Genomic DNA, 131,756 nt, shown 5'->3' on the forward strand with positions numbered 1-131,756 from the left:
TTCTGTACTCAAATACTAGAGATTCTGTACTCAAATACTAGAGATTCTGTCCTCAAATACTAGAGATTCTTTCCTCAAATACTAGAGATTCTGTCCTCAAATACTAGATTATGTACTCAAATACTAGAGATTCTGTACTCAAATACTAGAGATTCTGTCCTCAAATACTAGAGATTCTTTCCTCAAATACTAGATTCTGTACTCAAATACTAGAGATTCTGTACTCAAATACTAGAGATTCTGTCCTCAAATACTAGAGATTCTATACTCAAATACGAGAGATTCTGTACTCAAATAATACAGATTCTGTAGTAGAAAAAGCTTCAGTTGTAGTCATCTGGACTCAGTTTGAAAAAATAGACGTTTCGACTCTCATCCAAGAGTCATTGTCAATAACAGAATTTAGGTCGAGAACTCCGATATTAATACTGTTCTGTGGTAAGACCCGCCCATTGGGAGGAGCCTTCCTGAAGTAGAAAGAGTTGTTTGTTTCAACAGAAACTCCCCTTTGTATCTACCGAGCTAGCCTATTCAGAATCTTAATGGGCTATTAGAAACCTCTTTGTCTTTGTGAGACCCTGGCTCGACCACCCTGAGTACCTGATTAGCATCTGAATGTCCTTTACCTTTCCAGGGGTTCAGAATCCCATTATAAATAACAGGAAGATGAAACCTAAGCCCTCCATTTCTGTTTAAAGAAGGTCTTTCTTTTTTAACAAAAATAGCTTCCTTGACTCCTCTTTCAAACCATCTTTTCTCCCTGCTTAAAACCTTCACCTCACCGTCTTCAAACGAGTGATTAGAGGCTTCAAGATGGAGATGCACGGCGCTCTGAGGTCCTGAACTTGTATTTCTTCTGTGCTGATAAAGCCTCTTGTGTAGAGGCTGTTTCGTCTCACCTATGTAACGTTCTTTACAACTTTCTTCACTGCATTGGATCGAATAAACTACATTGCTCTGTAGAGCAATGTAGTTAGAGAAACAGCCTCTACACAAGAGGCTTTATCAGCACAGAAGAAATACAAGTTCAGGACCTCAGAGCGCCGTGCATCTCCATCTTGAAGCCTCTAATCACTCGTTTGAAGACGGTGAGGTGAAGGTTTTAAGCAGGGAGAAAAGATGGTTTGAAAGAGGAGTCAAGGAAGCTATTTTTGTTAAAAAAGAAAGACCTTCTTTAAACAGAAATGGAGGGCTTAGGTTTCATCTTCCTGTTATTTATAATGGGATTCTGAACCCCTGGAAAGGTAAAGGACATTCAGATGCTAATCAGGTACTCAGGGTGGTCGAGCCAGGGTCTCACAAAGACAAAGAGGTTTCTAATAGCCCATTAAGATTCTGAATAGGCTAGCTCGGTAGATACAAAGGGGAGTTTCTGTTGAAACAAACAACTCTTTCTACTTCAGGAAGGCTCCTCCCAATGGGCGGGTCTTACCACAGAACAGTATTAATATCGGAGTTCTCGACCTAAATTCTGTTATTGACAATGACTCTTGGATGAGAGTCGAAACGTCTATTTTTTCAAACTGAGTCCAGATGACTACAACTGAAGCTTTTTCTACTATGGAACACGCCTGGACGAATGAGGGATTACACCGACACAGATTCTGTACTCAAATACAAGAGATTCTGTACTCAATCACTAGATTCTGTCCTCAAATACTAGAGATTCTATCCTCAAATACTAGAGATTCTGTCCTCAAATACTAGAGATTCTATACTCAAATAATAGAGATTCTGTACTCAAATACAAGAGATTCTGTACTCAAATACAAGAGATTCTGTACTCAAATAATACAGATTCTGTCCTCAAATACTAGAGATTCTGTACTCAAATACTAGAGATTCTGTACTCAAATACAAGAGATTCTGTACTCAAATAATACAGATTCTGTACTCAAATACAAGAGATTCTGTACTCAATCACTAGATTCTGTCCTCAAATACTAGAGATTCTATCCTCAAATACTAGAGATTCTGTCCTCAAATACTAGAGATTCTATACTCAAATAATAGAGATTCTGTACTCAAATACAAGAGATTCTGTACTCAAATAATACAGATTCTGTCCTCAAATACTAGAGATTCTGTACTCAAATACTAGAGATTCTATACTCAAATAATAGAGATTCTGTACTCAAATACAAGAGATTCTGTAGTCAAATACAAGAGATTCTGTACTCAATCACTAGATTCTGTCCTCAAATACTAGAGATTCTATCCTCAAATACTAGAGATTCTGTCCTCAAATACTAGAGATTATATACTCAAATAATAGAGATTCTGTACTCAAATACAAGAGATTCTGTACTCAAATAATACAGATTCTGTCCTCAAATACTAGAGATTCTGTACTCAAATACTAGAGATTCTGTACTCAAATACTAGAGATTCTTTCCTCAAATACAAGAGATTCTGTACTCAAATACTAGAGATTCTGTACTCAAATACTAGAGATTCTGTCCTCAAATAATAGAGATTCTGTCCTCAAATACTAGAGATTCTGTACTCAAATAATATAGATTCTGTACTCAAATACAAGAGATTCTGTACTAAAATAATAGAGATTCTGTACTCAAATGCAAGAGATTCTGTACTCAAATACAAGAGATTCTGTACTCAAATAGTAGAGATTCTGTACTCAAAAACTAGAGATTCTGTCCTCAAATACAAGAGATTCTGTACTCAAATACAAGATATTCTGTACTCAATCACTAGAGATTCTGTCCTCAAATACTAGAGATTCTGTCCTCAAATACTAGAGATTCTGTCCTCAAATACTAGAGATTCTGTCCTCAAATGCTAGAGATTCTGTACTCAAATAATAGAGATTATATACTCAAATAATAGAGATTCTGTACTCAAATAATAGAGATTCTGTACTCAAATACTAGAGATTCTGTACTCAAATACTAGAGATTCTGTACTCAAATACTAGAGATTCTGTACTCAAATACAAGAGATTCTGTCCTCAAATACTAGAGATTCTTTCCTCAAATACTAGAGATTCTGTACTCAAATACTAGAGATTCTGTACTCAAATACTAGAGATTCTGTCCTCAAATACTAGAGATTCTTTCCTCAAATACTAGAGATTCTGTCCTCAAATACTAGATTATGTACTCAAATACTAGAGATTCTGTACTCAAATACTAGAGATTCTGTCCTCAAATACTAGAGATTCTTTCCTCAAATACTAGATTCTGTACTCAAATACTAGAGATTCTGTACTCAAATACTAGAGATTCTGTCCTCAAATACTAGAGATTCTATACTCAAATACGAGAGATTCTGTACTCAAATAATACAGATTCTGTACTCAAATACAAGAGATTCTGTACTCAATCACTAGATTCTGTCCTCAAATACTAGAGATTCTATCCTCAAATACTAGAGATTCTGTCCTCAAATACTAGAGATTCTATACTCAAATAATAGAGATTCTGTACTCAAATACAAGAGATTCTGTACTCAAATACAAGAGATTCTGTACTCAAATAATACAGATTCTGTCCTCAAATACTAGAGATTCTGTACTCAAATACTAGAGATTCTGTACTCAAATACAAGAGATTCTGTACTCAAATAATACAGATTCTGTACTCAAATACAAGAGATTCTGTACTCAATCACTAGATTCTGTCCTCAAATACTAGAGATTCTATCCTCAAATACTAGAGATTCTGTCCTCAAATACTAGAGATTCTATACTCAAATAATAGAGATTCTGTACTCAAATACAAGAGATTCTGTACTCAAATAATACAGATTCTGTCCTCAAATACTAGAGATTCTGTACTCAAATACTAGAGATTCTATACTCAAATAATAGAGATTCTGTACTCAAATACAAGAGATTCTGTAGTCAAATACAAGAGATTCTGTACTCAATCACTAGATTCTGTCCTCAAATACTAGAGATTCTATCCTCAAATACTAGAGATTCTGTCCTCAAATACTAGAGATTATATACTCAAATAATAGAGATTCTGTACTCAAATACAAGAGATTCTGTACTCAAATAATACAGATTCTGTCCTCAAATACTAGAGATTCTGTACTCAAATACTAGAGATTCTGTACTCAAATACTAGAGATTCTTTCCTCAAATACAAGAGATTCTGTACTCAAATACTAGAGATTCTGTACTCAAATACTAGAGATTCTGTCCTCAAATAATAGAGATTCTGTCCTCAAATACTAGAGATTCTGTACTCAAATAATATAGATTCTGTACTCAAATACAAGAGATTCTGTACTAAAATAATAGAGATTCTGTACTCAAATGCAAGAGATTCTGTACTCAAATACAAGAGATTCTGTACTCAAATAGTAGAGATTCTGTACTCAAAAACTAGAGATTCTGTCCTCAAATACAAGAGATTCTGTACTCAAATACAAGATATTCTGTACTCAATCACTAGAGATTCTGTCCTCAAATACTAGAGATTCTGTCCTCAAATACTAGAGATTCTGTCCTCAAATACTAGAGATTCTGTCCTCAAATGCTAGAGATTCTGTACTCAAATAATAGAGATTATATACTCAAATAATAGAGATTCTGTACTCAAATAATAGAGATTCTGTACTCAAATGCAAATAGTAGAGATTCTGTACTCAAATACAAGAGATTCTGTACTCAAATAATAGAGATTCTGTACTCAAATACTAGAGATTCTGTACTCAAATACAAGAGATTCTGTACTCAAATACAAGAGATTCTGTACTCAAATACTAGAGATTCTGTACTCAAATACAAGAGATTCTGTACTCAAATACAAGAGATTCTGTACTCAAATAATACAGATTCTGTACTCAAATACAAGAGATTCTGTACTCAATCACTAGATTCTGTCCTCAAATACTAGAGATTCTATCCTCAAATACTAGAGATTCTGTCCTCAAATACTAGAGATTCTATACTCAAATAATAGAGATTCTGTACTCAAATACAAGAGATTCTGTACTCAAATAATACAGATTCTGTCCTCAAATACTAGAGATTCTGTACTCAAATACTAGAGATTCTATACTCAAATAATAGAGATTCTGTACTCAAATACAAGAGATTCTGTAGTCAAATACAAGAGATTCTGTACTCAATCACTAGATTCTGTCCTCAAATACTAGAGATTCTATCCTCAAATACTAGAGATTCTGTCCTCAAATACTAGAGATTATATACTCAAATAATAGAGATTCTGTACTCAAATACAAGAGATTCTGTACTCAAATAATACAGATTCTGTCCTCAAATACTAGAGATTCTGTACTCAAATACTAGAGATTCTGTACTCAAATACTAGAGATTCTTTCCTCAAATACAAGAGATTCTGTACTCAAATACTAGAGATTCTGTACTCAAATACTAGAGATTCTGTCCTCAAATAATAGAGATTCTGTCCTCAAATACTAGAGATTCTGTACTCAAATAATATAGATTCTGTACTCAAATACAAGAGATTCTGTACTAAAATAATAGAGATTCTGTACTCAAATGCAAGAGATTCTGTACTCAAATACAAGAGATTCTGTACTCAAATAGTAGAGATTCTGTACTCAAAAACTAGAGATTCTGTCCTCAAATACAAGAGATTCTGTACTCAAATACAAGATATTCTGTACTCAATCACTAGAGATTCTGTCCTCAAATACTAGAGATTCTGTCCTCAAATACTAGAGATTCTGTCCTCAAATACTAGAGATTCTGTCCTCAAATGCTAGAGATTCTGTACTCAAATAATAGAGATTATATACTCAAATAATAGAGATTCTGTACTCAAATAATAGAGATTCTGTACTCAAATGCAAATAGTAGAGATTCTGTACTCAAATACAAGAGATTCTGTACTCAAATAATAGAGATTCTGTACTCAAATACTAGAGATTCTGTACTCAAATACAAGAGATTCTGTACTCAAATACAAGAGATTCTGTACTCAAATACTAGAGATTCTGTACTCAAATACAAGAGATTCTGTACTCAAATAGTAGAGATTCTGTACTCAAAAACTAGAGATTCTGTCCTCAAATACAAGAGATTCTGTACCCAAATACAAGAGATTCTGTACCCAAATACTACAATTACTAGAGATTCTGTACTCAAATATTAGAGATTCTGTACTCAAATACTGCGTAACTCTAATGTCAGAATTTGCCTAAAACATCTAATGTCACATCAATACTGCGATGGGGTGAACAGTCCTATCATCAAATTTGTCTAGAAAATGGCAATTGTGCATGGCTGAAAAAAAGATAAAATGACTAACGGTGACTGGGGAGAATGGTCATTGTTCACTAGCCACGCTTTATTATAACATCCAGAAATACATCCGTAAAGTGTGTTTTGGCAGCTGGTCCATACACAACGGTTTTGTTTTGTAGATTTAAAAAAAAGCATATCGTGATGTCCTTTGGCTATTGACGCTTCATAATGTTCAGGTTAGAAGATTTGAACGGTTTCATGTACCGAGCACGCCGTGACAGCGCCGTAGACAATTGCCGTTTGAAGAGATCTGGTTCTGGACACAACGTAAAGCTCGCCGCGCGCACACTGCACATCCTGCTTCTGCGACTTGTGCTTTCTTCTTCAATCGCTTCAAAACGCAAGACATTCCAGATGAATAAAGCGCATTACATTCATTGTTGTTGATTTTCGACGGTAAATGAATACACTTAAATGAATAAAATATCTAAATACATGTTTAAATGAATACAATTGTGCAGGGTATTGAGAAAAACTCAAAACAATGACACTATTACACTTACATTTAATAAAATATAGCCAAAATTTAAATAGAAAGTGGCTGTCAATTTTTTTTAAGCCATTTCCAGATTTATTTTGTGTTTTTTGTAACGGAATGTTTGTTGTTTTTTTCAGTTTCTGGATAAAGTTAAAACTGCATTAGGACCTCGTTTCTGCACGTGGAATATAGGCAAAATTTCAAAAGTGGCTGTCGAATTTGAAACCATTTCCAGATTGATTTAGTTTGTATTTCTTTGGATAAAGTTAAAACCGCATTACGACCTCGTTTCTGCACGTGGAATTCATCTGAACGTCGCTTAAGTCTTCAGGCAAAATATAACAATTACATATAATAATTGAAAGAAAACATCCACAAATATTAAACAATCATTTTCATCGATTGCGTGTATTCTAATACGTAAGGCCACCAGCAGGACACGGTTACGACTGCCTTAACAACAGAAGTCCAAAGGTTCGGGAAAGTGGTCAGAGATTCCAGCAAACAACCTGTAAAAAGTCGTGCGACGCCTCCGTCCTCCACTAACATGTACAACATTACATTTGTTTGTTAGATATGGAGCGCGTGACGTTTACGAATGGCGTATGTGTTGAACTCGGTCGGTCACAGGCCCAAACACATCGTCACGGCGATCAGAGCCAGACTTCCGAACATCTGGACGGTCAGCGATGAGCGCGCGCCACTCTGCACCATCATTCCAGTGCCTGCAACGAAGGAAAACATAAGAAGAGCACAAATGATATATATACCGTATTTTTCAGACCTTTTTTCATAGTTTTGGCCGGGGTACGACTTATAGTTATATTTATACTTATATACTTATACTCCGGAGCGACTTATATGTGATATTATTTGTTATTTTCACACTTGCAACTGCATTTCATACTCCAGTGCGACTTATATATGTTTTTTGCTTCTCTATTATGCATTTTTTGGCTGGTACGATTTATACTCCGGTGCGACTTATAATCCGGAAAATACGGTAAACCCCGGGCTATTGAAATTATGTTAAATCTACTACGCAATTAAAGACGTTTTTTTTCCCAGAGAATATTTCTATGCATTTTACCCTTCTTTGTAAAACAGATATTTTTGTTTCACTATTTACATCTTCTCAAACTTAAATCAACCCCTTAGAATGTCTTTTTTTCCCTTCAGTTTGTTGTAGTTACAGTTGATTGTCCGTCAATTGATTTATTAAAATGATGTTTCATATCATTAGATAACACAGCTCATAAATGCTGGACTTGGGAATGGATTTTCTCTTTGAAGTATTGACAGATAACAAACATGCATCCAAGAGTTAATGTTTGTATGTTTTTATTATGTAAGTGTTGCAAGTTGTTGATTATTAAAACTATAAACTAGTGTTATAAAGTATTTTCCCGCACTTTTTTCATAGTTTTGGCCCGGGGTGCGACTTATACTTATATTTATACTTATATACTTATACTCCGGAGCGATTTCTATGTGATATTATTATTATTATTTTCCCACGTGCAACTTATATATGTTTTTTCTTCTCTATTATGCATTTTTTGGCTGGTGCAACTTATACTCCGGTGCGACTTATAGTCCGGATAATACGGTAACTGAATAAATGCATGATGCCATTCTGTGGAACGCTCAAAATCATCTCCTTGGCGACAAGAAGCTTTGGACCCTCCACTAAAATACCAAAACCATAGTGCACCTTTGAGCCAATTATCTGTCAGGGAGAGATCGCATTATACACTAATAATTTAAACCATTTTCACATCAAGTAATTGTATTAATTGTATCTGTTTGCGGATGGTTTATTGAGCTTTACTTCCGTTTTGAGATGACACATTTCTGTCTCCTACGATGTCATTATTCACAATTTTATCATCGTTCCATTGGCTCTATGCGACGAGGTCATTCTCCTCGCTGATTGTGCTGTATTTCGAGCGCCCTTGACCTCTAGAACCTCACCAGATTCCTGAGACACAATGATCTCGTGAGCCGGGCCGTCGCCGCCGTCTCCCCACGAGCGGATCTCCAGCACCACGTAACCGTAGTCTTTGACCAGGGGCAGGCTCGCCGAAGTCTTGCTCTTATCCAAGACCTTCAGCGTGGTCTGGCCGTCGTGCTTGAGCAAAACCTGCGGAGAACACGGACGGACTGTAATGCCGGCGCGTTCGTCACGTCTTCCATATCTGGTCCGGTCCGTGTGTATGAAATTGCCCCACTTTAGAAAATAAAAGTCTTTGTGCGCTGAGAGCAAACTGCATCATTAACAGCTGATAATAATAGGAGTGCTCATAGACAGTGATAAGAGCAATTCTGTTTTATGTCGTATCTATCAGTATCAGAACATTCAGAGTACTTCTTTATCATGTGTTTTTGAGTTTTGATAGACCAAAGGGCCGGTGCAGGTTCCCTTAAACGTCGTCTAGTGTCACGCTTGTCCATGTTATTGTTGTGTATTGTTGCATATTTCTGTACATGTTTTCACCCAGTAATCTGTTTTTTACATGAACTCGTAATCTTTTATATTTTTCTACTAATCCTAATTGTACTGTATATAATGTAAATGTGTGTTTTGTGTATTGCTGGCATTCTACACCATGCCCGGGACTACAGTTGGAATCTCGCTAAACTGCAGCTAATACTGGCACATTTACAGACATGTCGATTAATGTGCACTGTCCCAGTTCAAATAAACTAATAATGATAATAATAATGATAAACCATCTTAACTTTGTCTTATTATTTACATCCCGACTCCGTGTTCATTGATTGTCATTTATTTATGGAATAGGGAACTACTATAGCCGGTGGGATTCTATTTCAACCCATAAGTGACTAGCACCAGCCACTCCAGAGTTCAGTTAAAAATAATATGGAGATAAATAGTTTGGGATGGTTGAATTATGAATGAAAACTGTTATGATCCTAATTCAGGCAGAAACAGACTGGACTCACTTTGTATCCTAACACGGCAGATTCATTGTGCATGCTGACGACCGGATCCCATCGCAGTGACAACGATGAGCTCTGCGTCTTCCACGAGATATTTCCGGGAGGGCGGTTGGGAGCTGAGGAGAGATATCAGTTTCATCATTAGCCGAGTCAGATTTGTACATTAATTTCCTCTTTTATTCAACGCATCGCTGCTTAGTTTATGTCTGCACCGGTGCCACAAAGCTGCTCTGTAAAGTACAGTGTCTGCAGGCAAAGGAGTGAACAGGGCTGTCCAGCAACATATCGGGTTTAATCCTGTTGACACTTTCGTTTACAGCCTGCTGGCCCGGGAAGAGTCATCTGAATATCAGTTTTCCGACTGTGAGAGGCCAGTGGGCTCTGCCGCTGATAAGAATAATCCCCGTTTGCCTCCAGCGTGGGAGGAGGCCGCACAGGAAAGTCACTCAACACTAGAGCGGGACCTTCATTCAACCTCACAGTGCGTCTGAGCACAGCGCCATCTACTGCACTGTAAAATCTAATATGTGTATGATATTATTCTCATTTAGTCTTTGTAATCATGATACTGTGTTGACTGCAATCCACAAGGAACAAATTAGTTTACCGTATTTTCCGGTCTATAATACTTTTTCAGAGTTTTGGTCAGGGTGCGACTTATACGTGATGTTATTTGTTATTTTCACAATTGCAACCGCATCTCATACTCCAGTGCAACTTATGTTTTTTTTCTTCTCTATTATGCATTTTTTGGCTGGTACGACTTATACTCCGGAAAATACGGTATATAAAATAACAGATCAATTATAGGTCCAAATTAGAATAATATAACGTAATATTTGATGTAAATAAAGGCTCCTGAAGATGCAGTGCAGCTGTTAAAGGCATGGATGAGACGTATTCGCGCACGGTGAGTTCTGTGCATGAGGCGTACGTGGTTTTCTTGTGGTGACGGTGGTCCGAGGAGACAGGGGTCCCGTGCCTGCGCTGTTGTATGCGAGAACAGCCACGTGGTAGCGAGTGCTGGGTCTGAGGCCGGGCACCCGGGCGAACGACTCTTGTCCGGCGATGCGCACTCGGTCTGCTGCCGCTTCACGCTCATGCTGCCTCCAGTATCGAATCTGAGCACAGTGCAGAGAGCCACGGGGTTTCAAAAAAGTCCAACTATCAGTGTGTTTGACCGTAGGGAAAAATGCAAACAAACTTCAAAACACGTACAAATGTTATGTAAATCAAAATGACTGTCACCTCGTATCCTCGGAGGATTCCATTGGCACTGAGCTGCTGCACAGGGTCCCATGAAACCAGGATTTCGAAGGCTGTCAGCGCGGTGGCGTTGATACTCTGAGGACCCACGGTTGGAGCTGTCAAAAAGAGAGATGAGCTTTGACAGGTTGTGACAGCTCTCCAATGGCAACCGAGACGTACAGTAAACCGTCTGTTCTGATCTTTATTATACAAGATTGTTTTTGAGGACATTAATATCGAATAGAAATACAGAAAGAAGACATGGGGTTTTCTAAAGTGGCGCTCGATCCGTGTTGACAGTGTTGCATTATTTGTGAAGCATTTTAACTCAAAACGGCTTAATACACGTGTAAAACATCCTGCGTGCATCACCCATCCCTCTGCTTACCCTCCCCATCCCTCTGCTTACCCTCCCCATCCCTCCGCTTACCCTCCCCATCCCTCTGCTTACCCTCCCCATCCCTCTGCTTACCCTCCCCATCCCTCTGCTTACCCTCCCCATCCCTCCGCTTACCCTCCCCATCCCTCTGCTTACCCTCCCCATCCCTCTGCTTACCCTCCCCATCCCTCTGCTTACCCTCCCCATCCCTCTGCTTACCCTCCCCATCCCTCTGCTTACCCTCCCCATCCCTCCGCTTACCCTCCCCATCGCTCCACTTTCCCTCCCATCGCTCCGTTTACCCTCCCCATCGCTACGCTAACCCTCCCCATCGCTACGCTAACCCTCCCCATCGCTACGCTTACCCTCACCATCGCTACGCTTACCCTCCCCATTGCTCCGTTACCCTCACCATCGCTACGCTTACCCTCCCCATTGCTACGCTTACCCTCACCATCGCTACGCTTACCCTCCCCATTGCTCCGTTACCCTCACCATCGCTACGCTTACCCTCCCCATTGCTCCGTTACCCTCACCATCGCTACGCTTACCCTCCCCATTGCTCCGTTACCCTCACCATCGCTACGCTTACCCTCCCCATTGCTACGCTTACCCTCCCCATCGCTACGCTAACCTTCACCATCGCTACGCTTACCCTCCCCATCGCTCCATTGCTCCACCTACCCTCCCCATTGCTTCGTTACCATCACCATCGCTACGCTTACCCTCCCCATTGCTCTGTTACCCTCCCATCGCTCCGCTTACCTTCCCATCGCTCCGCTTACCCTCCCATCGCTCCGCTTACCCTCCCCATTGCTCCGTTACCCTCACCATCGCTACGCTTACCCTCCCCATTGCTCCGTTACCCTCACCATCGCTACGCTTACCCTCCCCATTGCTACGCTTACCCTCCCCATCGCTACGCTAACCTTCACCATCGCTACGCTTACCCTCCCCATCGCTCCATCGCTCCACCTACCCTCCCCATTGCTTCGTTACCATCACCATCGCTACGCTTACCCTCCCCATTGCTCTGTTACCCTCCCATCGCTCCGCTTACCTTCCCATCGCTCCGCTTACCCTCCCATCGCTCCGCTTACCCTCCCCATTGCTCTGTTACCCTCCCATCGCTCCGCTTACCTTCCCATCGCTCCGCTTACCCTCCCATCGCTCCGCTTACCCTCCCCATTGCTCCGTTACCCTCACCATCGCTACGCTTACCCTCCCCATTGCTCCGTTACCCTCACCATCGCTACGCTTACCCTCCCCATTGCTACGCTTACCCTCCCCATCGCTAGGCTAACCCTCACCATCGCTACGCTTACCCTCCCCATTGCTTCGTTACCATCACCATCGCTACGCTTACCCTCCCCATTGCTCTGTTACCCTCCCATCGCTCCGCTTACCTTCCCATCGCTCCGCTTACCCTCCCATCGCTCCGCTTACCCTCCCCATTGCTCTGTTACCCTCCCATCGCTCCGCTTACCTTCCCATCGCTCCGCTTACCCTCCCATTGCTCCGCTTACCCTCCCCATTGCTCCGTTACCCTCACCATCGCTACGCTTACCCTCCCCATTGCTCCGTTACCCTCACCATCGCTACGCTTACCCTCCCCATTGCTACGCTTACCCTCCCCATTGCTACGCTAACCCTCACCATCGCTACGCTTACCCTCCCCATCGCTCCATCGCTCCACCTACCCTCCCCATTGCTTCGTTACCATCACCATCGCTACGCTTACCCTCCCCATTGCTCTGTTACCCTCCCATCGCTCCGCTTACCTTCCCATCGCTCCGCTTACCCTCCCATCGCTCCGCTTACCCTCCCCATTGCTCTGTTACCCTCCCATCGCTCCGCCTCCGCTTACACCTCCCCATCGCTCTGCTTACCCTCACCATTGCTCTGTTACCCTCCCATCGCTCCGCTTACCTTCCCATCGCTCCGCTTACCCTCCCATCGCTCCGCTTACCCTCCCCATTGCTCTGTTACCCTCCCATCGCTCCGCCTCCGCTTACACCTCCCCATCGCTCTGCTTACCCTCACCATCGCTACGCTCCGCTAACCCTCCCCATCGCTCGGCTCACCCTCCCCATCGCTACGCTCACCCTCCCCATCGCATACCCTACCCATCGCTCCGCCCTCCCCATCGCTCCGCTTACCCTCCCCATCGCTCCACTTACCCTCCTCTGCAGAGTACACCACGGCGATCTGACTGAAAGGCCCCTCCCCGCGCTGGTTGTAGGCCTTGATCTTCACGTCGAACGGGCTGTATGGTTCCTGGCTGCTGTTGACATACACGTATCGGGACGACGCCACTCCGGGGATACGCACTGACTCCCACGACGAGAAGGGGTCCTTTTTCTTGATGGCCAAAATGTATCCAAAACCGTCACCATTTTGATATTCTCTGGCCATGCGCTGCAAAGCAAAGACAATTTGTTACCTTCACAACCTTTATAGCTTCTGTCTAGACCGGGGGTGGGCAATTATTTTTCTCCGAGGGCCATATTCCAATCCAGGCAAGTAGCGGAGGGCCGGCCCGCGATCATTGGTGTAAAAAATAAATAAATAATTTAAAAAATATATATATATTTTTTTTTTAGTATTACTTGGCATGTTCGGCGGGCCGAATTATAGAGACAAACGAGCCGTATGTGGCCCGCGGGCCGCAGTTTGCCCAGGTCTGGTCTAGACTTAAGATTTAGCACATTTCCTAACACATTTCTTTTTCACAACTACATCACTTTTGAGCCACTGCCACCTGTGAAAGCACCTCTGCAATATCATTCAAATAGATTACATTATAATTGTATTAGTGTAGTATAGGCACAGTTTTCCAGTCTGAATAAAATAGTAATAATAATAGTAATAATAATAATAATGGGCAATATATTGGTTTCAGTATCAATATTGGCTGTTATCGCACTGTTTTTAATTTATTATTATTAATATTTGTTTAATCTTATCAGTATCAGCCTTTATTGAAAAGACTGTAGTTGATTTTTTATTTTTGCAGACTAATGAATAAAAATGGTAAAAGAAAAGCGTTTAGGCAAAAATGAAGGCGTATATTTACACAATCTAGCGACATATTATTTTATATCACATATAAATAAATTCTGTTATTATTTTTGTGAAAATTGTATTTCTATTAAAAGTTAATTCGTTTTTTACAACTTAAAATAAATATGTGGGCTTTGCTATAGATTTTCAATATCTAAATATCGGTCTCTGCAAACCATCTGCAACAGCAGCAAGTCAAATATCGGTATCGGCTCAAAATCAGCCCATCCGTAATTATACATAGCATCTAGCATCTGAATATGGACTAAACAAGTCACGTTCAATCACAGACTTTTGTACTGGGACGTGCAATGTAATGACTCACCGTCCAGGTAATAATCAGCTCCCCAAGATCTCCACCTCCTCCTCCAAGACCACTGGGGGCCACTGTAGGGGCTGAGATTCCAAACACGCAGATATGTATATACGTATATGAATGGAAATGAATAGGGTAAAGTTGTGTTTTTATACATCACAACACACCACAGTAACAACATCCGTCTGAACATGAATGCAGCGGTCTAGAATGGAATGGCACAGTTAGAGTGAATACATAAATACAGTTTCAGACTACACTGACCTGCTTGCAAGGTGCGGATGTTCTTCGAGGGCATACTGGGCTCTCCACTGCCCAGAATGTTGCTGGCAATGACCTGGAATTGATAATCCATCCATGGTATTAATCCAATGACCTGCGCAAACTCTGCGTTCCCTTCGATGTTTATTGGCTCTGTAAAGGTACAAAGCAGCGCTACTTAAAGTGAGTCCAAATGAGTGCGACGAACACAAAGACGTCACAAACCTGTCCTCATCTTCTTCCACTCAGAGGTCAACGAGGAGCGGCCCATGATCACGTATTTGCCAATGGGGCTGTGGTTGTCATAACCTCTGCTCCATCTCAACTCAACAGATGCTTCGGCCACATTTCTGATAAGTAACCCCCCAGGTGGTCCAGGTGGGCCTGTATTTGAGAAATAATACACTTATAATAACTAGACTGGTATATTCATTCTGCATAAAACACGAGGGTCCCAGATTCAATCACAAAACAAGTCATTTCTGTGTGGGCCCGGGCGGAATACTGTTTTATTACAGCAGGTGGCGCTAATGTCTTGACTCTGTGAAGACGTTTATTTATCATTAATTAATCACAATCTTTTAAAACACATTAGTTTGATCTCTGAAGTACTTGGGCTCAGGACAAACCCTCTTATTAACCGGAAAGATAAATACTGTATGTTGAACGCATACTTTAAAGACAAATACACACTTATAAGTAAAGTAAATATGTTTGGAGACACCAGTTTCTCAGGCTGATTTAAAATGACATTACAGTAAACTTGATGACTTGAATTAATGTCAAAGATATTAGCACACATTTTAATTTCTCTTTCAAGTCCAATGTACATGGACAATAGAAACATAACATATATTAGCACAATATGGTAACAATAATATTTCAAAATAGTAATATTATGGATCATATTACCTCGCACTACAAGTTTGGCTGCTGCCGATGCGCTGTCCACGACTGTCTGTGCAGTGCAGGTGTACACACCCGCCTGATTGAGCTGGGTGTTCACGATCAACAAATCACCAATGGTTTCTTTCTGTAAGAATATTACATTCTTTAGTATTTCAATTGTCTTAAGTGCAGCCAATACTTCAGTGTATATTTATGCACAATACTCACCCCCTCCATGCGGAAGTACGGCCCATAGGGATGTTCCAGATCCAGTGGGACTCCGTTGAGAGCCCACGTAAAGGTCAGGTCCATTGTGGGGTCGTGGGAAGCATGACACTGCATGGTAACATTCTCACCCTGGTTTATGTCAGCGTTGGACGGAGCCAGGGTGATCTTAGTGGCATCTACCAATGTAAGCGTGAGAAAAGTGGCCTTTATTCTCTTGTGCATTTTCTCTAGCTTGCAGTTTTTATTTTTAGAATAAACAACCAAGCATGAATATGAGCAGAGGTTTGAGCAGAGTTTGTACCTCTGACAGAGAGATGACCAGTACTGTTGGCTTTGCCAAGGTAGTTTTCAGCAAAGCACGTGTATTTGCCTTCATCAGCTCTGCTAACGTTATAAATCCGCAAGACACCATCTGGAGTCACTGTGACTCTGAACAGGAAGAGAGAAAAACAATCACATGACTTAAGAGCCCGCAGTACAGTACTTAAGAGCCAGCAGTACAGTACTTAGAACCCGCAGTAGCAGCAGTACAGTACTTAGAGCCAGCAGTACAGCACTTAGAGGCCGCAGTACAGTACTTAGAGGCCGCAGCAGCAGCAGTACAGTACTTAAAGCCAGCAGTACAGTACTTAGAGGCCGCAGTACAGTACTTAGAGGCCGCAGTACAGTACTTAGAGCCAGCAGTAGCAGCAGTACAGTACTTAGAGCCAGCAGTAGCAGCAGTACAGTACTTAGAGGCCGCATTACAGTACTTAGAAGCCGCAGTACAGTACTTAGAGGCCGCAGCAGCAGCAGTACAGTACTTAGAGCCAGCAGTAGCAGCAGTACAGTACTTAGAGCCAGCAGTAGCAGCAGTACAGTACTTAGAGGCCGCATTACAGTACTTAGAGGCCGCAGTACAGTACTTAGAGCCAGCAGTAGCAGCAGTACAGTACTTAGAGCCAGCAGTAGCAGCAGTACAGTACTTAGAGCCAGCAGTAGCAGCAGTACAGTACTTAGAGGCCGCATTACAGTACTTAGAAGCCGCAGTACAGTACTTAGAGGCCGCAGTACAGTACTTAGAAGCCGCAGTACAGTACTTAGAGGCCGCAGCAGCAGCAGTACAGTACTTAGAGCCAGCAGTAGCAGCAGTACAGTACTTAGAGCCAGCAGTAGCAGCAGTACAGTACTTAGAGGCCGCATTACAGTACTTAGAGGCCGCAGTACAGTACTTAGAGCCAGCAGTAGCAGCAGTACAGTACTTAGAGCCAGCAGTAGCAGCAGTACAGTACTTAGAGGCCGCATTACAGTACTTAGAGGCCGCAGTACAGTACTTAGAAGCCGCAGTACAGTACTTAGAGGCCGCAGCAGCAGCAGTACAGTACTTAGAGCCAGCAGTAGCAGCAGTACAGTACTTAGAGCCAGCAGTAGCAGCAGTACAGTACTTAGAGGCCGCATTACAGTACTTAGAGGCCGCAGTACAGTACTTAGAGCCAGCAGTAGCAGCAGTACAGTACTTAGAGGCCGCATTACAGTACTTAGAGGCCGCAGCAGCAGCAGTACAGTACTTAGAGGCATCAGTACAGTGCTTAGAGCTTGCAGTACAGTACTTAGAGCCAGCAGTAGCAGCAGTACAGTGCTTAGAGCTTGCAGTACAGTACTTAGAGCCAGCAGTAGCAGCAGTACAGTGCTTAGAGCCAGCAGTACAGTCCTTAAAACCCACAGCAGCAGCAGGACAGGATGATTGACAGCTCTACCTGGTGCTGTTGATGAGCAGCTCAGTTCCGCGGCTCCAGAAGAGGCTGGGCTTAGGAGCAGCACGAGGCCGACACTCGATCATCACCTCGCCTCCTCTGGCTGCTGGGATCAGCTTTTTCACTGGATTTGACCGAAAGTCTGGAACCTGAACTGGAGGTTAAATCGGAATAAACAGTTTTGTTATTACTGTGTAAATACAAAAAGACCACAGATCAGAGTGTTGTTGTGACCACGACCTTGGACTCTGAGCTCAGCCGTGGAGTAAATGGTGCCGTGCTTGTTCTCCGCCACACACTGGTACATTCCAGAGTCTTCCAGCGCCAGGTTACTGATTTTGAGATGAGGCCCATTCACTTCCAATCGATCCTATGTCATCACAACATCAGTTAATTTGTCATCAAATTTTAAAAAACGATGATATGAACTTTAATTAGAAATACAACTGGGCTTCATATACAACATACTGTATCCTAACATTTAACCATCACATAAACATCACATTAAACATTATGCAATCTCCATTTCACAACTATACATATGGTTTTCTCTGTCCACAGATAAGCTTTCAGTCTCAGTAATGTAAACTTTGATTTATTTGCTTTCATCCGGCAGCGCTCCAATGTTTTTAACACTCATTACAGAGGCATTAGTTCAAGTATGATAAGTCTTAATCTGTAGCAGTGACTTAATCGAAAGTGGACACCTGAATGGATGCTTTTAAAACAGTCTCAAAGCTTCAGCAACAGCAAATATCCAATTTAACAGCATCATTACGGAAAACAAGGACCTTTTTCACACAGCCCCGTGTCTCATGTTTCTTATTTTGCGAGTTAAGTCGCAGGGAGCATAAACAACTGATAAATGACTCGCACCTGTGTCGTAAGAGGCTGTCCATTGCGGAGCCAGTGAACAGCAGGCCGCGGTTTTCCCGTAGCAACACAACTCCAGTGCAGCTCTGAACTGATCTCCACCTCCGAGTCGCTCATCACCTGCATCCACTGAGGCTGAGCTGCAAACACAACTTATGTTGACTCCATGAAGCAAACGTCACGCAAAAGATTGGCTACGGCGTCGGCACCGATCGCACACACACAAAAATAACGACGAAAGAGCGACTGCGCGCGTCACCTTGTACGTTAATCCGTCCCTGATACGTGTCGCGGCCCTGGGAATTGAAGGCCTCGCATTCGTAGAGCCCCTCGTCATCGAACGACAGATCGGGGAGAACGAGCGCGGGCCCATCCCCGCTGGGGCCGGCTTTAGAGGGCAAGAGGCTATCCACTTTTCTCCATCTGATCCTTGGCACTGGACTAAATTAAAAAGAGCATCGGATCAACTCGACAAACGCTGACATTGAGTCCAGTGTCAAATGTTCAAAGGAAACACGTACTTTCCATACGCAAAACATTCCAGTTGCGCCGTGTGTCCCGCCAAAGCGTAAGTATCCGCCGGAAAACGCACTACGATACTTGGAGCTGACTTACGGGCATTCGCTAGCGGGAAAAAGACAAAGAAAACACATCAAAACAATTCAAACTTAAATGCACAAGAGTATCTGCGATGTGATTCCCGTCAGCACGACCTGTAAAGTGGTAGGACGTGGGTCAACGGGCGTGTCATTTACCGTCTGCCGTCACGGTGAGCTGGTTGGCTTTGCTGAACGTGCTTTTGGTGCTGGCGTCCATGTCGACGGTGGTGAAACAGAAGTAATTGCCGGTGTCGTCGGGTTCCGCCTTGGCCACGTACATGTTCCCCGTGACCTGGGACACAAACCAGCGCGGGTCCTTCTTGATGAAATTTGGAAACTCATTAATGAACCAGCGATAGGAGAGAGCTACGGGAGAAAGAAGAGGAAAAGAGAGAATTGTGAGAGATGTGATCGAAATTGTACTGTAATAAATGTGATCCATACAAAGGGGAGTACGGTTTGTACCTGGGTAATGTGGCGGAGGCTGGCAGGCCATAAACAGCCCCACTCCTTCCTTTGCCGTCTGTGGGTTTCTGCTGTCCGGGGCGAAGTCATGCAGGTCTGTGTCAAAGCAGAGACACACGTTCTTATGCATTTTGTTCAGGAATATTAAAACGACATGTGTAAAAGGAGCAATTGTAATGTGATGTTGTTGCTGTTTTTTTTTTTTTGGTCTTTTATGTAACTTACAGCCAAATTTGAGGTTGGCGGCCTGACTGATGATAGTGCCGCAGCGGTTGATGACGAGACACTGGTATGAGCCCGTGTCCTGGCCGGGCTCGGGGCTGCTGATCACCAGACTTCCAGCCACGAGAGTGTAACGAGTGTCCAAACCCAGTGGAACCTCCGTGCCATTCACCAGCCATCTGTACAAAACCAAACCGTACATGAGATGAGTTAGTTTCCGTATCACCAAAGCGGTATAAACCCACCTGTAAGAGGCGGCGGGGCTGGCCCGCGCTCTGCAGCTCAGGGTCACTTTCCCCTCTGAAAGCCCCTCGGGGTAGATGACGCTGCCGGGCTGTTCCTCAAACACTGGTCCACTGTCGTGTCCCGACACACACACGTCGCCCCCTGAAAGAGTCATTGAAAGTAGAGTGCAAATCGGCTGAGTTTAAAACAAACTTCACTTACCGCTTACTCCTGTGAAAGTGAGAAGGCTGATGACCAACAGAAAGGGAGGCATTTCAGCAAGACCAAGGATGAACTCAGTCAGAACGACACGCACGACTTCGACTGATGATGATGTCACCGGCATCTGAAACAACATGACAATCATTATACTTGCTTTTATTGTTTTCTGATTCTCCACATTAGGTTCCCTGATTTGTTTCTTGAACAGCAACAAAAACCCAAAGTGATATATTGTGACCTGAATAAGTGATTTAATCTTGAAAAGAAAGTCTCGTGACAAAGCAACATTTATGATTGTCAATAAGCTGAAGGCCATTATCATAGGACAGGCCTTATTATGGCACAATTGAGTTTTTGTATGAATATATTTCCTCTATATCTATGTCACCTGTCTATTCATGCTACCTTAAAAACAGCAAATTAAAAAAAAAAGAGATACATTTATTTATTTATGTATGTAATTATTTATTTATGATTTATTTGCGGGTTTTGCCAAGTGCCCTACGTTGCGTCAAAAACACAACCCTTTTGTCAACACACAGGAAAAGACAATAACATTTGGCTCTTGGTTCTCCTCGCGTGTCTCTAATGAACCCTTTGACTGAGTGAGTGCAGCTCGTGTGGTCATGATGCTGAGGATGTTTACCCAGTGATGCGCTGCTTGTCCTGGCTCCGCGATGGCGCCTGTGCACGGGCCCCTGTCTGCGGCTCTTTGCTCACCGGATGGCCCCGTTTAGTTGTCAAAAGGTGGCTGTGTTTCCCAACTCACCGGGATAACGTCCATGGATCAGCCGATTCGTGCGCTTCTGCCCTGCACCTCTCTTCAGCCCATCAAGCACCACAGACATAAAGTAAAGACCGCATCAGTCACACCGACTACTTCCGGTGAGGTTATGGCACAAACTCTGCATCAGTGTAATACGTGTCTGGCCATTGCGAGGCTGCTGCATAAAACAAAAAAGGCTCTAGATGCTTATTTTTTATTTATGTTGTATTTGTAATTCAGTTCCGAACCGTCGCTGTCTTTGAAGAGGACAACGCACGCTTTAAGAAAGAGGTTTGTGGATTTACATGTTGTATCCTAGACCCATCACACATAATATCCCTACACGGGAGAATAGCTTCCGGGGTGTTTCTTGCCCTCCTGTTCACCACAGGGATCCTTTGTTTACCCCCTCCTCACCTCAAACCTCAGTCCTTTGTTGTGGAGTAGCTCTATATTCTACAAAGAGCCCCGCCCCAATGTGGGCCCCGCGTGGCAGAGACGCACTGGCCCTTTTTAGGCTAATTAACATAAGAGCAGGGTTTCCCCCTTAATAAGTCCTTAAAGATCAAGAATATGTTCAAAATCATTTGTCTTATATAGGGTCTCAAAGCACTGAGCTGAGGGCTGACTGAGCATAATTAAAAATACAGCAAAGTATTATTTTTTTTTTAATTAAATAGGCACTAAAAACTAAGTAACGCTTTAAACGTGTTTGTGTGTGTGTGTGTGTGTGTGTATATATCTGATGTTTTCCCTGGGATCTGCACCACCGATACCTTCACGCTCCAGGCCTTCTCCAGCTCTTCTCTGAGGCCTTGGTATTTCTCTAATTTCTCATGACATCACTATTTATATATAAAACCCACGTCTTATGAATCAATAACACCCCAAACTGAGGGTCCACCACCAGCTTATCTCCATGGAAATGTTATTGATTTGCCGGGAATGTTCCCCAGTGTGTCATAAACACTATTTCCATTTAATCAAGTTTAGGGGGGGCAAATCTCTGGAACCAAACACCACCACCAGGCATTACTGTGAGCAGCGTCTCCATGGATACCACAGAGCTGACATATGGCTTTGATGACCAGCGGAGACCATTGGAAACGCAGAAGCGGGGCAGGATGTCTGCTTTTGGGATGATGAGGGGAATGGGGAGGAGCAGTTCCCCCATCACCATCACAGTCATGCAGTGATGTGTTGAACTGTTGTCAAGGGGATGAAAGCGCATGTGACCGCTGGATACACACACGTCCACGGATAAAGGACAGCAGTGGTGGACATGGAAGCCAGACAAAACAGGACACAAACCAGGACGATGCGCGTCTGCGTGTGGAAGTCTGTGCTTTGGAATATACCTGTGTTCAACTGAGCATGGATGGGTCACTGGGCCTCGCCGGGACTATGAAGTTGGACAACTATGCGCAACTTTTCTTACTCCTATGTTTCTGTATTTTTCACAGCTCGGCCATTGATACAGGTAAGGACGGACACACGCCTGGAGGCACGTGTCTGCAGCTCATTACCTTTTCAGTTCCTCAGAGTTTTCCAATTTCTTTCAAAAGCAAAATAACAAAACAAAGCAAAGACCTGCTTCAGTTAAGTCGTAAAATTGGCAGTATAATTATCCAAGCATGAATAGTGTGGTCAAACAAAACCTTATAACCCAAGAAAAAGTAGTAAATTATGTTAAAGTGCAATGAACACAAACTATTTAATTTGATCAGCGTCTTTGGGTCACTGAAAAGCGCTATATAAATAAAAGTTATTATTATACAAATTATTATTAATTTGTGATTTATCATATCCAATCATTTCACTCATACGCTTCACTTTTCACTAGTTTGTTTCCTGGCTTTATTTTCCTGTCACTTATTTGTCATCTAGAAATGCTTTTGAAATAAGAAGTTCCATCTGCACTCACACAAAGTTACTGTGTTTGAGAATAAAATGTTGTAAGTAAAAGTGCACAATGCTGTTGTTTAGAACTCATAAGCCTTTGTGTTTACTTTTGTCACACGGGGGACAAGCTCTTTCCCACCAATGGGGCTCTGCACTCCGGGACATTCCTGGGGGTCACACAAGAGGAGCTGGTGGCTCCCATAGCAACAAAGCTCATAAACTGCAGGGGTGGCCGTAAATTAGGCCCTGACCTGGTTTGTGGCCCAGAGCCACTTTGAACAATTATTTTACACATCATTAAGTTTAGTTTATGAGTTTAAGTTTAGGGTGAGCTCAAGCCATTGTCCAAATGGGTTTATAATGAGTTAGACCTGACTTAGAAATGTCTTGAAAGATAAATTCTAAAAAGCTCTTTTTAAGAAAGGAAACCTGTAAAGTAATCATGTTTGAAAAAAATAATTATATCATTTTTTATTTTCCAGTGAACGTTGTGGACTTTTGTGGTCAGACAATCCGTGCAGATGGTATGATTGTTAACTCGCATCAACAATCCAAGAAATACTACTTTGTGACGATGGGAACAGACTGCCACATTACCATGCAAGCCAGCTCACCAAAAGACAACATTCAGTTTTTCTTCCGCTTCTTCCTGGTGTATAGCCTGCTGCGAGTGGCCCCTCTGAGTCCAGCCCCAACAATGCCAGAACCTTCTTCAAACACCAGCCTGGAGCCCATCTCTGCAGAAAGCCCTGCTGACCGTTGCCATGCAGGATCATACATTCAGTTCTACGATGGGCCAGACAACAGCTCACCTCCTTTAGGACCCCTCCTCTGTGGGAAGAGTCCTCCACGGCCAATACTGTCCGCAGGTAACTACCTGACTCTGCGCCTGGTGACCCGGGGCTCGCAGCCCAGAGTGGACTTTGTGGGGGACTTCACCTCCTTCAGATTAGGTAAGAACACACAGAGAACATGTAATAAAAATAGATTAATATATATTTATTGTGTTAGCATTAGTAAAATAAAATAGTATGAAAACATTGTTTTGTCTGCAGGATTTAACCAACAGTGCAACGGTGAGCCATACTTTAGCTGCAAAAATGGGAAGTGTATCCCGTACAGTTTGGTGTGTGATGACAAAGGCATTGATAACTGTGGGGATGGTAGTGACCTGGAAGAGAACCTGATGAATGAGTGCAAAGGTCAGTGTCCACATGAAGAAAGAGTGACCTTTGTGAGATTCCAAGGAACTTAACACGGGAGAAATAAATGAAAAGTTGTGTTTTTCAGATGGTCAGTTTCTCCTTCCAACCCCTCCACCAACGACAGCCTCGCCTGTCGAATTATTAAACCCACCTACAACATCCCGAGTGCAACAGAACTGTGCCATGCCCGACCCCCAGGGGTCAATGTCTGGTAAGTGACCACAACAAAAGAGACTCCAACAGCATTTAATGAGAAATACCTTGGATCTGAAGGAATCTTCCTCAGGTCCTCATGGTTTCAAATTGTGTGCCACTCCCCTATACTTAACTTCCGCCCACTGATTGGTTGGCATTTAAGTCATTTACGCAACCACACAACACAAACTGTGAATGGAATTAATTCCTAATACACCCATTACCCAGGTCAATCAATAAATCATCATGTTAATCAAAATAAATATTAGTTCATCATCAAAGTCTTCAAGAGATATTTGATCTCATATTTTGGATTCATGCCACTAGGGGGCAGCGTTTGTAAGGTGTAAATATAGGGTTAGGTAAGTTTTTTTTTTCTAGCATTCATTCATTCATTCATTTTCTACCACTTCTCCCATTAAGGGTGTGGGTGACTGGAGCCCATCCAGTGACTTTGGGCCTCAGGCGGGCACACCCTGGACAAGGCCAGCTCGTCGCAGGGTTGTGCACGGTGGCAGAGCGGTTAGAGCTCTTGCATCCTAATAAGAGATCCTGGGTTTGACTCACATGCATCACATGATCTAGGTAGATAAAGATAGACAGATATTGGCCAATCGATATATTGACATGTTGAAAAAACATCGATCAATATGAACTAAACTGTGACGCATCTTCTGACCAGTGCAGGGCAGAGCCAGTCTGGGCATCCAGCTTGTTTTTTGATTGAAATGTGGCAAATAAACAGATTCAACAAATATGTATACGTCTGCATCCCATCTGGAATAAGGGTCTAGGGCGTCTAGATTATTTGGTTAATCGATAATCATGATTATTCTGGCAACAATATATTTGTAATAATTTAGAATAATAATTGTGAGGTGTATTTCTAGTTAAATGTTTTCTTGAAACTATCCAAACTATGGCCCTCAAACCCATTTTTGTTGGCCCTCTGGCTTCCAGTTGAAATGGCCAGTTAGTAGTACTTTTTATTGCAATTTTGAAAACTTCAATTACACACTTGATAACATTGCATGCTTGATAAAAACTGACCAAAAAGTACAATGCTGAAGCGCAATCAGACCTTTGCTTCACACATTGATTCACTGTATTTAATGTTCACCAGTCCATGGCCTTTGCTTTGTACAAATGTAATGATGCGGCCCTTGGGCATCCCTAGTCTAAATGCCAAAGTACTCAATTAAAATTAGAGTAGAATTGTTAAATTGTGAGGTTTTGTCTCTGAATAACTGGAATACTATCGCGACATCCCTGTTAAAACCACATGTGTTCTGTCCTCGTCACACCGTCCCCAGCCCCGGGATCCTGGCCCCTGCTGCTGTGTATCGCGCTGAGTCTTCTGGCCGGCAGTCTGGTGTTCTGCTGGTGCTGCTGGAGCCCCGGCTGGTTCCTGTGGCGCGTCAGCATCTGCCGCTTTTGGCCCTGCTGCAACTCGACGTGCTCGGCCTGCCAGCTCTGCGGAGGTAGAACGCACTGCAAGGAGCACCGGCTGGCCAAAGTGAGTCCCCACCCTCCTCCACCAGCCAAAGGACACCACGCTACTGCTGTTACCCAGGCGGAGGAGACTGACACCACCACTACCACCACCACCCCTGCTGCTGCTGCTGCTGCTGCTGCTGCTGCTGTGTAGGACCACGATGAGCACGGATGTACACGCCGGATGCAGTGCTACCTTTGCTGTGCCGCCTGTGGATATTCGACCAGAACATTAGTAGATTTATTCTTCCTAGGACATAGATGTCGGTGTACTTTGTCGATTTCTCACGTCGTGTCGGATCTTATACAGTGTTTATTTCTAATGCTGGCCCTGCACAGGAACTGCGCGGGTTTGTCGTTGCCAGGCCTCTGTCAGAAATGTGGAGTGTAGACTGAGCACTCTTCCTGTCAGTCCATTCCTTACATGTGTATGCGTCACTGCCGGAAAGGTCACTCCCACTCTACTGTGCCAACATTACACTGATGGGACTGTACATCTGCAGGCCACCAGTGCTTCCCGTTGTTTTATTAATATGTATAATGTATTAATAGGTATGATTGGCTTCTTTGTTTTTTGTATTGGCGTATATTTCATCTTTCCCAACAGCTTTTATTTTGGAAAACATTTCACAAACAACAAAGGACAACAGGCCCGATAAAGAAGATAATGTTTGAATGTGTCAATACTTTCTTTAAAAACACCTTTTGTACCAAATGCGTATTTGCAACACAATCAGATCTTGGATTTTATTAGTTTGACTGAGGAAAACAAAACAAAAAGAAAACTATAAAGGAAAACTGAAAGAAACTCTTGTTGTGTTTTCCCTTTTATAACTCCACAGCTTGAGTTCTGGTGAAGTCATATTCAGTGTTATTGAACCTGTAACACACTGTAAACTGTAGATAAAGAGTTTGAAAAAGAGGGGTCATAACCTGGAAGATTCAATCACAACTCATTCATGTTTTTGCCTCCTGGTAACGAAGAACAACTCTTATCTGTTTATGTCCCATAGTAGTTGTTATTGTGGCCACGTTTGGTCACAAGGTGGTGCTGCATTTGCTCGTGTGGTGGAAAGCAGTTTTGACATTTTAATGGTTTGTCAAATTTAAAGTACATTTTTGATAATACAGGCAAAATTGTACATATACTGATTCAGTTAAACTTTCAAAGATAGCGTTTAAATATCTCCGGTTTAATTAGAGCTGATCAAGGTTTTGGATCAGATTTGAATTAAAAATAAAATAAACCGCCCATCTTTTCTGTAGCCTACTACAGTGGAACAAGGTTATTCAATCCTTGTTTTTCTCTTTGCTAAACGTGTTTTCTGATCCTGGTTGTTTGTACCAAGCAGACAGAAACATTACTCTCCCCAGCACTTTGCCTTTGAGCTTCTTTGTGCATGTTCTATGTCCCTTTCAAGAAAATGGAAAATCTATAGTGTTGTAAGTGTCACAATTAGTGCCGCGGTATTGTATCAGAGGGCAAGTGGGGACTGGTGGGTGTGAGAGATGATGAGACATGAGGCACACCCTGTACTTGTCAGAAAAACACAGCCTGAGGCCACTGTTTATGATACAGGTAAGACTCAGAGCCCAAACACTGCATACTCACTGTGACTTCAGGTCTGTGCATGATCATCTGTCTGGACCACTTCCATTTCAAATGTTGTTGTATTCCACATCTATTTTATTTGACTCAAGTGTTAAATCATAAATAACAGAAAGTGAGGACATTCTTGCTTGTTTGAAAATAATGAATGTTGTGTAGTTGAAAGGTATTCTTACACAGATTCACTGTATGTTAAGCGTAATTGAAGAATATAAATATAAAACAAAAGTACAATCCTAAACAGACCCACGCTCAGACTTGTTCTTACAGCATGGGTTGGCATTAGGTGTTTTGTTGATTCAGCGAGTGGAGGGTGCAGCAGCAGGGTGTGTCTGTGACACACAGTCTTTCAGGTGGGACTGAGTTCTTAAACAGCAGTCACACATGTCAAGCTCACTTTTACAGCTTCACTTCAGACATTTAAAGTCTGAACCCACAAAATGATACTTCTACTTCTTCTAACTGGTAAGAACTTTTATTGTTTCTCTTTTTGAAAGCATTGTGTTTAGTTATGACATGCTCAACACAATCAAAGTGAAATCACTGCAGTAAAGAGTTTGTTCTGGAAACAGTGTTTATTAAGTAGTGCATGGACCAAGTATGGAACGACATATATTGCTTAGTGTGTAACCTATGTTTTACAAACCTCCTCCTCTGAAGTCCTGGCTGCAGTGTCCCGGGCTTCGTCTAACTGCTTGTTAGGGGCTTGTTACCCTCCCAGTGGAGACTTGCTGCTTGGCCGAGCTCAGCAGCTCTTTGCTTCTTCTACATGTGGCCTCACAGGCTCTGAGATCTACTGCACACCTTATCAGCAGGTAAGAGCTGCCTCCATCACCCTTCTATCTCATTTTTATTTATTTATTTATTTATTTAAGGACATAGCAATTGGACGAACCAGATGCAATGTTTTAAGTGTATGTGGCAGAATATGCTAATTTTCAACTGATCACTAAAGTCATTATCATTGATACGTGCATTATATTCTGACCTTTCAGGACACATGGAGAGGGTCAAATGACTAGTCTGGCTAATAATGTTCTTCTATGAAATCTTCTTTGAAAAATGGTGGTCTATGATCATAAATGAGGTTAATCAGGGAGAATCCATGTGTTTTGCATCTATACATCATTGGTAAAGTTAACTATAGGCCACATTTATAATGCATTAGGTTTGTATTTTTAATAACCTTCTAGGGCTGGACGATATTGAAAATAAATAGATTTTTTTCATCATATTGATCAATCTTTATTATCAATTTTATTCTATTTGGTCTTTCCAAATCAAAATCAAAATGGATTTTATTAAGGATTTCATGAACATAAATAATATAGACTTTTATTCTGTGCAATTTTTACACAAATAATATTCAAATTTCTTCTTCCAAAGTCTGACCTCTGTTCAAAATGTCTTTACTGACTGCTGACCTCTCCATTCAAAAACCCCTCCCATAAAATAGACTATTTAACTAAGAGTATTCTATTTTGTTTTTATTCTGTTTACTTACTTACTATTAGTATTACCTAGTCTTGTGCTAGCTATTTTTACTTTATTTTATTCTATTATCATTACTTTATTATTATCTTATTTTTATCTTTTTATTTTTATTTATCTATTTTATTTCCCCCCCTCCATTCCTTATTAAGATAGGAAAGGAGTTTTGTTAATAAGAGTTTTTTGTTTTGTTCATAAGAGTTCTATTAAGCTTCCTATAATCTGTCCTTTCCTCCTGTTTCTACTGCCTTGTAACAACAAAATTTCCCCTTGTGTGGATATTAAATATTATCGTAACTCCATCTCGATCTTTTGAATTAATTGCCCAGCCCTAAAACCTTCTGGCTCTTGTGTAGAGTTAAACCAGGTGTGTATTGTATAAATGGGTTCAAACCTGAGCAATGGTCTGCTTGTAGCACTGCCTCATGTTGTGTTGTGAGTGCTGTGGAGCTGAGACGTGGTACATTTGTTGCAGAGGAGGATGAAATGCTGTCCGTGTGATTCACAAAACCCGAAGGGTCCGCTGGCCCACACCGTTCAGGAGATCGTCTCCACGGCTGAACCTGACCGCTGGTGGCAGTCGCCGAAAGGTGGGCTCAAGAAACATTCTCCAGATCATTTATGTACTCAACCAAAGACAGGACTGTAAATGCCCATTTTCCTGGAGGGATTTGTGCTCATTTTACTCTACGAAAGCAAAGGTTGTTTAAGATTTTTACAGATTCATATTATGTTATTCAATTAGTATAATGATTGGTTTCGTAAAGAATTCAAATATAAAATGATTTCTAAATAAGTCTGATCTAAGCCTGGTTAGTACTTGGACCACTGGGAACACCAGGGTCATGTTGTGGTTGTGTCCTCAGGCAAGACATTTGGCCACCTTGTGTAGTATGAATGTGGTGTTTGATTGAGTGGCTGGAGGTCTCAGAGGATGATGGTGCAGATTATCAGTCTCACTCCTGACAGTCTGTCCCGGGGCAACTGCGGCGGTCGCGTGAAGTGAGTGAATAGTTAGTCAGAAAGTACTTCATCTGTCACTTGTTGTTTAAAATACCACTTTGGAAAACATGTTCAAAGAGCACAGTAAGACACAAAAACAACCACATGAATAAAATTGGACATAAGTTACAATTCAGCACTTAAAGTCGATGCTGTGAAATAAACTTAAAAGATGAAGTTGACAAAAATGAAAAAAACAATCTAGTACAGATCAAAGTGCATTCTTCGAGCTTGTGACAGCTTGTGGGGAAATGCACTCTGTAAAGCACTTGAAAGGGTGAAACGGTGTCTTGAAATGCATTATACAAATCCAAAGCATCGATATCAATTCAAAGACAAGTTAAAATTTGGTTTAAATGTAGTTTGCCGCGTGTATGTTTGTTTGATGAACCCTCTCTTGTGTATTTACGCAGGAGTGAGTCCTGTCACAATACAGCTGGATCCCAAAGGCCTGTTCCAACTTGACAGTCTTGTCCTGGACTTTAAGGTACGACGCCTTCAGGGTGGTCACCGGATATTGTGAATCGTTTGATATGATTCTGTGACTGCTCCGTGCTTGCAGGGTCCTCGTCCTCGGGCTTTGGTGATCGAGAGGAGCCTGGATAACGGCAGGACGTGGCTGCCGTACGTCTACATGGCCACACACTGTCCCTCTGCTTTCCCCGGGGTCCCTACCAGCACCCCGTTAAAACTGGACGACACATACTGTTACACACTGCCCCCTATTGGGAGTGACGCATACAAGGATCACCAAGTATGTGTATTTTAATATACTATTTACTTTGTTTGTTGTGTTACAATTCTTTTACTACAGATACATGGGTTAGGCATACTTTAAGAACTCGTTATTGCTTTACCGCACCCAGTGGTGGATCAAGTTTAAGGCTATTAGCTACAGCAAAAGAAAGGTCAATGTGAAATATGAAAAAAAAGTATTCAAGCGTGAGGATTTGAGCGAGTGGCAATCAAAGAAAGATGTTTGACTGAAATATGCTGATAGTTTTGATACAAAGTGCATGGAAAGTGGTGCTAATGTTATGCTACCGTAGTAGAAAAATGCTACCGTATTTTCCGTGCTATAAGGCACACTTTAAAGCCTTTAATTTGCTAAAAAACAACAACAGTGCGCCTTATATATGGATGAATTCTGGTTGTGCTTACTGACCTCGAAGCGATTTTGTGTGGTACACGTTTTTGTTCGCTTAAGCGCCTTACATATGAAAAATTGTGGAAAATAGACCTTTCATTGACAGTGCGCCTTAAAATCCAGTGCGCCTTATAGTGCGGAAAATACAGTAGTGTGTATACTCCACATTTACTGCTGTGAAATGGTGTAACATGTGATCAGGGGATCGTAATCTGCACGGCTTTGTTCTGAATTTCCCATCGCACTCTTGCAGATTCACTTTCGGCCTCTAGAACAATACAAGTACATTCCGGTTCCCAAAGACCAGAAGATCGAAGGTATGACTGAAGGTTCATGATGTTTACTGCAGGTGCGTTGCTCATAAATGCTGTCTCGTGCAGGCGTCTCTGGTATCACGGGTCTGCGGGTGAGGCTGACCGAGCTGGGTGAGGTGCCGCAGATGCCGCCGGGCCGGTTGCTGAGCAGGTTCTTTGCTCTGAAGGAGATGAGGATGATCGGACGCTGCATGTGCCACGGACACGCAAACAAATGTCTGCCAGACACTCGCACGTCATACTCTAACGCCATCACGGTATGGATTTTGTTCACAAGGTTTTGACTATATCTGTACTGTCTGGGCCTATCCGCATGAAACTGAAATTGGCATTAAGTTCAACATCTACCCTGTCTGCACAAAAGAACCATGGTGATAATTACTATGTGTGTTTCTATCAAGGCAAAAAGAGGAGTCATTATTCAGTGTCTGGGAATTAAATTATGTCGACTGGACAAAATTGAGACGTTTCAACACTCACCCAGATGAACTGAAGAAGCTTCTTGGATGACAGCTTATTATCATTATACAATCACAAAAGACATGTTGGTTGTTAGTGGACTCAATCCCCCCCTTAAGAATTAGGACCAACATTAGGGGATTCTCTATTTGGATGTCCATAGATTTATACTCCCATCACCATGTAGAATGCAACCTATAATAAATCAAATTCTGAATAAACAGCATGTAAAATGTGTCATTGCAGGTGCATTCACAGTGTGACTGCCAACACAACACAGCAGGCCCAAACTGTGAGCGCTGCGCCGAGCTTTACAATGACCTGCCCTGGAGAGCGGCCGAGGAGGACGACCCACACATGTGCAAACGTAAGCTCCAGGAGAACACACACACATGTGCAAACGACACACACACATGTGCAAACGTGTGTGTGACATGTGTGTTACAGATAATTTATCATCTGTCTCCATTGGCTTTTAAATCCTGCTAACTCTGTAGTTTAGATCTCTACCAACATTTTCAGTAATGCTTGGTATTCTTCTTGTTTTTGTTTAGCACTTCATATTTCTGTCTCCCATCAAATGTTGATGTTTAAAATGTGCACTTTGATCTGAATCTTGATTTTACAACATAAGTTGCAAATCTCGCAATATGTGTATGACTAAGCCCATCTATTTTGTCCAATATTGTTAATTCTTACGTTTAATTATTTGATTTTACAGAAATGTTTATTTAATAAGCTAAAACATGTTGAGATTTGCAATAAGGTCAGTCTCTGGGGAGTATTGTTTTGTAAAAAATATATATATTTATACTAATATGATAGGAAAACTCAAGGAATGCCCTGCTCACACAATAGTGATATCTATGTTTTGAAATGTACATGTTACGTGTTGAATACCTCTGTTTCCAGTAGCATAAGTGTTTTTGTACTCTCTGGTTTTCTTCAGGCTGCGAGTGCAACAACCATGCCCAGCGCTGCCGCTTTGACCAGGCCGTGTACGAGGCGAGTGGACGGCGCAGTGGAGGCGTGTGTGTCGAGTGCATGCATCACACCACCGGCCCCAAGTGTGACCAGTGTGCCCCCGGTTACCAGCCCAACCCTCGCTGCAGGATGGACCAACCAGACGCCTGTATACGTGAGTCGTGTCTGACTTTTCTCTACAACAGACATTAAAGCAGCAGCGCGTAAGGTTCCTGCTGCAGGGTTTATGTCTTTAGCAGTGATGATGACACAGGAGCACTTTTCACCCTATCAGACTGGACAGCTCCTCTCTCCGAAACATTTAACTGTAAATGTATACATCATTGTGAAATTGAAACTTTGCACTAATGTTATAATTTTCTATTTGATTTGATATTGTCTTTTTTATGTCTTGATATTTATTGGAGCTGCAGCAATTTCATTATTTCCTTTGATGATCAGCAAAGTATTACGTTTCTGATTCTGATTGTATTTATATGATTTATAAGATCAATCTGAAGATGAGGAAGTGTGGGGGGCAAGGCTCGGCTGAGTGTTGGGAAAAAGTGTTGACAGCTGCAAAAATAAAAAAAAAAATAGAAAATGAAGACATCACTATGTGCCCAAAAAAGATTTTAAATGGCCCAGCCTTACGTTTGGGTGTATATATTACAAATGCATATATATGAATGGCTTTGTGTGTGTTTTTTTCAGGCTGTGTGTGCAACGCTGCAGGAACCGTTAACGGGGCCCTTTGTGATGACACGTCAGGCTCATGTCGGTGCAAGTCCAACGTAGAGGGTCCTGAATGTGACAGCTGTGTACAGGGGTCCTACAACCTGAGCGCCTCCAATCCACAGGGCTGCACCAGTGAGTGCGCTCATGCCGTCACACCACAATGTCACTTTTCACAGTAAAACTGTTGAATTCACTTGATCAACTAATGGAATTGAACACTACAAAAAAAAAAAATCCACTTGCATGAGCATTACTTTGATTTGAAATAATGTCAAATTACGATTCAAAATTTGAGCCATTTCAACTTTAATCAAGCAGATTTTTTGTACTTTTTCCTTCAGATGTATGAAAAGTGAATCTATTCTTCACTCTAACTCTGGACATGTTTTTGGTGGTTGTGTGCAGAGTGCGCCTGCTCTCCCACAGGATCCATGTCAGAGCGCTGTGATCCACTGACCGGTCAGTGTCTGTGCCGCCTTCAAACTACTGGGCTCAAGTGTGAGAGCTGCTCCCCAGGCTTCTGGAGGCCGGCGGGGTCTGACCTCTGTGTGCCCTGTGCATGTGACCCCACTGCTTCCCTGAGCAACATCTGTGATCAGGTAAGTCCCTCCCGAGTGGACATTCTCTTTTTTGTAACAATTCTAATGTGATCCTATTTTACAACTTCTATTTTCTTCTAATGGTCAGTTGCATGTCTGGGATGAAAATAAATTCCTCTTGGAGATGAATAAAAGTCATTCTGATCCTTATACTACTGTTTGATTAGGATTAGGCGATTATCTGGAGGATGATAATCAATATTTTATCAATCCATCCAAATTGTGCAATCACGTGCCTGTAAATGTCGTTGCTGAAGTTCACGTATTATTTAAAGAGTGAACGGACTGTATAAAATAGGAATGCAGAATTAGAAAACATCCAATTGCCAATGTGATTCAATATTCTAAACGAGCTCAGGAGAGAGTGAAATTGGCCTGAACTGACAAACTAATAAATAATTCCGTGTATTTCAGAGCAGGTTTGAACAGATCTAAAATAGTCAGTGGTTTATATGCAGAATAAGACAGGATCATTTTGTGGCGGAAATTACTTCAAAATTGCAGTCTGTTTGCTAATTGCAACCCTTCACATTTCAGGATTGGATCTGTATTAATCTCTTGTAAGAAAATAAACACAATGCAACAATATCACCTTATAGGGAGCAAGTTTCTCTTTCCTTTTAAACCTTCCTTATCAACAATAAACTTGATAAACACAATACTCTATATACAGTATATATATATATATTTTTTATCCACTTCTATGTTTCCTCCATCTTTCACATTATGCTCCAGTACATTTACATTACATCTACTTATACTCAGAATATGTCTATAGCTTTATGTAAATGTTTGTTCTTTGACTCTTTTTTCCTCCACCTCTCTCCACACAGTCAGGACAGTGTCGGTGCAAAGCCGGGTTTGGAGGCAGCAAATGTGCAGAGTGTGCCACCCATATGTTTGGAGACCCTTACAGAGGCTGCAAATGTGAGTTCATACATAGTTTCTATAGTGTTATATACAGTTATCATTAAAAAAAAAAAAAAAAGTGTACATTGTAATATTTAAATAAAACGTTATACTGTATTTCTAGGAGTAATGTAAAAAAAAAATACACACAGACTGTTTCCAAGATTTTCCACAAGCCCAAAATCTTGCCACATTTAAGGACAAAAATAACATCAATGTGATTATTTGTATGCTGGTTCAAATGAGTTTCTAGTTTCAATTCTAGTTTTAATATCGATAATTATCCGATTTCTGACTCTTTTGACAACCCTAATCATAATACAAATACATGATATTATGAATGACAAATGCATGCTTTATATTGACTTTTACCTTTGTGTTTTATTACTTCATGGTTAACCCTTGTGTTTTGTCTCCAGCCTGTGACTGTGACAAGGAGGGCACGTTCCCGGAGGGCTGTGATAAGCAGACGGGTGTGTGCCTGTGCCGGCCCGGAGTGACAGGGGCCCGCTGTGACTCGTGCAGCCGGGGCCGCTGCGACGCCTTCCCCCGCTGTCCGATGTGCCCCTCCTGCTTCTTCACCCTCGACGCCCAGAGGCAGAACATCAGCGCGGCCCTGGGGAAACTGCGGCTCCCGGACACCCCGAGGCCCTCCCAGGGCTTTGGCCCCCGCATTAACGCACTCGAGTCCAGTCTGAACAACCTCAAGAACTCCATCTCGCTCCCGCCGGCAGTGGTCAGGAAGGTCGATAAGGCCTTGGACACGATCGATCAACTTCAGTGAGACATTTATGACTACATTACACTACAGTATTACACTACGAAAGAGGACATGGGCAGAGGTGTTTTTAGGAAGTCCTGAAACCTGATTATATTGGGAGTAAATAACCAGTTTTGTGCATTTTTACTTATAACATTGCCCCAAATTATTAAAAAAAAGAGGCGGCCAACATAAATATTTCTAATTTCTAATTCCTATTTTTTCTTTTTTTTATTCCTAAAAGTATGAAATTTAAATGTTGAATGCTGGCCCTGGTACCGTGCTCACAGTCTGAATGATTGAAAAAACAGGAACAATATTATTATGTACGTTTGTCTCAGTTTTTTTGTTTTACATTTGTGGCCGTTACAAGTATATTTAGACAACGATGTCAAGTATTAAATGTAACACACAATATAATAAACAAATGAAAAAAATCATAGTAAAAAAAACATGCCCCCCCACAGAGCCACAAACAAACAAACAAACAAACAAACAGACAGACAGACAGACAAACAAACACAAATACATAAATGTGCATGTCTTGTTTCAGATCAGAGTTTGATGGAGTAAAGAAGAAAATTTTACCTTTGGAGAAGACTAACCTGGAACCAGAGCTGGACAAACTGCAGGATCTGCTAAACCTCCTGAATTTAAATTACAAGATCAAAATTGACACCCTGAAGTACACGACCAGTCCCACCGACACAAGTAAATTTTTAAATTAAGACTAACTTATTGACGACTCTTTGCAAAGAGCTGCCAAATCTTCGTTCAATTCTGATACAACCGGTAGAGAAATAGAAGTAACATTGGAGTCATGTGTTTTTGGATAGAAACTCTAACTATACTTCTGTTTTAGGAGATTATACTGCCATCAAAAATGCCCACAGCGAATCAACGGATGCTGCCCGAAATGTGACCGCAGCAAACGAGGTGCTCGAAAACTCTAGGGACATCAGAGAGGGCACCGACGACGAGCTCAAACAAGTGCTGCCGGTCAACGACAGGACCCTGAGCCAGCTGAACAGCAGCTTAACCTCGAAGCCCGACCTCAGTCCTCTGGCTAAAATGGTACGAAGCAAAACAGTCACGATAACATTTCAGAACAAGTCATCGTATCGGCGTTAACGTTGCTTGTGCGTTGTAAGGTGTGCGGCAAGGTCCTGTCAAAACCGTGCACGCCTCTGCAGTGTGGGAGCGAGGAGCTGTGCCCGGATACGCAGCCTCCTTGTGAGCCGGGCAAACCCTGCCTAGGCGCACTCCCTCTGGGGAAAAAGGCGGTCGCTGACGCTGAACCAGTGCAAGACAAACTGGACGCGCTCTCCAAAAACATCTCCGATGCAGCTGCGAAGGTTCGACACGCCACGTCAATCCATCACCGCCCGAGTCTCACTGCTAACAAGGCGGTTTCTATTTGACAAACACCCTTCTTTTTATGTTATAGCTTCAGAAAACGCAGGAGACCACGAACCTGGTGCGACAGTCGGCAGATAAACTCGACAAAAAGATGAAAGAGGCCAGAGATGCACTGGAGGAGGACTTAAAGACAAGCCGGGATGTGGTGAAGGAAATCAAGGACTTTCTCTCAGGTACAGCTTCTTCAACGCAGTGTCCAGTAAACACTTGTTTGAATAAATGCGTCTGCAGCAAATGAACGTCCCCCTGCTCTTGCCAGATCCTTCCTCCAACTTGACGCACATTCAGCGGGTGAGTGACTGGGTGCTCAAGGCCAAACTGCCCGTGAGCCTTCCTGCTTTGAAGGCGAAGTTGGACGAACTCAAGAGCCTTGCCGACAGCCTGCCTGACAGCACTGCCGTCCTCAACCAAGCCCAGCCACAGCTAGAAGCAGCAAAGAAACTGCTCCAAGAAGCCCAAGATGCTCGGTACGCAATTTATTTTCACGGGAATGTCCAGTCGGAGCACGCATGCAAGCGCTGACTAGTTGTTTGTTCGCTGCAGGGATACAGCCAAAGGGGTGAAGGCAGACGTGGACGACCTGAAGACGGGGTTAGAATCCGTGGAAGAGTCCCTTTTAGACCTGAGAGATAAGCTCGATAACAGCACGGACCTCATAGACAACCTGAGCGACGAAATCGCTAAGGTTTGTCCTTTGTCTTTCACCGCGCGAATCGGAGCGAACGTGGATTTTACCGATTCTTGCACTGCTTAGGTAAAGGACCAGCTGAGCCCCGCGGAGAAGATTCTGGATGATGTCGCCGGATTACTGACACCGATGAAGCCCAACTTGGAAGAACTTAAAAACCTGTTGGAGGAAGCGAGACAGGGAGCCGACGACACGCAGGACAAAGCAGATGAAGCTGAGATGGACACAACTGACGCAACAGAGGTGAGAGCTTCAAACGAGAGGGATCGATGTTGATGTAACCGTCCCAAAAAATATCTTCTCACAGTCTACATTTATGTCTTCAATGGGTAAAATGAGCAAATGTTGAAACATTATATTCTAATCAAGACATTCTTTGCATCAGTACCTGGATATTCACTATACCGTGTTTCTTCAGCGATGCAGTAGATACGGGGCACATTCTGTATCTCTAACGGGGATGTTGTCTCTTCTAGAACATGAAGGACCTGGAGAAGCAGTTGGAGACTCTTAAAGACAAAACTGCCGGCAGAACGCCCGACGGAGACGCAGCTCAGTTGGGGGAACGCCTGACAAAACTCCAACAAAACGCCAAGGATCTCGTCAACACCACCGACGACATGTTGAAAGCGCTGGATGGTGAGTTTGTATCTTTAGTTGGAATAGGATCGAGGGTTTGTGCGGGTTTTTATTGTTATTATATATTTGCACAGTGGGCTTGATGTTTGTAATACTTTCACAGGTAAAGCGGATTCCATCAGACAGCTCCAGGGGGAAATCATCACCAAATCTAGTCTCCTGGAGGGCCTGGATACCAAACTCGAGAACCTTCTTGCTCAGCTAAGAAAGAGAGCCCAGGAGCTCCGCAGTTGCCAAGGCTGAGGACCCTGAACACATTTGCTTTGTATTACGTAGATACAGCTTTGTCACATGGGGAACACACGAGTATCGTTTTTTCCACACTGTAAGCCGCACTTAAAAGCCTTAAATTTGTCAAAAAACGACGCTTTATAATCCAGTGCGCCTTATATTATATATGGATTCATTCTGGTTGTGCTCGAAGCGATTTTGTGTGGTACACGTTTTGTTTCGCTTAATGCGCCTTATATATGAAAAATGATCGAAAATAGACCATTCATTGACAGTGCGCTTTATAATCCAGTGCGCCTTATAGTGCGGAGAATACGGTAATACATCTCCAATATCACATAAAGAAACCACACATGGGTTTTGTGTAAATGTTCACTTTTATTTCATATTTTCGATAAACAGAAGTTTAGGATTTCCTGGATCGTCCCACATAGTACAGTTTTCAAGTATATGGTTATTAATAAAGTTTAGCTTGCATATTTGTACTGCTTAAAGGAGAAAACACTGCCAGCAGTCACACAATACATACAGATACAATGGCATCACCAAAGCGTGGGTATCTTTACAGCTTGTGGCACTTGAGAGTAAAAATAAAGATGAGCTCAACACATAACATAGACAGTATTAAAATATTATGTTCAAAGTATTACAACGTCATTTTATTTTAAATATACACTTTTGAACTTGCATCAAGAGCGGTCAACTGTGAGCGGAGAAAATATCTGAAGAAAAAAAGAAAAAGTGTAAATAAGTACAGACAATATCCAGTGAAAATCAGCAGGATGTGTTTATTTCATGTGTACAAAGATGCTTACCTCATGGTGAATTGCATATTCATATTTAGTCTGTAGATTACATCACAGAACATACTCCAGAATGTGGCGTCAGGTCTTTCCTATGACACAAACAAAAGCAGGCGTCAACAACAATCTGAATATTTTACTATTTTTATCCATTTTATGGCCTGTGACGACACGATTCAAAACTGAGCTTTTTGAAATATTTTTTAGAATTTTATATTTTTTCAATAGCGTTTAATGAGCAAAATAAAATATATACTATATTTAAAAAGTTATTTTGAGGAGATGTTCTTTTAGTGCAACTGAACGCTCTTATTCATTATGTCTTAATTTATTTTTTGTGTGCATATCATGATGTGTGATTGATGTTTCTTACTGTATATGTTACACTGCACACACACTTTACCCACAAGTATTAATAAACTCACATAAAACTGTTTTTAAACTGAGCCAAGCCTGGTTCTTTGTCTTTTTCTTAAAACAAACCAACTTTTCATTATACCTTGAAGCCTTCAGCAATACTTTTACTTACGATTGTGTCTATACTGTATATTTCATTTTATTTATTTTCAGTGAACACGTATTTTTATTCTATTTATTTTAAGCATGCCTTTAGTTTATTTTATTTCTTAATTCATTGTTCAATTTTGGATTCTGGAGAAGGCGTGGTTCAAATGCCTTTTACTGTCACTTTCTGTTGTGACCTTTTACTGCCCACAACAGAAAGTGGACGGATATTTGTGACATGCTGCTTTTTAGTGGCAAATTAGGGGTTGAAATGATCGTAATTGAATGGTGTGTGTGCTTTAGACTCACATTTATGATTTCTTATCCCAGTAAAACACATTTAGTCAAGCCTGTTTCATGTACGCACAACTTACATTTGTGACGCTTTGAAAGAGCTATCGCTTTCCGAGTAACAGGAGCGGATCTCGCGGGACACTTCAGGGCACGTGCTTTGTCCCGGCTCGCTGTGTCTGGTCCTGAGCGGCGGACACAGGCTTCTGCTCGGCCCGCCGCTGCTGCAGGACGCGTGGCCCGCGCCGTTGACCGTGTTTCCGTTGGAATCGGCGGTCGCTGGGATGAGGAGTGGGTTCTGGGAGGAGTTCTGGACCACGATTTGCGGTGGGGGGAGTTCTGTGGCGGGCTCGCTGTGGGCCAGCTTCTTCATCTGATGGATGGCCGAAGCGGCGTTAAAGGCTTGCTGGGAACAACAAAGACAGAACACATTGTACTTTTAAATCCTTGATGCTCCTTGTGCTTGTGAATTAAATTTTCAAGTAATTACTAGAGCTACACATAAGGTTACTTTGTGATTTTAGGGAATTCCATTTGAATGCATCTATAAATCTCCAATATGCGACAACGTTTGTGCTTCACATGGGTTGTTCTTACTAAAATAGTTGTAAAGATAACTCTAGACTGTGTGGATTGTAAGGTGCTGGTTCAGGTTAAAAGGATGTCACTGCTCTGGTGGGCTGGCCGGAACACCACTTAAGGCCCGGATGGGTAGTCGGATAGGTGGAGACAATGAGGAGACAGGGTAACGGGTTTAGGAGCTTGCGTTGAATATCACAGGTACACACGGGCCTTTTGTACAAGTTTGTCATCTTAAGTTCAGGAGAAGGACCACACCCCTTTCACGTCCCTTCCTGCGGCTATCAGGGTCACACACATCAGCGTTCGTGACTTCGTGCCCCTCCCTCTGACCCTATTTTAATAATTCTAATGATTCTAATTGATGTCCTAGATGGGGGTATCGAGGCCCCAAACCTGCATCCATGTTTCTCGTATGTCAATAAACACTTTGCATCGTAGCCGGGGTTGTGGTCCTGGCTAGTGAAATGAGTAGAAATGTTTATGATAGTGTTTGGGACAACACCATGTAGCATCGTATCTCATGTAGTGCAATATGCATTTGTGTAGCAGTAGAACTCACTTTCCATTTAGATTTGGCAAAGTTCCTCCCCATTTGTTCGCAGACAGAGTGGTAAATGTCCTGGTCTTTGGCTGTGTCACCGGCAATCCTGCAGAGACGGTTCAGTGTGAGACACAGGTCCAGGAGTGTGAGACACAGGTCCACGAGTGTGAGACACAGGTCCAGGAGTGTGAGACACAGGTCCAGGAGTGTGAGACATAGGGACACTCACCACGGATGTCTGAGAGCCTCCTCTGTGCTGAAGCGCTTCACTGGGTTCTTCTCCATCATATTCTTGATGAATTCTTTAGCTGCAAAGACATTTTAGACACTGTAACCAAACGGATATACACGAGGAGTGATCGGGGCTGCAACAATCAATGGAATTAACTGATTTTAATAAGAATATTCAAAGGGTTGTGGGACATTATGTGATTTCAATGGTGAAACTGAGATGAACATCAGAATATCACAAAATATGATATGATTTTGGTGAATGGAAACCCCTCAGGTACATGTGAGTGACATAAGAGCCTGGTTTAAAGTCACTTACCATTGTATTTCACATTATTTGCTTATTTAAAATGAAATTATAACAGACACAGGCATTTCTGATGAAAGCAAAATCCAGATTTTTCAGTTTCACTGCACAAATACTACAAATACTTCTGGAAATGTTGAGCTCGCGACAGTTTTTCATTTTGTCTACAAACAGTATATTTCCATCCATTGTAATAGAAAATCAAAGCAAACGGAAATGCAAAATAGTTTATATTATTTTTGTTATGAAAAATGTGCTTTGTGCATTAGGGTCTGAAACGTCCCATGCCCTGATAGAAGATTATATTATAATGGGACTCTTCTTTGATAGACCACTGGACCACGACCCTTGACCCGTGTGCTTTGTACATATATTTGTTTGTTGTTTTTGGGTTAGTGGTACTTCTAACTTCTAACATGTCCAGTAATAAGATTAGCTCTTGGCATATACTGTAAGAGTTCTAATCCCAGCAGGTCAGGTCTGTTATGTCAGCAGAGACTGTGGCTATATCAGGCCAGAGGTCATACTAATCCCTAATGCTATTGTGAGGCTTTGCAGGGCAATCATTTTTCAACTTCCACATCGGTTATTAAGAATGATGGCATGCAAATTGTTGGAGCATACATTTAAATATATAAACATAATTGATAAAAAAGCAGAGACACATTAGAAAAGTCGGGCCCTTCTACTACTAAGCGAGTACGGGATAAACAAATACCTGATTCAGAGATGTCATCCCAAAATGGGGAATGAAACGCATACTCCGCCCTCATTATCTTCGAAAACAAGCGCGTTTCACTGTCTTCAAAGAACGGAGGGTAGCCACACAACCTGCAACGTCCAAGTGTCACTTTACAGAGAAGAATTTCATACATTTAACTGCCGCAAGATGTACTAAATAATTAATTTCTTACAGGATATAAGTAATGACTCCAATAGACCAACAATCCACCGCTTTGCTGTAGGGCTTCTGGGCCAAAACCTCCGGAGCTAAAACAAAAAAACAAGAAGAAATCAGGAATATGTAAAGAAAAATGTCTGTATTTCCTCCCTCGAAAAACGGTTTCTCGCATGTGTCAATCATCACAACATTTTCTACAGGTATTACGAAAGGCCACGAGGACAGCACTGACCCACATATCCCGGAGTGCCGCAGGCCGTGGACATGACCCCGTGCTCCAACGTCTTGGACAGCCCGAAGTCGCTGACCATGATTTTGGAATTCTCGTCCGAGTTGTAGTACAGCAGGTTTTCTGGCTGCGCGGCACAAGTTGGAATAGCATTAGAAAAACAGAACCCCACAGTACTGGAGTATTTCTGGTGTGTTTTCGTTTTACCTTGAGGTCTCGGTGCACGATGCTGTTGTTGTGCAGGTAGCTGACCGCCTGGAGCACCTGTTTGACCACTGAGCTGGCGTCTTTTTCCGTGTACACTCCCTTTTCTACGATCCTATCAAACAGCTCCCCTCCTGATACCCTGCAAAATGTACCTCAGTCACGATTTTGTAGTTGTATCAGTTCTGCTATTTTTATTGTTATAGGAGAAAATGCCTCCAGGCGGCTGTATGACAACCCTTATGTAATGGATAACCTTGTATCAATGCAACCATATACATCACCAGACTCTTGTATATACCATGTGTAATAAAACTATATCATTATTTTATCTTATTTATTATATTGGCACCCTGTTTTTTTAATTAATTTTATAAAGAGAATTCTACTGTTATTATTCTATTTGCTTTGTGTTATTAAGAATTACTGTATTTTCCAGACTATAGTCGCACCTTTTTTCATAGTTTTGGCCGGGGTGCGACTTAACTTATATTTATACTTATATTTATACTCCGGAGCGACTTATGTGTGATATTATGTTTTAATTTCACACTTGCAACTGCATTTCATACTCCAGTGCGACTTGGAAAATGTTTTTTTTTCTTCTCTATTATGCTTTTTATGGCTGGTGCGACTTATAGTCTGGAAAGTACGGTATGTAATTTCATGAATTTGTTTTATTATTATTATTGTTTTCACCTTTTTTTAGATGAGTTTTCAGTTATACCATATATTATTTAGGACTTAATAAACTTTGCCTAAGTCACAAATACTGAGAACTTGTTCATTAATTTTCCAATTAGAACTTTACTATTGCAAGAACAGTTCAAAAACATTTCAAACAGACATTGACTAAAACGCATCATATCTTATAGTAAATTTGAATTGTTCTTCTTATTGGATATATCTTGCTTTTATTACTTTTCATTGTTTTATGTTGCACTGAATCACCAAAGTAAGTTTCTCGGCCTGTGGATTGTGTTCACGGACAAAGGCAAAAAACCTTTTCTGATTCTGACTCTGACACGCTTAGGACATTTGCAACAATTATTTCCACAGTAACACAATAAAACGCAGTCTTCTGTACTCACAGTTGCATGACGAGGTAATAGTGCGTCCGACTCTCATAGAAATCCTCCAGACCGATCACGTTTTCGTGCTTTATTCTGAGAAGTGACAGTGAGACGTCAGAGCGATAGATATTTTTTCAACAATGTGTTTTATGAATGAGAGTTTTACCTTCTCAACACATTGATTTCATTTTCCAGGTTACTGTGAGCCAGATGCTTCTTTCTGAGACACTTGAGAGCAAATAATTTCCCTGTGGCTTTCTCTCTCACCATGTAGACTTCAGAAAACGACCCTCTGTGAACATCAAGACGAGAATATTATTGCAAACGTGTTTGTTGTAGCATTTACACGAAAGAACTGTTTATCACATCTTTGGCAGAAATGTCTGAGGGGCTAGGATTCAATAACAAACTGATTGTAATGAACGCGGTTGTGCAGTGAAACTCGGCTTTTTGACATGCTTACCGTACATGACATACAGTACTCATGCAGTACACATGTAGTACACATGCAGTACACATGCAGTACACAAGCAGAACACCTGATGTACAGCTGCAGTGGAACGGTCAGACTCTAATCCAATAATGTAGCGGTGTCAGGATGTTCCCTCACTGCTGTGACGTCACACAATTCACAGAGAACTAAGCTGCTTTCTGCTTTTACACTCTGGGAAGTAACACCTGATTCTTGTCCTGATTTTAAAAGTCTTGTGTAAAGTAAAGAAATTAAACACTTTTGAAAAGTAAGGGTAATACTTTAGTGCGCGCCTGAACAAATGTACGGGAGGTTATGAGATACAAATAGAAGAAAGTTTCTAATGAATGATTTATTCCAAAGACAAATTGTTGAAAACTTTGTCCAGCACAATTTGTTTGGGCAAAATAAAGTGTGTTCCTGCAGGCATCAGGTTGTACTAGTTCTCAATGGGTGAGAGTCTTTAAGATGCTTCTTAATGTGAATTAGCCTCTCATGAAAATTCAATGTTATCAATCAAAACAATATACTCACATCTGAGAGTATGAAATCCTCACATTCTACAATCTGAAAACCACTCATTTGTAGAACTTACGTTCCCATTTTGGCCTTGAAGTCAAACACATCTTTGATGTTACTGATGTTCTTTTTCCAGCTGCAGATGATTTCTTTCCGCCCCATTTTGGCTCTGACGTTACTGCAGACTCCTGCAGAAAATACAACAAAACGCTTTCATTCTCAACTGTGTAGAAATGAAAATCTAAAATATTACAGATGTTGTATCTGTTCACAACAACATACAACAACATAGAATATTCCTGTAATGAGGATCCTTGATATGTTTGTATAAGTGTATCGGCCTCAGAGTGATTCACCTCCATCCTGTCCCTGACACGGTTTCATAACTGGCTGAATATCATGATTATCTGAGCCTTGTTTGTTTGTTCTTGTGATGTAGAACAAATATTGAGGAAAAAATACATAACATACAGCACATCTTATGCAAGGCTCTAAGTTAAGACGTATGTTCCGTTATATAAATCAGTCTTTGCCCGCTTGTAAGCCATTCTCCGATCACTTACACGAGACCCAGGGCAGGCAGTGATTAGACAGATAAACAGCTGAGTTAATCTACACTGTCTTCAGTGTTCTGCCTCCTGAGACACAGATTAGTTGCCTGTAGCATCTCAAAAAAATGGGTAATTTTAAAAATATCATCAAAGAAAAAAAAAGGTTATACAAACTCAGTGATGAAGCCCAGAAAACCATGAGTGTGTAGAGACCATTGAATCATTCTAACAAACTCATTGTGCGTGACATAACAAAACATGCAAACAATCAAAAGTTTTGTTAGAATCCATACATCATTCATGACAATTATGTTGAAAGAATGATTCCTAGAGACTTGACACGTAAATAAAATCGAGCATCTTACCTGGGAGCAGCGGTGTCCTGCTGGGTTGAGGTTTCTGATGAACCTGACCACTCTAAATCTCTGACCCAACGAAGACACAAGGAGGCGGAGCTGCAGTGCTGCGGCCGCCACCACATGATACGCCCTGTTCTAAACACACTGCTCAACATGTGAGGGATGGCAATCTGAAGGGTGTTATTGATGCAACCTGGCCTCAACTTTACAAGAGGAAAGACTCAGATTCCGACAAACAATTGTGAATCTATTATAAAATGTAAAACCATTCAACTTGTAAAATAAAGCAGACTCTTTTGAAACTTGTGAAGCCATTTGTCAAACGATTAGTTACTTGCATGGGTTTCATTTAGATGTTTACCCGCCCTTTAGCTCCAGCATGCATCGATTGCTATGTTGTTTTATCATTATGTTATACAGCCTGTGAACAACCACAGCAACAACCACAACCACAACCACAACAACAACAACAACAAAACAACAAAAACAAATGCTGTTTTGGTTGTTATTCTCATTATGCCAAAATAAAATAAAAACGTAAGAAGGTGGTAAAAAGAGAGCTTTTTTTTTATAATTATTGTATTTTGTTCTTGCCTCCCAAGAAGGACATCATGGGTTCGATTCCCGGATCAGACCAACATCACATGATCTCTCTGGGTGGAGTCTGCATGTTCTCCCCGTGTTACCGTGGGTTCTCTCCGGGTTCTCCGGCTTCCTCCCACCGTCCAAAGACATGCATGTGTAAGGCAAAATTGGTGACTCTAAATTGGCCCTAGTGAATGAATGTGAATGTGAACTGTCTGTCATGTCTCTGTGTTGGCCCTGCGACAAGTTGGCCACTGTCCAGGGTGTACCCCGCCTAAGGCCCGAAGTCACTGGGATAGGCTCCAGTCACCCGCGACCCCGAAAGGGAACAAGCGGTAGAAAATGGATGGATGAAATATTTCTGGTCAATCTGACAAATATCTGGCACCTAATTTTTGATTCTATGTGGAGATATACGGTTTTTAAGTCGGTGTTAATGAGGATTATGTTATAAAAATGTAATATTAATGTGGCGGCGCCGTGCGTAATGACGTCTCCTCTGCCATTGGCTAAGCAAAACAAAGACGTCGCTACGTCGTACGTTCCGTGCCGCGCGACCTCTCAGCCCAGGAAGATATAGTGCTGTTTATTAACTGGCAGAAGGTTGCCCTGTTGATAACTATTTTTCGTAACTCATCAGCAAAATGTGAAACCACATACGACATATATGTAACTGCTGCTCAATTGACAGGTTAGAGCTTATTTGTCATCTGGTTCTTTTAACCTTAAATCTGAAAGCTACCGGGTCATATCATGCTAGCGCCTCCTTAGCTTACTTAGCAAACATTAGCATTGTGGAAGTGGGATGTCCGTCACTGATGTGCAATGCGAAGCTCCATAATCTCTTCTGTTTGTCCTAACGTGTGCTTTGTACTTTCCCGTACCTCGCGGGAGCTCGGCTAATTAATCTAACAGCGCTACCCGGAGCTAGCACGGCTCAGAAGTAGTCTCCGCGGGTCGTCGAACTTAAGACGAACTCTTAAAAACAAGCCGACTGCGGTCTACTTTGAAACTATGTGATCCGCCGCTAACTCGGTTCGGTTTTGCTGCAGGAACATGGCCCCTCGTTTGCAGCTGGAGAAGGCTGCGTGGCGCTGGGTGGAAAACGTGAGACCAGAGGAAATAAGTCTGGAGCACGTAGAGTTGGCTTACCGCGTGAACCTTCCCTCCTGCAAGAGAGGAACCTGCAGGTAGCGCCTCTTTCTTTGACTTCATGCAAGCTCTGTGTTCCAATATAACACCTGCTACAACCATAACCCTCAAACTCATGGTTGAACTTTACTTTGTTGACGTATTGACTGTTAAATTGTGATGATCAAAACGCAGTTATGAGCAGAAAACGTGAGGAAACCGTTCTAATAACGTTCAGAAACACCAGGCATACCTAAAACACAATTATGCATGTCTTTTTGTCCATGTATTTCTTGATGTCCAGGAGAAACTGCAAAGGAAATCCAAACTGCCTCGTGGGTATTGGTGAACAGGCATGGCTTGGAGATATTGATGAGAATACGTTTCACAATATTGATGATCCAAATACAGAACGCAGGGTCAAGGTGCGTTCAATTCACTCCCATCATGCACAACTCAGACGTGACGCTGCCCGTAACGGGTTTATAACTGAATGTAAATGATGAATGGGCATCGCAAGCAAACGTTCTACCCTTTTTCTTTCAGAACTCGTTTGTCGGTCTGACGAATTTAGGAGCGACGTGCTACGTGAATACATTTCTGCAAGTGTGGTTCCACAACTTGGAGATGCGACGGAGCCTCTACCAGTGTCAAAGCTACAGAGAACGGAGCCTCGACGACGAATCCGGTACGAAAAATGGGGGGTGTCAAGTACGTGGTAGTTTGAAAAGTCAAAAGGGTGTTTATGGACTCTCTCTTGGGCACGTTATGCATTTTTTTTGGAAATGCTTTAAATCTGTCTGTGTTTCAGATTACGAGCCTCAGACCATTTGTGAGCATCTACAGTATCTGTTTGCGCTTCTGCAGAACAGCAACCGGAAATATATAGACCCATCAGGCTTTGTGAAAGCGTTAGGTTTGGACACTGGGCAGCAACAGGTAAGTAACTATACAAATTGAATGTAGAAGTAATCATAGATGGTTGAGGAAAGCAGATTTTTTTAACAGGGCCCTTGATGCTTCTACTAAATTCTCTTACTCTTGCCTCTTTTCTGAACTGTTTGAAGTTATTTGATTTATTCACGGGTTGTATATTAATGGCAGTGTCCTCACAATAGAGTGATGCAAGTTTTTGTTTTTAGGACGCTCAGGAGTTTTCCAAGCTCTTCCTCTCGCTACTTGAGGAGACACTGTCCAAACAGAGGAACCCCACTTTGCAGGATGTCATCCAGCAACAATTCTGTGGACAGTTTTCTTATGTTACAGTGTAAGTAAGTTTTTCCTGGCACAGAATAACTCATAACATACCTCACATATTAATTTTACCACGCTAAAGGCTACAAAAAACTAAAGTAAACATGTTTTCCCCCCCAGTTGCACCCAATGTTCACGATCGTCTGCTTTGTCGTCGCGGTTTTATGAGCTAGAACTTAACATCCAGGGTCATAAAAACCTCACCGACTGCATCCTAGAGTTTCTAAAGGTAGGTCCATCTCTTATACATTCGGGACGGACAAATTTGGAGCTCTAAAGTGTTTGTCTCTTGCGCTTAAATCTTGCAGGAGGAAAAGCTTGACGGGGACAACCGCTATTTCTGTGAGAACTGTCAGAGTAAACAGAGCGCGAGCCGGAAGATTCGACTCCACAACCTCCCGCCCACCCTCAACCTGCAACTGATGCGTTTTGTCTTTGATAGGTTAGAAACGAATACAAAGAACTCTAAAGATACAGTGGTGGTTACATGTCTTGACTGTTATGTATGGGTTTCTTTAGGCAAACTGGTCACAAAAAGAAACTTAACACGTACATCAGTTTTCCGGAGCAGCTCGACATGGGGGTTTTCATGGAAGGAAGAGAAGGTTAGGCTTGGTTAGGTTATTGCCTTGGAATTGTCTTTGATGACATGTTTGACTTGTTGCCTTTGGCCCTTTCAGACCTGAGGTGTGTATACGAGCTCAGTGCGGTGCTCATCCATCGAGGAGTCAGTGCATATTCGGGACATTACATTGCCCATGTGAAAGATCCCTGCACCGGCGACTGGTACAAGTTCAACGATGAGGAAATCGAGAAGATGGAAGGCAAAAAGTTGCATCTTGGTACCGAGGAGGACATTGGTGAGTCAAAATGAAATTAAAAACATTTACGGTGCACTATGGAACTCTGCTCGTTTCCATGTTAGTGCTTCACCGGCATTAAACTGGTCTATCTCCATGGAGCAGGTGACACCAGCAGGCCAAGTTACAGGTCAGATATGTGCAGAGGCGTCTCCGCTCGGGTAGATTGCAAAAACACCTTTAATTGAATGAATATAGTTTTACATAGTGCACCTTTTAATAAGAAACAGCCCTGTTGTCGCTCTGTGCGTCGTCACAAATGTTTAGAGTTTCTCAAACTGGCATGCGGGCTGCAGTTTCAGTATTTGTTTTATTCGGAGACACATTTGTGAATATTTGGCATTAACGGAGTCATTATTTAGAACAACCTTATCAATGGTTTAGTCTTACTTTAGGCCATGTTTTGCTTTAACTTATGAGGCTTCTGGTGGTACTCAGAATGCCAACCTCAGCCATTGAGTTGATGATTTACGGTCATGTGGCTAGTGTTCAGTCACATGTGGCATCAGCCTACAATGTGTCATCTGTTTTCCATTTTTACTTGTATTTCAAAGCAGAAACAGCAAAATCTCAGACAAAAAAGCCAAAATGTAGCAAGGGCTACCACTGCTCCAGAAATGCCTACATGCTGGTATACCGGCTCCAAGAACCGGGCCCTTCAGACACGGCTAAGATGGATGTTGAGGTTCCAGGTGAGTCTCTGAAATATAAAATATCAAACAAGGATTTTTTTGTCTTAACAATCTGTCCTCGCAGATTTTCTCAAGAGTTTGGTGGATCGAGATAATCAAAAGTTTGAAGAGTGGTGCATTGAGATGTCAGACATGAGAAAGCAAAGTGTTGACAAGGGAAAAGCAAAACATGAGGAGGTGAAGGAGCTGTATGAACTATTACCTGCTAAAGACGGTTGGTAAAACATTACACACATTATCTACTCTGCAAACGTATTTACTTTGATAATATATTTGTACATTTATCTTCAATTCAAATGCAGTACCATTGTTGTTATGCGTTCTACTTTTAGGTGATCCATATGACTTTATTTCCCTGGAGTGGCTGAAGAAGTGGCTGGATGATTCTACGGCAACAAAGGAAATTGACCACACCTCATTTTTGTGTTCTCATGGAAAACTTCATCCTGACAAAGTGGGTGATTGCAAGAGAATCTCTGCGCAAGCAGCTCAACAACTGTACAGTCGCTATGGAGGAGGGCCACGATTAGAATGTACGTTACATATTGTGCATGGTAAATGCAATTACACAAGATCATTTCTGTTATTACTATTGTATTGCAGCCAGGAACTGACCGTTTTCTTGCTCTGTGAAAAGACAAATATTGTTTTAAATTTAGTTTTCCTTTTGTAGGTTCGTCTCTTTGCAGAGAGTGTGTGGAGCAGCGATGTAGAGTACTACGATTAAAGAATCAGCTCAATGAGGACTTCAAAGAAGTGTCAAATTTGGTCAAACGGACTCCCAGGTAATGTTATGATCCATGTGAGCCAGTTAAACGGCACTAAACAGCATTTTGTGGGAATATTTTTCTGACTCACACTTCTTTTAGTTCAAGAAAATGCCCTTATAAGATCAGCCAATGACTGACTGCTGGTATTTACCTGTTTGAAAAGGACATTTTGTTGGAAATTAATCATTAAGTAAAAAACAGGTGTGATGTCCCATTTGTTAATTTTGACTTACAGCAATGATGCATGAGACTATCCCAGACCAGAATAAGACTAAAGAGAAGGGACTAAGGTGTTGAACCATAATCCTGACTGATGGTTTAACACCTGGTTCTGGCTTGTTTAACCCCTGTACATAAGTATATAGCATATATAATGTAATCAAACAGTCAGTATGCAGTTATTCATCTAAGAAATGAGAGCAGATGAAACTAAAACAGAATGTGACTGTATTTTCAGTGAGGATGGTTTCTGGGTGGGAAAAGCGTCTTTAAGGAGTTGGAGGCAGTTGGCTTTAGAACAACTGGAGACTGACGAAGAGGAAACCAAACACAGCAATGGAGAGACCAATGGACAGGGTCCAAGTGCCAACAACAAAGGTAACAAGGTTATTCTGGTTGTCTACGTTTGATGGAGAAACTTAACATCTTGTTTATTTTAGAATTAAGTTCTGAGAACTCTGAAGGCACTGAAGAGGACATGAAAGTTCTCAATGAAGATATAGTGTGCAGCCATGGTATTTTCCTAGTCTTTCAAAAATTCAAATACATTTTTAGTACACATTTGTGATAACCTTTACTCTAACTGCAGGAGGACTAAGAATAGTAGAGAATGAAAGAAAGTTGGTATCTGCTGACGTTTGGACAAAACTGAAGATGTACTTTCAAAATGCACCAGAATTTCCCCAAATCCAAGAGCCGTGTCAGCAGTGCCTGGTACTTGGGCCCCGTGTAACTTACTGCATATACTGTAGCACACAAACATAACAGAACAAAACGCTTTCCCTTTGTGTGCAGACATTGGAGCAAGAGGAAAAGGACAACGAAGCGGTCAGTAAGATGATGGCACAGGACCAGAAGAATCAGCTGCCCAATCTTTTCCAGGACAAGAACCGGCCGACGCTCAGTAAATGGCCTCAAGTAAGTTCAGAGTCATACCACACAGTCATTTTTACCAAGGAAAACTCAGATATGTGCATGTTTGTATTGTTTCAGTGGAGATAATGCTAAATAAATGTACCGTTTTCCACAGGAAACAGACGTACTCTATATTGTCCCGGTGTTTTTTGTGGACGAGTGGAAAAAGTTCATCCGGTACGTCGGGATAGCGCACTATAGCGTTTTGACCGTTAACCGCCGTGATAACTTTTAAAACTCAAATTTGTGTTTTAGGAGACCGACCAAAACCTCTCCAGTCTCCAACGTGGGCAACAGTCTTCTTCTTTGTCCCCACGGAGGCTTCATGTTCACTTACGAATCTCTGTTAAATGGAGACACGCAGCAGTAAGTGTTATATACGGCACATTGAATTGGTATCAGGCAAAAGTGGGGAAAAAATGACCTTGTACTTTTGCCGTTCAGTATAGCTTTGCTCTGGCCCGGTGAATGGGATGTGATAAGCAGACTCTTTATTGTGGACCGAGCCATCTCCATTCGCCTACGCCAAGAATCCACGTCCGCCGGGACTTCACCTCAGTACACGACCGAACCCGGTGAGACGGAATGACAAACATTATTATACTTTTTGAATGGTTTAGGTTTTTGACCGCGATTGATTTTTACACAGATCTCTGTTGGGAATGTCGTGAGGGATTTATCTTCCAACAGCAGAGGGACCTCAGAGAGTACACCCAAGCGACCATCTATATCCGCAAAGTCGTGGATGATAAGGTGGGAAGGACAAACTGTGAATGTGGTAAACGATGCCGCGTGTGTACTGTGTGGCATCTGCTTTAAAGGCGCAATGGACAATTTTTTGTCGATTTGAGAACTCAGCCGGAAGTGCACATGTGCACTCCCCCGTGCGGACTGATACAACACACACGTCCGTTTGTTTATTAGCGCGACTGATCGCATCGCATCTCTCGTCTCCCGTAGATTTCCATCTTCTTCTGAGTCAGCTCGAACTGTCGTTCACCGTCTTAATTTTGTCCCGTACACTGAGGGAACTATATTATGATAGATCAATGCGCTTAGACATGCGGAAATGTGGGGACGAACCGCACGCGGCTGCAGGTGAGCGGTAGGTGCGTTTTATGATTGATTCGTGGCAGGACTAATCGGCAGTCCACGCCACAAGGAAATAAGACTCAGATTTGGGTCAAAAAAATCGTCCATTCAACCTTTAAATCAGATGGTAAATGATCAAGTCAGGGTTTTGATACAACCCATTTCTTGCAGAATCTCTATTATAATGTTTGTATTCTTTGATCGTTCTGTTCTGCTCACGGTTTTGCAGACCGCCCGTTTCGGTTTTGTTCTACGCACACGTTCAGGATGGTGTTTGTTTTTCATCAACGAGGTGTTTGACTGAATATTTGGTTTGTGTTTTTTGTATAAACGCGAAGGACGCTGCCCAGGAACCCAACGCCAGCAGCTCCGATCCAGAGGAAGACAAGGAGGAGACGCCAAAAACAGATGAAGACGTTGATACACATTTCAACCAGGTAAAACGTTCTCGGGAATTAATTATCGGATTTTCTGGACTATAAGACTAACTGGAGTATAAGTCTCATTTTTGGGGGAAATTTATTTGAAAAAATCCAAGCCCAAGAAATAAATGCTCTACCGTCAAGGTACTCAAAGCGCTTTACAAGGAACCAGTCACCCATTCACTCACACATTCACACACTGGTATTTGCAGATACCAGGGGCAATTCAGGTTAAGTGCCTTGCTCAAGGGCACAAAGGCAGTATTCACATGAGGCAGCTGCAATCGCACAGCCATCCTGCGGGCCAGTGGATCTGACCACTTTACCTGAGCAGGTGTCAAACCTCTACCACTCTACCACTGAGCTGCTGCCACCCAAGAACAGGCATTTCATCCTGAAATGCAGTTTAAAATAATAACAGATTAGAGAACATGGTGAATAGGTGTACGTATGCTAACGCTAACACCTTCAGCTACATGACGCACAGACAGAACTGTGGTAAGTGTCTGGTATGTTAACGTAACATATTAACAGTTATTCAGATAACTATAGCATAAAGAACATGCTAACAAGTTTACCAAAGCATCAGTTTTACCCCAAATCACTAAATCCATTGAATTCTCCACAACAACTCAACAAACTCCTGAGGTAGAGGAAGTGCAGATTCTTCTTCTGTGTCACTCAGAGCCTAGAGCGCCCTCTTGTAGTTGTCAGTGTGAAAATAATTAACATTTGAAATTTGGTTGCCAGTGTGAAAATAACAAATAATATCACACATAAGTCGCTCTGGAGTATAAGTCGCCGGCCAAAACTATGAAAAAAGGTGCGACGGTTCCTCAACTTGTGACTTAATATGTTTTTGCCTTCAGTTACAGAATGGCAGCAAGCGAATAAAGTTGGATGAAACTGTCTCCACCAGCTCAGCGCCAGCTCCAGTAATCAATGCGACTAAAGCGGGCGGTATTAGAAGAAGCACACGTCACCGAAAACTCAGAGGGGAGAAGGCACTCATTGTTTCTGCAAACCAAACACTCAAAGAACTGAAAATCCAGGTGATTTTTGAAAAACGAATTGTGCACATTTAGTCCAGAGTTAATTTAACGCTTCCCTTTTGAATCGTGGTAGATTATGCACGCCTTCTCCGTGGCTCCGTTCGACCAGAATCTCTCCATCAATGGGAAAAGTCTGACCGATGACGTGGCCACATTGGGCAGTTTGGGCGTTATCCCTGAAAGTGTCATCTGCCTAAAGGTACGTCTCATTTTTACAGGCCACAAAATTCTTAACAAAAAGTGGCCCACGGCATTATTAATGTTTACGTTTCAGGCTGATGAACCAATCGCTGACTATTCTGTGATGGATGATGTCTTTCAGGGTAAAATAACATCTCTTATTTACTTATTTATTTATGTGTGTGTTTTTGAATGCAAATACTGTAGCAATCAATAGAAACAACAATTCCGCAGTTGGATTAATTTTTTTTTTTAATTTTTTAATTAATTTATAAAAGATACTAAAGACTTGCCGACTTCAAACCTATTGCAGGGGAGGTCCCACACAGCATTGTCAGAGTATAGTAAGAAAGTACTTTTTTCCAATTACAATGTATTTTCATTTGAAACATTCCTTTTTGCGCAGAAAGGTTTTAATTCAAAGATGAAGAAGCAAAGCTACAGAATAAGCCTGAATCTTAAAGTTTAGCTGTAGTGCCCAAAACATTAACCTATACACAATTCTCCAGCGACGGTAGTCCTGACCAAGGACAGCTCAAGATCTGGAGGTGGGACTGCGGGTGGGTCTGGTCTGGAGGTGGGTCTGGTCTGGAGGTGGGTCTGGTCTGCAGGTGGGTCTGGTCTGGAGGTGGGTCTGGTCTGGAGGTGGGTCTGGTCTGGAGGTGGGTCTGGTCTGCAGGTGGGTCTGGTCTGCAGGTGGGTCTGGTCTGCAGGTGGGTCTGGTCTGGAGGTGGGTCTGGTCTGGAGGTGGGTCTGGTCTGCAGGTGGGTCTGGTCTGGAGGTGGGTCTGGTCTGGAGGTGGGTCTGGTCTGGAGGTGGGTCTGGTCTGGAGGTGGGTCTGGTCTGCAGGTGGGTCTGGTCTGCAGGTGGGTCTGGTCTGGAGGTGGGTCTGGTCTGGAGGTGGGTCTGGTCTGCAGGTGGGTCTGGTCTGCAGGTGGGTCTGGTCTGCAGGTGGGTCTGGTCTGCAGGTGGGTCTGGTCTGGAGGTGGGTCTGGTCTGGAGGTGGGTCTGGTCTGGAGGTGGGTCTGGTCTGGAGGTGGGTCTGGTCTGGAGGTGGGTCTTGTCGTGGGTCTGCAGGTGTGTCTGCGTAGTCCGAGTAGAGATGAGTAGATGACTCGTCACATTTCAATACTGTGTTGACACGGTTTGTGCACTCTATTGCGCCATCTGGTGGTTTAAAAAGGTAGGCCTACCGATTCTAATGCTAATGCTTTAGGCTCGAAATTAATGTAAAAATGATAGAGCTTGCAGAGGTTATCCTTGTGAAGTATCTCTCAAAGAGCAACCGGCAAATATTCATCACCAGTGAACCACAAAGCAAACCGACCGACTTGAGCCTCGCACTGCAGCTTCAGCGGAGCTTCTGACACGACACAGTAGATGTGTTGGTCACGTGACTTTTCTGAAAGTGACACAAGTCGACACAGGCGTCACGTGTTGGCGCCTCCATCACTGGTAAAAAAGGAACATTTCATTGACTTCCAGGTAGTGATGAAATGTAGAAAAAAGTGCTCTTTGTTGGGCCGTCAATGTATAAAAATACAGGCGACCATGGCTTATACTATTCTTTTAAAAATGAATTTATTAGTTATGGCATGTCTCAATGAACCTCCCTGAGCCCCAACACATTTCTGCCTGCTGGCTTTCATCTGAGGGACGAACAGGAATCTTTTATTCCATATTCTAAAATATATGTTCAATTAACATGACAATTATCTGTTGCAAGTTGTTAATTCAATGTTGTGTTTACAGTGAGAATGCCCGAGGAAGGATTCAAAGGTAAGCTTGTAGTGCCACATATATCAACCATCTAAATAGTAGTAACTTTTTTAGTCTGTACAAGCGTAATTTACATGTGTTTTATCTGCATTATCATATGGTAATGTGTTGTGTTTACCTTTGCAGGCACTGGGCTTCTTGGACATTAAAAGACAATGCAACTTGTGTTTGCTTACCTGAGGCCACCAGAGCATAATGCTTGAATTATCCAAGTGTCTGTTTATAAATATTAAATATTCATTCTTTATTTTTTTTTTATGCCTTTTCAATAGCTTTCATTATATTAAAACTGTGAATGTTGCAGCTCAACTATTAATGTGTCTTTGTAAAAACTGATTTTTATATTTAACGTTTTGTTAATTGCTTTAAAGGCCTGGATTGTTGTGTTTTTTTGCCTGACCAATAGAAACTGAACAACAGTAGAACATACTTTGTTTTCAGCTGTCTTTACTTTTTCGTTATCACCTATTTCTTTCATTATTGAACGTTACATTGCCCATATTAACTTTGCTTACAAAAAAACACAAAGAATAGCTAAACATGTTTGCTCACAGCCAATCCTTTGACCCAAAATTAGTCATTATCCTACATACAAAACAAATTAATAAAAAAATGGTGGCATAGTTTTAGATTATTGGTGAATGATTTATAAATGCCCTGTTATAAACCCTAGACACAGGCTCCAATCTTTAGCGAGTACATTCAGAAGATGGAGAGGAATGAGGTTTAATAAAGGCCAGACTGTTGCTGTGGCAAATTAAATTAATATACTGGAATTGACATAATGGCAATATTTGCGGTCGGAATAATGGTGGGAACGGCTTTTTCAGTATCGGCTTTTTATTTATGAATTATGAAAATGAATCATCCTACACCAAATGGACACAACCTATAATACACACCTATTACTATAAAAGAAGAGGGTAAAGAATGGGTGAAAGATAAACAATACAAATATATGAAAAGGGATTTTTTTCACACATTAGTATTGTAGTGCATGGTTGCATTGGGTTTAAGCACATAAAAGTTAAATTATCCAAGTATTTCAGAGATAATCCAGCTATTACTGCGGTGGAACTGGATGTCAGTAACCATAGCAATGATGTAATGTCCCGGTTTGGATAATATACACCTATTTACTGTTAAAATATTACTCCGTGGATTTAAATTCTATTTTCTATTTCTATAAAATCCATGTATAGATCCCGCAGATTCTTTTTCGTTTTTTTTTGGACAGAGCAACAGAGATTCTTTCGGAGGGAGATGCGTGAAATGGATCACTTAACACTTCTTCATCAATTATGTCTGATTTATGTGTTGGCGCTTGTGCTTTTCTGAAAGAACACGTAAGTTTATAGCACTGTTGGTCAATCCAGTTAAAATAACACGTTTGTAGCTGGTTTAGAGAGAAGAGATTAGACTTAAGAGTTAAGGATCTCCTCCGCGACAGGATCTCTTCCGTTTACGCCATTTTCAAATCAGCCGAGCTTTATTGCACGCAGCAAAATTGTCTCAGAAGTTTAAATAAAGAGGCGATTCGTTTGAATCATTCCAGGTAATCCTCCAGAGTTTGAAATAGAACCATAGAAGCGAACATTATTAGATAGATTCGTGGCAATTGCAAGTCTCGATTATAAAGGCATTCACGACCTTACAGTAGCTAGCTAGCTTACACGTTTTAGCATCTACTTTGACCCAATCATTTATTTATTTTTTCAAAACTGACCTACAAGATCTTAATTCAGACAGTGCTCATAATAATGTGCAGGCCATAGAGGTGTTACTAGCGAGCTTAGTTATTATCTTATCAGAATCGGTTCTGCTGAATAAAAACATCTGTTTTCTATAACCACAGTTTATAATATTTATCACACATATATCATCATCATCATCATCATCATCATTTGTTTATGTTTCTATGTCAACAAAAATGTGGTTTAATAGAATGATGCGCACTGACAAAGTGGCCTGGAGACAGAAATAATGACTTACTATAGTATTTGTGTTTTCCAGAGCCAGCATGCTGGAGTTGCCTAGCTACAGCAGTCAGCTGATGCAGCAGCTCTGGGCCCTGAGGAATGGAGACCACTTCTGTGACTGCACTGTGCTTGTGGGGGACAGTTCACATCGTGCTCATAAGTTGGTGCTTGCTGCTTCGAGTATGCTTTTCAGGTATTATACTCTGTGATCACAAAAATATAATAATGGCAAAGTTATTAATAAGTTATTGTCACCATTGACAGGTCTCTACTGGCCACCACGGACACAATCTCCATTGACATCGCTGTTGTCTCCTCTCAAGAGTTCAGCTGTTTGCTGGACATGGTCTACACAGGCAAGCTGCCCCTCGGCAAACACAACGTGAGCCGCATTATTGCAGCTGCAGACAACCTACAAATGTTTGATGTGGCTATTGGCTTTAAAAAAGTACTCAGTACCATTGTGAACCCACAACCCTCACCCTTAGAAGCTACAGCTCAAAGTTTATCACAGGACATGATGAAAATGGACTGTGGTGAAATTTCCACTGCACCAAAAGAAGATTTGCCATCCCCAAAGAATGAGTCAAGGGCCCCCAGTGAGATGCTGCCATCCATAAACAGGAATACAGAAGACCAGAAGGGCCCAGACCAAAGAGTGGTCTCAGGTCAGTTCTTTATTACTGCTGAACTTTGGCCTTTGTAAGTGGGACATGTGGTCTCCAAATTCTGCAATGGTCAGATGGTCTCCTTTACCTGCTGCCCACTGCACTTTCTTAATGATAAGCTATAATATGTTACTCACATATATATTTTAATTGGCCAGCTCTTTTCAACCTTCAAACATCTATAGTGAAAAAAGGTCATATTAAGTTAAAACTTTATTGTCCCTTAAAGTGAAATTTGTCTTGGGCACGTAATGCTTGGGTGCAAAGCCATAGTAAAATAAAATAAAAATTCAATGCCATATGAATAAGACAGACATTAAATAAAAGTGAGCCGAAAGTTATGTTCATATAGGTATTTATATATGAATGTGTGAATTCATAATTTATCTTTGATATTGAATATACTTTTTGGGAGCAGGGCTTGAAGAAACATTGAGAATGTCCACAGAGGATGAGGCAGCATCACATAAAGACACAGTCCTTCTGGAACACTTCCCTGTCATCAGCGAGCTACTAAACGAGGTGCCCACCATCAGAGAGCTGCTCAGTCAGGCAGCAGAGATTGGCCTGGACCAGAAGGGGCGACAGGTAAAGCTATGTTCACAATTATGTCCTAAGGGAAATGTATTTGTTTGTCAACAGACATTACAAAAACAGACAAGTGCATAAACAATTCTGTTCAAGATTAAACGAAAGCTTAAACTCACACCCTATGACACAGAAATGCTTAAACATAGTCAAACACATTGAGCTATAAAAGCTATTAATGTGGCTTCAGGGTAAAGGATGTTCTTCTCGGCCACTGTCCAGAGGGGCATCATGAGGGCTGGAGCCTCTATTTCCGGGCTTTAGGTCCCCCTGCTGGAGATTGTGGATCACTGTACTTAATATTGATACTAATATTGTGTACTTGTACCAGCATACTTAGATACAGGGAGGTGGACTGCGGCTCAAATCACAGATGGACTTACTGCTGTTATTTGATTGTATTATAATAGTATTATTGTATATTTTTCTCTCCGAACAACTAATAATCATGTCATATTGTGTGTGAAAAGTGTGAGTTTAGACCTCTACAAACACATATTCTCACATGTTATTGTCCCTTGATATAAAATGTGCATTTTGAACAGACTGCTATTATTAAAGGAGCACTATGTAACTTTTCAGTTGGAGGGTTTCACAGTATATCTACATGGAGATAAGCAGGAGGCACCTGGCATGTTTTACAGGGTACAGTTTTTAATGTAAAACATCTGTAATTGACTAAATGCAATTTTATATAATTTTAATGCCATACTGTGCATCTATATGGAGGCGGGCCCCCACCTGTAAAGGTGCACAATGCAGCTTTTAAAACATAACTTACCGCATTATTTATTGCAATAGAATGCTTGTCAGAAAAATCACAATTGGATATATATTTCCAAAATTGTTCATATCAAGTAGTAAACTTCAATACAGAAAAAACGTTCTCGTTATTGGCACAGGTTACATTAAAAGACGAGGTGCAATGGATTTTAAGTAACATTTTTAACCTGCCCACCACCCTCTAACCGGCGTTGTACTACTAGCAATTCTGTTTTCATTTATTCCTGTTGTTCTTAAACACCCTGACCTGGCATTCCAATATTCACTGCTAGGTTGTGATCACGTGCTGTGAAACGGCCGAGCCTGACAAAGTCGTGGACGTGCTGCTGTCACACGTGAGGAAAGGTGTGCTGAGCGAGGCGGCATTCATCAATCTGCTCTGGACTGTCCACCAAAACACTCCTTCACCATCCACTCACCTGCAGAGCCTCCTCGAGGAACTGGACCAGGACACGGCCAGACCAAATCAACACAGAGGCAAGAAATAGTTTGTTTGCAAGGGCACTAGTCTGATTATATGTGTACGTCCAGCTGATCTATATCAATAAGACTGATGCTTGAGAAGATGTGTGATCCAAACCAAGGTCATGGGGCTTTTGCCAATATGTAAAAATAGAATATAGTGGTCTTGGTTTTGTGTATTATTGGCCTTAAGTTATATATAAAATGCAGAGAACCCTTGACCCGAAATAGCTCAGACCATTATCGATATTTTCCTCTTATTAAAAAAGCAGATTCCACCCAAAGAAGCAGTGAAGCCGGGGACACAAAGGAGGACAGCATGACCGAAGATAGCGACGACTATGGACCCAAAGAGGCGCCTTCATCCCCGTCCTCCACAACCTCTTCCACCTCTAAAAAATTCACCTGCTGCTCGTGCAAAAGGACGTTTGACTACAAGTGCAGACTGAAGGCCCACATGAAGCGCTGCGCCAAGCCCGGCAAGCCTCAGCACCAGTGCCCACAGTGCCCCGAGAAGCTGCCCTCCAACCAGGCCCTGATGCACCACCAGATACATGTCCACAAGTTCCCCGTCAAGAAGAAAGTGGAATGTGAGCTTTGCGGGCGCACGTTTGCCCACCCTTCAGGTACTTCCTCATCGCCAGTCAGCTATGACTCTGTGTCTGTGTCTGTGCCCGATATGTTTTGTTTTTTTCCACATATTTTCAGAATTATTGAACTTCTATTTCCATTTTCACTCTCGAGTCTCTTAAAAAACAAACAAATCTGACGCACTGAGGACAAACTGGGAATGACACATGGGCATAAATAGACTGGGACACCTCCAAATAGTTTTATCCGATACACGCCAATACCTGTGTCTGTGAAAATAAAAAATGTATCGCCCATCCCTGTGTCCACACCACGAAAAGTACTTCAAAACACAAATTTTAATCACATTTTGCACCAGTCGCCCACTCACAAATTAGACACATCGACATATTTGGAAATAGATGTGTTTAAAGCCATGTTTTTTATTTCTTCAGTCGCTTTTTTGTTACATTAATGGTGGAAGGCACTGCATTTAATCTTGATGATTATTTTTCTTCTGTTTACTTAAATATGGCATTCAAATACAGGAGCAACAGAAAGTGCTAATTACAAATCACAAAGTTCTCTCTTCATCCCAGGAATGATATACCACATGCGGAGTGAGCATTTTGAAGAAAAGCCGTTTTCCTGCAAAGAATGTGGTGCAAAGTTTGCGGCCAACTCGTCTCTGAAGAACCACGTGCGGCTTCACACCGGAGAAAAGCCCTACGGCTGTAAGGAGTGCGACATGAGCTTCACCGTGGCAGCGGGCCTGGCCTACCACATCAAGAGAAAACACGCACAGGGTAACCGCACACTCGTGAAAGTATTGTGTGGAATTACAGAAGATTTTACTATACGACAAGATATAACAGTTTATCTGGGGTGTTGCGGGAAATGTATACTGTAATACAGCTAAACAAGGCATAGCAATCATGAAAACTAAATATTTTTATTTATTTTATTTATTTTATTTATTTTATTTATTTTATTTATTTTATTGTAGTTATTGTAGTTATTGTAGTTATTGTAGTTATTGATTTTATTGATTGATTGATTTATTTTTATTTATTTATTAAGAACGAATCAAAAAGTAGCCTGAGCCCAAAACGTCTTGATCAAACAATGATTACATTTTGATTAAATTGTAATTTTGCTGAAAACTGTAAACTGCCAATAATTTCACACATGACATTTCTTGTACATTTTGTACTATCGCACATAACTCAGACCTCTAATCACAAGTCGATAGAGAAAGTCTGAACACTTTTCTCATTTTAAAAGAGTTGACATTTATTTGTTCAGATTATTGGTTGATATGATGATTTCTCGGTTGACACACATTTCAATATTTGACTCATTCTTTTATTTTGATTATAAGGTTGTATATGAAGAGCATGAATGAAAGCATGGAGTTAGATTTGGAGGTGACTCAGGGGTGCAAGATTCATATAATTTTAAGAACAACCACGAATTTCTTTAATGAAATAAAAAGCCATAGTTGACCTTTTTTGCGTGTGTGTGTTTCTTTTAGGGAAGATGTACGTTTGTCAGTACTGTAAAGCTGAATTCGCTCAGTCCATCGAGCTCACGCGGCACGTGCGGACTCACACTGGCGACCGGCCGTACGTGTGTCGGGAATGTGGCAAGGGCTTCTGCCAGGCCAAGGGACTAACCGACCATCTGCAGACGGCGCACAGTAAGGACGCACCGCCAGCAAGCAGATCACCGGCGCGGGATCGGTCGCTCTAAAACTGGCCCGACGTCTCGTTTCAGATTCGGGTGAACTGCACGACTGTCAGAAGTGCTGCCTGAGCTTCTCCTCCGTGAGCGAGCACCAGTGGCACGTCCGAGAGGTCCACCCCAGCGAGTTTCACCAGTGTCCCGAGTGCCAGAAAGTGTGTCCCACTCTGTCGCTTTTGAACAAGCACAAAATTACCCACGTCGGGAGCAAATTGTTCAGCTGCGACCTGTGCAACAAGTCTTACCAGGTACAAGCTCCTCCTTCTGCATTATTCTGTCTATCTTATTTTGTTTAAAAAAACGTTTTGAGGGGTTCTGGGGGTTCTGTGACCAAACGAGGCAGAGTTGAAACAAAATAACTTGTAATTGCCCGAGGTTCACACTAACGAATGAAATAATAGTAAGAAAAAAAGGTAGCAAAATAATTACATGGCTCCCTGATTACCGTATTTTCCGGACTATAAGTCACACATGAGTATAAGTCGCACCAGCCAAAAAATTCATAATAGAGAAGAAAAAAATATATAAGTTGCACTGGAGTATAAATCGCATTATGTATTTGATCAAATCCAGGACCAAGAACAGACATTTACCACAAGCACCACAGATTCATGCGGTTTGAAATGACTATGCAAGCTAAACAAGTCATCGAAACAACTACATTTTGAAATGCAGTTTAAAATAATAACAGATGAGAGAACATGGTGAAAAGGTGTACGTATGCTAACGCTAACACCTTCAGCTACATGACGCACAGACAGAACTGTGGTAAGTGTCTGGTATGTTAACGTAACATATGAACAGTTATTCAGATAACTATAGCATAAAGAACATGCTAACAAGTTTACCAAAGCATCAGTTTTACCCCAAATCACTAAATCCATTGAATTCTTCTTCCTCTGTGTCACTTCTAAACAACTCCACAAACTCTGGAGGTAGAGGAAGTGCAGATTCTTCTTCTGTGTTGCTTAGAGCCTAGAGCGCCCTCTTGTGGTTGCCAGTGTGAAAATAACGAATAATATCACACACAAGTCGCTCTGGAGTATAATTCCTGCCAAACTATGAAAAAAGTGTGACTTGTAGTCCGGAAAATACGGTAATTGGTTGGTGCTGCGACAACTAGAACAACTATCAACTCTGTCAAAAGGCAAATGAGTTGACCTGGTTTATTAAAATGTCTCTGTGATGACTAAACCCAATGATTTAAGGTGATATACCGGTAATAACTATAGCTACAAAAGAAAAACAGGCACGATTGTTTATTAATGTGGCAAATGTGTGGACAAGATCTCGACCTCAGATCTTCTGCAGAGTAATTACAGGGACATGAACCATAAACCGGGTCGACAAATCTGCAATCTGATGGTTTAATAGAGAATTACACCGTGAAATTCTGACCTGCTCCAGCTCAGTTTAATAGGAATTCATGAATGTTGTGATCCTAGGCTATTTATTTTTAATTTGTTATCTATTTAAGTTGTTTAAAGAATATAATTATTTATTTAATTTATTTAATTTATTTAATTTATTTAATTTATTTAATTTATTTAATTTATTTAATTTATTTAATTTATTTAATTTATTTAATTTATTTAATTTGTCCCTGGTCACATATTTTTTGCAAATGTATCTAAAGTAAATGTCTTTGAAGTTATATGTTTTCAGCCAGAAATGAGGAGATTATACTATACCATAAAATGATAGTTGCAGCATCCATAATTGGGAGCTAAACTAAAAATAAAATCCTGGGTTTTGATAAGTTTGCCGGTTTTATTCTACAATCGGTAGTTTCAAACTCTGTGCCAAACGTTGTGAATGTTGCGCTCGTGTCGTTGCCAGCAACTCTCGGGCCTTTGGTACCACAACCGCACCACGCACCCGGAGGTCTTCAGCAACCACACCCGGCAGCTCAAAACCCTGCTGCAGTGCGACGTCTGCTTCAAGTTCTTCCCCAACAACGAAAGCCTGGCTCAACACCAAGCCGTCGAGCACCAAGGTACGTCATCCGTCCGGCCGGCTACATGAGAAAACCGAGCAAAAAATATAAACCAGCAGAATTCTATGGTCGTAAATCAGTTTTCCCTGTTGTATCGAGGCGCTATCTTAAGCAATCTATAAATGTACAATGGCTGAAACATACTTGATTAGCGTATTTTTCGAATTATAAATCGCACCTTTTTTCATAGTTTTGTCCGGGGTGCGACTTATACTCCAGAGCGACTTATATGTGATATTATTCGATATTTTCACACTGGCAACCACAAGAGGGCGCTCTAAGCGACAAAGAATCGGCACTTCCTCTTTTAGCTTGATCTGAATCACGTTTTTCACTCAAGTAGCAAATACAGTCATCACTAAAATAATTATAAATTGTAGCGAAACAGTAAGCGGTCGCATCGCTGAACGTCGCCACCCTCTGTTGCAGGACCGTCAGGCTCCGCCCTCAGGTGTCCCTTCTGCCCGGCTGCGTTCGCTGGAAAGGACTGGATTCAGGAGCACATCGGGAGTCACCACGCCGAGCAGAGCGCCACCATGTGTCTGCAGTGTCTGGAGGTGTACGGCACCGCCCGGGAGCTGCAGGACCACATGCTCACCGTGCACGTGGAGACTCAGGAGCAACGGGAGCAACGGGAGCAACGGGAGCAACAGGAGCAACAGGAGCAGGAGGCGCCCACCATGGTACAGTCACATCTTCAGCACATCCGATACATCTGGACTTTTTTTTTTTTTTTAACTGTGTTTACTCAATCATAGAGCAAGAAATGTATTGTGATATTACCATATTTTCCGGACTATAAGTCTCACCAGCCAAAAAATGCATAACAGAGAAGAAAAAAACATATAAGTCGCACTGGAGTATGAAATGCATTTGCAAGTGTGAAAATAACAAATGATATCACATATAAGTCGCTCCGAAGTATAAGTATATAAGTATAAATATTAGTTTAAGTCGCACCCCGGCCAAAACTATGAAAAAAGTTGCAACTTATAGTCCGGAAAATACGGTAAGTGCACTTTTGTACTCCATCATGAAATTACCGTCTTTAGCGAAAGTGTAAGGCGTTTATTACACTGTTACAATGTGTTCCATGACTATGTGTGGTGTCCGTACAGGAGGCCCCAGCTGAAGCAAACGCAGAGACTGGGGGTGAAGCCGAGCGGGTGAGGGAAGCAGAAGCCGAGCGGGTGAGGGAAGCCGAAGCCGAGCTGGAGCGGGTGAGGGAAGCAGAGGGGCCCAGTGCAGCAGGCCTTGTGTTGAGTCAAGGCCAGCAGGTGTTGGTGGCTCTGGCCGATGGTCAGCAGAGCGCTCAGGTGGTGGAGATGAGCATGTTTGACCTGCTCAGCAACACAGTCACCTTCATCTGTGAGGAGGGCGGACCGGGCGGCAGCACCCAAACCTGATGGGACACTTACTGTACACATCCCCTCTACCTCTCCACAACATGTGTTTAATTAGTTATTTTTAGAGAAGAGAGGAGCCAGCTGAGGTGGCTCGGGCATCTGTTCCGGATGCCTCCTGGGCGCCTGTTTCAGGCATGTCCCACCGGGAAGAGGCCCCGGGGAAGACCCAGGACACGCTAGAGAGACTATGTCTCTCGGCTCGCCTGGGAACGCCTCGGGATCCCCCCGGAGGAGTTGGAGGAAGTGTCTGGGGAGAAGGAAGTCTGGGAGTCCGGGAGTCCCTGCTCAGACTGCTGCCCCCGCGACCCGGCCCCGGATAAAGCGGGAGAAGATGGATGGATGGATGGATAGTTTTTTTTTAATTTGTTTGTTTTATGTTTTTTAGTTGTTTTATGTTAAAGAAAAAAGTGTATTCAACCCACGCACAATCTTTGAGGGTTGCACAAGGTTTAAGTGGGAAAACTCCAAACTTATTTTGAAAAGTAACTCCAGTAAGACCCAATTAAGATCAGATTCTGGCACAACAAATGTGTCAGTTCATGTCAAATTAGACCAACTTGTGATAATGCTGATCAGTTGCAATAAAAATGTTTTTTTTAAATCTTGTGTTGTACTGTATATTTGGCCATGGATATAATTTTGTGATTTTTAGCTTGAAAGTTCTCAGTGCTTGTTTTAAAAGTGTTTTATTTCAGCAATGCAAAATGTAATAAATACTTTTAAAAATAGTAAAATACAGTTTTATACAGGTATCTTATTTTGAACCAAAATGAAACCACCCCAAAAAAGACACAAATACACAATCACTTAAACAAACAACCGATCTGGCTCTTAATAACCACTTCAATGTTGATTAAAGACATTGCTGGGTTGTTCACATCTGACGTATCCAGAGTTTGTGCACAGCAAACCAGAACATATCTTGAATTTAAATGAACCAGGACAGTTATTTTCTATATTCTGAGCATTTCAGAGCACTCTCAGATAGTCATCTTCTTGTGGGGCAGATGAGAATTAATAATTTGGTTCGTGACCACCAGAGAAGGGAATATGTGCAGCAGAAGCAAGGCCCACCAGGCCGCTCCTTTCACCGTGGCCTGAAACCAGTCGGAGAACATGGCCGACACGATGGTGACCGTGGCAAGACAGTAGACCACGAGCCCGAAGGTGGCGTGGTAGAGTTTGAGTTTAGCGGGATGTGACGAGAGCGGCAGCAGTTTGGGGAAGAGCACGCACACGCCACAGGCCGCCTGAAGCCCGGCGACCACCACAGTGCACAGTCCCAACACACTGTGCCACGAGACCAGATGAGGCAACTCTGAGCGGCGTTTACTGGCCACCATGAAGCCCAGGCCGGTGACGGCGGCGAGCAGCCCCAGGGCCTGACACAACCAGTGCACACGGACTTTACGCATACGAGATTTACAGCAGCAAAAGGATCCCTCAGAGAAGAGGAGCAGGCCTTCTGTCATGCACAGCCAGTACTGCAAACACAACATACAAGAGTCAGCACCATCTTAAGCAAGGCTGTGACATTAATCAACTCGTTATTGTTCACAATTAAGTGCACAATTACATAACTGAGAACACACTTCATGGTGCAAATAATTGTTTGTTCTAGGAGCATGTTTATGAGCGTGAAAAGTGATGCACAGGCTGGAGCTTTTACCTGTACTATGGGCAGTAGTACCCGAGTATGTTCTCAATTTGAAGCACTGATGAGCCGTGCTTTCTGCATTTAAAATCCTTCACATAAAAGTTACGAGATCAAATTCTGTAACGCCGCCTATTATGGGAAAAATATATTTGATACACATCAGATTTTTCTTTTGATCATTTCGATTTTTTTCCCAACCCCACAAATGGTCTGGACAGGTTTCTTTCCCATAGACACCCAATTTGTTTACCTAATTACCTGTGTTGTGTTTACCTGATTACCTGTGTTGTGTTTACCTGATTACCTGTGTCGTGTTTACCCGATTACCTGTGTTGTGTCTGTGAGCTTTCCTTGTTCCACCCGAAAACAAAATCCACCAATTTCTTTTGTGGCCATTAATAATAGATTCAGATTAATGCACCATATTCAGAAATGTGCTTTACTGGATTATTATTATTACTAACCCTAACCCCATTATCACTTGTTTACTTATTCCCCCAAAACCTTTACAGCAGAGTGACACCGAGCCCACATGCATTATTCACTGTGGAAACACCGTGACCACACCCCCGTGACCACCACACCGGAAACACCGTGACGTTACTTACGGCCACAGACATGCAGACCGGATGCCACGAAAACAAGCCTTAAAACAAAGTGAGAAGCACCATTAATGCATCATCACGACTCCGGTCCACGAGCTACAACCGTGCACGTACTTGTCCCGGGTCTGGAGAGCACGGACACGGTCGCGGTCAGGCTCAGTCCGGTGACGTGCGCCGCGATCACGGCCACGCGGCGCATCCACGCGTACAACCGGGACTCCCGCATCCCGAGCCCCTGCCCCACGGGACAGTACTCCGCGTCGGCCGGACCCGGCATGCCGCGGCCCTGCTCTGTCCCCGTAGTATGACCCCCCCGCCCCACACCGGGTAGTGCCCTTCCGGTAGTGACAGACGCGCCTCCGCGACACGGAAGCGTTGCGTGTCACGGCGGGACTAGCGCGTGACCGATGAACTCCGGACGCGCTCCAAACACCGCGACATGAACTTATTATGGTCCCATTTAATAAACGCTCTTGCTTTTAGCTCAGTTAAACAAATGTCCGGGGAAAGTACCGGAACGCTTCACCTTCTGTTTTGACACGTGACCCATCAGTCATGCGCAATGGGAAAAAACAAACTGAATTATTTGATTTAAGAAAAAAAGGGAGTGTTTGGTTTTATACAAACAATAAGTTTATTTTAGCAGCATAAATTATATTGAGGTATTTATATCTTTCCCATACCAGCGTCCAATTTCCACTTGTCATTCACACACACACTGCACTTACACACACCCACAACACACACTGACACACATTCACTCACACACACAACTCAAGTCTTTACAGAAACTGTCCAGAGCCCTCGGCTGAGCACTTCTGTCTTCTTGGAGAGGCAGGTGTGGCAGGCACAATTAATGGTGCAATTTTGGCTGCAAGACAAAACGGACAAGAAAAGTAATGAAAACAGGCTCAAAGAACATTCGGTGCATTTGGGTCAATGTTAGTGCTGGAGTTACAAGGCGGCTCTCGAGTCCTTAGCACGACCTCACACGCGTTGACCCCTAAACAGAGGACTGGGATTGCAGTTGTTTAGTGGAATTCACAAGCAGTGACTCCAGCACTCAACAATATTCAAGAGAAGAGAAGACATGAGTGTTTCTCTGACTCACAAAGACACACTGCATCTTTGCTATCATTATCCTGTAAGTGGCAGGTTATTGCCTGAATTACAACAGAAAGACATCAAATTTAAATGTTTGTACCATGGAAATATGACTCACTGCTGCTATTCTACTGCACTGCACACTACTGAAGGAAATTCAACTTTTGGTGACTAGCACCACTTGCTGTTACAGATGTATATTCGCGTTTGCCTCGAGCACTTAAAAAAAATTAACTACAATATTTTAACTAGCATTTCAAGTTTAAGTGAGTAACACAGAAGCAGTTGATTAATAACTGTACACAATATGATTAGTTGTACATATCGAAGCAGTAGTAAATCTACATGACACATCTGTGTTGACCCTCACCTTTTGTGTGGCCAGTTTCTTGTCCATGCCCCTTGACAGTGCTCCAGTCTTCCCGTCCTTCAAAGTGTAGAAGCTGGAGCGAGGAGGAGTGGAGGGGACGGGCGTGGCTGGCAGTCTGTGCTGGGGGGCTGAGGACTTGGACGTGGGCAATCGTTCTTCCGAGGCACCACCTTTGCGTTTCTTCAGCAGGTTGTGGTGCTCCAGGCTGTGGGCAGTGGCCTGACCGTGTGACCCTGAGTCTCCTGTGGCACCGCGTCTTTGAGAGCTGTTGTTGGGCGAGGAACCCGGGGCAGGGGAAACCGATGGGGGGCGAGTTCGTCTGTGGCTCCATTGGGACTCTGTCGTCGAGGGGTGGGGCCGGGGTCTGGAGTTGGGCGACTGTGTGCCGTTGGTCTGCCCGTGCGGTAGTGCTGAGGGGAGAGGACTCAAAGAGGTGCTGAAAGGTGTGGCGTGGGCGGAGGGCGGCGGGCGGTCCTGTAGAGGGGCGCAGTTCCTGTTGGGGCCAGAGTGCTCTCCGTCCTGACTGGGGGCTTTGCGTTTCCGTAGGGCAGCTGCGTTGACTATCTCTTCTCGAAGCTTCAACATCTGTTTATTCGAACGCCTCATTGCGTTCTTGGTCCCGATATGTTTCACTGCAGTGTTCACGTCAGCTCCACTGTTGAACCTGGAGCTGCCCGAGTGGGGAGGGGTCAGTTTGGCCGTTCCATGACCGGACAAAGGGGTGGAGGGCGGGGTCTTTAATGACGAACCAATGTGACTTCCTGTCCGCACTTTAGAATGTAACAATGAAGACGACGAGCTGGTCTTGGTGGAGGAAGGTTGAGACTGAAGGTCTGTGATTTGAGGTAATTTTCTGTTGAACAAAAAAAAAAAGTTTACACGACAATAGTTCATACTTTTGTTTGTAGTAGATCCATTAACATGATGTTCTGAAGACATGATGAATCGCTGATTGGTTTCATAAGAAGCTTTCACTGTAACTCCATAGATACGGTCAGCATCCGAGGAAATGCCCACTAATGCAGGAAGCAATCCATTCATTTAATGTAGAAGAGCTGCTCCATCACCCACTGTTCAAAAACTACAAGAGCAAATGTGGACTAAGAATACATAATGTACCAAATGCAGACACAAAAAGAAGAATAAAGTGGCTCAATGCCCAAAATGTGTATAAATATCCAAGAATGCTGATGCTGAGGGCTAAATGCTACTGTGATGCTAGCGCCTCTTGCTTTTAATATCAACAGGACAATCTACCGGATTTACTTTTCTGGGGTAACGCTATGTCAACTGCCTTAATTAAGACAAAGAGGTGACCCGACTTGAATTAGTTGTGCTTAAAATACACATAATTCACCAGGAAAACTCTTAAAAGAAGGAAAAAGTCTTCTATTCCATAGAGTTCCATTTCGTCCCATCTGCCCGATGGGGATGATCATCCAGTGCAAAGCGCTGTAGTTACAGTTCCACTATGACACGTCTGCAGCTGCATCTAGAGTCATTGAGCAGGAGCAGGACTCACTTCCACAGATGAGCGCTGATGTGCTGCTCGATCATGGTGCTGAGAGCTGACCTCAGGTGATGCAGTCTCCGGTCGAATGTGAAGATGCCGTGACCCACAGCACGGCTTCCAAATGAACACATCTGTGGAGAATCACATTTTAATACAATGTACATCTGAATTAGATCAAAGCCAGAGCAGAATTAAATCAGCGTCGGACCAGTTTAAAAACGACCTAAATCACAAATATATAATTTTTTTTTTCAGAAAAGTAGTTTTTAGAATTTTTAGAAATATGATTCTAAACATGTTGGAACAGAGTTACAAAAATAAATATGTCAATGGATCCAAGAAAAGAGGATTCACCATGGCAACGGTAAACCAGAACAGGAAGTGTGGATCGTGCTTTTGGACAGATCGATCAGGTTAATTATTAAATAAAAGTTGGAGAAGATTGCAAATAAAACAACCACGATTCTGTTGTACTTGTACACAATGAAGATGTGTTATTATATCTAACATATTAAGTTAAGTATGAAAATATTTGAGAGTAAATTTGAGTTGTTAAGTGTAATCCAATTAAAGGTGGTATGGACGTTTTTTTTCAGCAAATTTTTTATCATATTTCCTCGTGGCGTGGATAAATCATTTGTCCTGCCACGTATCAATCATAAAACGCACCTATCGCTCACCTGCAGCCGCGTCAGGTTCGTCCCCACGTTTCCGCGTGCCTAAGCGCATGGATCTATCATAATATAGTTCCCTCAGTGTACGGGGCAAAATGAAGACGAGAAAGACAGTTCAAGCTGACGCAGAAGTGGACAGAAATCTACGGGAGACGAGAGATGCGATGTGATCCGTTGCGCTAATAAACAAACGCACGTGTGTGTTGTATCAGTCCGCACGGGGGAGTGCGCATGCGCACTTCAGCCTGCGTTCTCAAATCGCCGAAAAATCATCCATACCGCCTTTAATTAAAAGTATGATTATTTACCATTTCATGTGTTTGTATATACAAATATATTTCCATGTTCAAGTTCATGGATAAAAAGATATAACAAGTAAAGTATATTTATGAAAGTAAAATAACTAAACTTTTTGGTAAGTGTTCCCAATCCTTGAGGAGGTTAGATTGCTGAGGCAACAGACTCAACCGCTTTGAGTCAAGTTTATTTGTGAAACAGAAAACTCAGAATAGGGCTGAGTTTATGATTTCTGCTTCAGAAATCTGCTTTGTGAAACAAACCCTTGTTAAGGTGGATGGAACTGGTCTCAGGGGGCAACACCCGGACCCTGTCGAGAGCCATCTAGAGAGTTTAGAATCAAAAACCCAAACTGATGTGTATTTAATCCAGCTTTTAGAAAAAATACCACATGAAAAATGAAGTATAAATAAACAGAATGCCGCGAAGTGAATACAACTCTCACCGCTAGAGGTCTGGGATGTGCAGCTGAAAAGTGGAACTGCGTCTGCTGCTCTGGTGACTCGCCCTCACTGTCGTCACTGGAGAGCCCACCTGGACCCACGGGTGAGGGCGATCGGGGGAGGACCTCCTCTTGAGTCTCCTCCTCCTCCTCTTCCTCCTCTTTCTCTTCCTCCTCCTCCTCTTTCTCTTCCTCCTCCTCCTCTTTCTCCTCTTTCTCTTCCTCCTCCTCCTCCTCTGTAAGTTTCTCTGAGGAAACTGGGGAATGACTGAAAGAAATAGTAGAACAGCTGTGTCATTATTACCTGCTCAACTGGAAATGGACCGATATAAACTTCAAAACGTGCAAAAGTATAAGACAGAGTAAAAGTCACAAAAGAAAAACCCTGTGGTGTTTTATTACTGATTGTAAACTTTTCTGCAATATAATATTTCCTGCACCAAAGCAATTTTATTAGCCACGATAAAATATCATGAAGCTTTTACACTTCCACAGAGAGAAATAATAAGACACCAGAACACCAGAGATTTCATGAACGTCATGAACAACCACAACAGAGCGTAAAGCACTCACCTGAAAGCCGGATGGTTGGCCAGGGTTCTCCTGCAGTGGAGGGAACCAGCTTGGTCTTTGGGACCCTCGGGACTGGGTGAACGTTTAACACACAAACCTCCATCAACGCCCTGGAAGCCTTTTTCACGAGCTTTGGTTTTCAGCTCTGACACAAGCTGGTCAAAGTTCTTACTGCGGCCGAGAACTTTCCTTCTCTGGTGAATGGAGTGAATCTGCAAGAGCAAAAAGGTTTCAATGCTCAAGGTGGAATATTTAGCTTTCAATTATATTATATTATTGATAAATGTCTATGAATAAAGTGCAGATCAGCCTTGGGTAAAACAAAAGACAATGTTATAAAACTTACATTGCAGGTAAGAAGACGAGTGCAGACTTTCTTTCTGTCAGGATCCAGGACTCCACAGTGTTTGTCCAAGTCACACTCTCGCTCTGGGAACACACACATTACACATATATTACACATATATTACACACACAGTACACACACAGTACACAGTACACACACAGTACACAGTACACAGTACACACACAGTACACACACAGTACACACACAGTACACACACAGTACACACACAGTACACACATAGTACACACATAGTACAAATACCACATTTTCTGGACTATAAGTTGCACCGGAGTATAAGTCGCACCAGCCAAAAAATGCATAATAGAGAAGAAAAAAAACATATATAAGTAGCACTGGAGTATGAAATGCGGTTGCAAGTGTGAAAATAACAAATAATATCACATATAAGTCGCACACATATAAGTATACAAGTATAAATATATATATAAACTATGAAAAAAGGTGCGACTTGTAGTCCAGAAAATACGGTATGCACAATATACACAATCAATAGGGAAATAAAAATGTGTTTTTAACAAATAAATCCAATAAAAAGAACAGACATATAAAGGGTAAATGTTGAATCTTTTCTCACTCACTGGAAGCCACTTTATTATAGGCTCTTGGAACGCGGTGGGCCGGTACAGATGAGGACAGCAGAGCATCCTTCTTTGGAGTTGGGGGCCGGTCACTGGGGGCGGGCCGCATGGGTAAGCCCCCTCCATGTGGCCAGGGCGGGTCTCTGAGGGTCGCGGGAGGAGAGTTCATCTGAGGCTCGAGGAGAGGAGGGGCTTTAAACACCTCAGAGTGGCTGTTGTGCGAGGACTTCTCCAGAGGGGAATGTCTGTGGACAACAAATAGGTCAATGTAAAGAACTGAGACTTTCATGGCAAAAACATGTTATTGAATCAGATAAAAACATGGAAAGTGTTTTTTAAAATATATCCATAAATCATGAAACTATTACATCATGGGAATGTCTGGCCATTTGCTACATGTGGTCGAGTGTAATCTAAGCGTAGAGTCGTGAATGTACTATTTGAATAATACGAGGCCCTCATGACTGTTGCATAATGTATCCCTCCTTCCTCGCAGACGAGAAATGGCCCCACACAGCCCCCCACATTACAGCGCATTTACCGTGAAGCATCCTTGGGGCTCCTGGAGGGTCTGTACTGTGGAGGAGTGGCGGGTGAAGGAGTGTTACGTGAAGGAGGAGTATTGCGTCCCGGGCCCGACGCTTGGGTTCGACTTTCCCACGACGACGCGGAGAGGGTGGGCGTGGCGTGTGAGGGGGAGTGGTTATGCGGAGGTCTCGAAGGCTGGGGGCCGGGGTTGACGGTGTGCAGTTTGGCATACAGCTTAGCCAGGGGCCCGTGTCTCCTTTCACAGTGTTTCTCAAACGCCTGTGGCTTCACTACTTGTCCACAATGGTTACAGACCACCAAGTAGAAGTCGTCGTGACCAGGAAACAGACCAAATATGGACATGTCTGAAAGAACGATAGTTAAATGACTTAAATAATAAAAATAATGAATCATCTAATCATTTCTGTGGGCTGTATATGTAGATGAGTGAACTTTAGGACAATGTAATCTTCCAAAAGCATGACTACTAATTAAAAGTAACAACAAAATAACTATATACTGTGATGTTGTTGAGGTTAAATGTGCTTTAAAACTACAGTTTGACACATAAGTCATTTGTTAAAGCGTTGAGCCGTATGGTGCGTACCTTCTTTACTGAGAGGCATGGCTTCAGCCGTCTTTTTGTCATTCTTGAGGCCATCTCCGAGACCTAAACAGACAACACAGCATCATGTTTACGAGATGTTCCTGGAGACTTGAGGTTATCACAAGTCTACAGGTGAATATGATTGTGTCCATGAGCAAGACACTTGACCCACTTTGTGTCATAGTCAAAGAGTCAGAGACCAGCAGCATTATCGGAGTCCCAGGACCAGAGGTGATGCAGTCACTCTCTGGACAGAATGTCTATGACCACTGTGAAAATGTGGCTCATTTTAAGATACTTTCATGTCAAGGCAGAAGCTTGAGGTTAAAAATAAATATATTATGAACAGGGACACCCTTAATATTGCTCTCATGAAATGACCTGATCAGGTGCTTATGAATGGTAAAGCTGTCAACAGATTGGTTATTACTAGACACTAACACTAATTAGACTGAGCTACACTTCATCCTCATCACAGCATAACTGAACTGCTGAAAGATGCTCCAAAGATGCCACACATGCTTGTGTTTCAGGACTGGTCTGCCCTTGGTGCAGCTCATCAGTGCAAAAGCAGATGATGGAGCAGAGGATGGAGCAGAGGATGGAGCAGAGGATGGAGCAGAGGATGGAGCAGAGGATGGAGCAGAGGATGGAGCAGAGGATGGAGCAGAGGATGGAGCAGATGATAGAATTGATGAAAGATCAGATGATGGAGCAGCTGGATCAGGAGCAGCTGGATCAGGAGCAGCTGGATCAGGAGCAGCTGGATCAGGAGCAGCTGGATCAGGAGCAGCTGGATCAGGAGCAGCTGGATCAGGAGCAGCTGGATCAGGAGCAGCTGGATCAGGAGCAGCTGGATCAGGACTAGCTCGCACTAGCTTCACAAACGCCATCTATTCACACACCGGCTCCTTCCGCTTTGATGTCAGTGTTTTGACTTGAGCCGCGTGAAAGCGTGGCAGTGTTTGACCAGGACGGCCTCTAAAGCACCCACAGCACCCCGACAGAGCCCCGTCCTTTATGTCTCCTTGTAAACAGCCAGCGCAACAATGAAGGAAAGTAATATGTTACCCACCCAGCACTAGGACCCGGCAGGGTCTTTGTTTGGGTAACACGGTTAGCTCAGTGTGTCGTTCCCTTGAAAATAACGCGTGTTGTTTGGGCCGAGCCTCCTGAAAGCTGGCCATCTGCGCGCGGCTGTGCTCCCTTACCATCCGCAGCTGTTACACCGGCCCATTCCACCCAGCTCGACCAGCTTTCACCCACAAAATCATCGAGGCTAGGCACCCTCCGAACCAGAGCAGCCATTACTTTTACTGCGCGTTCACGCACCGCCATCATCACTGCGCGGCACCGCACGCGACGTGCGTCATTCATTTATAGCGTTCGCGTGATGCAGGCGCTTCCCACGTACGCGTCATAATGCGCGTTCTGGAACAACACGGCACAAAACAATGGGCGCTTAGCAACAGGCTAAAGATGCTTTATTGTTACTCAAAATAAACGTATAAGACTTTAGACTTTATTCGATGGCGGTTATGTAAGACTTGGATACAAACTGCCACATTATTCTTGAATATATAAGATATAAGATATTCCTTTATTGTCCCACATGGGGAAATTTCATTGATGCAACGCCGGTTTAATGCAATAAAAAATATTTATTGCATATTTATGGAAGTTTCAAAGACAATTAATCAATTTCGATTGTCATTAATTCATTATTAATGTATTTTTTCCACTGGGGTGGTCCAAGAGTGTGACCAAGACTTCCTCCTTTTGTTATAATTTGGAGCAACATTAGAAGTAATTTTAAATATTAAATATGAAACATACCCAAATGTACTGCCTCATTTGATTTATGTTTGTTTTAGAAACAACACACAGACAAACAAGAGCAGGGCCAGAGAAAAAAACTGGGTGTTTTTATTTCTTAAAGATGACAAAAAAAAGAGCGTCTCATGAAAAGCAAAGTTAAGGCACAAAAGCTTTTAGATAATAGTCCCATTGAACAGAAACCTAAGATCAATTTGGACTTAAAATACAGGCTCGTCTGAACACCAGCCGGCTTTCTGTCCTTATCTTATTTGAAGTGATCTTTAGATCGATTGATTCGTGCACGTTTGAGCTGAATTTGCGTTTTTGAGCTCTGGAAATGTTTGTTTTCACCCACCCCCTATCCCCGCCCACAGTAACTTGCAATAACTTGAAACATTTTGACTCACAAATAATGCTCAAAAGTGTTATAGTGCCATTATCAAAATATTGTTTATTTTATTAAGTCTCAGGTCAAAATTGTGATTTACATTGAACAAAACGTAGCATCGTAATATACAAGCCAAATATGTCTTCTTTACTCTCGTTAGTGTCCTTGATACCATCCTCAGCAGGTGACATTACAGTAGTTTCCAACCTCAAGCATTATATGTATTGTAAAAACTAACATTTTCTTTTGTATAACCTAAACAGCTGAAACAATATACAAAACATGGCACAATTAGAACAATAACTGCCAGTCCTTGAACTTGATCTACTTTTAAAGTTCCTGATCTGAAACGAGCTGTTAATACTATACCTATTACCTATTATGTTAGAAATAATTAGTGAGAATCGTGACAGAAGTGCAAACCTGGATACAACAAAATTCCAGGTCTCATTATTAATGTTTTACTAGAACAGAAACCCATTCTGAGCAATTCTTTTAGTCTCAGAAAGTACAAACTAAACAGTGGTTAAGGAAAACGTTTCAACAATAGTTTATGACACATTGAGAGAAGCAAATGAAGCGTGGTTTCTGAAGAAGTCTCTCACTTTTAAGAGTAGGAGGCTGGGCCCTCTCCAGCTTCTACAGACGAGTTTGATGGGATCGGATCTTTATGGAACTGAGTCTCTTTGTAAATAAACCAGCAATTTCCTGTCCATAGGATCAAATTTAAGAAGCCAAAGATCTGCATTAAGACAGACAAAAAAGTTCCACATCAAACCATGGCAAAAACAATGGTGTTTTAATGTAATGTTCAACCACTAGCTCTAGGCTCTAAGCGACGCAGAAGAAGAATTTGCACTTCCTCTTCCTCTGGAGTTTGTGGAGTTGTTTAGAAGTGACACAGAGGAAGAAGAATTCAATGGATTTAGTGATTTGGGGTAAAACTGATGCTTTGGTAAACTTGTTAGCATGTTCTTTATGCTATAGTTATCTGAATAACTGTTAATATGTTACGTTAACATACCAGACACTTACCACAGTTCTGTCTGTGCCTCATGTAGCTGAAGGTGTTAGCGTTAGCATACGTACACCTATTCACCATGTTCTCTAATCTGTTATTATTTTGAACTGCATTTCAAGATGAAATGTAGTCCGTAGGCTTTATTAGACAGGAGATGGTGTGAAAACGGGATGAGAGAGAGGAGAGGACATACAGTAAATGTCCCGAGTCGGGATTCAAACTCACGACACTGCTGCACGTGGAGCCTGGCATATGTGCGCTGTGATTGGAAGAATTCATCAAGCCTTTTTTGTGTGCATCTGCTTCAGTTACGTACCACTGAGGCATTGAGTCGGCCGATGGACGGCTCGTCTTTGGCCTTGCAGTGTAGGCACGTCTCCAGTAGGTGCTCGGTGCTCGTGGCCCATTTAATGTCAGTCAAACCTTTGCCCCAAGCTGAGGATGACACCAACCACAAAAAGGCAAAGCTCGCTGTCACTAACAAGTCCTGAAAGAGATATCAAAAATAGAGAAAAGAATAGATTAAATATTGCCGGGAGTTAAATAATTCGAATTAAACTTGTAATGCAATTGTGTTCAAAGGTGTGAGGAGTCTGTCATATGTTCATGTTGGCGAGTTCAGGCTTATGGAAAGTGATACAGCCTTTCAAATTGTGCAGGAGACGATCTACAGCGGGTTTGAAAACAGACTTTACTAATATACCGTATTTTCTGGACTATAAGTCACACCTTTTTTCATAGTTTTGGCCGGGGTGCAACTTATTATATTTATACTCATGTACTTATACTCCGGAGCGTCTTATATGTGACATTATTTGTTATTTTCACACTTGCAACCTTATTTCATACTCCAGTGCAACTTATATGTTTTTTTTTTCTATTATGCATTTTTTGGCTGGTGCAACTTATACTCCGGTGCGACTTATAGTCCGGAAAATACGGTAAATACAGCGTCTTTCTATGATGACGTGAAAATGAGCCAAATAATTGTGATTTTTGCCACGATAGAGCAGCCCCGTGTGAATGTATGTCCACTGATATGCAAACAATTAAACATTTAAGATGAGTGTTTTTTGAGGTTTACACATACATATTCCCGTTTTAAATACTGTGCAGACGTGCATCACTTACTATGGTGGGTCCGCGGCTCGTCTGGCGGTAAACACTTTGGAAGCCGAGGTACAGGACAAGCGTGGCAATGCAATACAGAAAGGCAAACACCCCGACGCAGACAAAGAACTCTGCCGACGAGGAGAAATCTCCCTGTAGAAACATCTCAGGCGCTGGAGCTTGGATACACGGCGGGATTGTGTAAGGATACGCCGACAACCTGAACGAGCCGGGAAAAAACAGGTTAAAAAGAAAAGAAAATGAACGACTCGTTGCCTTGATCGTTTTAGATTTGACAATATCTCACCTTCGAAGCTTTATCCGTGGAAGCAACGGAGTGTAGAACAAATGACACTAGCGTTTAATCACAAAAGCTCTGTATACTTTATCGACTAGTGACATTCACGAACACATCTGCAATGAGCTAATGAAACGAGCTAATCCAATATCTAATGCTCTAAATGTAAATCTGAGAATGGAAATAACAACCTGCAATATTCATACAGCTACCGTATTTTCCGGACTATAAGTCGCACCTTTTTTCATAGTTTTGGCCGGGGTGCGACTTATACTTATACTCCGGAGCGACTTATATGTGATATTATTTGTTATTTTCACACTTGCAACCGTATTTCATACTCCAATGCAACTTGTTTTTTTTCTTCTCTATTATACATTTTTTGGTTGGTGCGACTTATACTCCGGTGCGACTTATAGTCCGGAAAATACGGTAAATGAACTGAAGTGAGCCGTCCCAGGGTTATATTGCAAACATCATATCAAAGTAGAGACAAAATATATTTGGTGCAGTTTACATTGGCTTCAGAGTTTGTACCTGAAGGGGTAGCCAAAAACGGCCACTACGTCTTGGGTCTCCGAGTCGGGACATTCCACCGTCAGTCTTGTTGTCCCGCTGTAGCCTCCGGTTGTACCGAAGGCAAACATGGCAAATACCTGAAGATGAACGTGTATTTTACAACTCCGCTTCACAAATGTAGTTCAAACTAAAGTGATTTACTAGCCCGGCACAGCTGTATATGTTGTATTTCTTCGACCGATAATGCAAACTACAAGTATAAACATGGTTAGTCTAGTCGGTTTAACATAAATAACAATTGAAATGTTGAAGAAAAGAAGAAGACTCAAAGATTGGTTCACAAAGGATTGCGAACAACACATATTTTAGACAATAAATTTAGGAAGTCAGATTATTTACACAATATTCAGATGGAGTAATATGATAGTAAATTGACGGCGGGACATGACTTTCCATTGTCCATGCATGTATGAATCATTACTTGCCCAAATGACTTAAAATACATACTATATAAGTTTGCACTGAGCTGTGAAAACACAAAGTTAAACACTTACAGAGCTGAAATTAACACTTTCGAGACATTTTTAAATTCTATAAAAAACAAAGAATAAACATTTTACATTGTGTCTATTGAACCATTTTTCATGTGTTAGCACAGAAGTGAGTGTGTTATCTTGGTGTTGGGTCAGCAGAAGGGTCTAATGCTGGGACAATAGCAGGAAGGACACTGGGACACTTCCTCTTCAAACAGGTTCATGTCCCGTGATCAAACTATGGGATGAAGTGTTTTTTTTTAAATAAACTAATAAAATCGATCTGCACTGTTTTCTACCATTCCTGTGACATACTCAGTTCAATGTTCCAGATCTTAAGCTGGGTTAAGGACAAGCTGAGCTGAGGACAAGGCTATTCTTTACATTCACACCTTGTTGGCTTATATTGGTTTTCAGACTTCAGAAATGTACATTTGTATTACTTTAGTTTTTATTTTATAATTGTAAATGTCCTTGGTTGAATGATGAACGATGAAGCATTAAAATAGCACACAAAGATGGAACACAGCAGTTTAGAATTGTGCAACCTGAGTTAGCCTCAAGAGAGCATTACTATGCCTGAAATGTAGGCCTACATCCGGATCTGGAGTAGGCTTGAAAATCCACAAATCTACACAAATAAACCTTTCACAGTTTTAAACAGCCCTAGCCCCTCCCTCTCACAGTGAGGCAAACAGCATAGTTTGCAAAAGTAGGCATAGTATCATAGCCCAACAGTATCTGAATAACTAAAGCCAATTCAAACTTTACATCAACCCACTCCATTCACACCCATGCTCTCCAAGATATATGCAAGGGGGCCAAATGCGGCCCTCAGAACATTTCTGTTGGCCCTCCGGCTGGATGCTCAATTGGCCCAAACGACAAAAAGTAGTACTTTTTACTGTAAAATTTGAAAGATTCAAACTTGCTTATGATGTCCAACCTAATGTTAATGTTCCAAGTCTTATTAATGGTGTGGAGGCATTGAAAATATGTCAAATGCAATTTTTTTGAATGGTTCACTTCATTGTCGGGTTGTTTGTGGCCCTCTGCTCCAAATAAGTTTCAAAATACAGCCCTCAGTGAAAAAGTTTAGAAACTCCTGATCTAAGGGAATCAAACTAGTATATTTGTCATGATGTTAAAAACATTTTAACATCAAGGTAAACACAAAAACGTACCCATTCTAAGAGGCGAATAAATCCTATGGGTTCCTTCAGTGGCCCCAGGTCCAATTTAAAGCCAGACACCAGTTTCTGGGAAAAAAATAAAATAAATGTTACCTTATTTTTCCTGAAAGCAAATATAGACTACACAGCCGAAGTGATTCCATCCAAATGTGACAAAGGGATTGTAGTAGACCTTCTGCTCAACCTTGACTGAAGCCTTGGCTGTAGAAACCCTTAACAAACACGTTTCTTACCTGAACAGCGTCCATTTAGCAGGCAAAAGATAGACTACAGTCTGTAACGAGCAAACAGATTGCAACCCTACTTGTGGGCAGTGGAGATAAAATGCATTAGAACAAAATTAGAAAACAACTGCCACTGTCTGTCAGCTGCAGGCAGTGAAGTACCAGCCAAACTTAGGAGTGTTGTCATGCAATTGAAGGCTTCCGGCTTTCCCTTCAGAATAAAACCAATCAATACTGTTTACAATGATTGGACAAAATAAATTATGTATTTTGTAATCATGCACTGCACTTGTATTATCACTTGTATTATCATGAACATTCTGCGTTCAAATGTTTCCTTTTTTTTTTTTGCAATGTTTGTGCACTTGCCCTTTTGTTTATTCAGTGAAATAAGATGTTCTGTCTGGAGTTTTTGTTTTGTTCATAAGAGTTTTGTTTATAAGAGTTCTTCTATTAAGAGTCCTTTTCCTCTGTATCTACCTGCGTTGCAACAATGAAATTTCCCCATGTGTGGACAATAAAGGAATATCTTATCATAAATCAAATGTACACTTATGTCCTCATAAAAGTCGAGTAAAGCAGCGGCCTGTGTGGGCGGAGCCTCGCTCTTTGAACTCCACCCCCTCGCCACCCCCCCTCGGAGGTTCCTTGCATCCGCCATTTTGCTTGAGTTTGCGACACGGAGCATACGGGGCACGGCTGTGTCTTCTTTCTACGACAACTTTTTCATTTCTGTATATTCCTGACTGGTAATTGCTTCAACGTAATATTCGCACATCTTTACAACACCACGCACATTACACACCACGTTACGCTTCTGCCATAAATAACGCTATGCACTAAGTTAGCACGATGCTAAAGCTAAGGTCGCAATGTCCAGGCCGCCGCATAGTCGCCCTATTTAAACAAAAACATCTAATCTTTATGCCAATAGTGTCATTTTACACCCTTTGTAAATAACTGTTTTTTTGCTTCCAGTTCGCTTTTGGTTATTAGCATTGAAACATGGTAAAAAATAACGGTGTACCTTTACAATCACGTGTGTTATGTAACGCATTTTCACTCAATATGACGTTGGCTGTGTTTAAGTTCCAGAGAAGCGTAAACCTGGCGTTTTATTCCTCTCTAAAGACATGTGTAAATATATTAAACTGGAAAACGTAGCATCTTGTAAATGTGTAATAAACAATGAAAAGCAGAAGAGCTAAACGCGATTAGCTCGTGGGATTGTGACGTGTTGCACTCTCTTTGAAACGTTCTTAAGTGAGAAATGTAGGAAAAGAGCAACAGTTACATAAGGAAATAAATAAAGGGTGTCATTGTAGAAGCATATGTTTCTTATAAAGCCATTTAAAAGTTATAACTGTGTTCTTATGTGTTCATGTATGTGCTTGTTTATGTGTTCATATTTCAATAACCTGTTTTCAGTTCCCAGCTGTTGGGGTGTGATTGTTCTTTAGGTTTCAGGTACCATCTTGGCCCTTTTTTCTGGATTTATTTGGATACGGATTTCCCCCCCAGCATTTTTTTCTGAAGATTTTTCTCTACAACTTGAGCTCCCTGCTGTCTGTATCTGAAAGCCCAGTTGAGCACGTTCCTTTCTGGAAGACCAGATGAAAGCCGAAGAGTTTTCCTTCTTATTATCATCATTTTTGGCTCTCAGTTTATAATATATATAATTTTTCTTTTTTTTTTTTGGAGGTGTTTTTGACCATTTTCCTAATTTTCATAACCAGTGGCACCCTTTAACTGCTATAAAAAAAAAAAATCCCCAAAGGACTTCCATAATCCTGCTACACCTGTAGTGCTTAGTACACCGAAAAGGGATGTGGTAGCAACACAAGTGTCTGGACAGTCCTCCCCTTTGTCCTCTTTTCTTATGGATCAAGTGTTCCTTCAGGATTCAGTTGCCAGTGGATTCACTACCAGCCGCACCGCCCAGGAAGGTCACGTGTGCTCCACTGCCCCAGGTAACGTTTGACCCGTGGGCTATTGACTTCCCTTTCAGATGAAGCCTTCTTAACTCTCTGTCAAATTCAAATAATTCTGTTTAGAGAGGGTGGTCAAAATTATGCTAATCAATACTAGAACTAGTATTGCAACGAGATACTTCTTTGAGCAAGTATTAATGAAAATAAATCACAAACAAGACAAACTAGAGCTTTCCTGAAGGCATGGCAAGTTTATTTGTAGAGCACAGTTCATACATGGCAATTCAAAGTGTTTCACACAACAGGAAAAAAATGCATTCAAATCACAAAGACGTGACGGAAATCACAAAACAGTTTAAGACATGAAAGAGAAGAGTGCAAGAAAAATCCTGAACAGTTTCAGCAGAGTCTTGAGCTTGATCTGAACTAGTATAAGACCAATCAATAACAAAAATAATGTAGCATTATTTAGAGTTGAAAGTTACATTAAATTGTTATAATTATTGTTGTGGTCAAAAATATGTATCAAATATCAGCCTCATTCAATTAAGACCCAGACCAAATGCTTATTACTTTATCACTTCTAAATAAGCCGGATAAATACTTCAATTTAAATGTGGCTTTGGTAGGAGTATTTTGGGCTTCCTTGGTGTGGATATACCGTAGTATTTGTGTTGCACTTGTCACTTACCACTGGCTGGGGAAGACTGAAAGGCAATCCACCTCCATGAGCATTTAAAAGAGGGCGGTACTAAAAAGTGACCATGTGAAACCAATAACGGTGTGAAACTAATAACTGTCCATTATTGCTGTTTCCAGGGAAGGTTCTGCCGACCTTGAAAAGAAGCTGCCACTGGGTCAGAAGCGTGTTATCCGGTCACCTGTCACTCCAGACACACCAGGATTACTATGACTAACCATGGAGACGACTGCTACTTCTTTTACTATTCCAACTGCTCTAAAGTAAGACATGTCACACACGACTTCGCTTTGCATTTGAGAACAGACATATCCTCTTAACCGTCGACGTTTGTTTACAGGGAGACAGTTGTCCGTTTCGACACTGCGAAGCCGCCATTGGAAACGAGACCGTCTGCAACCTGTGGGAGGAGGGCCGATGTTTCCGTCCCGTCTGCATGTTTCGCCACATGAAGATCACGGTAAAGAAAAAATCACATTCGGAAAATTAAGTGATTGTAACAAGCCAATTTGAAATATTTGACAGTAAAAGAAATGTTTTCACACATAATGATTGATCACGGTTTTTGATTTTGTCTTGAAAACAAACAGAGATGACTGAATCTTGATTACAATTAAATGAACTACTGTATTTTCCGGACTATAAGTTGCATCTTTTTTCATAGTTTTGGCCGGGGTGCGACTTATACTTATATTTATGCTTGTATACTTATACTCCGGAGCGACTTATGTGATATAATTTGTTATTTTCACACTTGCAACTCGCATTTCATACTCCAGTGCGACTCCAGTTTTTTCCTTCTCTATTATCCATTTTTTGGCTGGTGCGCCTTAAAGTCCGGAAAATACGGTACACACAATTCTGTCTGTAAACACTTGAACGCTTAGTCACCAAGAGAAACAAAAAATCTACTTTTCTTCTTCCGCGCTTACAAAATGTAGACTCTTTTTTTGTTGTTGAAATAATTGTTTTCTGCTCTGGAAACATTAAATGCAGTTTTGGATTGAGCGGGCTGACGTGTGTTGCCTTTCTCTTTAACAGCATAACCGTAAAGAGATCGCATGTTACTGGGAGAACCAGCCTGCGGGTTGCCAGAAGCCACACTGCGCCTTCTTCCACGAGAAAGCCCGCCGCATCGAGGGGCTTTATGTTCCACCAGACAAAGGTGAGCGCACTTAAAACACTGTAGAGCGCTCGGGACATCGACTCCACCGTGTAAAAGACCTGTAAGTCCATTATAATGTTTCAGGTGTAAAGAAGTGCGAGGAAGTGCCCCAGGAGGAGCCGGCGCCCTCGCAACCAACTGTGCCCACTGCAGCCAACCCCCAGGTCAGAGGCGTGAAGAGCGAATCACAGGAGCCCGTCCCAAGCCCCACCCACCCTCCTGTAGTCATCAACCCGGCGGACGATGATGAAGATGAAGATGGTAAAAGCTCTTGCCTATACGCACGACTTGACATATTTTACACACAATTTTTATTTTTACACACATTTCCTATTTGTAATTTTTATTTTTAACACACATTTCTCATTTTTACACACACTTCCTATTTTTTTTTTACATACCTGTCTTGTTTTCCAGACCAGTTCTCAGAAGAGGGAGAGTCTCCCAGAAAGCCACCAGGAGGTGCAAACTCCGGTATGACCTTGAACACAAGAGAGCGAGGGCTGTGACATGGGCTCAAGTGAACTGACCCGTTGTGTGCTTGTTACGACAGTCGAGTCCATGAACTTCGGGGTCAGCACACTGGAGGAGATCCGTCTCAGGAGAGCTCTGAAGGTGAGCATGAGGAAGGCTCATTTCCCCGGCGACTCTTCTGCCAACGGCGGCAAAGAGAACATCCAGTCCTCGTTTAGGCAGACGAGAGAGGGTAAGACCGCACGAATAATGCTCCCGGGTAAAACGCGGCGTTTAAAGTCCAACAATGTTTAAAGTCCAACAATGTTTAAAGTCCAACAATGTTTAAAGTCCAACGTTTCTGCGGCAGATCCTAGGGGCGGCGATAGAGTGTCTCTGAGAAGGAGTCTCGCTCAGCGCCTCGGCCGGGTCGTGGACGAGGAGCAACCTACGGGACCGCCCCAGAGATGTATTAGACATATTACAATCATGACAGCAAACAATTGTGTGTCATTGTATGTGATCAATTGACTAATGAATGTGTCTGTTCGTCTCCTCGTGCAGCTTCAAAGTCAGTCAAGCAGAGACTCTCTCTACCGTCAGATGACACAGCAGCGACACCATCAGGTAACGTTTAAAACTTTGCTATCGTCAAAAGACTCCCACTTAACGATGTGAACCTTACGTCGCAGAGGAAACGAGGGCCAAGAAACCAGAGCAGATCCGAATCAAAACCTTGGAAGAGATCAGACAAGAAAAAGCGGCAAAGTCCCAAAACCCCAAAGATGGTTCGGCTTCAGAAATCGCCATCACCCAAGCGGTCACGACCAAAACGCCCAAAGGTGTCAAACGAGCCATCACTGTGAAAGATCACACCATTGAAACCTTCTCGGAGATGCTCCACGCGAAGAAAAAAAGGCAAGAAGAGAATCAGAAACGAGATGAAAAGAGCAAAGACAAGAGCAAGGACAAGAGCAAAGACAAAAGCAAGGACAAGAGCAAAGACAAGAGCAAGGACAAGAGCCAGGACAAAGCGGAGGAGCTCGGGTCAAAGGAGAGCGCATGGGAGATCCGAGTCAAGACCCTGGAGGAGATCCGGCGAGAGAAAGCAGCTCGTCTCCAGGTGCAGGAGGAGAGTCAACAGACGACGACAGCAGCAGCTCCCGACCCCCAGGAAACAGTCGCCAAGAAACCCCGACTGTTTCACCTAAAGAAAGCAGCTTCACCGAGTAAGACACAATGGTGATTTAATGCTTCTTTTGCCATCGCAGTTGAGATTTATGTTCTTGTGTTCTGCTCAATAGGCAAAGACGTCTCTCAGATGAGTGAAAATGTAACGGCGGAACAAGAGAAGCCCCTTAAATCCACCCCTCCTCTCCAAGATGTACTAAACTCCTCACAGTTGTCCTTTAGTAGATGATAGACTATTGACATTTTGTGTGTCTGTGCAGACGTCCTCCGGTAACAGTATTAAAGTGAAGACCTTCGAGGAGATCATGCGCGAGAAACGCCTGCGCAAAAACAACGTAGAAGAGCCGGGCTCCTCCAGCTGCCAGACCAAGGACTCTGCTGACGTGGAGCCTCCCGCTGTTAAGAGGAAAGGTGCTGCCAGAATCACGTTTTCTCCGGACTCCTCCCCCATCCCCGACTCAACGGTCCACCAAGCCGAGAGTCTGTCCACGAGCGCGTCTGCTCCCGCGAAGAACGGCGGAGCTCGAGAGACGCCCAAGACCGTCGCTCCAGAGAGACGGGCTCCAGAGAGACGGGCTCCAGAGAGACGGGCTCCAGAGACGGGATCAGACGCCAAAGGTACCGAAGTGCTGCTCGATAACCGGATGCATGTCGTCCGAGCGTAACTAATACATTTCTAAACATGTTTCCCCTCAGTGAGGCCCAAACTGAACGTGAAGCCGTCCGTTGTGAAGCCGAGCGTGCATCTGAGGCCCGTACAGAAGAGAAAAGCTCCGAAGCGCTCTGCTGTGGCTGCAGTCAAGCCCCTGAACAGCAGCACCAAGGAGCCAGAGTGTGAGGAGGCCCGCTCAGACGCACAGGTAGGACCACAGCACCGCCGCTAAAACGCACAGCTCCGGGACTAAACCTCGCTGTCCTTGATCTTTCTGCTTCCAGCTGTTCTCGTCCGTGTCCCCGGAGAGTGTGCAGAGTTCAGATTTCCTCTGCGATCCAATCAGCTCCTCTGACTCCGCCCATAAAGCCACGACTCCTGTGTCTCAGGCTGAAGAGCTCCTGGCCCCAGACGACGCCACAGTCACACCGAGGTAAGAAGAAGACACAATAACACTTCTGAATGGTTGTAACATGTTAGCAAATGGGCAGTAGATACTGTATTTTCTTGACTATTAAAGTTGCTCCAGAGTAAAAGTTACACCAGCCAAAAAAATGCATAACAGAGAAGAAAAAAAACATATCGCACTGGAGTAGAAGTCAAATTTTTTTGGGAAATGTATTTGATAAAATCCAAGACCAAGAACAGACATTTAAACTTGAAATGCAGTTTAAAATAATAACAGATTAGAGAACATGGTGAATAGGTGTACGTATGCTAACGCTAACACCTTCAGCTACATGAGGCACAGACAGAACTGTGGTAAGTGTCTGGTATGTTAACGTAACATATTAACAGTTATTCAGATAACTATAGCATAAAGAACATGCTAACAAGTTTACCAAAGCATCAGTTTTACCCCAAATCACTAAATCCATTGAATTCTTCTTCCTCTGTGTCACTTCTAAACAACTCCACAAACTCCAGAGGAAGAGGAAGTGCAGATTCTTCTTCTACGTCGCTTAGAGCCTCGAGCGCCCTCTTGTGGTTGTCAGTGTGAAAATAACGAATAATATCACATAAGTTGCTCTGGAGTATAAGTCGCACCCCGGCCAAAACTATGGGAAAAAAATACGGCAGTTTGAGTAGTTCATGGGCAGTAGAATGTCACTAAATGAACAGTAGTGTATATTAGTCAAATGCTGTTATATCTGACGTAACGCAAAACACAGTGGAGTACAGTGGAGTACAGTGGAGTACAGTGGAGTACAGTGGAGTACAGTGGAGTACAGTGGAGTACAGTGGAGTACAGTGGAGCACAGTGGAGCAAACCTAAATGTTTCCCTTGCAGCCGTAAAGCAGCGAAGTCACGCAGACTGTCCAGCATCATGGCCCCCGCTCCAGCCGTGGACGACTTTGATGAACTGATCAGTGAGTTCACCAATGACGACCCCCTGGAGGACAGTGTGGACCCCGGGCTCGGGGAGGACGACCTGCTGCAGGAGCTGTCCGACATGATTGACAGCTGAAGACACAAGACTCTCACGCACTGGGTATTACAGCTATCAAGAAGCTGTCATCTATTATCAAGATTAAGCACTCAAATTCATCTTAAAATATGTTTAACGTTGTGTTTTTGATTGATCCTTGTTTGTTTCACTGGAGAAAGTGGATCTGGTGCTCAGCGTCCTGGACATGCTCAGGTCATTGTGTAGAGTGTGTACTGTGTATGCAAAAGGAACTTCACTTTGCTTAATTATACAACTCTTTAGTTCATGTACAAGTTCATCTATGTCAATGTGACTTTGTTTCCTTAATGTGTTTTTACTCCTCAGTAACATGAGTTCGACTGTAAACTGGGAGACGCTTTAATATTATACTTATTATTTTATTCAGTTTCTTCTTGGATTTTAGTTATGTATTCTCATGTTTTTATATTTGTACTTGTTGCTGATTTCTCATGCCTTCAATATTAGTGTATTGTAAAAAAATATGTAAATAAAAAGATTTTAATGACGTCAGTTGAGTTTTTAATGGCTTTTTAGTAAAGTAAATAAAAATATTGACAATTTTAGGGGATCTCAGCTGACTTTATGGTTCTGCCATAAATATGAAGCACAAAATTCCTTGATTTAACAATATCTGATAAAGTATCTGATTCACACATCAAAAATAAATAAAAAATGAATGTAAGTCACCTTTTTACTTTTAATAATATATTGGTTAGATTTTTTCGTTTTTTATAAAAATTCACATAGGCTAAAAGGCTTTATGGACGTTATATTTTTGGTGGCAAACAATCATAATAGTTCCATGAAAACAAGTCTGTTCTACAAAGCCTCAGCCACATTTACTGTAGAAACGACAAGCTTCCATGTGGCGCCCTCTGCTGGCACATTTGCATTACTGCAAGTGTGTCACAGGAGGGTGACACAGGGTCTTATATATACTGCCCTCTTGGTGTCTTAAATGGTTAGGGAAAAAAGTGTTTGATTTTGTGAAATTTTAATTATCCCTTTGAAAAAGGACACACTTATAACTAAGTGAAAATGATATTAGTCAAGCTCAAGCAACTCATGATTTTATTGTCAGGTGACATGTGTCCACTCTGTTAGGGACAGATGAAAACTGTTTTAAAAGTGATTGCTTTCAAGAGCATTATAAACAAAGTTTAGTCCCCTCTACTTGCTCATATAGTTATTTTCCAATTAAATTAGTTTTATTGGCTTTTATTTATTAAAAACAAGGTTGTATTATGACTGCAGGATAGACACTTGTAGTTTCCTTTTAAAATGTGTTAAAATTGTCATGATTTATCACACCCCTCTATGGATTGATCTAACTTACAAAATGCTGGCAACATGATCAATTTAATAACAAGTTAATGAAAACTATACATAACAGAGTGAACAAAGGCCTAACAGACATTGAGATAAGAGTGTGTTTGATTTCCACATTTGTTTGTTTATTTGTTTATTTATTTGTTTGTTTGTTTGTTTGCTGTGCATAGAGATCTAATTCAGTGCCGCCGCGTAGGGCATCAGGGGCTCCGGGGGCAACACCAGCTTGACCAGGTAGTTTGGATTGAAAGACAGAACAGGCCATTTGTGCATCAGCAGCACTGTACCTTTTACAATTAAACAGAGAGCATAATAGTAGGCCTACTGTGTCTTTAGTGTCATTTAAACTGACTGTAGGACTCGAGTGATGTCGTTGGAGATGCGCACTGGCCGCTCCACTGGACAAGACACAGTTTAAACAGAGCAGACAGATCAGGGGCAAAGCTCACATATGTATTCTTTGATCCACAAGGAGAAAAACGGTCTTCAGATGATGAAAATTGGCCTCATATTCAATTAGAAACAATGACAAAGAGAGAATGAAACAAGACGTAAGAAGCGTCGAGCTGGAGCTGACACCACGACATTCTTACAAATGTCTAAATCATGTTTTCATAAATGCAACATGAAAATGCAACATGAAAGTGTCAATAGTTTGCACCTTGTAGTGTTTATAGAGCCTCTATCTGCTCTGCAGAAGAGCAGGAGACGAGCTTCAGGTGATGCAGGGGCGGCGCAGGGGTGGAGCAGGGGCGGAGCACGGGTGGAGAAGGGCCGGAGCACAGGCGGAGCAGGGGTGGAGCAGGGGCGGAGAAGGGCCGGAGCACAGGCGGAGCAGGGGTGGAGCAGGGCCGGAGCAGGGGCGGAGCAGGGGTGGAGAAGGGCCGGAGCAGAGGTGGAGCAGGGGCGGAGCAGCGGCAGGGCTGGAGCAGGGCTGGAGCAAGGAAATTTAGGGACTGTGAAATGGAATGTAAAATGCAGCAGAATACAGGAAATTTTGATGAACATCAAAACTAAATAAACAGTGATTAAGTTCCTGACAGAAGCTCACACACTGACGGTGGAGATGCAGAGGACATGTACAGGAGGAGGAGGTCTTTGCTCATGCTAACGTGAGGCTAACGATAAGGTTTATAACATAACATTAGGCACGTTTGGGAAAAGCAAGACCGGCGCAGATCCGATCCGTGTCAATAAACATCCAAACGGGATTAACCAGCTGCAGAAACTCTCTGTGTCACTATAATTACAGTTAAAAGCTTATTCATTTATTTTTATTTACAAGGTAATGGTTTGATCCTTTTTCACCAAGGCTTACTAATTAAGTTGAGTGTTTCCTCCTTCCTTTTCCTGTGACTCAAATACCTGACCTTCGATGCTCATGAATATCTTCATTTAGTTGCCAGGTGACTGTAATACGTGGAGTTTGATGTCATCTTGTGCCCTGTCATGACTAATATCTGACTAAGATGCCATTTCTGCTCATGCCCTTCTGCTGTGAACCTTCTCCTCACTGAGCAGTCTTTCTAAAAGGGTTATTTTGTGTTTTTATTACCAAAGCTTTTATTTCACACAGAATTTACGTAATAGAATGTTTTGCATAAAGTCGATCTGGATACACCCACTTGTCTCTACCTGAATGATAACCAGATGATGAAGCCAGTGCAGCTACAGCCTGTCCCGTGGGTGAGCCCTTTGCCAGGTTCAATATCGGGGCGTAAATGCTCACGTAACGTGCCAAAGTACCTGGTATCTAGCTGCGTGTGCTTCGCGCCACCGTGTGCAGAGCCGGGGCCTCAAGGCCGTCTTTTGGCAGCGCGAGAGGCCGTCCAGAAGAGTCCGGGGTTCATGCCAAACGAGTTAGTCTTTCTGTGCGTGGCCCCCTGACAGCGCTGGAGAATGTGAGTTTTTAAAGTGGATCCTCCTAAAAACGAATGGATTTAGTCACTGTTTGTTCTGGGCAGGATGCACGGCCCAACCTCAGGAACGGATGAAGACGTTTATGGCGACCAAATGCTTGTTCTTACTTGTGTTGTGAGTTTGTCGTTTCAGATTCAATTTGACGGCCCTTGTACCGTTGTGGGAAAGGTGTCCAATTTGGACTATTTTGACTTTACCACGTTGACTCACTAATACCGTACCATCAGCGTGCTCCTGACCAGGGCTCGATTCCCTCGGCATGGTGCATCCCGGGATGGCACCATAACCCGATGATTGGATCACTTATTGGGCCGTTAGTCAGGGCCACGACGCAGGGAACTGTCAGCGTTGGTTAAACATATCTTGGGTTGTTTGGGGACATCTCACTCAGACCAGTTGGATTGAACATAATGTGGATGTGGGGGATTCCAGCCCGATTAAAAAACAACCTTTTTATCAGATGGGATTCCCGGGCCAACATCACATGATCTCTCTGGGTGGAATCTGCATGTCCTGTGTTTACCATGGGTTCTCTGGCTTCCTCCCACTGTCCAGAAGACATATGTGTGGCATGTGTAGTGAATGAATTTGAGAGTGCATGTTCGTCTCTGTTAACCCTGCGACGAGCCGGCCCCTGTCCAGGCTGTGCCCCGCCTAAGGCCCAAAGTCTCTGGGACAGGCTCCAGTCACCCGCGACCCCGAACGGGAACAAGCGGTAGAACATGAATGAATGACTTCTATGCTTTTTAACATTGTTACAAGCATCATTTCTATGTTGACCAGAGGTGATAAACGCAAACATCGGGTGATCAACCCACTTATTTGAGTTGTGTGCACTGTACATTAGAAGACATAAAATGACCATAAGAAGCCTGAATGTCCTCTGCTTTGCTGCTTCTGTCCGCTCTACCCTTTATTCAAGCATGAACAACAGTGTGAAATAAATGTAAATCAATAATTTAGGTGGCACAAGGCAAATACTCTAGACCTAATGCAAGTCAAATTGGCAGACCCAGAACTGAGAGGTAATCCTGACTGAACCTGGTCCTCTTCAGTTATGTGTCCTGCTCTTTAGCGCAGAAGTCTGTTAGGCCCGTTTGTGTGCGAGTATAGAAAGTCTGAAACCTGTAACGGCAATGAAAGGTCAACATTAAATTAGGTCTTATGTAGGAAAAATAACCTGCTTCTCATTTGCTGAGAGGGAATTCATAACCCACAAATAAGGTAATTCTTCTAATGTTTGCCTCTTCTCTAGAGTACAAAAATGATTTATTTCCCTGCCTCTTGTTTCAATGAACTTGTAAAACGGTGCAAATTATGATTAATAAAGACAGATAAAAGGAGTGAAAAGCTGTGCTGTTATGATCCCGGAGGCAAAAAGCCAAAAGCAGTCCGGATAAGGCAAATAAGAATTTATTTAACAAAGAGTTCAAAATCCAAAGGTAGGCACAAAGGCTCCAAAAGTCAAAAAACACAAAATATCCAAATTTCCAAAAAAGCCAGAACTGAAAAGTACAAACTTGCTCAGGTAGACAGATAAACAAGGCAGGCGCCGGCGCCGGCGCCGGCGCGCCGCGTTACAAGCAGGACAGACATCAAGTGACGACCAGACCCAGAACAAAGGGGAGACAGAAGTTAAATACACACAGAGAAGCAGGTGATTGGTGGGAAACAAACACGTGGCAGGAGAAACTAATTAAGGTAATGAGAAGACTGACAGGTGTGGTGGGAGGTGACTGGGAAATCCAGGAAGTAACAGACAGCTGAGGGGCGGAGACACAGAAACAACCATGGGAGCACATGACAAACACAAGGGGCACATGGGAAATGGAGTCTCTGCAGCGCGGATACTGACGTGCATTTTGAGTCAGTGATGGAGAGCTGGAGTCCTGGACTTTGTCTTGAGTCCAAATGAAAACACTTAAAGACACGTAAAGTCACCTGCAGAGCACATCATGGCAAACGCTGGGTGCAAACCATCACGGTGGGCCTGCCCTTGTATGAAAGGTTTGATGCCCATGCTGCCGGTGGTCGAGTGGTTAAGGCACAGCTCGAATTCCGACTCCAACAATTTACTACATATCCTCCCTTCTCGCTCACCTCTGCAGGCCAAAAAATCATAAAAAAGAAAGAAAAGAAAAGTCTGACGCTCCTGCACCTCGTTTAAGAATGTGCTCAGTGATGTTTTTTTTAATGTGCTATAAGTCAGATATCTAAATGTATGTGAATGTTGTCAGCTGCTCACTGTTGTCACCATAAGTCGGACGTGTTCACCCATGTCCGTGCACAAACCACAAACATTCTGTCACCAGAGCGATGTCTCTCAGCAGACTCAGCCCACATGCTCACCACCACAGACAAGCTGTTAGCAGGAGGAAACTAGTGTCTGCACTCGCACAGCGTGTGCTACTTTTACACCTCCATGTTTGTCAAAAATGGAAGTATATAAATCTTAGCAGATGGAAGCATTCAGATGTACGACAGCGAAAATTAGATGCTTCCTGCGTCAACACAGTCTCCAGTGGGTCTAGAAATAAGCACAAACCCAACTCCATTTCCAAGATGTATAAGTGTTGTATGTTGCACCGTAACACCAAAATTAGTTCCTATGTTTTTGTTCACTGACAATGGCAATAAACTGTTTTCTGATTCTGATTCTGGACCAGGTGAGACAGTGCACTGGTCTGTTACTACAAGACTAAAGAGATGAGTTTGAGATAAAACAACAGCTAGAGTATAAAGCTACAGCATGGGAAGATGGCAACAAGCTTTACCATGATATATAGCTTTACCATAATGGAACTGTAGAATACATAACAATTCTGTAAAGTAAATGTTGTCTAATGCTGTAGCTTTATGTTGTGCATGTGAAGTAGCGTAATGTACTATACCAGATAAACCAATTGTAGTACTGCTCACACGTTAGCCTTTTTTTTAGTATTGTTTTCCTGAGCCGAAGGTTTTATTTGACAGATGCAGCATGAAATGGGGAGAGACATTCGGCAAAATTTCGGGCTGTGAGCGCGTGACGAACTGAAAAACAGTTGGCTACATTTGAAACTGACTTTTTTTAACAGCACAAATCATCTCACCTGTTGTAGGTCCAGCTGAGTCTGTTCTTTCATTATGGTCGGGTTGTGTTAAAACAAAGCTCAGAATAAAGTCCTAAACTTGAGTGGAGCTCCAGACAGGGCGGGGCCTCCAGAGCCTTTAAACTGTAGTCGTTTTTGACTCCGTACTCTGTGGTGATGAGCTGCTTGTGTGAAGACGAACGCATTTTACCGTTCCCGCTGCGCTCATATTCACCCCTACTGCTTCCAGAACGTACGCTGCGTTTCATTTCAGTGCTAACCCAATTTTTTTGTGGCATATACCGTATTTTACGGACTATAAGTAATTTTGGTCGGGGTGCGATTTATACTCCAGATCGACTTATATGTGATATTATTCATTATTTTCGCACTGGCAACCGCAAGAGGGCGCTCTAGGCTCTAAGCGACGCAGAAGAAGAATCGGAACTTCCTCTTCCTCTGGAGTTTGTGGAGTTGATTAGAAGTGACACAGAGGAAGAAGAATTCAATGGATTTAGTGATTTGGGGTAAAACTGATGCTTTGGTAAACTTGTTAGCATGTTCTTTATGCTATAGTTATCTGAATAACTGTTCATATGTTACGTTAACATACCAGACACTTAACACAGTTCTGTCTGTGCCTCATGTAGCTGAAGGTGTTAGCATTAGCATACGTACACCTATTCACCATGTTCTCTAATCTGTTATTATTTTAAATTGCATTTCAAGATTAAATAAATGTTCTTGGATTTTATCAAATGAATTTTCCCTCAAAAATGCGACTTATACTCCAGTGCGACTTATATATGTTTTTTCCTTCTCTATTATGCATTTTTTGGCTGGTGCGACTTACAGTCCGGAAAATACGGTGAAATAGGAACTATAGACATGTACAGTGGACCTATCCCTAAAACAAAAACACTGTCAGTAATCCTGCTTCTCGTGCCCGGCTCGGTGCGACGGACTCGGTGCCTCTGGAGAACGCGAGCGGAGCGAAGACAACAGGATGACAGCACGCATCAGAAGCCTCTCCGTCGAGACACTTTCACACATGGAGCCTCTGGTCGCTCCCAGCTCAGCTCATCGGCTGTCTGTCTCCTCCACCTGCCAACTCCATGACAGCTCTCCCAGGACCCCCTTTAACAAGTGGCCCCCCGGGGTTCAGACGGAAAGACAGAGGATCGTGGCAAATTGTAAAATGACCCCCAGAAGTGCGTTTTCCCCGGGTTCTTCTGTCCGCTGTGACACGCCAGCGCTGCTACAAATGGAGGTAGGTCTACGCGCGAGAGGGATATGAATACGTGTCGTGTTGATGCTCACGCACGGAGGTAAACGCAGCCGAACGGAATGCACGCGCTGAGGGCCCAGGGAGAGCTGTCCCGGGGGAAATCAGTTAGCTTTAGCTGTGGAAAAGTTGCCCGCAATAATGGATCAAAAAGTAGCGTGATTGCAGGAGCTTTTGGATAAGTTTACTAAGTCACCTTCTTGCCTAACAGTCCAGCCTCGCTTATCGTTTCAATTCCAGCCCTAATGAGATGTTCCGATTAGCAGCTTCTTGCCTCAGCTCCCGAGAGACGCTGTAAATATGGAAAAAGAATAGCCATGATCTATTCTATTCTCAGCGTCTCTTCATCAGGCTCAGAATGTAGTCATGTACCTGAGATTGTCAACATCTCTGTAATATTTAATGCATATTTCCATGGCGCTGCTGTGTCGGGCAAAAAGAAAATGAAAGCGTGTCCTTTTTAGTTTAGTTAAGGTAACGTTTGTGTTTACGTAACTGAAAACTGAAAAAAACTAAAAACAGAAAATGTCTGTTTTCACCTGCCCCCTATCTCTGCCCGCTGCTCTGCACTAACTTGAGATTATATTTTAAAAAGTCAAGCTCTGGGTCATACATGAAGGGTTTCAAACTGTCATAAGGCAATTTTTCCAACAATAAAAACAAGTCAATCTGGTGCTTGCTCCTTGAAATGCCATGGAAACAACAAACCTGCTTCTATTATTATGCCGTTGTAGCTCAATATTGCAGTTTACAGTGAGGAAAAAAAGACAGTAAAAAGTATTTAATAGGCTACTAAATCCCCTCCAAAAGCATTACTAAACTACTACTACTCCAAAAAGTTGCACAGTGTATCTTTTCCAATCGTCTCCATTGAGATGCTCCTGCTTTGCCAGTAAGACTCCTCCACTTGACATTAAACATACCCGATTTGCATTTATTCAATCGTTACATATGTTTTATATCGCACGCATTTTCACGCGTGCGATAAATGCGGAAAATGACAGCCAAAGCAATCACATCTCCATAGTTTCTTCATTCTGGATCCCCATTGGTTCACTGCAGCAATAACTAATACTCAGGGGCAAATGAAGACAAGTGAAAACAGAGATGCTACAGAGTGCACCTCTAATAGCAGGACATATTATGCAGTTTATTCTGTTTATGTATGCAACTGATAACCACCTTGTTACATTTATATACTATATACAGTATGGTTTCTTTAGCTCGCATCTCAAAGCTTCATATAGTGACTCACATGGCTCTTTCACACTAGTTTGTGATCTATAAAAATATGTTCTAATCAGATAAATACAGCGTGTAGCAGTCTGTGTTCAGCCTTTACCGAACACTTTCTGGTGTAATACAAATACAGTATGTTTCATCATCAGTGTTTTGGTTGAGCCGCTCCACCTCGATTTCTTTATTTTACCCTAATTTTCAGCACAAGCAGCAGTCCATGCTAGTTCTCCCTGCCCGAGTGAGCAGTAAAAATAAGTAAAAGTTACCGAAGGCATCCGCATGAGTTGTAGCCACAGAGCTTATTATTTGGTGGCAAACAGCCTCTTGGAGAGTGTGGAGAAGTGGCCCGTGCAGGAGTGAGGTAATTGACAAATGCATGCTTCTCTGTGGGCGCCGCTGTGTGCTGAGGAAGAGTTAGCCATGTGTTTCTTTTCCTGGCGGCGCAGGTTACTGCCTGTGTGCCTGAAACCTCATTAAGCATCTGCTGTCATCCTCCATCTGTTAAATGGGGAGCGGCAGAGCTGATTCCACCGCTCTGATCCTTATTCCTGCTCTCACACTATATCTACACTGGCACTTTTATTTTTCTTAGCTATTTCTTTTTTATTGGCTTTGCATTTTTGTTTCTTTCCCAGTTGTGATTTGGTGCCAGTCCATTGAAAGTGTTTATGAGATTAAATGTTGTAAGGTTTGAGTCATTTTGGACTCGGAAAGTCCATCTTGTCAGACTGGACCTCAGCCCTCTGTGTGGGCTCGGCTGATGGCAGGACCATTAAGACATTAAGACATTCAGAACAGCAACAGGCCAAGCAACACTAAGCCAAAAACATATGCTAATATAAGTAGCAGCTGGAATAGATCTATAGTAAGTGCATTGTAATTAAGAATGAGGAGTTAATATATTAACACGGACCTAAGGAATACATCTAAATTATGAATGATTACCTTAATTAAGTCCCTCAATCTTTATGTATGAAATAGAGCTATAAATTAAACAGAATACATTTAGTGAATGCAAAGCTAACTTATTGTGCCTTCTCATGCATAGTTAAGCTTTGGGTTGAGTGGATGAATTCTAAAGCAGACAGACAGAGAAGCTGGGGAGCACTGTCTGAGTGCTGTGTAAATAGACAAGGTCAGATGAAGGGGTCATAGTTTCCGAAAAGATTTGATCTCCGGAGGCTGCAGCCTCAGGGACTCAGAGCCCTGTCAACCTCAGCCCCTCCTGGGCTCTGCCAGCTGCCCCCTGCACCCCTCCAAACTTTTTAATGAGGCAGTTAGTTGCGCTGCAATGGCCTTTCAGTGACGTTCCCTGACCGCAACATCTGATGAGAGAGAATATTGATAAAGCTGTCAGAGACAGTGCTCTGCAGCGGTAATGCTGTAACAGTGTGTCAGACTGTCAGTCCAACCAACAGAGTCTCAATAAAGTTTGGTGGCATTCATCCTAATTTATGATCAACGCTGCTAAAAAGAACTCTCTAAATGCAGCATTATTTATTTGTTTCAATCAAGGGATATATATTTATTGTGTTGTACCTAATTTTATTTATGATTTTATGTATGTTTAATATTACCTGCTGTTCAGCATGTTACTTTCCAAGTGCTTTGTAAAGTTGGATTAGATTAGAACAAGGCGAAGAGCTGTGCAGTCAGCAGATCAGAGGAAGTACAAAAAATGTGCATACAACAAATAAACCTGATAAATATAACAACACCAGTTACATGTTTACTGTATTACACATGAATACTCCAAATATTGGGCTCCAATGTGCCAAGCGCAGTTGTAAGCCTATGCTGCCTGTGTTTGTGCCACTTGGCTGTCGTATTAGCCAGGCTTAAGTGCCAGCTCTCTCACGGACTATCTAGATATTTTAACAGCTGCGCTTGTATATTAGCAGTACAGTTATCAGTGCGGTAGTGTTGTGCTGGAAAGTGTCATTAATAATTCAGTTCTTACCCACTGTCCCACTGGGAGCCCTGAGACGTGCGCTCAGAGGACACCGGCCCGGCAGGTATTAAAGATGTTATCTGGATGAGCGGCGCATCCATGTACATGCACATATTCATCATTCCCGCAAACCCATCCACTTGGGACCCTTCTCAAGTTCTCAAGCGTGATATACCCAGAGATCAGACTCCAGCTGCCTTTGTACGTTCAAGCATTCACGGCAACGGTCACACAGTCAGCTGATGGACTGTGTGACCGTTATGGGAGTTTTTATTTATTTATTGGAGATCTTCTACTGAAAGTGTTTTGCAGACTTCCTATAAGTGATCTGTTCTTCTGTATCTACCTGTATCTACCTGCGTTGCACCAATGAAATTTCCCCATGTGGGACAATAAAGGAATATCTTATGGTTGATCTTGTGATGAATGTTTCACTCGAAGGTTTTCATGTTTTGTTGTGTAATGCTTGTGGTAAATTTCTATCTTTATTTTAATGCAGTCAAGTAAAAAATATAGAAAGTATAGCATTGAGTTTTGAAATGGTGGTGGGTGTTTTTAGCCAAACAACACCTTTAGGCTCAGGTGTTTTTATAATAGTAAATAGCTGCACGTCAAAACAAGTGAGTTGTCTAATAGAAAAAAAAAAAACTGTTGTAGAATTATGACAGTGCTTAAAAATAGGGACCTCTACAACGATTGAAATGTGTGCAAAAATGAGTCCGCTGCATGGTTTATTGTAAAATGGAGTAACGGCTCTACCCTGAGCTTCTCCCAGGTGCAAAAGGTAGTTAGTAGGTGAGAGTTATTTTTCTTACCTACAGTTCATGACATAAATGAAATGAAGAAGATTTGAGTTGCAAATATTATTATTGTATAACACCTATTTTTTATTTCCATCAGTCCTCCACTTCAACACAAGACTGTTCTGCCTAAAGATCACACAATAATGACTGAAAATGTCATTAAAATCTGAAAAGGTCAAGCTCGTATACATTTTCTTCAAAAAGGCCGCGTTTGCCCATAAAATAGTGGCAAAAGATTTGATTATTGAAAACTTAACAAGAAAAAGTGCTTCGAAGACATTGAAACATTTATACATTAAATCCCATTAAGATGACAGTTTGAAAAAAATAAAAAAAACATAAAAGCATAAAGAAGTAATACAGTGACAATTCTATCAGGGAGTTCCAGATACTCGCTGCAAAGAACTGAAATGCCAATTCCCGATTTCCTATTCCACACAGCTACTCCTAACATACGTGTAACTAGCATGTGTGTCACTAGCATGTGTGTCACTTGCATGTGTGTCACTTGCATGTGTGTCACTAGCATGTGTGTCACTTGCATGTGTGTCACTAGCATGTGCGTCACTAGCATGTGTGTCACTAGTATGTGTGTCACTTGCATGTGTGTCACTTGCATGTGTGTCACTAGCATGTGTGTCACTAGCATGTGTGTCACTAGCATGTGTGTCACTTGCATGTGTGTCACTTGCATGTGTGTCACTTGCATGTGTGTCACTAGCATGTGTGTCACTAGCATGTGTCACTTGCATGTTTGTCACTTGCATGTTTGTCACTTGCATGTGTGTCACGAGCATGTTTGTCACTAGCATGTGTGTCACTTGCATGTGTGTCACTTGCATGTGTGTCACTAGCATGTGTGTCACTAGCATGTGTGTCACTTGCATGTGTGTCACTAGTATGTGTGTCACTTGCATGTGTGTCACTTGCATGTGTGTCACTAGCATGTGTGTCACTTGCATGTATGTCACTAGCATGTGTGTCACTTGCATGTGTGTCACTTGCATGTGTGTCACTGGCATGTGTGTCACTTGCATGTGTGTCACTTGCAAGTTTGTCACTAGCTTGTGTGTCACTTGCATGTGTGTCACTTGCATGTTTGTCACTAGCATGTGTGTCACTAGCATGTGTGTCACTAGCATGTTTGTCACTTGCATGTGTGTCACTTGCATGTTTGTCACTAGCATGTGTGTCACTAGCATGTGTGTCACTTGCATGTTTGTCACTTGCATGTTTGTCACTAGCATGTGTGTCACTTGCTAGCATGTGTGTCACTAGCATGTGTGTCACTAGCATGTGTGTCACTAGCATGTGTGTCACTTGCATGTGTGTCACTTGCATGTGTGTCACTTGCATGTGTGTCACTTGCATGTTTGTCACTAGCATGTGTGTCACTTGCATGTGTGTCACTAGCATGTGTGTCACTAGCATGTGTGTCACTTGCATGTGTGTCACTTGCATGTTTGTCACTAGCATGTGTGTCACTAGCATGTGTGTCACTTGCATGTGTGTCACTTGCATGTGTGTCACTAGCATGTGTGTCACTAGCATTTGTGTCACTTGCATGTGTGTCACTAGCATGTGTGTCACTAGCATGTGTGTCACTTGCATGTGTGTCACTTGCATGTGTGTCACTAGCATGTGTGTCACTAGCATGTGTGTCACTTGCATGTGTGTCACTTGCATGTGTGTCACTAGCATGTGTGTCACTAGCATGTGTGTCACTTGCATGTGTGTCACTAGCATGTGTGTCACTTGCATGTGTGTCACTTGCATGTTTGTCACTAGCATGTGTGTCACTAGCATGTGTGTCACTTGCATGTGTGTCACTTGCATGTTTGTCACTAGCATGTGTGTCACTTGCATGTGTGTCACTAGCATGTGCGTCACTAGCATGTGCGTCACTAGCATGTGCGTCACTTGCATGTGCGTCACTTGCATGTGCGTCACTAGCATGTGTGTCACTTGCATGTATGTCACTTGCATGTGCGTCACTAGCATGTGCGTCACTAGCATGTGCGTCACTTGCATGTGCGTCACTAGCATGTGCGTCACTAGCATGTGCGTCACTAGCATGTGTGTCACTTGCATGTGTGTCACTTGCATGTGTGTCACTAGCATGTGCGTCACTTGCATGTGCGTCACTTGCATGTGCGTCACTAGCATGTGCGTCACTAGCATGTGCGTCACTTGCATGTGCGTCACTAGCATGTGTGTCACTAGCATGTGTGTCACTAGCATGTGTGTCACTTGCATGTGTGTCACTTGCATGTGTGTCACTAGCATGTGTGTCACTTGCATGTGTGTCACTAGCATGTGTGTCACTAGCATGTGTGTCACTAGCATGTGTGTCACTTGCATGTGTGTCACTTGCATGTGTGTCACTAGCATGTGTGTCACTTGCATGTGTGTCACTTGCATGTGTGTCACTTGCATGTGTGTCACTAGCATGTGTGTCACTTGCATGTGTGTCACTAGCATATGTGTCACTAGCATTTGTGTCACTAGCATATGTGTCACTAGCATTTGTGTCACTTGCATGTGTGTCACTTGCATGTGTGTCACTTGCATGTTTGCAGCGTAAAACATGCTGATTGTCGAGGTTTGTTTTTTGACAGTAGCTTAAACCGCTGCAGGGAGTTGACACGCGACACCATGGAGTGGATCAGGCGCGCGGCCTCGGGGCTGCGTTCTGACAAGGTTTTCACAGGAACTGGAGGAGTTAATTGGGAAGTGTTGTCATCATCCCGGAGACTGTCTACAAACACTGGTCGCAGCTCGCTTCCTAATGAGCCCAGGAATATCTGCGGATGATGGGCCAACGTATAAAACGAAAGCACCGCTGCAGTGAGGGACCTCAGAGCGCACAACGATCTGATGAGCTTTAGGATGACACACAAGACTTACACGATGATGATATACAATTTTAATGAGTCATTTGGACAATAAAAAAGCACTTTCCCGCTTTACAGTGAGACACCTGCTTCTTCTGGGTTTGATGAGCTGGCCAGCCACACACACTTTACAAAGATGGGTGTGATGGACAGGTGGATTAGCCAATCAGGGACATGCATGAGTCGTCATATCAAAACAAACATGACTGCTTATGAGGAATGATGAAAGGGAAAGAAATATCACATGGGACTGAAAAACATCACGGATTTCTGTGGAATTAATGAGCGACGCACAGACTTCGGTCAAAATAATAAATAACCATCGAGCTTGATTGTGTGATAAACCTCTGAACTCGGTTTATCACACTCAGGTTCAGCTCTAAGGTTCAGTTCTAAGGTTCAGCTCTAAGGTTCAGCTCTAAGGACAAACTCTAAGGTTCAGCTCTAAGGTTCAGTTCTAAGGTTCAGCTCTAAGGTTCAGCTCTAAGGTTCAGCTCTAAGGTCCAGCTCTAAGGACAAACTCTAAGGTTCAGCTCTAAGGTTCAGCTCAAAGGTTCAGCTCTAAGGTTCAGCTCTCAGGTTTAACTCTCAGGTTCAGCTCTCAGGTTAAGCTCTAAGGTTCAGTTCTAAGGTTCAGCTCTAAGGTTCAGCTCTACCGTTCAGCTCTCAGGTTCAGCTCTCAGGTTCAGCTCTACCGTTCAGCTCTCAGGTTCAGCTCTCAGGTTCAGCTCTAAGGTTCAGCTCTCAGGTTCAGCTCTCAGGTTCAGTTCTAAGGTTCAATTCTAAGGTTCAGTTCTAAGGTTCAGTTCTAAGGTTCAACTCTAAGGTTCAGCTCTCAGGTTCAACTCGAAGGTTCAGCTCTCAGGTTCAGCTCTCAGGTTCAGTTCTAAGGTTCAGTTCTAAGGTTCAGTTCTAAGGTTCAGCTCTCAGGTTCAGCTCTAAGGTTCAGCTCTCAGGTTCAGCTCTAAGGTTCAGTTCTAAGGTTCAGCTCTGAGGTTCAGTTCTAAGGTTCAGCTCTCAGGTTCAGTTCTAAGGTTCAGCTCTGAGGTTCAGTTCTAAGGTTCAGTTTTAAGGTTCAGCTCTGAGGTTCAGTTCTAAGGTTCAATTCTAAGGTTGAGCTCTGAGGTTCATTACAGGAGAAGAACACAGAACTCACCACTGTGAATTATACTCTGAAGTAGAATATGATAATTGGATGTGAAGAGAACAGCGCTTCCTTTTCTTTGTGTTTAAGGCTCTAGTTTGCATTTTGCCTGATTATTTATCTAGTTTATTGCACATCAGTTCAAGTATTCACCGTTTGAGGTCTCAGGACATTTTTATCTTACAGGAAAAAAGGCTTTTAAAGACTTTGCTCCTGTGCAACAAAACACAGACTTTTTAAATTAAATCATTTTATGCCATTTATTGATTTTAAAGCTCTGGTCAGGGACGACCCACAGTGCCAGTGCTCTTGTTTTATCTCATATTGTATGTGTAAATGTGTTTTTATGTATTGGTTCATTTTATTGAAGGTTTTATTTGTGTTTAAGTATCCTGTGTTTGTTTGTTTGTATGTTTATTTTGTGTTTTTAGCAGGGACCCAGAGATCGTTTCTCATTGGGTTTGTTTGCTGTACTGTTGCTGGAGGTGTTCTGGGTTGATGGGGGTCCCGGAGGTGCCTGTAGGAAACCCACCCAGACGCTGTAAGGTGAGAGTGCCAACGTGCTGCCAACGTGATGCCAACGTGCTGCCAACGTACTGCCAACGTGATGCCAACGTGATGCCAACGTGCTGCCAACGTACTGCCAACGTGCTGCCAACGTGCTGCCAACGTGATGCCAACGTGCTGCCAACGTGATGCCAACGTGCTGCCAACGTGCTGCCAACGTGATGCCAACGTGATGCCAACGTGCTGCCAACGTGCTGCCAACGTGATGCCAACGTGATGCCAACGTGCTGCCAACGTGATGCCAACGTGCTGCCAACGTGCTGCCAACGTGATGCCAACGTGATGCCAACGTGATGCCAACGTGCTGCCAACGTGATGCCAACGTGCTGCCAACGTGCTGCCAACGTGCTGCCAACGTGATGCCAACGTGATGCCAACGTGCTGCCAACGTACTGCCAACGTGATGCCAACGTGCTGCCAACGTGCTGCCAACGTGCTGCCAACGTGCTGCCAACGTGATGCCAACGTGCTGCCAACGTGCTGCCAACGTGATGCCAACGTGATGCCAACGTGCTGCCAACGTGCTGCCAACGTGCTGCCAACGTGATGCCAACGTGCTGCCAACGTGATGCCAACGTGATGCCAACGTGCTGCCAACGTGCTGCCAACGTGATGCCAACGTGATGCCAACGTGCTGCCAACGTGATGCCAACGTGATGCCAACGTGCTGCCAACGTGCTGCCAACGTGCTGCCAACGTGATGCCAACGTGCTGCCAACGTGCTGCCAACGTGATGCCAACGTGATGCCAACGTGATGCCAACGTGCTGCCAACGTGATGCCAACGTGCTGCCAACGTGCTGCCAACGTGCTGCCAACGTGATGCCAACGTGATGCCAACGTGCTGCCAACGTACTGCCAACGTGATGCCAACGTGCTGCCAACGTGCTGCCAACGTGCTGCCAACGTGCTGCCAACGTGATGCCAACGTGCTGCCAACGTGCTGCCAACGTGATGCCAACGTGATGCCAACGTGCTGCCAACGTGCTGCCAACGTGCTGCCAACGTGATGCCAACGTGCTGCCAACGTGATGCCAACGTGATGCCAACGTGCTGCCAACGTGCTGCCAACGTGATGCCAACGTGATGCCAACGTGCTGCCAACGTACTGCCAACGTGATGCCAACGTGATGCCAACTTGATGCCAACGTGATGCCAAAAGTAAATATCAGAGAAAACACCTTATTGTATTAGCAAGTTGATCAAATGCTTAGTTATATATTAATTAAGGCTATATTTTGTTCAAATAAGTTATAACCAGTTCACCAGTGTCTCATAGTTGTCTTCTCCAGCACGTTACATATTATTAATACATATGATTAGCTTCTGTAAATATTTGTTTGAAATTCTAAAGTTGCAGCCAATTACGACTTGGGACTTTATTGTCTGACAAAGGCCTTTTTAACACAATTGTAGTTAGTTGTGTGTCTGAGTCTGGTTTGTAAGCTCATTAAAGTCTAATTGTCTGCAGGATTGTGTTACTCCCATTCTGTGAGCCTTTAATATGAGCTCCCAATTAGCAGGTTCATTATGGGCAGAATATCCAACATCTAATTTGGGACACTTCAATAGCTGGGAGTGACCTGCAGGGTTTCTACATGTTTAATCACATCATAATCACTCAGTTCAATCCAAAGGGCCTCTTAGAATCCAACAAACAGAATAATTGTCTCGAACAGCACAACACAAATATGTAAATGTTAATTGTATAAAGTAATTATTCCATTAATTTAACGTCAAAACACAAAAATCTGGCCCATGAACACATTAGACCCAGATGCAGAGAACAGTTGACCAAAGTGTGGGTCAGGGGGAAAAGGGGGAGGCTGCGGGGAGCAAAGTGTGGATAGGGGGGAGAGCGGGGGAGGCTGCGGGGAGCAAAGTGTGGGTCAGGGGGGAAAGAGGGGAGGCTGCGGGGAGCAAAGTGTGGGTCGGGGGGAAAGAGGGGAGGCTGCGGGGAGCAAAGTGTGGGTAGGGGGGAAAGAGGGGAGGCTGCGGGGAGCAAAGTGTGGGTAGGGGGGAGAGGGGGGGATTGCGGGGAGTAAAGTGTGGGTCAGGGGGGAAAGGGGGGAGGCTGCGGGGAGCAAAGTGTGGGTCAGGGGGAAAAGGGGGGAGGCTGCAGGGAGCAAAGTGTGGGTCAGGGGGAAAAGGGGGGAGGCTGCAGGGAGCAAAGTGTGGGTCAGGGGGAAAAGGGGGGAGGCTGCAGGGAGCAAAGTGTGGGTCAGGGGGAAAAGGGGGGAGGCTGCAGGGAGCAAAGTGTGGGTCAGGGGGAAAAGGGGGGAGGCTGCGGGGAGCAAAGTGTGGGTCAGGCGGGAAAGAGGGGAGGCTGCGGGGAGCAAAGTGTGGGTCGGGGGGAAAGAGGGGAGGCTGCAGGGAGCAAAGTGTGGGTCGGGGGGAAAGAGGGGAGGCTGCAGGGAGCAAAGTGTGGGTCAAGGGGAAAAGGGGGAGTTGCGAGAGAGCCTCCTGTTGTCTCGGGCACAAAAGGGGGGAGGACCTTAGCTGGAAACCGAGAGGCTGGTTGGCCATCACTGCCGATCCGCCACCTGAAGAGTGTTGTAGCAAAGGGTCAAAACGCTCCATGAAGTTTGGGCACCACCTGATGACCTCCTCTGAGCCAAAGCTACTGCTCTGGTGCTGCACAGCCTCCAAGCGAGTCCACGTTGTCACAAAATCCTTGAATAATTCTCCCCTCACTGGACCAAAAGCTAATTCTGCCTGAATAATCGGTGTGGACAGGGCTAATAAGCTTGGGAGCGCTAATAAGAAGTAATTAAGAATAATGATAGTTTTGCTACATGAAAATGGTTTTCTTTGAGGTTCCCATCAGTTGCCTAATCTGTCACTGCTATGGCCTGCTGCTAATCTGATTCAGAGCCGAGTTTCAGTCCAGAGTTACCTTCAAATGACCTCTCAGATCAGTCTGAAGTGAGTGTTGGAAATGTACAACAAAGAATCAATGAACGAATTCAGTTAAAGAAAGTTGGTACAGATGACCCTTTCTGTATTTCTTCAGACATATTTTGTGCATTGATAAAATACAAAATAATCATTAAATATGAGTAAAAAAAGTGTAGGCAATTGTTGTGACATTTCAAGATTCTAAAAAACTAATTAATAAGTGGAGCTTAAAGACTTTAGACTAAAGTTATATTCATATTCTTCTGCTGGTAATTAAAACCATAAGAGTGGTTTTACTTTCAGAATTATCACACTTTAACTCATCATTAAATATCAATATCATTTTGACTCACATTTTGGACATGCCATTAGATATCATTATTATTTTCCATAACTTAATATATGAATGAAATCAATTTAAATTAGAGAGCAAATTACATCTATTTGTCACCACCGCCTTTATCCTAAATTATGATCCAAAAAAAAACTAAAATTCAGATGACATATATTGCAACTGAGAGTGTGACAACATTTCCTCTGCACGGTCCACCTTGCTTTATCTGCCCTTAACTTCCTGTTTCATTTTCATTCACTAACATAAATCTGTGTTTTTTATTTTCTATTAATAATAAACATTTTGAAATGATTCGGCCCGTAGGCTTTATTAGACAGGACAGTAGTGTGAAATGGGGAAGGACTTTGAATTATATATTATGCACCACTGACTTAGGAATATAAAGCCAACTCACGACTATATTCAGACGGTGTGGAAGAAATGTATTCAGAGTTTAGTGTTGAATATTCCCACAGTCTAGTGTCCATCTTTACAACACCTGACTTTACACTGGCTTCACACCAGTTTGAATACAACGTTTATCTTCGACATATGGGTCTTTCATGTATACACGGCAAACGATGACTTTATTAATGAATTGAAATGTCGTCGCCACTAAACGATCCCCACGGAGAGAAGCAGGTGATGCCACTAGGTCGAGATAAAGGTGAAATCTGTGGCAATGCAGCCCAGATCACAGTAAGAATATGTTTTTCAAGGCAAGAAAAACATCTGCAGCTGAATAAAAGCAAGATATACACCATATTTTTCGGGCTATTTTTTCATTGTTTTGGGGGGTGCGACTTTTACGCCGAAGCAACTTATATGTGATATCATTTGTTATTTTCACACTGGCAACCACAAGAGGGCGCTCTAGGCTCTAAGAGACACAGAATCTGCACTTTCTCTTCCTCTGGAGTTTGTGGAGTTGTTTAGAAGTGACACAGAGGAAGAAGAATTCAATGGATTTAGTGATTTGGGGTAATACTGATGCTTTGGTAAACTTGTTAGCATGTTCTTTATGCTATAGTTATCTGAATAACTGTTCATATGTTACGTTAATATACCAGACACTTACCACAGTTCTGTCTGTGCCTCATGTAGCTGAAGGTGTTAGCGTTAGCATACGTACACCTATTCACCATGTTCTCTAATCTGTTATTATTTTGAATTTTAAGATGAAATGTCTGTTCTTGGTTTTGGATTGTGTCAAATACATTTCCCCCAATAATGCGACTTATACTCCAGTCTGTTTTTTCTTCTCTATTATGGATTTTTTGGCTGGTGCGACACATACTAAAAATACGGTACGTTTAATGCCATACTGTGGAACCTAATGCATCTGATCCGTCTGAAGTGAACTGACAAACCAAACTGAGGAGCTGTGTGAGTGTAAACCCGGCAGAGCACAAGGTCAAGGCTCACAAATCCTCTGAATTCTACACGAGCTGCTCTGCGTACGGCCCCGAGCACTGCTCAGCCAGGCGCCGGCAGCACGTCCCGGGAGGTTTGTGTCGCACACCGGCTGGTTTCTAATGTCAAGATGATGTTTTTGGAAGAAACATTGTATCCAATAGTTTGACATCTAACATCTAACTAAAGATTGGAATGTGTTGGGGACTTTGCGATCTCTGTTACGTAATGCATGAGGAAGTTTGATTTCTGCTATAAACTCACTAAGGAAACAGACAGAGCACCTACATTCTAAAAGGTCCTGCTCATATGAAGACATTAGCCATTTTTTAATTTTGATGTTATATAATGCAAACAGAACCGGACCAGAGAGCGAGAAGTTAAAATCCAAAGTAAATTTGCATGTTTCCTCCCAGGGTGTGGGAGGTTTCCGCTGGGTGTGGGTGGGGTTTCTTCCTGGGGTTTAGGTGGGTTTCCTCCCGCGGTGTGGGTGGGTTTCTGCTGAGTGCTCTGGTTTCCCCCATTAAACCAAATCAACATGTGGAGAATGGTCCCCGGGCGCTGCGCTGCGACTCCCACTTTCCAGCAGTTAGCCGATCCCTGTGAGTAATGAGCACTTTGACACGGTGTTATAAAGAAATATACCGTGTTTTCTCTCTATCTTCTTGCCCTCTGAGCTGGTGGGCACCTCCTGGGCTCTATGTTGTAATGTTCTGATCACTCCCAGCTTATGTTGTAGTGGGTGGTTAGAGCCAAAGAGCAGGTACTGGTCTGTGTGTGTAGGTTTCCTATATAATGTATTTTTCGGAGTATAAGTAGTGCCAGCCAAAAAATTCATTATAGAAAAGAAAAATACATATATACGTCACTCTGGAGTATAAAACCCATTTTTGGGGAATTTATTTGATAAAATCCAAGACCAAGAACAGACATTTCATCTTGAAATGCAATTTAAAATAATAACAGATTAGAGAACATGTTGAAAAGGTGTACGTATGCTAACGCTAACACCTTCAGCTACATGACGACACACAGACAATGAACTGTTGTAAGTGTCTGGTATGTTAACGTGACATATTAACAAATAATGTCACATATAAGTCGCTCTGGAGTATAAGTCGCACCCCGGCCAACTATGAAAAAAAAGGTGCGTTTTATTGTCTGGAAAATATGGTACTTCTATTTGGAGCTTTCTGTCCTCTCCTTTGATAGTGGAAGAATCGAGAAAGGCCAAGCGGTTCTTCTTAGAGTTTTCTTGTGTAAACCTGATGTCCGGGTCCACAGCATTGATGTGCTCTGAGAAGGCTTCCAGCTTGTTTCTTTATTGTCATAAATGTGTCATCCACGTAGCGATACCAAAGCTTTGGGACAATGCCTGAGAAGGAGGTCAGTGCCTTCTTCTCAAAATGCTGATTAATCTAATTCAAAACAATCTAACTGCAAAACCAAATTTAAAAAGTAGGTATTATATATTTTTTTATTTAACATTATTGGCCCGAACAGCATTATCTGCCCACAAATACATGTTTATGCATATGATCCTCTTTGTATTCACCATTATCTACTTCACGTCTGCTCGAAAACCCTCAGAGAGCTGTTCTGAGCCTAACATTGTGCACCTAACCTTCTGTGGACCTACAACGCCCACGAGCCGTTCAATGTGGGAAGGGTTAGCTAATATAAGCCGACAGATTCAAACAGAGCCATAATGAGGCTTTTTGAGGTTTGAAATGATGTGAAAATACAAAACATACGGATCCAAAATGTGTAAAATGTATACTTTAAAAATGAACAAACTGATTCAATTCTTTTCACAGCTTTATAACTCATGACTCTTTGAAACAAACAGCATTTGGTTTCTTGCCCTTACCCTCAAATTGAGCTCGGCTTATGCACTGTCATTTGGCACATTACCACGGCCTCTTTAATTAGATTTAATGACTCTAAGAGATGGGCCGTTTTGAAATGTGCACGGCTCGCTTTAATGGGGTTAAATGATGCTTCTGCCATCTCTGAACCCGAGTAAAAGACCGGACACACAGGATTATTCTTTCTGTATTCCCCAACACACAGCCACAACAGGCCACGGGTGGATTTGGACGGGCTCCCAGAAGACTCTCACTCTCCCCACCAGCTGCCTCTGCAACATTAACATTCCACATTGACTCGGACAATTCTACAATTAAGCATTAGAAAGCTGCAATTAGTAGAGTGCGAGCAGAAATGGCCCAATTAGTGTTTACCTCACATCGATTCCATCACCTTCATTTGTAAACGCCTGTGGCCTTTCAGTAAAGCACAGTTTTTGTCTGTGTGTGTTTTTCTTTGCACCCGTGACACAAGGCCATTGCTGTTTAGTACAGTGAAGGCTAAGTTAAATGAATATAACTATTTAAATATTGGTTTATGGTTATGGTATCGTTTTAGAGGTGAGGCAATACTAGTTCATCTGCATGCAAATATGAACATCACGAGGGCTTTCGCACGGTATTCACATTTAACTTGATGTATTTGGCCCTGTGATTGTGTGAAGGGTCGTAACTAGGGAGTGTAAAAAATGCACCGCTCCACAATGCATCGAATCACAAAATTTTGTATGTAATTCCCAAGTCAGAGACGAGCTGAAATCAAGTCAAAAGATGGCCCACTAACACAGTTATAACCGCATTCATTGTTTCACTATAAGGCTCCAAGATACATCGCAATTGTGTCAAAATTGCAATTAGAGCGGTCGCAATTAGCGCCAATCCTCCCACTAAGGTTTTCCTGACGTAGCCTACAACAGAAGATCTAATCCCTGAACCACTTCGGTGTGTTTGTGTGTGTGTGTGTACGTGTGTGAGTGTGTGTGTTTGTGTGTGTGTGTGTGTACGTGTGTGAGTGTGTGTGTTTGTGTATGTGTGTGTGTGTACGTGTGTGAGTGTGTGTGTTTGTGTGTGTGTGTGTGTATGTGTGTGAGTGTATGTGTGTGTGTGTGTGTGTGTATGTGTGTGTATGTGTATGTGTACGTGTGTGTGTTTGTGTTTGTGTGTGTGTGTGTGTGTTTGTGTTTGTGTTTGTGTTTGTGTTTGTGTGTTTGTGTGTGTGTGTGTGTGTGTGTATGTGTTTGTGTGTGTGTGTGTGAGTGTGTGTGTGTGTGTGTGTGTGAGTGTGTGTGTGTTTGTGTGTTTGTGTGTGTGTGTGTGTGTGAGTGAGTGTGTGTGTCTGTGTCTGTGTGTTTGTGTGTGTTTGTGTGTGTGTGTGTGTGTGTGTTTATAGTGCTGCTGGAGCGTTAGCATTAGCAGCAGACGCTATTGATAATATTGATAATTATCTGGACTATACAGATTCTAAAACACATACAAATGTAACTTTTTATAAGACAGACGGCGGCTTTTTTTTTTGGTAAACAAATAGATAAAACCAAATAGAAATAGAACAGAACACCAAAAAGTACAAAATAAAAGAAAAACAACATCCCAACATAAATACAAACACGGTATATTTAAATTAAAACAAAGATCCCATATAGTCCAAAATCTCCTTCTGATTTTCATGAATAATACACTTTATTCATACCATAAATATATTTTTTCAAGAAGCCTCCAGTCACTATATTTCACCCTTTATTTGGTTAAATGTGTTCTCAAAGTCTCAATATGCAATAGAAATACTTTTGACAAGTCGACTAATCAAAAAACGAATCTTCCACCATTGAAACAAGTGTTAGAGACATTCATTTACATTATGTCCAATAGAATCCATCCTGAGTGCTGCGTCCGGGCCTGTAAATGAGCTTGACATCACGAGAACTGAGATTTCCACTCTCTGTTCACTCTGTTCAAACATCAGCTGTGAGTCAACCGTTCTCCCACATCGAGGAAAGTCACGCGCTTACTTTTTAATTAACAATCCCGTCCAGGACTCCACCTGGACACGCCCCCGCCCCCCTCGCATCGGCCCAAACGGGACTCTCGTGAGCAAAACGGGATTCTTATTTAGATCCAATTTTCTGATGCGACTTGGCTGAAAGCTACACACGTAACGGCGCACTTATCTGCGAGCGGAACGAGCGCGGCCGACACACGGAGCGGACACAAAAGGGCTAGAATAGAACCGGCATCACTCTGCGGAGATAAGGATCGTTACATTGGTATATTTATTCTCCCGATTTCATTGTCAATTTGGTAAGGCGAGCGCAACTTACATTTATTCAACGGTCGGCCCGACATTCACGAGAAAGTCCCGAGTCGCTATTGAGGTTTTACTGCAGTATAGCAAGTGATTTTTTTTTATACAATTTATGATAACTCATTTCTTTCTTCTGTTTGACGTGTTTGAAGCAGTGTTTTTCCACCTCATTGTTGTCACGGCACACGTTTTTGGTCGAAGCGATTCTGCCACGTGCTATCTACAAAAAATAGCACAAAATCACACCTTATAGAAGAAAAAGTGGCATGTATTGTAGCAAATTTAGCAAGTTTATGCCACTAAATTTGGCTTCAGGACACTCCAAAATGTATGAAGCTGTTAAATTGCACATATTTTCATGGCACACGTGGCACAATAGTTGAAAATCGATGGTTGAAAGGAACTGTACCTGATCCTCATGTCTTCTATTTCCGTGCAACGTGATTAGTTGAGAAAAATGAGAACAGTATATGGAAACTGACATCGTTTCTGTTCAATCTGACACATTGTTTGAGATTTAGAATGATTAAAGATCGACTCGGCAGGAGAAAACGTCACATGCTAATCCTGAAATGCGTCAATCACAAAATAAGCACACAGATAAAACAGTAAAGTAAGCATTATAAATAGGCTGAACGAAAATTATCATTAAAATAAAAGGAGACACTAAGAATAAAAACTATTGAAGAGCGACATAAGAAAAAGAACTGACCTAAAACTAACAATCCCAGACAGATTTTATGGTTCAACATCAGTGTGAGAAAAAGGACCAAGTGGGTGGGGCTAAAGCGTTACACAAAACAACAATAACTGTACCATAAACTGCATTTTTCAAGGACTACTCCTACTAACTGCCTAATAAAATGAGAATCTCTAAGCCTCCACATAATAAGGGATTATGATGCTCAAATGAAAGGCCGCATCGCTGTAATCTGTTATGCTGCACTCATATTGACTCTGTGTACAAGAATAAATTAGGATTTTATATGACAGCACAGGATGAGGAGAATTACATGTTGTTAAATGTGCTGTGGGCCACTTTATATGATCTTATAAAACATGATTATTACAGCGCCATTACGAAAAATGTCCTTGGAATTATCTCACTAACTTCCTGTATATAATAGTCCAACGTTAAAGAGACTCATGAATTACAGGTGACATTGCTAATTTAAAAGGGAAATGTGTAAATCAATTGCTTTCTTGATACACAAAGCAAACAGCAGATGATAGAGATGTATATTTGACACTTGAGTGATCTTGAACAGTTTGGAAGGACCAGAAGTTAGACCAGAACAGACATTTGACTAAGATCTGTTTGAGCATCTCTTAACTCAAGTCTAACTGTCCAAACATGGAACATTTAACAGAGCAGCTCGAAAGTCAATCTTTTATTCAAGCCACTACTATCAAACTGTACATGCTAAATAAACGAAAATTCACTTCCAAAATGTCGTCCTCTGACACAAAGAGAATTGTTTGAGAAGTTTCCTGGGCCGCAGCACCATCAGCGTTAAAGGATTTGTTTCCAGAAGCTGGTCTGAGCCCGCCCTCAGTGTATGTGCTTTTATTCTTGGATAAGCAACATCAACCACTTTGCTCACTTTAGTAATGTGGATGCTTGAGAGGGCATCTGGCATAAATGATTGACCTATTACCCTGCATCTTCTCTCAGTAGGACAACCCCTGATGAAAAAACAAACGCTTCCTTCTTTAAGTTAGACATTTTATCTTAAATAAAGGCTACAAGTTTTAATTCATCAGAGAAAGTAGAGCAGTGGAGGCAACAGTCTTGGAGTTATTACATGTTGGCCATGAACTAGCAAAGCGTGAGTGTTTTTGAAGTCACAGCCAGTGAATATCAAGTAAAGAAGGTTTAGAACAGGATCCCTCCTTCTGTTCTAGTCGGCAGAGGGGACACAGTATCCACCTGCAGCTGTTGTCATGGCAGCTTTCAGCTTTACTAAAATTGAAATGTTTTTTGTAGTTTTTTTGTTTGTTTCCTGATCGTATAAGTCTACAGAAACAGTACCACATAAAACAATTGGGTTAGTAAGATAAGATAAGATAAGATATTCCTTTATTGTCCCACATGGGGAAATTTCATTGGTGCAACGCAGGTAGATCCAGAGGTAGATACAGAAGAACAGATCACTTATAGGAAGTCTGAAAAACACTTTCAGTAGAAGATCTCCTATAAATAAATAAAAACTCCCATAGACAAATAAATAAATAAATAAATACCATTGCATGTGATCCCGACAGTAATTGCACATGAATATGTGTCACGACAGCACATAGATTGCACATGAATAGTGTGAGAGGTGCCTCATTGAGTGTGATATCACGTGAATGCAAGTGAGAGAGGGCATCAAGTGGGAAAAGTGCAAAGCTTACAGTTTGTGTAAGTCCATCTCCCAGGGCTCCCTGGTGCAGGCTCCCTGGTGCAGGCTCTCCGGTGCAGGCTCCCTGGTGCAGGCTCATGTGCTCGTGAGGATGAAAGGTTAGTGATGGATCCAGCTGCTGTCTCTAAGCTAATGCTTCACTTCAAAGTCCATCTCCCTGCTCTGCAGCCTTGGACAGCCCTTGTTTGAATGCACAGATCTTAGCAAAGCAAAGGAATCCATGCTTGATCAATGTGGCTAAGCCGTACTTCACGGACGAATACCAGGGATGTTCATTAAGATAGAAAATCTCCAAGGTCACACAAATCTCCTCTGAGAAAGTGCACAGCTAGAGTTGAGCGGATCTGAGAAACCGCACCAAATGGACAAAAAGACCTCTAATGTTTTGTACTGTGATCTGGGGGAAAAGACATTTCAAGTCCCCAAAGACACCTCAGAGGCGTCTTGTGAGATCAAACTGCACCATCTGGACCCCAAGGTCCCATTTTTGAACAGTCATTTGCCGTGGCACAAGACTGCGACCAACACGTTTGAAGAAGAAGAAACGTAAACATGTCTTTATTTTGACATTCAACTGCGTTCTCCAGCTTTGTCACTTTGTCCACATATGGAAATTTAAGGGTATTTTGTACTTAGTTTTTAGTTTTCTTTTTAAAAAAACATTTTTTTTTGGGCCTGAAGGCTTTATTAGACAGGACAGTTTAGTGTGAAATGGGGATGAGAGAAGGGAGAAAATGCGGCAACTCGTTGGAGCCTGGGTTTGAACTCACAATGCTGTCGCCGGCTGCACATGGAGCCTGGCATATGTGCTGAGGCCTTAACCACTCCACCACCAGGCAGTTCTCAAAGGACGTGAGATTGGCAGGGGGATCGGTGCAGCGTCTGGAGTGATGTGGTCGCTGTATTAGTCTTAATTCTGTTACATCTGAGTGCTACTTTTGACACTGTCAATCATGGGATCCTCTTACAGAGACTAGAGGACTGGGTGGGCATCACTGGCATTGCCCTAAACTGGTTAGAGTCCTATCTGGAAGATCACTGTGGGGTGCCCCAAGGGTCAGTCCTGGGTACCCTTCTGTTCAACCTCTACATGCTGCCGTTAGGTCAGTTGATACGCAGTGAAAATGTGTCCTATCACAATGATGCAGACGACACTCAGATCTATGTTTCACTGTCGGCAGGTGACTATGGACCAGTGGATTCACTCTGTCACTGCATCCAACAGATCAGTTTGTGGATGCAAAACAACTTTCTTCAGCTGAACTCAGACAAGACTGAAATCATCGTTTTTGGCCCACAGAAACAAAGAGAAAGTGTTAGCGGTCACCTCCAGAGTCTCGCTCTAAAACCTACAAACCAAGTTAGAAATCTGGGGGTAATAATGGACTCAGACTTGAACTTTAACAGCCACATCAAATCAATAACATCAGCAGCTTTTTACCATCTAAAAAACATTGCCAAAATCCAAAATATAGTGTCAAAACCAGATTTGGAGAGACTTATCCATGCGTTTGTCTCCAGTAGATTAGACTGTAACGGCCTCCTGCTGGTGCCAGAGTCAGGACTAAACATGGACCGGCCTCCTGCTGGTGCCAGAGTCAGGACTAAACATGGACCGGCCTCCTGCTGGTGCCAGAGTCAGGACTAAACATGGACTGGCCTCCAGCTGGTGCCAGAGTCAAGCCTAAACATCTGCGTTTTATGCAGCTAAAATCTTGAACAGTCTTCCTGAAGATGTGACAATGTTCAAATCTAAGCTAAAATAAGTTTTGTTTAGCTGTGCATATGACTGAAAGGATTCTCTTTGCACTCTTCTCTTTTAGGTCTTCAACTGTTTTGCGATTTCTGTCATGTCTGTGTGATTTTAATGCATTTTTCTCCTGTTGTGTGAAGCACTTGACTTGTGTATGAAACGTGCTCTATAAATAAACTTGCCTAGCCTACAGTGCATCGACGTGTTGTCTGGTGGATATAAGTGCAACTGTGAATGCGCTGTTCTGTTTACTAGTGAGACGATACACTTTGGTCACATGCAGGCCAACGTTAAAACACGAGTGCTGTTTGTGCAGAGCACCTGCGCTGTAAAGTCTGTGCTGTGTATTTATTGGCTCATTGACAGGGATGTTGAAAGCCATGGTACTGAGAGTTGGCACTGTTCCCAGCCCCAGTATTTAAATGTCTTGTGATTATTTATTTTTGCCTGTTTTGGAAAATATAAGTGTTTTTATATTCTTAAAATTCAGTCTGTATGACAGGACAACAAAACAATAATTAAAATAAAACCTGAATACATAATTTTTATCACTGTATTAATTTGCCGCATATATGCAAACGAACCCGTAGACGACAGACGCAGCAACAATGATCACAACAGCTGCAATATTTTCTGGTAATTATGTGAGACAACATACTCACTTAATTATGATTATTAGGCATTGTTTCCACACGTGTAACAACCAAAAACAACAAAAGGCATGATGGAGGTGAGGGTTTCTGTTTATGCTACGTCCACCGTCTTATAATTAGCACGCCGTAACGTCTTTATTGTGCAAACTAGGGGCGTTCACTTTTTGCCACGCCGCCACATGACTGTTAAAACGTTGATGGATGTAGGGCGTGAAGTGTAGGAGAAAGTAAGATTTATAGAGTCAGGCAATTACGTGAAGCTTGCACTGCATTTAGCATCCCTTATTTAGCAGAATAGTAAGCCCTCCTTGCATGGAAGAGCACTAATTACCCGAGCTTATAGGAGGCTTACACTAATCTTGATTGAATTTCCGAAGACGATGTGAGATCATTCTAACTTTTTCCCACTGTCAAAACAGCCACTTTACTTTTCACACAGGTTTATACCCAGCCCCAGAGATGACGACTATGAAACTAGAAAATATAAACCTCGGAAACCCTGCGCAGTTTTTAAGTCCATAACCCAATAACATATATATATAACATATATATACATATATAAATATATATATATATGATATTATTTGTTTGCGACTTATAGTCCGGAAAACACAGTAAACAGCTGTCAAATATTTCTCAAGGGGAAAGTGTTTACTGTCTTGCAAACATCTAACATTCTACCACAGACGAGGACAAACCATGAGATGTTTTAATTGTGTTGTGTCCGCCGTGTGTGATCCTCTGACTCACTGTGGCCATGGACGAACGTACCCACTGTTCCAATGTATGAAAAGAAAAATAAAGTTTACACATCCATACAGAGGCAAAACTAGGTTGTCAACACAATACGACGTTACAAAAGCGTCTATCCGGATGACCTTGTGTTGCATTTTCTCCTCCACACCATCCCCGACATACAGACAAAGTTGCTGAAGCTCATAACAGCCGTACGCAGGGCTGATAAAGGGGAGGGTCCCGTTTCCGATCGTGCTCACCGTAAACTTCTCTGATGACGCTTACTTTTTAAACTTATTTGATTTTTTTTTTTGCCATAACACTGACAATTATATCTCCTTGTTAATCCCCAGTTTGTTGAGAAAAGCACATCGCTGGCTTTTCTGTGATGATTAACAATCTCATCTGCAATAAATGCCCTTTATGTGACACAATTTACTGGCCTGATGTTCACTGCAGCTTTACTGCTCGGAGCCGCACCAGCCCACCGCATGAGTTATAAAGAGTTGGGTCCCGACAAGACAAATTACTCTCAAATATACAACTGTGGCGCGGCGCTGTGCAACTCGAATGTGAGCTTATTTGAAAATGAAGCACCATTTTCCATCTTTAATCTATGCGCGAGGATGCCGGACACTTTGGTGTCGCTCGGACGACTTGCTTTTCTGATTCAGAAGCGTATGGTAATCTGAATCTATAACCTCAGATATCTCAGTTTTCAAACACTCAAACTGCCAATCAATTCAGATTAATTTAGTTTTGTGCAATTTTGCCCAACGACCTCAGTTGATGGGCCAACTTATTGAAGTGCACCGCATTAAATGAATAATTAAAGGCCTTTAATTTTGAATGCCTTTGAGGCTTCATAAATGCATGTCACTGAAGCAATGAAATGAACATTATTTATGTGTGCTTGCACTTGAGAGTCGTGTCAGAGAGAGCCACATTCTCACCAGTTTATGCTGCAGGCTTCAAATGAAAAGCAGAGAACACCCACGGGGTAACACGACTCAACAAATACAATAATTCAATTTGCTATTCAATTATATTGGCATTCAGGCTTCCCCTCCTTTAATTAAACAGTGTACATGTCAGTGCGCAGCAGATGCACTCATAATCAAATCAAAACCATCACGAGGACAATAGCTCCACCTGATAAAGCCCAGCTGAGACTCACATTGCTTTATCGTTCTTCTAATATCTATTATTGCCATAAGCTATGCGCAGAACCATCCAAGAGAATGAGAACATCTAAAGGAATACTGTATACTAATGTTGTATATATGAAGAAAGACAACGTGTCAGTGTCATATCCAGGAGCGTGAAAATAGGGTTGTAAAATGATGTGAATTTTGTCAAGTTGAGTATAATGGGAATATATGGGAATTAATGGGAAATTAAAAAACATGGAATTAATTGAAAGACGTCTCTCAACAAGGAGTGATTTACTGAAGCGTAACAACCTTCAATGACTTATGAAGCATAAATATGAATACACTATCTGTGCATTCCCAATCACAGTCGAGGAAGTGACAGCCTCAAAAGTTGTCAGATGAGTCACATGACACATGATCATCTCTTTGGAATCACAAAGGAGCAAATGACAGTTTGAAGACTTGTCTATTATTGCATAAACCAGCATAAACCCAAGGTAAACAGTGACCGTAAAGAGGAGGGTCTGAGGTTATATTACCCTTAAGAACATAAGTAAGAGTAAGAATTGGTTCTGTAAAAGAGCAGTGACCAACATCTAGCAAAGATATCTGCAAATATATGAGGGTTTTTTATGCCTTTTAACCATTTCTTAATTTAGAGAATTCCGAAAATTCCGGAGCTAAAGAAATTGTCTGTAAATTTTCCTTTTGCAACCCTCATGAAATCAATAAAAACATGTAGAATGTGTACAATTGAACTGAATATTTGAATATTAGTCCCTATTATATTATAAGTTTAGTGCTTCTCATTTTTCCCCACCAGGCACTACCTAAGGAAAGATTCCCCTAGCCCTTGTCCCTCTGTCCAGTTCACTTCAGCTTCTGTCAATGGCAGATTGCGTTTCCATGACGAGGAGCCGGCTCGCATGGTTCTGCTACACGAGCAGCGGATGTCACCCAAACATAACCAACGTTTTATTAATAAATACAATCTAAATCATACATGAGGGTTATAACACAGAATGACACAAAGTCCCCAACAATAAAGGACTGGACTGACATCATAACTGACATGTGCACAAAAATTACATTTCATCTCAAAATTTACAAATTTGATCGACAATCGAAGAAACCTAATATTTTATTTATTTGTCGTCCTTAATCGATTAATTGATGCAGTAATCCACAGATCATCGTTAGTTGCAGCTCTAGTTTATAACACCACAGACTGCACCGCTCCGCCCTGTGTCGCTAACTGGGATAAAATAGTACATTTTAAAATAAGAACACAATAACTGAAGAGGAGCTTGTGTACCACCAACTAATAAGAAGCATCTGATGGGGAAAAAAAGTAAAGACATAATAAACTGACAAAAACAGAGCCAATCCTGGTTGACCGCGTGTGAGATTCAGTTAGCAGTTCCAGACCTAATGATATTCATTGATACACTGAAGTGTGGCACCAGCTTAAGAAGCAGAAAGTCATTAGTTACACTTTTAAACCTGGGCTAATCCCTGCTTTCCTCCACTATTTATGAAGAGGCCCTCCAGCACATGTGGCCAAGGCAACGGACAAGGGCAAGCTTTAGAGGGATGGAAGTAAGAATTTCTTTGGTTTGCTTTATTTTATTATGTACTGCGAAGTGGAACAGTATTCTTATTAGATTTACTAATAGCCTACTCCACAATATTGTTATAATTAATTCAGAAAAGACCAAAGGGTTCTGCAACGTTCAACATGACACGGGAACCCGACAAAAGTGTTGTCCTCCAAGCGCTGCTCAGGGAAGAAAATCTAGTCACAATTATTTAGGCCGTAATTGAAATCATGGTTTTGCCTCGGAGGGCTTTTAAAAAGAGATTGATTTTTACAAACAGAAGGTTAGAAAATCAAAAATGAAACAGGAGAGGGAGTGAGGAAAGTACAACCACTTGGCAAAGGCTCGTGCTCTCACCTTGTCTGCATTCTGGCTGCATCCGGATGAGTCTGGCTGAAACCGGATGAGTCTGGCTGAAACCGGATGAGTCTGGCTGAAACCGGATGAGTCTGGCTGCAACCGGATGAGTCTGGCTGAAACCGGATGAGTCTGGCTGCATCCGGATGAGTCTGGCTGAAACCGGATAAGTCTGGCTGCAACCAAATGAGTCTGGCTGAAACCGGATGAGTCTGGCTGCATCCGGATGAGTCTGGCTGAAACCGGATGAGTCTGGCTGAAACCGGATGAGTCTGGCTGCAACCGGATGAGTCTGGCTGAAACCGGATGAGTCTGGCTGAAACCGGATGAGTCTGGCTGAAACCGGATGAGTCTGGCTGAAACCGGATGAGTCTGGCTGCAACCGGATGAGTCTGGCTGCAACCGGATGAGTCTGGCTGAAACCGGATGAGTCTGGCTGCAACCGGATGAGTCTGGCTGAAACCGGATGAGTCTGGCTGAAACCGGATGAGTCTGGCTGAAACCGGATGAGTCTGGCTGAAACCGGATGAGTCTGGCTGCAACCGGATGAGTCTGGCTGCAACCGGATGAGTCTGGCTGAAACCGGATGAGTCTGGCTGAAACCGGATGAGTCTGGCTGCAACCGGATGAGTCTGGCTGAAACCGGATGAGTCTGGCTGCATCCGGATGAGTCTGGCTGAAACCGGATGAGTCTGGCTGAAACCGGATGAGTCTGGCTGAAACCGGATGAGTCTGGCTGCAACCGGATGAGTCTGGCTGAAACCGGATGAGTCTGGCTGCATCCGGATGAGTCTGGCTGAAACCGGATAAGTCTGGCTGCAACCAAATGAGTCTGGCTGAAACCGGATGAGTCTGGCTGCATCCGGATGAGTCTGGCTGAAACCGGATGAGTCTGGCTGAAACCGGATGAGTCTGGCTGCAACCGGATGAGTCTGGCTGAAACCGGATGAGTCTGGCTGAAACCGGATGAGTCTGGCTGAAACCGGATGAGTCTGGCTGAAACCGGATGAGTCTGGCTGCAACCGGATGAGTCTGGCTGAAACCGGATGAGTCTGGCTGAAACCGGATGAGTCTGGCTGCAACCGGATGAGTCTGGCTGAAACCGGATGAGTCTGGCTGAAACCGGATGAGTCTGGCTGAAACCGGATGAGTCTGGCTGAAACCGGATGAGTCTGGCTGAAACCGGATGAGTCTGGCTGCAACCGGATGAGTCTGGCTGAAACCGGATGAGTCTGGCTGAAACCGGATGAGTCTGGCTGCAACCGGATGAGTCTGGCTGAAACCGGATGAGTCTGGCTGAAACCGGATGAGTCTGGCTGCAACCGGATGAGTCTGGCTGAAACAGGATGAGTCTGGCTGAAACCGGATGAGTCTGGCTGAAACCGGATGAGTCTGGCTGAAACCGGATGAGTCTGGCTGCAACCAAACGAGTCTGGCTGAAACCGGATGAGTCTGGCTGCAACCGGATGAGTCTGGCTGCAACCGGATGAGTCTGGCTGCAGAAGTGGGATTTGTAAATGTAGAGTTAGACATGTCAAAAACAACTTTACAGCCGCTGTCTTTCTTTCGGAGCGCCGCTCATCGTGGCTTCATGCTAAATGTGGATACCGCGGGGGGCTAGTCAGATCTAGCTTCAATCGAAGGTGTTTTGGATGTTTTTGCTGCACTAAAGGTTTTACACACGTTCATCAGCCTGACTTACATATAAGTCTGCACCAAGAAGAGAGAGCGAAATGAAAATGTGAATGTTACAGTGATTACTACTGAAGACATTCTGAGGGCTCAAAGAATGATGTAAAGATCTACTGAAACAATGAGAGCTGAAACATTTTTAAAACAAGACAAAAATTGAGACAAAAACTTAGTAGTTTGATCAAATTGCATATATTGACTTGAGTATTACTATAAAACTATTGTGGGGAGATTATTTTGTCTCGTAGGAGACCCAAAATCCCACATTTAAGTCTACAATGCTGTTTAGACATTTACAGCAAATTGGAATACAATCTTTACTCCTCAAACTCAATGGTAAATACATTTTGTATTAGGTGTTTATAGACAAATAGTCTTAGACAAACTTTATTGATCCACAAGGTAAATTACTTGTCTTGAACACAGTAGCTCACAAATTACGTACCTCACGGATGTGTCAAGCATAAACCTACTTGGAAAATTAAATTGCTTAAAATAAATAGATAAAAAAATATTTTAAAGCTATTGATCAGACATTTCATAGGCCAATAAAGAGGGTTAGATTTTGTGTTGTTTTGGGGGTTACATGTTCAGAAGTGTTCACTCCGGTGTAATGACTGGACATGGCCACTAGACTGGTGCCTCTGAAAAGACCTGGGCTAACGCACATGGCCCAGGAAGAGGGCTCACGAACCTGGTCACGCCCCTGTCGACGCCCCTGCCTTAGCGCGGCGCACAGAGGGATTACGACCAGCTGGTTCACCAGTCATAACTATTAATTGGTTTTAACTTTCAGATTTAGGTTTAGCTTAAGACCAGTCTTACGACCAACTGATGCACTCGGCTCCAGATGATCAAAAATACTATTTAAATAGATTTTTGATCAAATAAAACAAAACAATAAAGACATTTAAAAAAAGTATTGTATTGTTTTAAATAATTATCATTATTGATAATAATAATAGGCTTGCTACTATTAATAATAATAGTCATACATTTTCTTTTCATATTCATAACCCCCCCTCAGAGTTTTGCCCCTGGCTTTATGTAATTGTATAATTGCTATTACAATGTCGTGGTAAACTTACACTCTTCAGTTACCTGTAGTTATATTTTGCATAGTGTTACCAAACCATAATGATTACCATATGTCTTTGATCAAATCATCTGACTTTTACTTGTACAGGTAGAAGACTAAATAAAGTCATAAACAAATCCATTCATTGTATGTTCTGTGATGTTTAGTTAATAATGGAGAAACATATCACACCTATTTTCAAAACCACATCTTATTATAACAAAGAAAATAAACATTGCTGCAGCGGATGTGAATCTTGTTTTCATAGAGCAGAAAAATGAAGTAGATCTCAAGAGCCACACCCAGCACCGCAGCAAATAGAAAGGAAACACTAGGAACAAAAACAATGTATAGATTAGAATTTTAATGAAACCAGTTAGACCCAATATCACATTAGCAGTGATCGTGGGGCTCAGTCTCTACAGTCTGAAGAGTGTGTAACAGGAGGAGGTGGATTTGCTGGTGTTCTGGTGCAGCGTCAACAACCCGGAGCTCAATGCCCAGAAGACAATGGAGATGCCAGGGACGGACAGAGACTACAGCGCCCTCTGCTGGGAAGGTGGTAGGACCTGTACGTCTCCAGGGCTCTGGGACGAACAGGTCACAGACGACCCTTTCACCCTGGACATGGACTATTTGAGCCACTCCCCTCAGGCAGGGGGCCACTCCCCTCAGGCAGGAGGCCACTCCCCTCAGGCAGGAGGCCACTCCCCTCAGGCAGGAGGCCACGGTCCATCCGGACCAGAACATCCCGCCACAAGAACAGTTTCTGTATTGGTATCAGAAGTATCACTATCTGAGTAAAACAAGGTGGATTTTGAGATTTAAACTCTAAAACTTTGCAATGCCTCTTATACACATCTTAATGTAACTTTACTTACTATGGACTGTTTAATACAGCTGGACTTCTGGCCCCGGCTGGTCAGGTCAGCCTGGAGCATGTTATGACTTGGTTTCTTTATTTTTTTCTGGAGGGAACAGAATAATTTAGCTGGAATAACACATCTCTCCTGATAAGGTTAATGCATATTGTGCACTGTTCCTGCCTCAAATAAATAAACTAACTTATAACTTATTCAGTAGTGTAACACTGAAAGGACTGGAATGCAATATAATACCTAATACATGTAATCCAAATCCAGCCCTTCCTGCACAACACCTAGTGTGAAATGTAAGACTTTAAGACCTTGGACATCAAAATGTAAGACCATTTAACTGCACTTTAAAAAAGAAATATCTTTTATGAATTAGAAATGAATGGGGACAAAAGGCGTTGATTGTGCCTACCTTACCTAGGTAAATCGAACCAAAATAGCACCCAATAAATTAGAACGACAATTTAATAAAAGCTCAAGAAATACATGTTTTTTTTTATGCCTGTGTTATTACCCGCATCATTTGCTTTTTATTGCCTTTTATTTTTTAAATGTGCATCCTAATTTATTTGCTCTCAAAATGACTTTAGTTCAAATAAGTTCAAACCAAAATAACAGAGATCTAACTCCTTCATCGCACAGTACCCTGTCCAGAGTTCAGCTGCAGAATGCTTCGAGCAGCTGAAGCCCTGCCCCACGATATGTGCGTGTTTGGCTCCTCCCAGCACCTGTTACACCTCGGTCAGATGTGCTGCCTCACTCATCAGCCATGACCACGATGTCCAATGCTTTGAAAATCGCTTTGAGGTCAGTAAGCGCCAGAATTCATGCATATATAAGATGCACTGGATTATAAGACGCACGTCGTTTTTTGAGAAAATTGAAGGCTTTTAAGTGCCCCTTATAGTGCTGAAAATACAGTAATCTAAAATGCCAAGATAACATCTACCCACATCTCCTTTTTCCAGTTTATTTTCATCCGTTTCCAGCACATATCAGGCAGAACAACACATTTGGGCCGAGCTCTAAATGTACATTAGAATGGAGAGAGGGAAAAATGACCCGGTAGGTGAGTTTTTATGCATTACAGGTCATTATACAAGTGGCCCCGGAGCCACTCAACTGCCATTAACCAAGATGAGAGACCAGCGGGACCACTTCCTGCCTGGAGGTATTGGAGAAATATGAAGTGCATGTTTAGGTCTGATGGACTCGGATGCGCTCTGGTAATGACTATATTCCTCACTAGAACAAACTCCCATCTATATGTCACCGTCCAAAAGGAATTTAAATGCATTATGTTATGTCAAGTGGGCTTTCTCTACATGTGTAACGTCTGTACACTGTAAAGCTTCACATAGTAAAGTGTGCGGATGAGGTAACCAGTACTCACGTTTTATGGCTGCTAGCCATTTCGACCGTCTCTCCGTGTATTTCGGGATTCTGTAGAAAGAAACTCTGTCTGTTGTTTCCTGACGATTGGTGCATCCAATTGCACACAAGATTTACCCATCTTGGGTCCAGGATGACTCCAATATCAGCCAAAATCTGCGATCTTTCGGGCGTGTGTACGTGCGTGCTCATCTTTCTTGCCGTCCACAACAGTGGAGCCATGTGATGGCGTGACGTCACTGCATTTCTATAAAATGTAATAGATCCACGGCTCAGACCGAACAGCGGGGCCCGACCAGATGAAGTTTGTGGAACAAATATTGCGATAATTCATCTGGCTGTCCAGGTTAGGAACCGAAATGCCTGGGAAAAAAACCCACCAGATACTCCACACAGAAAGGCTCGGAATTAAAATGTAAAGGGAATAAAGTACTCAAAGTGTATTTAATGGCATCTAACAAACGCTATTATTTCACTCTATGACTTAATAGATTTTTATTCAATGCACAGAGGTTTTGAGGCCGGACAACATTGAAAAAACATAAAGACACATTGGGCAGCAATAGTGAGTGTCTTGTTAGGACAAACAGCAGTGAAGAAGCCTGAGGCGCCTGCTTAACCAATCACATTGCCCCAGGCAACACACTCAGTCTGTCACCTTTGTACTCAACTTATACACACACCTCTGTACTGCACTTATACACACACCTTTGTACTGCACTTATACACACACCTTTGTACTGCACTTATATGCACACCGTTGTACTGCACTTATACACACCTTTGTACTCAACTTATACACACATGGCAGTGAACAAAAAAAAAAGTATGAATGATTACAATATAGAAAAAAGTAAATTTCCTACTTTCTAAATGTTAAAATGTAATGTCATATATTTAGATTAACATGATTCATTCATATTCTCTTTTCTGTTGTTGTTTCTTCTACAGTATATCAGACAATAAGAGGCGGTGAGATCTTACCCATTGTCCGATACAGAAGAAAAAACAAACGACTTCACATGTTTGTTTACTGTTGACATTGTATAATGTGTACAGTGTGTAGTGTACATACTCTGGGGTCGATCCGAGTCACACGTAAACTGTGAGTGAGCGGCTCTTGACAGTATCTTATGGACTCACGCTGCGATCAATGCTGCTCCACAGGTTAATGCATTCAAATATCCAGAGGACTGAGGAGCACTTTACTTACTTTTGTCCTGTCAAAGGGACTTCCCACACACAAATACATTTACACACGCCAGAGGAGAGCGGAGCACTGCGGTTGAAGTACACCTAGTACTGTGCTCTACTTTTATAGCTCTCGGAGGTGAAAAATATCTAAGGTCAGAGGTATTGTAATTTATTGCTCAGTTGAGAGCAGTATTAAAGCGCAAAAATCCCGATGATGGATGG

The 131,756-nt window shown here is 42.4% G+C and overlaps 11 protein-coding genes across 14 annotated transcripts; 6 read left to right on the plus strand and 5 right to left on the minus strand.

The window, feature by feature from the left end:
- Nucleotides 1-7,364: 7,364 nt before the first annotated feature.
- On the minus strand, nt 7,365-21,282 carry cntn2 (contactin 2). Its single transcript, XM_072451603.1, has 23 exons — nt 21,073-21,282; nt 20,427-20,550; nt 20,225-20,366; nt 19,983-20,158; nt 19,758-19,853; nt 19,449-19,658; nt 19,215-19,317; nt 18,953-19,134; nt 18,697-18,833; nt 18,061-18,190; nt 17,824-17,974; nt 16,389-16,516; nt 16,088-16,263; nt 15,884-16,004; nt 15,197-15,355; nt 14,975-15,124; nt 14,720-14,790; nt 13,512-13,749; nt 10,953-11,068; nt 10,639-10,825; nt 9,708-9,820; nt 8,715-8,883; nt 7,365-7,465 (listed from the first exon to the last, which is right to left on the minus strand). Exons 2-23 carry the CDS (start codon nt 20,548-20,550, stop codon nt 7,365-7,367), a joined length of 3,180 nt encoding a protein of 1,059 aa, XP_072307704.1. The 5' UTR covers nt 21,073-21,282.
- A 1,258-nt stretch (nt 21,283-22,540) lies between these two features.
- On the plus strand, nt 22,541-26,294 carry ldlrad2 (low density lipoprotein receptor class A domain containing 2). The gene is made up of 5 exons (XM_072452803.1): nt 22,541-22,672; nt 23,577-24,047; nt 24,150-24,296; nt 24,385-24,510; nt 25,808-26,294. Exons 1-5 carry the CDS (start codon nt 22,567-22,569, stop codon nt 26,140-26,142), a joined length of 1,185 nt encoding a protein of 394 aa, XP_072308904.1. The 5' UTR covers nt 22,541-22,566; the 3' UTR covers nt 26,143-26,294.
- A 1,644-nt stretch (nt 26,295-27,938) lies between these two features.
- Nucleotides 27,939-39,458, plus strand: lamb3 (laminin subunit beta 3). The gene is made up of 22 exons (XM_072451602.1): nt 27,939-28,062; nt 28,258-28,412; nt 29,564-29,678; nt 30,504-30,577; nt 30,653-30,844; nt 31,491-31,554; nt 31,618-31,808; nt 32,257-32,377; nt 32,960-33,148; nt 33,688-33,843; nt 34,117-34,310; nt 35,144-35,237; nt 35,639-35,999; nt 36,533-36,690; nt 36,842-37,053; nt 37,131-37,334; nt 37,427-37,571; nt 37,658-37,865; nt 37,942-38,083; nt 38,153-38,329; nt 38,563-38,725; nt 38,829-39,458. Exons 1-22 carry the CDS (start codon nt 28,038-28,040, stop codon nt 38,966-38,968), a joined length of 3,480 nt encoding a protein of 1,159 aa, XP_072307703.1. The 5' UTR covers nt 27,939-28,037; the 3' UTR covers nt 38,969-39,458.
- Nucleotides 39,459-39,777: 319 nt separating this feature from the next.
- On the minus strand, nt 39,778-46,654 carry LOC140365274 (calcium/calmodulin-dependent protein kinase type 1D-like). The gene is made up of 12 exons (XM_072451604.1): nt 46,530-46,654; nt 45,690-45,801; nt 44,789-44,914; nt 44,641-44,715; nt 43,553-43,691; nt 43,349-43,472; nt 43,130-43,205; nt 42,934-43,046; nt 41,907-41,985; nt 41,696-41,783; nt 40,638-40,960; nt 39,778-39,851 (listed from the first exon to the last, which is right to left on the minus strand). The coding sequence occupies exons 2-12, from the start codon at nt 45,773-45,775 to the stop codon at nt 39,809-39,811; spliced, it is 1,272 nt and encodes a 423-aa protein (XP_072307705.1). The 5' UTR covers nt 45,776-45,801; nt 46,530-46,654; the 3' UTR covers nt 39,778-39,808.
- A 982-nt stretch (nt 46,655-47,636) lies between these two features.
- On the plus strand, nt 47,637-57,783 carry usp48 (ubiquitin specific peptidase 48). Of its 4 annotated transcripts, none has more exons than XM_072451612.1 (28): nt 47,637-47,799; nt 48,161-48,298; nt 48,544-48,664; nt 48,786-48,927; nt 49,051-49,178; nt 49,382-49,506; nt 49,614-49,722; nt 49,802-49,935; nt 50,013-50,098; nt 50,174-50,353; nt 50,908-51,045; nt 51,110-51,259; nt 51,378-51,578; nt 51,719-51,830; nt 52,273-52,412; nt 52,475-52,549; nt 52,624-52,748; nt 52,830-52,952; nt 53,065-53,126; nt 53,205-53,315; nt 53,394-53,524; nt 53,599-53,702; nt 54,380-54,478; nt 55,333-55,515; nt 55,589-55,714; nt 55,790-55,838; nt 57,448-57,474; nt 57,601-57,783. In XM_072451612.1, the coding sequence occupies exons 2-28, from the start codon at nt 48,165-48,167 to the stop codon at nt 57,621-57,623; spliced, it is 3,138 nt and encodes a 1,045-aa protein (XP_072307713.1). In that variant the 5' UTR covers nt 47,637-47,799; nt 48,161-48,164; the 3' UTR covers nt 57,624-57,783. The 4 variants fall into 4 exon arrangements, with proteins under 4 accessions (XP_072307713.1, XP_072307710.1, XP_072307712.1 ...); XM_072451609.1 differs by having other exon boundaries at nt 47,640-47,777; XM_072451611.1 differs by having other exon boundaries at nt 47,640-47,777; nt 50,911-51,045.
- Nucleotides 57,784-58,911: 1,128 nt separating this feature from the next.
- Nucleotides 58,912-61,980, plus strand: LOC140366279 (zinc finger and BTB domain-containing protein 40-like). The gene is made up of 5 exons (XM_072452944.1): nt 58,912-59,029; nt 59,488-59,646; nt 59,718-60,121; nt 60,540-60,709; nt 61,765-61,980. Exons 2-5 carry the CDS (start codon nt 59,495-59,497, stop codon nt 61,978-61,980), a joined length of 942 nt encoding a protein of 313 aa, XP_072309045.1. The 5' UTR covers nt 58,912-59,029; nt 59,488-59,494.
- Nucleotides 61,981-62,223: 243 nt separating this feature from the next.
- Nucleotides 62,224-67,986, plus strand: LOC140365275 (zinc finger and BTB domain-containing protein 40-like). The gene is made up of 8 exons (XM_072451605.1): nt 62,224-62,580; nt 63,124-63,330; nt 64,059-64,223; nt 64,301-64,515; nt 66,107-66,263; nt 66,693-66,877; nt 66,914-66,946; nt 67,382-67,986. Exons 1-8 carry the CDS (start codon nt 62,274-62,276, stop codon nt 67,667-67,669), a joined length of 1,557 nt encoding a protein of 518 aa, XP_072307706.1. The 5' UTR covers nt 62,224-62,273; the 3' UTR covers nt 67,670-67,986.
- A 300-nt stretch (nt 67,987-68,286) lies between these two features.
- cyb561d1 (cytochrome b561 family, member D1) lies at nt 68,287-70,218 on the minus strand. Its single transcript, XM_072452804.1, has 3 exons — nt 70,046-70,218; nt 69,935-69,972; nt 68,287-69,153 (listed from the first exon to the last, which is right to left on the minus strand). The coding sequence occupies exons 1-3, from the start codon at nt 70,206-70,208 to the stop codon at nt 68,650-68,652; spliced, it is 705 nt and encodes a 234-aa protein (XP_072308905.1). The 5' UTR covers nt 70,209-70,218; the 3' UTR covers nt 68,287-68,649.
- A 367-nt stretch (nt 70,219-70,585) lies between these two features.
- On the minus strand, nt 70,586-78,355 carry atxn7l2a (ataxin 7-like 2a). The gene is made up of 10 exons (XM_072451607.1): nt 78,196-78,355; nt 76,985-77,047; nt 76,391-76,742; nt 75,850-76,094; nt 75,251-75,333; nt 74,905-75,116; nt 74,335-74,599; nt 72,928-73,049; nt 71,406-72,258; nt 70,586-70,802 (listed from the first exon to the last, which is right to left on the minus strand). The coding sequence occupies exons 1-10, from the start codon at nt 78,323-78,325 to the stop codon at nt 70,785-70,787; spliced, it is 2,343 nt and encodes a 780-aa protein (XP_072307708.1). The 5' UTR covers nt 78,326-78,355; the 3' UTR covers nt 70,586-70,784.
- Nucleotides 78,356-78,948: 593 nt separating this feature from the next.
- sypl2a (synaptophysin-like 2a) lies at nt 78,949-84,274 on the minus strand. The gene is made up of 6 exons (XM_072451608.1): nt 84,098-84,274; nt 83,856-83,930; nt 82,157-82,275; nt 81,343-81,541; nt 80,528-80,698; nt 78,949-79,932 (listed from the first exon to the last, which is right to left on the minus strand). Exons 1-6 carry the CDS (start codon nt 84,110-84,112, stop codon nt 79,798-79,800), a joined length of 714 nt encoding a protein of 237 aa, XP_072307709.1. The 5' UTR covers nt 84,113-84,274; the 3' UTR covers nt 78,949-79,797.
- A 462-nt stretch (nt 84,275-84,736) lies between these two features.
- On the plus strand, nt 84,737-92,100 carry zc3h11a (zinc finger CCCH-type containing 11A). Its single transcript, XM_072451614.1, has 16 exons — nt 84,737-84,837; nt 85,989-86,058; nt 86,839-86,982; nt 87,060-87,179; nt 87,761-87,884; nt 87,969-88,145; nt 88,302-88,358; nt 88,438-88,590; nt 88,708-88,806; nt 88,902-88,964; nt 89,030-89,566; nt 89,642-89,721; nt 89,789-90,146; nt 90,225-90,388; nt 90,465-90,613; nt 91,472-92,100. The coding sequence occupies exons 3-16, from the start codon at nt 86,929-86,931 to the stop codon at nt 91,647-91,649; spliced, it is 2,313 nt and encodes a 770-aa protein (XP_072307715.1). The 5' UTR covers nt 84,737-84,837; nt 85,989-86,058; nt 86,839-86,928; the 3' UTR covers nt 91,650-92,100.
- The last annotated feature ends 39,656 nt before the right edge of the window (nt 92,101-131,756 follow it).

Source organism: Eucyclogobius newberryi, unplaced genomic scaffold (genome assembly GCF_026437365.1).
Source record: "Eucyclogobius newberryi isolate DKJ021-1_F unplaced genomic scaffold, fEucNew1.0.hap1 SCAF_19, whole genome shotgun sequence".
Lineage (NCBI taxonomy): Eukaryota > Metazoa > Chordata > Actinopteri > Gobiiformes > Gobiidae > Eucyclogobius > Eucyclogobius newberryi.

What these genes read in the sequence shown, in the direction of transcription:
- LOC140365275 (XM_072451605.1), top strand. Translation starts at nt 62,274, where the DNA reads ATGACCGAAGATAGCGACGACTATGGACCCAAAGAGGCGCCTTCATCC. An exon ending in CAAGAGAAAACACGCACAGG is followed by an intron (nt 63,331 to 64,058) that starts GTAACCGCACAC and finishes TGTTTCTTTTAG; the next exon opens with GGAAGATGTACGTTTGTCAG. An exon ending in CCAAGCCGTCGAGCACCAAG is followed by an intron (nt 66,264 to 66,692) that starts GTACGTCATCCG and finishes CCTCTGTTGCAG; the next exon opens with GACCGTCAGGCTCCGCCCTC.
- LOC140365274 (XM_072451604.1), bottom strand. Translation starts at nt 45,775, where the DNA reads ATGGGGCGGAAAGAAATCATCTGCAGCTGGAAAAAGAACATCAGTAAC. An exon ending in GAAATCAATGTGTTGAGAAG is followed by an intron (nt 44,716 to 44,788) that starts GTAAAACTCTCA and finishes GTCACTTCTCAG; the next exon opens with AATAAAGCACGAAAACGTGA. An exon ending in GAGGCTCTCAGACATCCGTG is followed by an intron (nt 41,784 to 41,906) that starts GTGAGTGTCCCT and finishes CCGTCTCTGCAG; the next exon opens with GATTGCCGGTGACACAGCCA.
- ldlrad2 (XM_072452803.1), top strand. Translation starts at nt 22,567, where the DNA reads ATGGATGGGTCACTGGGCCTCGCCGGGACTATGAAGTTGGACAACTAT. An exon ending in CAGCTCGGCCATTGATACAG is followed by an intron (nt 22,673 to 23,576) that starts GTAAGGACGGAC and finishes TTTATTTTCCAG; the next exon opens with TGAACGTTGTGGACTTTTGT. An exon ending in CTTCACCTCCTTCAGATTAG is followed by an intron (nt 24,048 to 24,149) that starts GTAAGAACACAC and finishes TTTTGTCTGCAG; the next exon opens with GATTTAACCAACAGTGCAAC.
- lamb3 (XM_072451602.1), top strand. Translation starts at nt 28,038, where the DNA reads ATGATACTTCTACTTCTTCTAACTG. An exon ending in GTCTTGTCCTGGACTTTAAG is followed by an intron (nt 30,578 to 30,652) that starts GTACGACGCCTT and finishes CCGTGCTTGCAG; the next exon opens with GGTCCTCGTCCTCGGGCTTT. An exon ending in TCAGTCCTCTGGCTAAAATG is followed by an intron (nt 37,054 to 37,130) that starts GTACGAAGCAAA and finishes GTGCGTTGTAAG; the next exon opens with GTGTGCGGCAAGGTCCTGTC.
- usp48 (XM_072451609.1), top strand. An exon ending in AGATATAGTGTGCAGCCATG is followed by an intron (nt 52,550 to 52,623) that starts GTATTTTCCTAG and finishes CTCTAACTGCAG; the next exon opens with GAGGACTAAGAATAGTAGAG. An exon ending in TCAAAGAACTGAAAATCCAG is followed by an intron (nt 55,516 to 55,588) that starts GTGATTTTTGAA and finishes GAATCGTGGTAG; the next exon opens with ATTATGCACGCCTTCTCCGT.
- zc3h11a (XM_072451614.1), top strand. Translation starts at nt 86,929, where the DNA reads ATGACTAACCATGGAGACGACTGCTACTTCTTTTACTATTCCAACTGC. An exon ending in TTCGCCACATGAAGATCACG is followed by an intron (nt 87,180 to 87,760) that starts GTAAAGAAAAAA and finishes TCTCTTTAACAG; the next exon opens with CATAACCGTAAAGAGATCGC. An exon ending in AGGCCCGCTCAGACGCACAG is followed by an intron (nt 90,389 to 90,464) that starts GTAGGACCACAG and finishes TTCTGCTTCCAG; the next exon opens with CTGTTCTCGTCCGTGTCCCC.
- atxn7l2a (XM_072451607.1), bottom strand. Translation starts at nt 78,325, where the DNA reads ATGATGGCGGTGCGTGAACGCGCAGTAAAAGTAATGGCTGCTCTGGTT. An exon ending in CGGTGTAACAGCTGCGGATG is followed by an intron (nt 77,048 to 78,195) that starts GTAAGGGAGCAC and finishes TTGTCTGTTTAG; the next exon opens with GTCTCGGAGATGGCCTCAAG. An exon ending in CATGCCTCTCAGTAAAGAAG is followed by an intron (nt 76,743 to 76,984) that starts GTACGCACCATA and finishes TCGTTCTTTCAG; the next exon opens with ACATGTCCATATTTGGTCTG.
- sypl2a (XM_072451608.1), bottom strand. An exon ending in CGAGCCGCGGACCCACCATA is followed by an intron (nt 80,699 to 81,342) that starts GTAAGTGATGCA and finishes TATCTCTTTCAG; the next exon opens with GACTTGTTAGTGACAGCGAG. An exon ending in GCCGACTCAATGCCTCAGTG is followed by an intron (nt 79,933 to 80,527) that starts GTACGTAACTGA and finishes GTCTTAATGCAG; the next exon opens with ATCTTTGGCTTCTTAAATTT.
- LOC140366279 (XM_072452944.1), top strand. Translation starts at nt 59,495, where the DNA reads ATGCTGGAGTTGCCTAGCTACAGCAGTCAGCTGATGCAGCAGCTCTGG. An exon ending in AGACCAAAGAGTGGTCTCAG is followed by an intron (nt 60,122 to 60,539) that starts GTCAGTTCTTTA and finishes TTTTGGGAGCAG; the next exon opens with GGCTTGAAGAAACATTGAGA. An exon ending in TGGACCAGAAGGGGCGACAG is followed by an intron (nt 60,710 to 61,764) that starts GTAAAGCTATGT and finishes ATTCACTGCTAG; the next exon opens with GTTGTGATCACGTGCTGTGA.
- cntn2 (XM_072451603.1), bottom strand. Translation starts at nt 20,550, where the DNA reads ATGCCGGTGACATCATCATCAGTCGAAGTCGTGCGTGTCGTTCTGACT. An exon ending in GACAGCCTCTTACGACACAG is followed by an intron (nt 18,191 to 18,696) that starts GTGCGAGTCATT and finishes GTGATGACATAG; the next exon opens with GATCGATTGGAAGTGAATGG. An exon ending in GTGGAAGAAGATGAGGACAG is followed by an intron (nt 15,125 to 15,196) that starts GTTTGTGACGTC and finishes GTACCTTTACAG; the next exon opens with AGCCAATAAACATCGAAGGG.
- cyb561d1 (XM_072452804.1), bottom strand. Translation starts at nt 70,208, where the DNA reads ATGCCGGGTCCGGCCGACGCGGAGTACTGTCCCGTGGGGCAGGGGCTC. An exon ending in GCTCTCCAGACCCGGGACAA is followed by an intron (nt 69,973 to 70,045) that starts GTACGTGCACGG and finishes CTTTGTTTTAAG; the next exon opens with GCTTGTTTTCGTGGCATCCG. An exon ending in CGGTCTGCATGTCTGTGGCC is followed by an intron (nt 69,154 to 69,934) that starts GTAAGTAACGTC and finishes TTGTGTTTGCAG; the next exon opens with TACTGGCTGTGCATGACAGA.